Source organism: Urocitellus parryii, chromosome 2 (genome assembly GCF_045843805.1).
Source record: "Urocitellus parryii isolate mUroPar1 chromosome 2, mUroPar1.hap1, whole genome shotgun sequence".
Lineage (NCBI taxonomy): Eukaryota > Metazoa > Chordata > Mammalia > Rodentia > Sciuridae > Urocitellus > Urocitellus parryii.
The window spans coordinates 214,838,610-214,982,788 of record NC_135532.1 but is presented as its reverse complement, the minus strand read 5'-3'; the positions used below and the strand labels follow the sequence as shown (position 1 = coordinate 214,982,788).

The 144,179-nt window shown below is 46.6% G+C and overlaps 1 protein-coding gene across 1 annotated transcript; it reads right to left on the bottom strand.

Moving 5' to 3' along the window:
- Window positions 1-28,633: 28,633 nt before the first annotated feature.
- On the bottom strand, window positions 28,634-124,024 carry Hunk (hormonally up-regulated Neu-associated kinase). Its single transcript, XM_026393590.2, has 11 exons — window positions 123,764-124,024; window positions 85,999-86,291; window positions 74,172-74,227; window positions 68,324-68,459; window positions 58,654-58,781; window positions 50,487-50,622; window positions 45,499-45,661; window positions 41,570-41,653; window positions 36,864-36,911; window positions 31,699-31,879; window positions 28,634-29,292 (listed from the first exon to the last, which is right to left on the bottom strand). The coding sequence occupies exons 1-11, from the start codon at window positions 124,022-124,024 to the stop codon at window positions 28,634-28,636; spliced, it is 2,145 nt and encodes a 714-aa protein (XP_026249375.1).
- Between the last annotated feature and the right edge of the window lie 20,155 nt (window positions 124,025-144,179).

Here is a 144,179-nt window from a genome sequence, read left to right as displayed (position 1 = left end):
CCTGAATGATTCTCTCTTAATAGGGACAATCTTTTTCCATTAGTCTACGGTTTCCATTAGCCAAGGTGACCCTTCAAAAAGCAGGTCAACGTGGCTCCTGTACCTTACCCCACAGGGCAGGTTCTGTAGCATGAAGGTACACCAGTCATGGCAGCCACACTTGGGTCATTGTGAGGGATTTCCATCTGCATAGATGGTGGTAGCCAAAATCCTTTCCTTCCGTCACTCAGGTGAAGAGCCTCTGTCAAAGCGCAGTCTCTGAGGCCCAGTCCTCACATGGCCTTGGCAGCAAGGAGAGCCCAGAAGAACACAGTGGCTTGAGGGATGGTCAAAGCAGACTAGAGGGCTCGGACTTGGTGGTTCCTGCTGAACAGGTCTAAGGCCCAGCCCCAGCCAGGGGACAAAGTCCTCTCTGGGGCCTGAGGAAGGTGGATCTGGTCGTCATCCCAGTCTCTCACCCCAGCCACCTCCCAGGGGGGTTTGTTTTATTTTCACTTCCAAAAAAGCTGCTCCTGCTATTTATTCTCCCCTGATTTCACAGTCTGGGGTGATTGGCGGGCCCCTAGATCGGCTCCTCCAGAAACAGCCCTGGCCTGAGCCAGACAAGCAGGATTTGTTCCGCCTCCCTCCTCTCCACCAGCCAGCCAGCACAGGCTTGGTTTATGGGCCCTGAGTATTGGTGGGAGAGGGGTTCCAGGACCCCCACAGATACCCAAATCCAAGATGCTCCAGTCCTTTATATACAAGGGTGCAGTATTTGCATATGACTTCCAGATACCCACACACTTTAAACCGTCTCTAGATGACTTAAACACCTAATCAAAGTCAGTGCTGTGTGAAGTGTCGATGTTTTGTGTGGTTTAGGGAACAGGAGAAGAAGTCTGCCCATGTACTGTGCTGAAGCAACTTTTCTCAATTGTTTTCTACGGGAGGTTGGTGGAGCCGCCAGTCACGCAGACACGGAGTGTGGATTGTATTTCCACGTCACCAACACAGTGGGGTGCACTTCCCGTGCACCCCTGCCTTTAGCTCCAGGAGCACTTTGGCCCGCCAGGTGCTTTCCCAGACGGCTGTTGGTCTAGTCCTCAGACGCCCCAGATGAAGACAAGAAATAGGAGGGAGCATGTAGGGGTTCTCACCCCACCCTGAGCGCAGGAGGTGAGGAGGATAAACAGAGAAACACTCACTCTGTCTGGGGGCCCCTGGTTTTAATTTAGGATTTGGGGAACTGCTGGTGGGATTGGGTGAAGTCCAGGATGGAGGAGGGCCCCGAACAGCCTTGGCCTCTCTCGCCTCCTCCCAGGCCTGGAGCTCATGCTGTGGGCCCTGCCCCCCATCTGGAGACAAGCAACCTAATAAACGCATTCAAACTGGGGCGTCAATGACATCATGCTTCTTCTCAGGGGGTTGAAAAGCGGCAAGGGGCCTCTAAAAGGGAAATTCTAGACTCTGCTGTCAGAGCACAGACCTGTCTGCTTTAGGTCCTGGGAAACGTTTCCTTCACTCTTCCATTTGCTGAGTTCTCTATAGACCAGTCCTGCAGGTTACCCCTCCACACACCCTCACCTTCCCACATCCCCCAATGGGAACCCAACCACTGCTGTGTCAGATGGGCAGGTCTTTCTTCTACGTCTTATGGGGAGAAGAGAAGACAAGGTCTGGCTGCACATGGCCCCAAACAGTGCTCAAGCTGGATGCTTTCCATCTGTCCTGAGAAGAAGGAAGAGGGAATGAAGAAAGGAGGGGAGGGAGGAAGGAGGGAAAGAAGGAGGGAGGGAGAGAAGGATGGGGTGGGGGCAAAAAGGATGAATGGATGGATGGGTGGATAGATAGGTGGGTGGATGGGTGGATGGATAGGTGGGTGGATGGGTGGATGGGTGGGAGGATAGATGGATGGATGGGTGGGTGGATATGTGGGTGGATGGGTGGATGGATAGGTGGGTGGATAGGTGTGTGGATGGATGGATGGGTGGAAGGATAGGTGGGTGGATGGGTGGGTGGATATGTGGGTGGATGGATAGGTGGGTGGATGGGTGGATGGATAGGTGGGTGGATGGGTGGATGGATAGGTGGGTGGATGGGTGGATGGATAGGTGGGTGGATGGATAGGTGGGTGGATGGGTAGATGGGTGGGAGGATAGATGGATGGATGGGTGGGTGGATATGTGGGTGGATGGGTGGATGGATAGATGGGTGGATGGGTGGATGGATGGGTGTGTGGATGGGTGGATGGGTGGGAGGATAGATGGATGGATGGGTGGATGGATAGGTGGGTGGATGGGTGGATGGATAGGTGGGTGGATGGGTGTGTGGATGGGTGGATGGGTGGGAGGATAGATGGATGGATGGGTGGGTGGATATGTGGGTGGATGGGTGGATTGATAGGTGGGTGGATGGGTGGGTGGATATGTGGGTGGATGGGTGGATGGATAGGTGTGTGGATGGGTGGATGGGTGGGAGGATAGATGGATGGATGGGTGGGTGGATATGTGGGTGGATGAGTGGATGGATAGGTGGGTGGATGGGTGGGTGGATAGGTGGGTGGATGGGTGGATGGGTGGGAGGATAGATGGATGGATGGGTGGGTGGATAGATGAACAGTCAGATAACATACCAGTCCCCTCTTATCCACAGTTTCCACTTTCTGAGGTGTTACTCACAGTCTGAAAATATTAATATGTATCTTGCTTTTTTTAAGAAAGAGTGACCACATTCACATAACTTTTATTATAGTATATGATTATAATTGTTCTACCTTGTTATTGCTTATTTTTAAAGTCTTACTATACCTAATTTAAGAATTAAACTTCATCATAGAAAAAATAATAATCTCTGCAGGATTTGGTACTGTCTGAGGCTTCAGGTCTCCTCTTGAGGTCTTGGGATGCATCCTCTGTGGATAAATGGGGACCACTGTACATGGAAACATATCCCTCCCTTCACGTGAGGGGAGATTTGAGGCATTTGGGGCTTCAAAGATGTGAACTGATCAGCCAGAGAGATGGGCTGCCATTGCTGCCTGGGGACCCAGTGTCCTCCATGTGCCCCAGAGTAGTCAGGGTGGCCGGAGATCCAGGGAGAAGTGGGAGCAGAGTGGTCCCTGACCCTGTGGCCAAGGTTGAGTCTCAGCGGGTTCCCACACTTTTGGGAAATTGCAGTCACCTTGGTTGGGGAGGGGGTCTTGTCTAAAGTTGCAGCTCACGGGATATACCTGTAGAGCCTGAATTGGTCTAGGGTGGGCCCAGGACCCACATTAAGAAACATCACCATGTGGCTCAAAGACAGGTGGTTCCCTGCAGGTTTCCATGTGGCCCTGAAAACCAGGTTCCTAGAGAGCAGAGTAGTCTATGCTTCCATGTGGGGGCCACAGAAAACATGTAGTCTTCTAAGAAGTTGCAAAGAACTAAGAGGAGCTAAGAGCCTACAGGTGGGCTCACCTGAGAATATAACCCAGTCCAGAGAACTCTTGCAAAAGGCAGTCACAGGGACCCCAGCTCATCCAGTGGCATAGACCTGGCACAGGTGTGCAGAGCTATGGGCGGGAAGTGGAGCTACCAGCAGTTAACACAAGGGTCTCTTGCGTTCTCAAGGTCTAATCAATCTCTCACTCACAGTAAACCCCCTGTAAGCATCTGCTAAGTGACAGTCACCCACAAGGAGGGACTATGATGAGTTAGTAAAAACCACATACTTTAATTTATTTTAGAAATTCTCAGCCTTGACAGTCTATGGAAATCTCTTGGGAAGTTTTTTTTTTTAAAAAAAAATTTTTGTTGTTTGGGTTCCAACCCTGGAGATTCCAATTTAATTGGTCTGGAATATGACCTGGGTTTTGTTTTCATTCTGTTTTGTTTTTAAAGCTCCCCAGTGAATCTCACATGCAGTCAAACTGAGAACCACTGCGTTAGCTGTGAGCAGACTTGTATGGATTCAGCTGAACCATATAAAACAGGCCTACAAAAGTGGCAGCTCCATATGGCTAAACTCAATATTTCTCTTGAAGCTTTGCTTCTCTTTAATTCGTTTTCTGTGTTTGGTTTTTGAAATAAAAACACCTGAACACAAATAAAGCCCAGGCAGTCCTGATTTAAGATGCTGGATGAGACGTATCTAAAGAAGAGCTGGTCCCAGCTGAGGAGAAACTGCCTTCGAAGATGGCGATGGCCCTCACGGAGGTCTCGAGAGGCTTGCGCCCCAGTTTGGGCCAAATCGCAAAACTATTCCATGTCTGAGAGCAAATAAGAGATGCTGATATGAAGGCTTCTCAATTCAACTTCTATTGGAGGAAAGGCTTGACTGGATTCATGTGTGAAATTCTCTGCTTACATGAAAATGAGTGCTCTACAAATCATCCGCACTTCCTCATGTTAACTGGAACTCAGCTCCAGCAGGGCCCGTGAAGAACCACTGAAGAGGAAGGAGAAAGGATGACGAAGGAGGGCCGAGACCCAAAATAAGCCACAACGGAGAAATCAAGCTTCATGCTTTGCCTTCTCTCTATGGTTCAGGTCTTGCTTGGGAGGATGCAAAGTGCGAGAACCATCCAGGAGAACAACCTCACTTTTAACACCAACTCCAAGTTCAGGAGGCAAAGTCCTACCCACCCTGAAGCTCAAAAACTAATTATGCACACTCACAGGATTCACTGGAAGCTGTTATACGCAGGTTTATTGGCTATTACAGAGAAAGGATCCACATTAGATTAAACCTAGGGAAGAGGTCAGAATCCAGGAGTGTTCCAAATGTGGGACATCTACTGTCCCTATTCTTGGGAGCCAAGGCAGCATTACTCTCCCAGCCCTGATGTGGGACAGTATTCAAGGAGTATTGCCAATGAGGACTCTTCCCTGAACATCAGCATCCAGAGTTGATTTGGGGACTCCATCACTTAAACATGCTGGGCCACCCTGTATGGCTAACCTCAGACTCCAGTCCTTCCACAGGTTATCTAATATGGGATGAACCCCAAAACCCAAATCTCCACCCTAAACCATATTTTTGGTAAAGCTCAAAACTCTAGGCAAACAAAGATATTCCATAAAATGAAATCCCCAGGACTTGGAGATCACTTCCCCAGAAGCCAATGGCAAAAGTCAGATCTCTCTTTAGGCAAGGTTGAAATTTCACCACACTGTAGATGAGATCTCCTTCTCCCGTCACAGAAACCCCATCTACTTCTCTTCACTTGGCCTTGTCAGTGCAGGCTAAATCAATCCCTCAACCCATGTGTCTTTTTTAGATCAGATGCTGCTATAGTTGGAATCTGGAATATTCCCCAAAGACCATGTGTTAAAGTCTTGGTCCTCAGCTTGGTTCTGTTGGAGGGTGATAGAAATTTTAAAAGGTGGGGGCTGCAGGGAGATCTTTGGATTATTGGGGCTGTGCCTTGAAGGGGATAGTGAGGCCCCGCCCCTTCCTCTTTCTTTTTTGCATCCTGGTCATGAGGTCAATGGCTTTGCTCCACCCCATCCTCCCTGTTATGATATGCCGCCCGACCACAGGCCCCAAAACACTGGGGATCAATTGACCATGGGCTGAACCCTCCAAAACCCTGAGCCAAAATAAACCTGTTCTCTTTATGAGTTGATTGTCTCACGTATTTGTTACTAACAAAGATGCCACCTCCAAATTCTAATCTTAGTAAGTCCTGAATCTATGGGCCCGTGGATGTGAGCAGAGTCTGGAAAGAACTGAAATTTTTGCACCTTGCAAAACCTCCCATGTAGGTGATGCCTTGATGCCTTAAGTATAAGCCTAGTCTGATTCCTTTTATTTTTTGATCTTAGGAATTTGTCACCTAAAGTGAAGGTCACCATCAGGTCTAACATGAATTTGTCCAATGCTTGAAGGATATTCGTTTCTGCAATAGAAGACAAGGAAGAAAATGAGTTGTGTGAAATTGATAAAAGGGAAGTACAGAGAATAAGTTAGCAAGCAGCTTTTGAGAGATGAGCAGAAGTCATAAGAAATGTTAAGCACAGACAAGAGGCTGGCAGCTGTCTTAGTCTGTTTTCTGATGCTATTAACGCAATACCGCAAAACAGGAAAGTTATAAAGAGAAGAGGTTGGTCTACAATCAAGGAGCCACATCTGGGGACGGCCTTCTTGGTGGCAGAGTCCCAAGGTGGTGCTGGGCATCACAGCAAGAGTCAGGGAGCAGAGAGAGAGAGAATCTGGCCACACTGACTTTTATAGCAGGCTCATTCTCAAGATAACCATTAATCCATGGAACGAGTTAATTGCATAATGGATCATTGTATTCATGAGGGAGAGTACTAATCATGGCTCAAAAGTCCCACCTGGATCTACTTCTTAATAGCTCATAATGGGGATTAAATTTCAACATGATGGGGTCGGAGGTAGAGCTCCATGGTAAAGCACATGCTTAGCAAGTGTAAAGTCATGGGTTCAATCCCCAGCACCAAAGGAATAATAAATTCAATGTGACGGTGGGAGGGTCTAACCATAGTGGCAACCTGTATGAGATGCATATGGTTAAATAAAATGAACTAGCAAGAAAAAATGGACTAGCTACTTCTATATTGAAAGGAACAGAAAGACCAAGTTACAGGGCATGTATCATGCCACCTCCCAGCTGATGGTTTGCCATCCTTGTGTTGGGCACCCATTGGTGGAGCTCAGTATGGTGCATTTTGGATCCCATGTGCTTTGCTCAAGAAATGCAGATAAAATCTTCAGTTGTTCAGTCAGCTAGTTGGCAGATTACTACTTTTCCCTTAATAATTCCCCATCATTTTGTTTGTTTATTTGTTCTAGGGATCAAATCCAGGGATGGTCTACCACTTGCTGAACCACATTTAAACATTTTTAAAGTTAAAAAAATTATTATAAAAGTTTATTTTGTTTTTGAGACAGGGTTTCACTAAATTGCCCAGGCTGTTCTCAAAATTGCAATCCTCCTGCCTCAGCCTCCTGAACCCCTGGGTTTACAGGCCTGTGCCACCATGTTCCTCTAGTCCCCATAATACTAAAATGATCCTAGGAGAGAGTGAAGGAAATAGATGTGGAATGAAGGTCCTTGGAGCATTGTAAATGACCTCACTAAGTCATTCCAGGAACGGGGATCAAAACCAATAGCGCAAGACCTTGGGAGGGTTTTGCTGAGAGCCATTGCTAAGAAGGAATGACGCATGGCATGACCCAGGTCATTTGCAGTGACATTGCATGTAAGGTGACCTTGCTCAAGGATCAGGGCGGATCCGGGTTTAGGGCGGATCAGGGTTTGGGGCGCTCCTTGGGTTTAGGGCGGTTCCAGGTTTGAGGTGTATCCTGCTGGGAATAGGGCGTATCCTGCTGCCTCCAGGCACCTGCTCCTTGAGTTCCCGTTGAGTTCTCATGGGATTGAGAGAGTATTTGGGATGCAGAGCCCAGTGGAAGCGTGGATTTTGCCCAGAACGTGTGTGTAAAGTGCCCGTGACAGTTTGAGAATAAAGAGTTGCTGCTTGAATCTACAAGGTATGTGGTGGCTCGCGATTTTGTGCCCAGCCAGACTGCGGCATTTAGTGGCCTGTAAGCAGAACATCTGAAACTCGGAGGTAAGTGAAATTGCTCGCCCCTGAGGGAAGGCGAGAGAATGGGTGACCATTTCAAAAAACAATGTGTTCTTGTTTTGATTTATTTTGTTTTTGTTTCAAGCTGCCTATCCCTAGAAATTTCTCAGGCAAACTGGGAAAAATGGTTGGCTGAAGGTTTGAAGTTTGTCGGCCCCGAGGAAGAGAAAATTGATACAACGATTTTTTATTCCGTTTTTGTTTCATTCAGATTCTGTTTTGTTTTGTGTTATCTTATTGGGTTGCATTATCTTTATAGTAGATTAGAAATTAGTAAAAAACAAACCAAAAAAGTGTTAAGTAAATTGTTAGAGGTTCAGACCATGGAGAAAGACATTTTAGATCAAGCAAAAGAGAAGGTCTCTCGAGCTAGTCAGACAGAGGAAGAAAATTTAAAGGAAAAGGGGCTATTAGGAAAAAGGCTACAACAGGAGGCTGTTACTAACTATGTTTTATCACCAGAGGGCGTAATTCAACCAACAGCCCCACCTATGGAGACAGCTGAGTGGCCCTCAAACCCCGTAGTTGATAAATGGGATCCTGAGACAGGACCTCAAAGATTAGCATGCCCTGTACTTGAACAGGTAGGAGGGCAGCGAATTCACCGTGCTTTGGATTTTAAAACAGTGAAGCAGTTAAAGGAGGCTGTAACAACCTATGGTCCCCAAGCACCCTTCACAGTAAGCATGGTCGAGTCCATTACTAACTTGGACATGACGCCAGCAGATTGGGCTAGCATGTGTAAATCTGTGCTAAATGGAGGACAATATTTGTTATGGAAGGTTGCCAATGAGGAATTTTGCACGGAGACAGCTAGGCGAAATGCAACAGCCGGTTACCCTCAAAGAAATCTAGATATGTTGTTAGGAAAAGGACCTTATGAGGGTCAATGGCAACAAATTGAATATGATCCTGCTATATATGCACAAATTGCTGCAGACACAATTAGGGCATGGAGGACTTTACAAGGACATGGAGATTTACAAGGTCAGCTATCTAAGGTAATACAGAGAACTAATGAACCTTACGCTGAATTTGTAGATAGGCTTATTCAAACAGCTTCCAGAATATTTGGGGATACAGAACAGGCAATGCCATTAATAAAACAACTGGCTTATGACCAAGCAAATTGTTGCTGCAGAGAAGTCATTAGACCATGGAGACATGAAGATTTAAACACATATATTAAATTATGTAGAGACATTAATGAACAAGGGCAAGTCTTGGCAGCTGCAGTACAACAGGCTTTAGATGCCAGGCCAAAAACATGCTATAATTGTGAACAAACAGGACATTTTAAAAGGAGTTGCCCCATAGGAGGAGGGTTTAACAAAACTAAGTATCAAAGGAATAGAATACCAGGTATTTGCCCATGATGCCATAGAGGGAGACATTGGGCTAAAGAATGCCGTTCTCAAACCACCATAGAGGGTACTCCCTTATCAAAAAACAGACAAGAACCAGGTATTTACCCACGATATCATGGAGAAAGGCATCAGGCTCCATTGCCAAAAAACGGACTGGGGGGCCCAATGCTCCGGGGCCCACAACCACAAATACACGGGGCAGTGGAGGAACCCAGCAACCCCATCAGGGTGGTGCCCAGGACACATTGTCCATTAAATCCCTCATCAGACAAACCTGAGGGAGCTCAGGGTTGGACATCTGCGCCTCTGCCAGAGCAGTACTAACTCCAGAGATGGAAGTTCAAATCATTCCCACAGGAGTAAAAGGACCTCTTCCCCAAGGAACAGTAGGCTTATTATTGGGATGTAGTTCATCTACACTAAAAGGACTTATGATAAGTCCTGGGGTAATTGATCCCGATTATGTAGGTGAAATAAAAATTATAGCTAGTTCTCCAAGAGGTACATCAGTAATTTCACCAGGAGATAGAATAGCACAGTTATTAATAATACCCAGCCTACATGATAAATTCTCCAGTTGTAGTGTAGAAAAAGGTTCCAGGGGATTAGGCTCCACAGGTGTAGATTGGGCTATGCTGTCTTTAAATTTAGATTCTCGCCCAATGCTAAAACTAAATATTCAAGGACATGAGTTTAATGGGCTACTGGACACAGGTGCTGACCTTAGCATCATATCTCGTCAAGAATGGCCAAAACATTGGCCATTACAACAAGCCACTCAAACGCTTCGAGGCCTAGGAGTGGCAACTAATCCCCATAGAAGTGCAATGATATTAGATTGGAAGGATCCTGAAGGATGTGAAGGAACTATACAGCCATATGTATTGGATCATCTTCCTATAAATTTATGGGGATGAGATGTCCTAGATCAATTAGGTTTGACATTAACAAATAACATCAATCCTAATGCACCCACTACTAGGGCTAGACAAGGTTTTAGGAAATAAAAAAGATTAGGAGAACAAGAACAAGGTATACAGCACCAATTCAAATAGATCAAGGAATAAACAGACATGGGTTGGATTTTCAGAAAGGGCCACTGAGACAATCAAAATTACTTGGAAATCAGAAAGACCAGTGTGGGTTCCTCAGTGGCCCCTGACTAAAGAAAAGATACAAGTAGCCCATGATCTGGTCAAACAACAGTTAGCGGAGGGACATATACAACCTTCCGTATCTCCCCGTACGGGCCACCAAATGCCGCAGTCTGGCTGGGCACAAAATTGCGAGCCACCACACACCTTGTAGATTCAAGCAGCAACTCTTTATTCTCGAACTGTCACCGGCACTTTACACACACGTTCTGGGCAAAATCCACGCTTCCACTGGGCTCTGCATCCCAAATACTCTCTCAATCCCATGAGAACTCAACGGGAACTCAAGAAGCAGGTGCCTGGAGGCAGCAGGATATGCCCTATTCCCAGCAGGATACACCTCAAACCTGGAACCGCCCTAAACCCAAGGAGCGCCCCAAACCCTGATCCGCCCTAAACCCGGATCCGCCCTGGTCCTTGAGCAAGGTCACCTTACATGCAATGTCACTGCAAATGACCTGGGTCATGCCATGCGTCATTCCTACTTGGCAATGGCTCTCAGCAGGGTTTTAAACAACTGGGGAAGTTATCTCTGCTTGAGCCAATAAGACACTCATAACTCGCCAGGTGGACCTGAAGATGTAAAGGATTCTGATTTCAGGTTTGTTTTCTTATGGTTGTGAAATAACACTGTTATACCAACAAAAGTAGCAGGCATTTGTAAAATTAATAAAAGCACAATAGTTAGGATTTGTCAAAATCATGACCCAACGCAGTCTTGTGAGATGACAGCCTCTTGCTTTGCCTTCCATCATTTGGAGGTTTCCTTTGGAGAAACCAGAGTTGACAACTAGCATTGTTTTGCCTAAGGAAATTAATTATCCAGTCCCTGGACTCTCTCTGCCTGGCTTGGACTCCACCAACCCCACACCCCAACCCTGACCTGCTGTCAGCGTGTCCTCCACATTCTGAACAATAGGACCAATAAGCTCTCGAAACCCAGGTCCCTTTCTTGCTAGCACCTCTTCTTCTCTTCCCAACAGACAAAATTGGGATTTGGAGGTACAGCTAAGAGTCTGGTTCCCCGTGAAATGAAGCTGAAATGGCATCATTAAGAAATATCCAGACGGGAATGTTCATATGACCTCATTACCCGACTCTTGTTGAAGGACAGATTTTATTCTGTGTGCTGGAAGGAATTTCCTATTCCCTCTCTTCCTCAGGCTCCTATGACTCCACTAGGAAAGACATGTCAGTCAATGCTTGAAGCTTCTGTGTGGCAGAACACCATAAGGCATTTCCTTGTGCTTTGGACTGTCTGTATTCTACCTCCAGAAGAGATAGCTCTGTAAGATGTCAGGGGTACAGGAGGGGTGAGGGCCACCCTTCCATAGATCTCATAGAAATGGAGCAAGAGTTCTGAACACGAAGAGAGGAAAATTTCTGCATTGTCATCATTTGGGTTTTCCCAACCATTTTCTGGGCAGAATTAGTGCAGGATGGTTCCTAGAATTTCACTGGTCATCAGTATCATGACAGGCAGTGAAGTTTACCCAAACTTGCAAACCACAGAGCAGGACCATGTGAAACAGAAACACTGGCCAAACCTCTCAGCTTGGGCTTCTTTTATAAACTGTAGTGGTATATTTTGCCTCAAGCCTTTGAAACTTACAAGCTGGGGGTTGTGGCCAGCACGGTGGTCCAAAAACACTGTCCTGCCTTGAAATTCCCAACTGTGTCCGCCCAGGAGCTGTTCCGGCACCACATAGATGGGGACAGACTGGGCACCAGAGCTTCCTGCCTGCAGGTGATGGTGTCTGGCACCTGCCTCTCATTCATAGTCCCTGAGCTTTGCCAACATGGTTCCTCCAGGAATGTCCCCACCAGGGACCCTGAAAGAGCAATACCCAGGACACCCCACCCTCACACTTCTGTGAACCCACTGCGGTCAGCAGCCCAAGAGAGGTCCAACTGGTGGAAAATCCCTGGGAGCCTGGAGACTCCTGAGCCCCTCCAAGGTGAGGGTACCTCATCATCCATGTCAGTAGTGACAGTAACCCCCTTCTACAGTGCTACCCAGGAGGGATGACTTCTAGGATCCTGCATCTGGCTAATGTGACTGTGGCCACAGGCACTGGTCACAGGCACTTTCAGTGCTAAAAGAGAGACCACCTGGGACAAGGTGGTCATCCTACCGAGGTGTCCCTTAGCCCTCCGTCATTCTTCCTATAAAGCCTCAGGTGTCAATACTTTGAGCCCTCCTTCGACCAGGGGAGGGCCAGTGCTCTTGCATCATCTCCAAAGAACACCCATCAGCCCTGGGCTGCAGGCTGCCCCAGCAGATGTGAACTCCCAGGACTATTAGTTCCAGGCTCTTGAAGGTGAGCCAGGTCCAGAAGCAGGCTTCAGAAGAGGGTCACAGGTACAGGCAGGTGGAGGGAAAGCACACAGGAGCTGGGCAAGCACATACCCATCAGGAAAGGGAACTCGGGGACCTGGGCAGAGCACCAGGGTGTCCCCTGGGGCTATTATCCTCTCATTTTGCAGACAGTGAGGTGCAGAGAGAGTAACTTGCCAAAGGGTAAAGAGTTTTCATTTTGCACACCCTGACTTCAAACATCTGGCCTCAGAACTGTGAAAGAAGAAACCCCTGCTGCTCCGGACCCCCCAGCGTGTGGTGCTGGGTTACAGCCACAGGGACCTGACAGAAGGGATCTGGGACTGTGGGTTGGAGGGTGTGGCTATGAGGTCCCCAGGCAGCTGGGGTGTCCTGAGGTCCAACCGTGCTGGTGTCCTGATGTCAAGGTCAAACCCAGTCCCTCCTAGAACAACTCTCCCATCATCCATGGTTAGCTTGAGCCTCATTCCCTAAGCAAACCCCAAATTGCTATCTTCCTTTTTGAGCCTCAAGAACACATAATGGAAACCAGGGCTCCCTCTCATCTCCTTTCCTGGCACTGCCAAGTCTGGCAGCTTATTGTGTCAACAAGCTAAAGGAGACTTGTATTTCCAGCACTCCAGGAAGTCTCTGTACCATCCCAGGTCAGGCTTGCGAGTTGCCCAGGGCACAGTAAACCCCGTGGCATGCTGGGCTCCCAACCCGGGACAGTGAATGCCACTAGGCCATTTTAGGGACTCCTCTCTGCTCCCCCATGACATCATTGTTAGGAGGGAAGCCATGGTCCCTCGTGGGAATATGAGGCTACCAGATAAATAGTACTCATGGAGAGGTTTTAGAGTCAGGGCCAAATGCTTTTGTTATGTATAAATGTCTTGTTTAGCAAGTAAAGATGGGGGCAACAAAGATCGCATGTGCAAATAAGGCTTTTTAAAAGTCTTGAAATACGGATATTCTTGATGTTCGTTATACAATAGTTGCATATGATGTTACCCCTGGGCACACCTATTATGATGGTTGTTATTTTAAAAAATTAAAAGTAACAAGTGTTGGTGAGGATATGAATGAATTTGAAATTCTTGTACATTGCTAGTGGAGATAAAAAATGGTGCAACTGTTGTGGAAAATGCTAGGATCATGTCTGTAGTTCCTGCCAAGGTTGAGGCAGGAGGATTACAAGTTCAAGACCAAATCTGGGCAACTTAGCAATACTGTGTGTCAAAATAAAATGAAGGGGGGAAAAATGGCCCAGGATGTAGCTCAGCAGCAGAGTGCTTGGCCACCAAGGGCAAGGCCCTGGGTTCAATCCCAGTACTCTAATAAATAAATAAACAAATAAATAAATAAATAGATGTGGGGTGGAGCTGGGATGTAGCTCAAAGGTACAGCAACCCTTGTTCAAGCCCCAGTAGAGTGGATTAAAAACCAACCAACCAACCAACCAAACCCAAGCAAACAAACAAACCCCTAACAATTACCAGATGATCCCGCATTTCTGCTTCTAGGTACATAATGAAGAGAAATAAAAGAAAGGATGCGGACATGTATTTGCACATCAAAATTCATAACAGTGTTATTCACAATACCCAAAAGATGGAAGCAGCCCAAGAGTCCATCAACAGATGAATGGGTAAACAACTGCAGTATATCTATACGATGGGCTATTTTTCTGCTATAAAAAGGCAGGCTGGCGTGTGTGAGGCCCTGGATTCAATCCACAGCACTAAAGGAGGAAAGAAAAATGAATGAAATGTTGATGCAGGCCACAACATGGGTGGATCTTGAAGACATTCCTGATATTATGCTAAGTATAATAAACCAGTCACAAGAGGACAAACCCCACATGGTTCCACTGACACAAGATGTCTTGGGTGGCCAGTTCACAGAGACAGAAGGTAGAATGGTGGTTGCCAGGGCCTGGTGGGAGGGAGCTTGGCCAGTTGTTTGAGTTTTGCAAGATGAAGAGTTCTGCACCTGCATAGAGGTGACGGTTGTACAACAAAAGGGAATGTCATAACCTAAAAATGGTTGAAATGGCACATTTTATGTATTATACAAATACAATTTTAAAACAAAAAACTCAAAACCATCACTGGGGAATCTGGGGAATGGTACATGGGAATTTGCTGTACTCATTTTGCAATTGGAATTTGAGTCTAAAATTATTCCAAGATAAAATTTAAAAAACAAATAGAGAAACTATACAAAGGGGTAACAAATGTATTTATAAACACACAAGAAAAAATTAGGAGAATACTCTAAATGTTTTAGATCATGGGGTTTGGGGTAGCTTTTTTTTCTTCTTCTACTTTTCTGAGGATTTGCAGAATAAGCTCTATTATCACAGTGGGGTGGGGGTGGGGGCTTACTTTCCTAAAGTTCCCTCTACTTTTCTTGTAACATATAGACAGTGATTCTGACAGTGATCATAAGCCTGACTCCCTAGCAACATGGAGGAAGAGTCTTCAGCCTTCCTTATCTGGATTCTGCAGGACAGTCCTACTTGTGCATGTCAAGAGGTGAATGTTGATTCTCTGGCCTTCCCGGGAGGCAGGACATGAGACTGGCAAACAATTAGTTGTGCCCTTTCCTCTCAGAACGAGCAAATTCTTAGCAATGTTGGCACATATCTAGCCCAGCCATAGGACAGAGCTTAAAACCAAAAAGAGGTGTCTAGCTATGCTCCAACAAATATTTGCAAAGCACCTAATATGCTCCAGGCACAGCTAGACACTGGGAATGCAAAATGAAAAAGATATTCCTAAACTTGCAAAGCACATAACTGGGGGTGAGGCTGCTCTCCTTAAAAAGAACACCAATGCTATTGGATTAGGGCCCCACCCTCATGAACTCATTAAGCCTTGATTGCCTCCTCAAAGAACCCATTTCTGAATATAGTCACATGGGAGATTAGGACTTCTACAGAGGAAGGGAATTCTGTGTCTTCTACATAGAAGTCAGGCCATAACAGATGGGTGTCCAGTGAAAGAAATGAAAAAAAAAATGTCCATTACATTTGGCAATGAGGAAGTTTCTAGTGATGCTCGAGAATAATTTCAATGAAGTGATGGAAGAAGAATCCAGAATGCAACACTTCAAGATGAAGCGGACAACATTAAGAAATGGAGGTAGCGATTTTGATTTCAATAAGCTTCAATTCAACATTTCCAATAAGTCTGGGTAGGTAAAGATGACAAGGGAAGAATAAAGTAGATTCTAGCCAACCGTGTTGGGTCAGGCTAGGGTAGTACTGGATTAGCTTATATCCTTTATTAAGGCTCATGAAATACAACTTGGTGGAGGTTTCTGGGGTGTCTCCTTGCTGGATCACAGGCAGTCCATCTAAGGACAGAATAAATATTTCTAACTCTTTGTGCCACGACTGTTTGTCCATCCACTGCAGTGGCTTTCTGTGCCCCCAAAGGGGTATCCTATGCGGCTTGTGGAAATCAAAGACTGATCTGAAGAGGAATTGTGCAGAGGCTAGACAGGGGGCATGTGGCTTCACACCTCTGTAAAAATGAGAGCCGTTTCAAGAGCAAAGGCTCTCCAATACTATACAAACTAAAACATGGGGCACACAAGATATGTGACACGTTAAAATGGAATATTTGGAGAAAATGCCAAGAACAGACGGCCAAGAAAAGCGTGATTGTGGTTGTCACAGAAAGTTTTAGGAAGGAAGGATAGGGCTATCAGTGAAGCACAAAGGACCTTCCCTGTCACTCACAAGAGCAGGGGAGATGTTGAAAAGTTCAGCCTGTGGGAGGGTGAGTTCCACACATGGAGGCTGACATGTTACATTTAGATGGAAGAAAACTTGAACACCAGAGAAATTTCTGTGAACATTTGCCAAAGATTTGGAATGATGAACCTTCAACTAAGAAGCCTTGGCATTTGTTCTGGTTCTTTGAGGGATATTTAAATATAAAAATAAATAAATAAAAAGCACACACATTTTTGAGAAAAAAAATAGTCGCTGATCATGGAACATGGTGTTTCTATTATAACCCAGAAAAAAAGCTTCATGATTTGTAGCAGAAAACTTCCACATTGAGACTTAGGAAAAAAAAATACCCATTTCAAAACTGAAAGTGCAGAGAATGCTAATTTGTTTTCTTAACATCAGTGACATTGTTCATGCTCAGTTCATTTCACAAAAGCAGAGAGCTGATCAGATTATTTTATGCATAAATACTAAAGTGATTAGTAAATGTTAAATACGTTTTAAAGAACTCCTGCTGTGATTCATTTCTCAGGAATGAGAATACTTTGGCCTGCCACTAACTTTCTGTCACACGATTTTTGGTGAAATAAATGATTTAATGCACTCAATCACCAGTCGATTTTGCCAGATACAATTCCAAATGGATCTGCAGTCATTACTAGGCTTTTAAAATGCACCCACAAAGGAATGGGATTTGCCACTACTGGTAAATGTCAAAAGAACACGATGGACTAGAATTCTTTGGAGAAATGGTTGGTTCCAGGGCCAGGGCAAGGAAAATATTAGATGAGCCTGGAGCATCTGGTAGTTTTAGGAGTTAAGGAAGTGCTCAAAAAGCAAAGGGTTTGAGGAAAGCGTGTCACAGGGACCCTTAGACAGCTGGAAAGAGCGGCTCACATGCTGAGTGATATCATGCACCTGCCACATACTCCCCGGTGTGATGTGGTGAGAAGGTACTTCCCCTCTGTGACATTCCTTACAAACGTGCACAGCTCCAGTCCACTCACGATGACAATAACAGACAACCCCAGGCAGAGGACATCCAATAAACAGAACACAAGCCAGTTCTTCTCAAGACTCTCAGGAAAAACTGTACAAGACCAACCGACTGTCGCAGACCACAAAACATAGGAAGAAGACATGACAATCCAGGGTGTCCTGGATTAGATCCCGGGGCAGGAAAATCTCATGACATTCAAATAAAGTCTAGAGTTATGTGCACACTAATGCCCAATGTCATTTTTTTGTTTGTTTGTTTGTTTTTGACAAATGTTACCATGGTTGGGTGAGATGTCAACAATGGAAGAAACTGGGGGAGGTGTATTTAAAAACTCTTTGAACTTTCTGCAACTTTTCTATAAAACTAAAATTATTCCAAAATAAAAAGTTAATTTAAAAAAAGGTAAATTCTGTGTCAGCTTTCCACTAGTATAATACCTGAGAGCATCAACTTATAAAGAGAAAAGGTTATTTGTGGCTCACAGTTTTAGGGGTTTCAGTCCGTGATTGATTGACCTTGTTGCTTTGGGCCTGTGGAAGCAGATCATGATGGGATTGTGAGCTGAGTTGTTAGAGTCTGTAAACAAGTCAGGATGGCGCCTGGCATTTTGCCAGGGGAATATTAGAGTCTGTAAACAAATCTGGATGGCGCCTGGCAAAATGCCAGAGGGAGTGGTTTGTGAAGTAACGCCAGCGAGCCATTAAGTGTGGAGATTTCTTATTGGATGACTGCTGTATCTAGTTTATGTTAATTAGATAAGCTGTGTGGAATGTATAAATACCTCTGTTGTCCTACAATAAACGGCTTCCACTCTTGCTGTATCAATCTACACAAGTTGTTCGTCACCCCCCGGTTATTTTGCTGCAGCCGGACTGCGGCACTGAGTAAACCTTTCTCCTTGTGGCTGGGAAGCTAAAGAGGAAGAGGAAGGGACCAGGACATCCCACAGACCCTCTTTAGGTCAAGGGATACCCCCAATGATTTTCCACTAGGCCCCACCTGCTAAAACTTTCATGACCTCCCAGCGGTGCCAAGGCTGGGGACCAAGTCTTTACCTAGAGGCCTTTGGGGCCAGTCAAGATCCAAATCATAGCAAACTCCAAGGGCAAAACAGAATCCCACAAAAGCATTTTGAAAGATGGTGGTAGCAGGAAAACAGGTGTTCAGTCTCAAGGGGATGAACTCAACTCTAATTTCTGTTCTTGTGCTGTTGTTGTGGGATTGGTCCTTCAAGAAAAAGGTGACTTTGTAACTCCTTAATACTAATCAAGGCTGAGAACTCAGATTTCTGACTCTACACAACAGCATAATGCAGCTACACAGTGCAATAAGTAGTATTTCTATAGACTCTCCTGTACTAGAAAGTTGAGCCTGGTATAAACTATTTAATTCTCACTTATACTCTTTCTCCAATCCCTATGTGGCAGAGGGTTCCTGATTTGATGTCTTCCACTGCACGATGCTAAATGGCAATGGTGGAAAGAGAGTGGGTGTCAGGCCTTCCATCTGGAGGTTAGAGGAAGACCTTTGCTAGCCTTTCATCTTTGGAAAGATGGTGGTGGAAGAACTGAGGGGAAATATGAATGGGCTAGATGTGGGGGTGATTTGGGAAATATGAATGGGCTAGATTCGGGCCAGTTGGAATCTGTGATGCCCTTCACCATAAGAAGGAGCTCAGAAGAGAGTCTCTGGGGAGATGAGATCACTGGTCTTAGACATACTGCCTTGAATGTGGACTTTCTCTGGAATTTTAAAAAAATGCCTAATGCCGCAGGGTCCATTCTGGTTTGGAGAGACAGTTTTGGGGTCAGCAACATGTTGATAATCTGGGCTTTGCAAAGGAATCACAAATAACCTTAAGATTTTATAAACCCTCGGTATGGCACTTCCACAGTTAAGTGACCCTCAGTTGTTTCTCTGTTCATGTCTAAAAGTCTGTCAGGAGAGTATCAGACCCTGAACTCCAGCATTCGCCTTCCCTGGCCTGCCAGACCCTCTGCGTGGTCAGATGTGGATTCTTCTCCCATTTCAAAAGACCCTAAAGTTTCCACCCAAAAGGCCATTCCTAAAATCTACTCCCCTGGACATCTCAAGACTTCACTGAGTTAAATCCCCCACCATGCCCAAGGTGCCATGCCAGGTCCAAACCTGGGTAAACTTTCAGACATGGTGACAGCAGAAGGGTCCTTTAACACTGGGAGTGGGTTGAATAGTGTCTCCCCCAAAATTCATGTCCATCAGAAAGTGGCCTTATTTGGACACAGTGTCACCGCAGATGCAATTAGTAAAGATGAGGTCATACTGGAGGAGGGTGGCCCATGTCCATCCATGAGTGTCATTAGACACACACCGGGGAAAAGCCGCGTGAAGATGGGAGGCAGAGAACGCCAAGCACCGCTGGGAACCACAGAAGCAGGAAGTGGTGAGGAAGGAGGCTCCCCCAGGAACCCCAGAGACAGGGTGGCCCTGCTGGCATTTTGCTTTCAGACTTCTGGTCCCTAGAACGTAGGGGAATAAATTTCTGTGTTAAGCCACCAAGTTTCTGGTGATTTGTTAGGGCAGACCTAGGACACAAATACAATGGAGACATCCAGGGCCGCTAGAGTTAAACACTACAGATGAGGTGGCTTAAATGACAAATTTATTTTCTCACTGTTCTGAGGATGAGAAGTCCAAGATCCAGAAGTTTCTGGTTGGGTTCCTTCTGAGGTCTCTCTCCTTGGCGCGCAGATGGCCGCCTTCTCACTGGGTCTTCACATGGGCCCTATTCTCCATCCTTGAATCCCTCGTGTGGATCTCTGTCCATCCAAATTTCCTGTTATAGGGATGCCAGTTGGGCTACTTTAGGACCTACCCTAAGGGCCTCATTTTAATTTAGTCACTTCTTTAAAGGACCTACCTCTAAATAAAGTCTGCAGCAGGAGGGGATAGGGTTTCAATATGAAATTGGGGAGACAAACTTCAGGCTATAAACAGTGGGGAAGTGACTAGGTAAGAGGGCGTTGTGTGGATGCCGTCTGGATTGGTTCCATGCCTCCTTGTGAAAACTCGTGGTCCAGCTGATTGTGGACCTGGGTGGTCCGTGCACAGCACAGCTGGGAGCTTGGGCTGACAAGACTGAAATTGAGGATGACACACTCTTTCAAAGTCAGTTTCCTTTTGCTTTACTGTGGAGCTTGGGTCTCCAGACACCAGCCTGATGAACAACTTGGTGTGTGGAGGGAGTGGCAAGGTGACTGTTCCGGCTTATCTGATGGTCATCCTCATCAAAGGAAAACAATCAAATGGATGTACATGCACTTAATAGAGGTTTTACCATACAACTGAGGCCCCTGACTCCTTAATTCTAGGGCAGTGAAGGGACCTATGTTAGAAGGATCTGTAAAGGATCTTAGTACCCAAAGTCAAGCCTTCCTTCTTTAAAAGAAATCACATATTTGAAAACTTATGCTCTGGATTAGGAGAGTATATTCTTTTCCCTTAACTGCCCCTCCAGAAATCCACAAATGTAAGCCATATAATTCCTTTTAACATTTACTCTCAGTCCATTCATGTATCCACCTATCAGTCCATTCATCTACCCAACTATCTATCCATCCACCCACCCAACCATCCCTCCAGCTATACACCCACTCAACCATCCCTCCATCCATAACCCACCCAACCATCCCTCTATCCATCCACCCACTCACCCAACCATTCCTCCAGCTAGCCACCCACCCAACCATTCACCCATCCATCCACCCACAGATACATCCATCCATTACCCACCCAACCATCCTGCCATCCATTCACCCACCCAACCCTCCATCCACCCATCATCCACCCAACCATTCATCCACTCACCCATTTGTTCATCTATCCACCCACAGATACATCCATTCACTCACTTACCCATCCATCTACCCACCTATCCATCCATCCATCCATCCATCCATCCATCCATCCAACCATCCATCTACCCTCCCACCCACCCACCCCTCCATCCATCCATCCAACCATCCACCTACTCATATATCCATCTGACAATCCACCAGGGACTCCTTTAATTCTAGGTTCTCCTGGGTTACTAAGAGGAAAACTGAGCTTGCAGACAGATGCTACCACCAACAAACTATGAATTTTTCAGTGTAACATTTCTCCATTCAAGGCCTCCAATGCAGCCTCAGTAAATGAGGGCAGTTGCACCTGGCCCCTGCTTCTTCAAATTATTCCCCCAAATTCCCAAAGCAGATAGGATGATGAGGGTTGTACTCACAAAACTCACACTGATTTTACACCAGTGTGTGTGACCCATTCGTTTTAAGGAAAATGATTTTGTTGTTAAATTAGCAGAGTCACAAAAACCATGCTCAAGGAGCTGCACTGGGCTTCTCCAAACTCCTGGGGAGGCGAGTAAATTCCAAAGTCCCTGTGATTCTCTGACATGGGCCTGACGTTGTGAGAGGGCATGGCTCATGTAATTGAAGTGGCCGTGGGTGGGAGGGACACTGGATGGGCTATTTGGAAGGCTCTGACTCAGATGACACAATTCATCTTTCAGCAGAGGGGGCGACTGTCCAGCCCGCAGCCCCACGTCAGTCACACAGTTGAGAGTAAGTCACACAGTTGTGAGTAATGGTCATGATAAGTCTGGGAGCATCACTGGGCTCCACATCCACTCTAGGTTTCCCCTGGTTCCCCAGGACTCTCCCTTCTCATATGCAAATGAGCCATTTTGTTGTTGTTGTTGTTTTCTTTTCTTTTTTTTTTTTTTTAAGAACCCATTCTCAAAAGAGGAAATAGGCTTGAGATGGAAAAGAACTAAAAAACTAAAAAAACGGAACTGTACACGGCAGGAATGAATCTGAGAGTGTGAACTCAGTGGCAAAGGCGGACTCCTGAAGCCTCGCCATGCCGTGGAGGGCAGAGAGCCTGAAAATCCACCTCTGTGGTCTGAGTGTGTTCCCCAGTGTGCATGATGAAGTTCAGCTTCACTGTGAGGCATTAGGAGTGGGGGAAGCTTGATCCAACTATGGTATTTAGAGGTGGGGCCCTTGGGAGGTGACCTAAACTAGATAAGGCCATTGGGGTGCAGTCCCATGGGTGACGACTATTGGTTTTGTAGAAAGAGAGGCCAAGGATGTAGGAACACATGCACACTCCCTGTCTCTCACCATGTGATGCCTTGTGCCACCTTGACACTCTGCCAACAAGAAGCTTGTTTTGGCCTTGGGCCAGAATCCTGAGCTAAATAAATTTCTTTTCTTTATAAAGTTAACCCACCTGAGGTATTTCATTATAGTAATGAAAAACAGACTAATCCATCTACCCAAAGCAACACAAGAAGGAGTGTTAAAGAGATAAGCCAGGCTTTCTGCCCACCTCCACATTCACTTAAGTCAAATCATTTGGCCAAACTCCTGACCTGTTCATTACTATTATTAACAGACCCTTCTGAGAGTCCAGAGAGCCAGCCCGAGGTCCCAGACACAACAAAAAGAGTTTTATCTCTCTCTGTCTCCAAGTGGTGAATTCCTAAAGTGATCATTTGTTCTGTGTGTTGATTGTGAGTCCCAGACAGAATTTGCTAAGTGGAGAAAATATGACACTATACAGAGTTCTTGTGAAGATTAAATCAGGGTTAGCAAATCATAGCCTGGGAGCTGTAGAAGTCTGCTGTGGTCTGTTTTAATATGTCTACCAAAGATAAGAATGGATTTCACATTTTTAAGTGGCTATAGTACAAAAACTAAACTGAAAAAAAAAAAAAAAGGATACGCAACAGTCTGCTTGGTGATCCTCTAGTCACTATCTGGTTCTCTGCAGAAAAAGTTTGCAGATCTCAGGGTCAAAGGAGGAAATATATTCTTGAAAATAACTGGCACACTAAGCTTAGCACTCAGGGAACACAAATAAAAGGTCACTCCCCAAATAGGAAACTTTCTAAGAATAATTTAATTGTCAGAAAAGGGTAAATGTATTCAGCAGATCAAACTTCTAAGGTATGAGGACTGTGTAAATATTACTATGTGGCCTCCCCCCAGGACAGCCTGCTAGGGCTGCCATGACAAAATACCAGAGTCTGGGCGGGCTTAGACAACAGAAATGTACTTTCTCACGGTTCTGGAGGCTGCCAATCACATCGGGTGCTGGCAGAGATTCTCCTCTCTCCTCAGTTGGCTGAGGGCTGGCTGCCTTCTCCCTCTGCCACCACTGGTCTCTCCAGAGCCCTCTTATCTCCTCTTACATGCACACTGCTCAGATCAGATGAGGTTCCACCCAAACAGCCTCAATTTCACGTGGCTCTTTAAACGCCCCATCTCCAAATGCAGTGACGTTCTGAGGTACTGGGAGATGGGGCTTCAATGTATAAACTTGGGGAGGACACAACTCAGCCCTAAATGAGACATTACAATTTCCCAATGCTGATCCCCTAATTTAAGAAAATCGGCACCCACCAAGAGATGCTATAAATGGTGTCACGATGGGGCAAGGCCAGTCTGGTTGTAGGGTACCTTTAAATGTCAGGTATTTGTGACAGAAACATTATCTGTATCCCAAATCGCCATTTGCTTTCCTCATTTCCTAGCCCCTTGCTCACCGAGAAGCCCTGCAGACTAGTTGAAGCCAATGAGCTGTGAGGGGAGGTGACACGCCCCTCACAGAGCACTGGTGGGAAACACCCCAGCTCTCCCTTTCTTGCTACAGCAGCCAGAGGAACTTCATTTTAAGTGGCTGGAGCCACAAACTGGAAGCAGCCTGGATCCCTGAGTAACCACATGGAAGAGGGCTGCTTTGGAGTCAGCGAGCCTCATGAAAACTTCAGTAGGAAATAAATCTTCCTGGGGAAGGTCACAGAGATTCGGGGTTAAATATGTCACCCAAGTAAAGCCTGGTTGCCAGAGGGGAGAACAGAAATGAAGGGGTCACGGTCATGGCAAGGAGAGCTGCCATGAATCCATCACCTGTTTTAGGCAAGAAGCCTGGTTCTGGTGATAGGATGGCAGTCTATCCTTCTCCACCTGACTGTGGCCACAGGTCTAGGAAAAAATGAATTTTTGTCACCCTATAGAGTTTAAATATAAGTTAAAGCCTTCGCTTTCAAAATAGCTCTCAGGTCATTTTCTGAGTAGGGAATGCAAGCAGCTGAGGCCCTTGAATCAGAGCTATTAATTTTTCCTCCAATAGTTTCCTGGCATCGTCCTTTCTACAATGTGGCCATCTTGTCAACGTAAACCACTCTACTCCAGCTGATCCCCAAGGCTGCTCCACATCAAGCTATTCTATGCCCCCAGATGTGGGTCCCCAAATGCCTTATCATCTGAACACCAGCTCAGATGTGGATACTTGGTGGGGGGTGCAAAGCCTGAGATGCTCCTCATCTTCCCTCAAAGACCTCTGCTCAACCTCCCCAACTCCCCCTTCCTGGATGCCCACAGGCGGCCAATCCCAGGCATCACCGTGTGTTGTGGGAACACATCCGCAGCAAAGAAGAACAAATATGTGCCCCATTTGTCTTTGGAACCAGATGTCTGAAAAGCTCCCTTGACAAAAAAAGCTGCCACAAATAATACACTCGTTGACTACTCAGGAAACACGCTCCTTTCATTGAAAAGTGATGACATTAAATTGAACCAGCTCCCAGGACTGCTCTGAATTATTCTGACTGTGCCTATGGCACACGGAGGATCCTACAAAGAAAACAAACAAAATAACAGACTTCCAGTCCCACTCACCCCCCCCCCCGCTAAAAAATACATCAGTCTTGCATCCTTTATGAATTTGTCTAACTTTGTGATATGGCTGTAATGCAAGATGTTTTATCGATTTCACCCAGTTAAACCCAATAGACTTAGAATGGCTAAAGTAGTAACACGCTATCAAGAGGCTGCTGCTTACCTGGGAGCTCTATCAAGGAAGACAGAGTCCAGTAAGAAAGCTATTTCCAGCTTCGATAACCTGGTGATGGAGGGTGGAAAGAGTGGGATGTTCAAGAATCTGCACCATTAGGACAGTTATTCTCAAATGGTGCAGAATCACAAGAAGCTGCACAATTTTGCACATAACTTAAAAATGAAGACTGGATCCTTGTAGGAACCTCAGAAATTCTGTTGGAATGACAGCTTCATTTGCTGTCAACTTCACCCTCTAAACATAGTGGCCACGTATAAATTTCTCTTTGAGAGAGGAATGTATGTTCCAGACCAGCTCTGATGCTAGCTCACTTGGGGACTCTGGTGTCTTGAAACTACTGGGGCCCCCCACTTTCTCTTCATTAAAAGAAAAAAAAGGCTGTGATTGAACCAGAGATTGTCAGATTTTCTTTCTGCTCTAAAATGTTGTGATTCTTACAAGAAAATATCAAAATTAGATACTGTTCCTTTATCTCGGCGTCAATTCCATAGTGAGCTTTGTGTGGTAGAAATGGGGGGCTCTCCACTTTCTAAACATGCTATCCACTAAGCCTCATTTCATCACTGTAAAAGGGGTACGAGGCTTAAGCAAGCTGCTACGTATGAAAAACGTCTTGTGCACAGTTAGGAATGAAGCAACGACTGGGACAATCCACCCAGCTAACCTAGAACCCCCTCAATCCCCTCCCATCATTCCCCACCCCATCCTTGAGCCAGGCCTGAAGGAAGGACAATATCCAGAAGCAATGTTCACAGACATCATTCTGCAAGTGCTGTTTTCTGAGTCTCCATGGGAAATCTTGACCCCTCAACACTGTAAAATGCTGATTCATCCCGAGCTGCCATTTGCAGTGTGGCAGTGACAGAGGCTTTTGTAGACATACCTGGTGCAGGTGAAATGTGGCTGGAGCACTGGAGTAGAAGATGCCCAGGATGATTCTGTTCTTTACAATCTCCTTATGTTAAGATGTATGAGCAAATCAAGAAGCCGTCATAGTGAGGAAAAAGTGTATTTCACAGTCATTATAAAAGTACATATATTTAACAATGGTGACATAAACTTACTTATGACCAAATCATACAATTACAATGGACTTTTCCTGCAAGACTTTGTGACCAGTTGACAGTTCAGTCATTCCCATCAGTAGCTACTGAAATCACAGGCACAGACTGAGGGGGGACAGTCATGGGTCAAACAGACAACACACTTTGTACTTACCAAAGGGATAGTCAAGTTTTCCATATAAATATAATAAAATAATAAAGAATTTAACATTTCTTCTTTCACTTGGTTTCATAGATTTGCCGGGTGCTCACACACACACACACCAAAAAATACAGCTATTCCCTTTCCTCTCACTGGGTTCAGAGTAAACCTGAGTTCAGAGTCCAAGTTACCAGCGGCAACGTGATTCAGCTAGCGGTAGACATCTGCGGCCTTTCTTGAAGTGTGAGAAGAATGGGGAACATGTTTCTCACACACTAACGACGACACAAAAGCACACACACGTGCGAGGAAAGCAGAATGCAAGAAAGAGACAGAGGGGCTACAACAAGTTCACAACACACAGGTCGGGGTCCCGCCATCTTGCGGAGCAAAGCGGTTGCAGCTGGAAGCCATCTTTAAAAAAGGATCCTTCACCATCAGAAAGTCCACTTTTCATGTCAGATGGCTGGAGGTTCTGCCAGATGATTCTTTTCTTCTCTCCACTTATAAGTTCTATTTTCAATGTGAAGTTTGGAACCCAGTCTGAAGCACATAAAGGGATAACACCAGCAGCCAGGATCCTGACCTCTTCCTAACATGTCCTAGAACTGGAGAGGGATTAGGCAGCCCTGGGTCTTGCCTAGGACTGCCCAGACTGGGGCATCTCAGTGGCTTCCAGCAACAGCCAATGTCTGTTCTCTCCTTGCTCAGTAAGAGTCATGAGGGGCCAGAGGAAGTCTCCACCAGGAAACGAGAAAACGGTAAAGGTCAATCTCACCACTCTCTGGCTCAGGGTTAGCTGCAGGAAAATGAAGGCTGGCTTTGTGACTCTCAAGGGACTGGCCTATTTTGGAATCACTGGAACAATGGACTGAGATGACTACCAGGAGGTGGCCAAGCAGTGGTTGATGGTCACTTTTCGCACTAGTCGAAAGTCAGAGTGACTCCAGGCTGTTCTGTAAGCCTGTCTCCTAAACTAACTGCTACTCAGCCAGGGCTGACTTTCCCTTGCAATTCTGCCCATGGCTGAGTCCCCTGCCAAGTGCCAGGACCCAGTTCCCACGTGGAGACAGCCTCCGTCAGGCTCCAGCTGGATATGGTCAGACAACACTGGGGGCCACAAAATGCACACACACAGGGACGGCACAGTCACGAGACGGGAAACGCGTCTTTGGTTTGATCCTTGGCAAAAGGTGTGAAAACACAACACGAACTGAAACCCTGTTGGAGGGATGCTGCTTCCCTCAAGGAAGAAGCTGTCCTGTGTCTGAGCGGGCTCCTGAAAGCCTCTTCAGGGCTCACAGCAAACCAGCTCAACTCTAACCCGCACAAGTTTTCTTGGCAACCTAAAAACTGGTACCTCCTTGTTGAATTCTGCCACCACATCCTTTCTCTGTCTCTAAAGAACCAACTGTCACCGTGTTCTACGCCTTCGGGAAGGATCAAGGTTCTGTGGATGCAATGGGATGAAGACGGGCTGGCTGGGTCCTGCCCCCTCTTGCAGGCCATCGCGGTCCCACACCACAGAAGACACCACCCCAGCCAGCCCTCCACGCTGAATCCTCTCATGAAGACATTAATTTGGTGGAACTGCTTTTCATCTCTCCATCTGGGCTTTTAAAAATTATGCAATATTGATTTATCAACATGATATAAAGAAAAATCTCTTTGGACAAGATCATTCAACCATCAGAAAGTTTTGACCAAATAAAATTAAAACCTGCTTAAAAACTCTGCCTGGGAATGAGTGTTTCTGTCAGTCTTTTCCTTCTAGAGTTCATACTGTTGGGTTCCAACCTTTTCTGAGGCTCAGCCCCGTCTTCCTCTGGGGTTCCTAGGGCCCGGTGCTCCTGGTCACAGCTTCTGCTAGGTTATAGGGATTGGATGCTCAGAACAGATTCTGGATGAATGACCTTGTGACACTACTGGTCCCCGTGAGACCGTGACCCACAGCTGAACAGAGAGCAATCCACTGGGAGGCATGCACGTAGCACAGAGTGAAGAAAGATCTGGTAACAGTCTATAGATCTGAGTGGCCCAGAAGGTCAGAGTGTGGTTTTCAGCCCCGAGTCCAGCAGGGGTTCACGGAGGAGGCTTGGTGAGTGGGCGGGAGGAAGGAGGGTCTGAGACTGGAATTGGAACGGGCTGCCTCTGTAGCTGACCCTCCTAGTGATTTCTCGCACCTCGGGGGTCCCTAAGCAAGGCTGGGTGGTGCGGGCTTTGGGTCTGTGGATTTCGGCTGATCCACAGGTGAGATACTGCAGGGCAGAGCGGATGAGGCCGTGGAGGACGCTTCTGCGAGGCCTTGGTTCAGACGTGTGGAGCCCTGTTCCATTGCTTTCCTTACAGAGGCTCAGAATCTCACGGACCCAGGTTAACACTGGCCCTTGACCCCGTCAGCCATGTCAAAAGAAAGACTTGTGGGGGCTGAGGGCTGCAGCGGGGGCATGCTGGCCTCCAGGGGTCTCTCCGCACAAGGCTGCAGGCTCTGGTGCCGCTTCCTCAGCATCTGTCCAATGCCCATCATGGGGAACCTGCCCCGGCTCTTCACACAGTTGGGGCTCCCCAGAGGCTGAGTGTGACCGGCGCTGGGAACTGGAGGTGGGGAATACACGCCCTCCTCCTTGGGTGGGCTGTTCTTATCTTCATGAGCAAAGGAGACCAGAGTGTGATGCAAAGGAGTCTGCAGAGGTGACGTGCTTGCAGACAGCAGCCCTGGGGACAGAGTCCTCTCACTGGAATTCCTGCGAGCCAGGCTCACAGGTGAGTTCAGAATCCTATAGTGATGGGAAGGGGACAGCAGTTCTATGTGGTCGTCACGGTCCACAGACTCGAAGGAGCGCACCATGTCCAGCATCAGGGGATCTTCCTTTGGCGGGATGCTGGCGCTCCCAGGCCCTTGCTGATGGGGCTCCGGCTTCTTTAAAATCCTGGGGGTTCTGGGGGGTGGGACGGGGATGAACTCCATGGAGGAAGAAGCCACACAATTGGAATCAGTGGTTTTGCGGAAAATGTTTCGACAGCCGAAGGAATCTGCACACCCAGAAAACAAAACCATTAAGACAGCCACAGAGACGGGGACGCGGCCCCTCTTCCGCCTGCACTGTCCCCCAGTCTGGCTGAGACGCTGAGCACATGGAGGGCAGGAGGAAGAGGAAGCAAAGGACTCAGCCACGGCATCTGATGGTCCCACAGAGGCCGTGACAGTCCTTCTAGATGCAGGAAGCAGAAGGCTGGTGACGGAGGCCCCAGCTTAACATCTTATTCCCCTTTTGGTGGCTTAAAATTCTAGACCCCGTCAAAGGACCTCTGAATAAAAAAGATGCACCAGCCTGACGGGACAAGCCTGGAACTTGTGGAAACGCAGGAAGCGTGGCTCACTGAGCACCACAAACCTGTCCTCTGACACTGACACCGGAAAGACTATTTCCCCGTGTATATTTTTAGAAAATTTATCATGTAAAAAATATACAGCAGAAAATGTATCATCTCAATCACCTTTTAGATACAGTTCAGTAACGTTAAGGACACTCGCCTTGTTGGGCCACCAGTCCCCATGCACCATTTTCACCTTGCAGATCTAATCCTCTGTGCCCAGGATAAACGGGGACTCCCATTCTCTCCTCCACCCCTGGTAACCATTCTACCATCTGCCTCTGCACACCTGACCACTCGAGGAATCTCCTGTGTGGAGCATCTGTTCTTCTGTGACTGGCTCACTCCACTTGGCCTCATGTCCTCAGGGGCCACCCACGCTGCAGCATGTGTCAGGACTTCCCTCCTTCATGGCTCCCTCATGACTCTGATCCCCACGAAGCCTCAGCCCATTCTGAACCGGGGTAGTTCAACCACCAGCCAGTCCCCGCATTTTCCATCTCAAGTTGGCACAGACTACGCCAGAGAAGAGAGGGAACCCTCCCCACCAGAGTTGGAGCCGAGGGAGATAAAGCCAAGTTCCTGCTCCGTGGTAGCGTCTGTCTTGTACGTAACCGTCTGCAGGCTCTGTGGAGGCCTAGCTGCAGGTGCCAGCTGCTGCCCATGGGGAGAGATGTGGGGAGCAGCGGAGGGCACTGTATTCCTCCTTGCCTCCCATAAATAAATCCACAGCCACCAAAATAAATCTCCTCTGAGGCCCATCAGCAGGAAGGAGTCAGGTTTTGTTCATCACGGAGGCCTCCAGTGCTACCAGCTGGCCGGAGAACACGGCCTCCCTGCAAGGAGGGCTGCCGCTCTGCACCAAGAAGGCAGGCGGCTTTGGGTGGAGCCAGGACAGTGGCTGCCGTTACCCATGAGTCCACTACTGCCCAGCAAGCCTCAGTTGACCTCAACTGGCTATGGCCCTCGCTGAATTTTGGTTTCTTCACATTTGAAATGAAAGGATTAGACAGTGGGACCTCTATATCCCCTTGGTAACAAAAATCTCTCCTTTCCCTCATGGCTGTGAGTCAGGAGGCCCCTGGCTCCTGTGTCACTGCTCTTAGCATCTCCAGTGTGTTAAGCCCGCACCTGGTGAGCTCTCCTACTTCCTCCCACGCCCATCCTAAAGGTTGCAGACCCACACTTATTATTTATCTGCAATGGGCTGGATTCCAAATCAAGCAGAGGCCTACATGCGTATCTCACTTTATCTACTGGTAGCTCTAACAGGTGGGAGCTGTTAGAGGGAAGGGCACCAGTGAGGACCCAGGGTCTGTGAGCAGCAGAGCTGGGCTTTGAACTCAGGTCCGAGCATCCTACCTCTACCAGTAGCTCAGACTCAGTCACACTGCCATGCCTCCCTGGGGCCACTGTTCTAATAAAGGTTCCAACAAAACCATGTCCCAGTCTAGGCTTCCGCCCACCACTCTCTGCTCCATCTCTGTTCTTGCACCCTGATCTCTGCTCCTGCAGCCCAGTCTCTTCTGCAATACCATGCACCATCCCTGGCTCCAGAACACCATGTGTTCTCCACAGCCCCACTTCTGACCACGCATACCTATTCCTACACCCCATTCTCTACTCCTTAATACCTTATAGCCTCACCTCTCATCCCACAGAACCATACATCCCAATCTCCACTCCTAGAATACCTTGACCCTAATCTCTGCTCCTTGACCCTAATCTAGCCCCATGTGCCCCACTCTCTGTGCCCATGGTACCACCCCCTCCAACATCTGCTCCCACAATACCATACCCCAGCCTCTGCTCCTGCAATACCATTTGCCCCAATCTCTGTTTCTATATTGGCCCGAACCCTGTTTTCCCAACCCTTCCTGTACGGGTGGCTAATCCCCCACGGCTTGGCCCTCGACAGTTCTCCCGTTGCCTCAAACATGGGACAGCTGCTTTCCCAAGGGCACATTAATCATTTCTGTCCTGGGCCTGCACTGCCACCCCGTGAGGGGAGCACAGGGGACCACAGCTCCACATGAGTGCCGAGAGGGGCCCCAGCTGAGCTACCTTTGTCGGGGAAGCCAGACTTGGAAGCCTTGCGGTCCTTGAGCAGCGCCTTGGTGTTCTGGATCTGCGTGATGAGCGAGGCCGAAGGCTGTCTGTACGAGGGCGGGTTCTTGTCCATCTTCTTGGCAAAAGGCCGATGAAGAAAATCCCCTCGTTTTTCTTGTTCTTTGGGCTTTTTGTCCTTCAAATCAGAAGCAAACGTACATGCTCAGACACACAATGGGATTCCTCTTTGGAAAACCAACCAAGGAGACTGGAGAATCTCCAGCTCTTCCCACTGTGTGCTCTCAAGTGCATGTTGAATGAGGGAAGGACTGAGGCCCAGGACCAGCTGATACCGGGGCCTGCGTCCCTCCGCCTGGGCAACAAGGGCCCTCGTCTGTCTCCAGCTCCCTGGCACTGTGACGTTTCGAGGTGTCCCAGCAAGGGTGAGGCCTCACTTAGGAGGCCTGTTATCCTGGCACAAGCTGAAGGAGCCAGAGCGAAGCAGGTCAGGACTTATGGGAACCTCCCATCTGCATTTAAAGTGGCGCCCTGGGATTCTGCACACAGGAGCAGCTTTGCAGGTTGAGGTACGCTGCTTCCATCTTAATACCAGGTCCTGTTTATTCAGTTAAGCCAGGGAGGCCCTCAGGACAACGAGGCAACTATGCAGCCCCATGGGGTCCTGGGGCGGGGGGCTCTGGCCCTTTGCGCCCTCAAGCCTATGAGCACTTACTTGAGAATCTAAAACTTGCATGTGCATCACCAGTTTTTGCTCTACATTTTACCCATATGCAACTAGATTATCATCCTTCCGATGGGAGAGAATTTGACTATTTGATGTATCTTTAGCTCCACAGCCGCGGCCATAAAACTAGGCACTTAGAGAAAGCATAATAAATAGTTATTGAAATTTTTTTGAAAAAGGTCAGCAGAGGCTGAGCTGATTAAAATTAATCAAGTTCAAGTTTCTGGGAAGGATGAGGCCACTAAGAAGAAGCTTGATGTTTACTGTTAAACACACAGTGGCATCCCTGACCTCGCCCCGGGTGAGGGAAAAAGACATATTGCCATGTTTTTGCCTCCAACTTCAAGAGCATTTGCAAATTCAAGAGAGCTCATCTATTTTTCATTTCTGTTACTGAAAAGCTTCTCAAGGAAACTTCTACACTTTTATAAAAGTGCCTTTCCAATAAGGACTTTTAGTGCCTTTGCAGAGCAGGCGAGTTTTTCGTGGGAAAGAACAACAGGGGGCAAAGGGAAGTGGGGACGTGGAACCTTCAGAGCCCCTTGGAGGGACAGGAGCTCCCTAAGGATCTAACCTTTAGCCAAAGTGGCTTGTCCCCAATGGAAGGGCAAGGTGGGACCAAAGGAGAGGTGAAACTTCCTCAGCACCCTAACTGTCACCACCAGCTTTGGACGGGGACACACGCTGCCGTGTGCTGCACCACGCGTGACCTGCAATGAGCAGACCGTTAGTCCCTTTAGAAACAAGGAAATGGCCTGGGTGGCTGAATAATTCACCAAGAGCAGGCTGAACGCGGAGACTGCCCAACCCTGAGGTGGGCGCGGTGATGGCCTCACTCCACACAGCCTGCAAGTCCTGGGGTGGGTCGGGCGATGCCAGGGGTGCAGAGAAAGCCGCCTGCAGCGGTGCCAGGAGGCAGGCAGCCGGCTCCCGAGAGCCACACACTTGCCGGGAGAGGCATGCGCTCTGGGTCTCCATCTGGTGCTATGGTTTGAATGCCCCTCCATACCCATGCTCAGATTTAATTGCCACTGTCTCAGTATTAAGAGGTGGGACCTTTAAAAGGTGACCCGGTCAGAGGCACTATCCTCCTGCCTGGATTACGATCGTGACTGCAGGAGTGGGTTAATTATGGCTGCAGCAGGTCAGTTAACCTGCAAGTGGGTTAGTTATCACAGGGTGGTGTAGTTGTCTGTCGCAGGAGTGGGCTCCTAATGAAGAATGAGTGCATTCAGCTGTTTTCCTCTTGTCTCTTGGAAACACTTCCTAACCACGTGACACCCTCCTCGAGGCACAGTGTGGCGCAGAGGCCCTCACCAGATGCTGGACCAAGCTCTGAGACGTCCCAACCTCCAGAAATGTAAGGGATACACTTCTGTTCTTTAACGACGACCAAGTCTCTGGTATTCTGTCATAGCAGCAGAAAATGGATTAAGATACGGGGGAAGCTACCAAGGGGACCATGTGCTCCAGGTCACCCTGGTCAAGGCCAGCAGAGGACAATCGCAATTTTTAATTGTTTTCTGCTCCTTTGTTTCCGTGAAACAAGGGCAGGCCTCCTCTAAGGCAGAGGAGAACATCCTTTCACACACACATTCCTACCCAGGATCCAAGGGGGCACGACTGGTCCGACCTGAAAAGTCGGGCAGAACTTCCTCCTTTTGCTCTGCTCTCTCTGTTTTTATATGAAACTCGCCATTTCTACTTTAAGAAGGAAAAACCCCCAAATGTACTTTTGTGATATGTTTTTGAAACAATACTTGATAGAAAAGATCAAACGACATTCACCCTTTTGGGGATTGTTTTTTAAAATGATCAGCAAAGCCTCCCTCAAGCTGTTCTGTGTCCCCGTGTCTAGAGAGCTGCTGGCGGTGACAGGGGTCCACTTCAGCTCCTTTCCGACCCTCCTGGGGTCTCAAAATCTTAAAGCTCAATCACAACATTTCTGGGGTCAGCATCGCCACCCGGATCGAGTTCCGTAGCACCGAGAGGCATCCAAGGCCTGAGAGTTTGCTGTGGAAGGAGACCAAGGTTGGCCTGAGAGACCAAAGTTCTCCTGTAACCAAGGGATGTGTGACCACAAGCAGAAAGACCTCTACAGAGGCAGAAGGAAGGGCAACTTCACTGCTGGACAGAAAAAGGCTAAGGCCGCTCTTGCTGCACTTGACCCCAGGATCCTGCACCCTGGCATGTCGTCTCCAACCCCCCAGAACATCCTTCCCCAGGCGAAACAAAATCAGTGATTTCATAGTAACTGGTTTCTAGGAAACGTGAAGAAGAATTCACTGCTGACCACTCCCCGAGGGGGACAAACCCTGCATCGGCCCATGCAAAAGGGTCACTGCCCAGAGTCAACGTGTTTGTTTATAACCAGCTGCGCCCACTGCCCTCCGAGCAGGTCACCAACTGCAACGAGCGCCCAATTTTACCTTTGCATCTGCATGGCCTACTTTCTCCAGAAGAAACTTCCTGGGGAGCAGGATGCTAAACTGCCTTATGTAACAGGAAAAGATCTTCAGAGGGACTAATTACACTCCCCCTTTCACATGCATGCTCCCTACCCAGCAGTGCTGCAGCCTGTGGTGACCTGGCTTCCCTCCATTCTCCCTGGCCTTGCTCCCCAGCACCCATGGGGGCCTGGGAGCCGGCAAAGGGCTTCAAGCTCTTGGCTCTGAGAACATCTCCTTTGCACCCCCATGGCAGATCAGAGAAGCCCCAGATGCAAGCCACACACAATACAGCTTCTCGCTTTCTAGAAACTGTTTGCACCCTCTAGAAATGTGCATGGACATCAACGAAACCGAACGATGGGGAAATATGGGCCCATAAGGATTATCTGTCCCTCACTCTTAGTGTCTTGTATTATTTCATGGGGGAAAGGAAATGGGGGTGATGGTCCCCTGGGCTTCTAGAGGAAGACCTGTGTAGGCTCATGCAGCCAGTGAGAGGAGGAGGCCCAGTCCTCCTCCTCTGAGGTCTGAGCTCCAGAGAGGTGGCCCCCTTGGACTCTTCCCCTACAGCAGTACCACTGGGGGCGTGACAGCCATTTTTTAATGACTCCAGGCTCCTGGAGCTCTCAGGATCCCAGCCATGGCGACAGCCGGGCGGTCTGGAAATCTAGAACCTATCCCTGGTCCTCTCTATAACTTGCTGGGTGACCCTGCGGCAAGTCACTTCACCTTGAGAGAAGTGTTTCCCAGTCTGCAACAGAAAGTGTGGTCCCGCCCCACTACACCTGCTTCACTGTCTGAACAGCAAAGGCACCGATTTAAGACCGATGGATGCTCAAGACGGATGGATGGATGCTCGGAGCCTCCCGTCACCCCAGGCTGGGGAGGAGCTGCTGCCTGGGAAACTGAAAACAGGCTACGACAGCGCTTCTGGCAGCAGCGCCCTGTGGGCTGAAGCCGGCCAAAGCTGCCTTCCTGAGTGACTACGAGGTCCAGCTCACCAGGGGCTTTTCTGGAGCTTTCTGACGGGCAGCCTCAACCAGCTGTTGGGAGCAACAGAACCAGGTGTGACCACTACCACCTGGGATGGCCCAGGGCCCACGTGGCATTGGCTGGTTGGTTTGGGTTCCTTGCTGCTCATCACATAATGGAAAGCATGGCTTTGCCACAGGGGGAAAAAAAAAAAAAAAAAGCAAGAGTGAATTCATAAAAGGGACTTGGGGCATAAATTAGGCCACCAAGCCAGGAAACGCTAGACTGTTGCAAACCCCGCTCCATATACAGTAAACAGGCATGAACAGCTGGGTGTGGTCATGCAAGACAATGAAACTATCTCAGCTCAGCATAGAAAGCACCGATCTGAGGGGACTCAGATAAACCCACCCACAACAGGTCAATCCAGGATAAGGACAGGCATGCAGAGTGTCTGCTGTCCTGGGCAGAGACTGAGGAATCTGTAGGGACCCTTATGTGATGGTTCATTTCACGTGCTAACTTGGCTAAGTCAAGTTTGGTACCCAGCTATTCCGTCAAACACCAGACTAGATGTTCCTGCAAAGGCAGTTTTAAGATGTGTTAACATTTAAATCAGCAGATATTAAGCAAAGAGATCATCTTCCATAGTGTGGGTGGGTCTCATCCAATCAGTTAAAGGTCTTAAGAAAAAAAGAAAGAGGTCTTCTGGAAAATGTAATTCTGTTTCTAGATGCCCTTAGACTTGAAACTCAGCACCCACTCTCCTAGGTCTCAGGCCTGTTGACCTGCTCTGCAGATATCAAACTGGCCAGGCCAGAATCACATGAGTCAACTCCTTAAAATACATCTCAATTTCCCCTCCCCCCCATATATATCCCCAAATGTGTGTGTGTGTGTGTGTGGGTGTGTGTGTCGGGGGGAGAGAGAGAGAGAGAGAGAGAGAGAGAGAGAAGATATGTCTGCCTCTCAGGGGACCTTGACTAATTACTCAGAATCCACCATGCTCTTACCTGCACAGTATGGAATTCAAGGTCTCTGGTCCAGGTGTCCAGGGAGGCCTGTAAAAAGCAGCATTTTTCAGGAATTGAAGCAGCTGTATCTGCTATTTATTCCCTAAACCCTCCTCCCTACAACTTCCCCTATAGCTCTGATTGAATATTATTCATTTCAACGTTTATAGAAAAAAAATTTCAATCTCTAAGTCATAGTGGCAGTAGGCAGCAGATGTCCTAATTCAAGCGCTGGAAAAATTGTTTAGGTAAACTTTTTATTAAAAGCTGAGACAAAGAACAAAAGAGGGCTCCGAAAAGAGGTAAGCAGCTCGTTTCTTAAACAGCAGAAACACCCCCAGGGATGGTGGCCAGGTCGAGAACCACAACCCAGCCAGCAGCGGGGAGGGTCTCCCCCTGTCTTCTCCCAGCCTCTCTGTCCCCAGAAGGAATCACCAACCTGAGCGCCCACAGCGCAGCTTGTTTGACCTGGTTCCAAACTTTACTTTAAGAAGTTACATAGACTTGAGGTGAACACGAAGTGAACGTTTAATCATTCACCTTCAAACTTCGAGTGCGTGTTGGGAGTTCAGTTACACCCTCTCAAAATCTACATGTTCAAGTTCTCACCCCCAGGATCCCAGAATCTGGTCTTATTTGGACATAGGACTTTTACAGAGATGATCAAGTTAAAATGGGGTTATTAGGGTGGACCCTGCTGCCATCTGAGTGGGGTCCTCATGAGAAGAGGAGGACCCCATGGGAGAGACCACGGTGGCCATGTGCGATCCAAGGAATGCCCAAGACGGCCAGCAGGTCTTGGAGCTTGACCGAGGGAGAGAGGCCCAGAGCAGATCCCCCTTGTCGCCCTCAGGAGGAACCAACCCGACCGACGCCTTGACCTTGGCCTCCCAGCCTCTGGAACCAGAGGCAATGCATTTCCGCCCAGGGGAGGGATCTGTCACAGCAGCTGGATCACCATAAGCCCTTCCCCTCCCTCCTGCACAGTTTTTCTTCCAAAACCCCAATGCCGCATGGTAGAGAAGACCTCCTACTTCCGTTTCACGTTTTCTATGAAGCAACACTACTTTTTTTTTTTTTTTAACAAGACTGACTTTGGGCTCCACACAGCTTTAACAACCAGTTAAAATTAAAAATGTTGCCCGCAGCCCCACCTCAACCTAAGCTCTGTCCTCTACAGTCCCCTTTTGAGGAAGAGGGTTCTGCTCAGGGCTGCTCAGGCAAACACACACACACACACACACACACACACACACACACACAGGTGTTTTCAGGTGAAATACACGTCCCACTTTTACAAATACAATCTCTGCCTTCCACAAGAAGAAGAAATGGAAGGGTAAGTCTTCACATCACAGCACTGGAATCCCCAGGGGGAAGTTTTTTTTAAAATTCAATTCAGCTCATTTGTCTCCTAGGAGAAAAAGAACTGGAATGAATAGGAAAGAAGAGGCCATTCTTGTACTCAGGGACAGAGCCTGATGACATCCTTGGGGGACAGGGACCCTGAGTCACACCCCAGTCACCTGCACACGACCTGCAACTTCTGTCCACCACGCTCCCTGTCCCCATGCCCTGCCCCACCCATGCAGGGTGACCTCTCCTCCTGGGCCAGCCAATGACAACTAACTGGTGGGAGCCCGCGGCTGTGAGTGGCTTCACCGGGAAGGCTGGATCCTCTCAGACCTTCTGAAGGCTTTTTCTAACAAGCCCCATTCCACTTTCTAGGCTCCAACCGAGACAAGTTGTGCCATCTAGTAATAGCCTGTAATCTAATTAGCAGAAGTATCGCTGCCGTTTGGAGAAAACAAATGGATCATAGAAAATTGAAATGCTGTTTGCCCATTAGTGTTCCTATTTAAATCCTAACCGTTCAATATTTCAACAAATGTTTAAAACGTTCAGCATGTGTCTCTGGGCCAAGTGAAGTAATCACCAGAGAAAAAGGCTCTGAATGAAAGAAGAGGCCATTTCGCATCAGGATTCTGGCACTTTCAGACAAACACTGGGGCTGAGGATCGCGCCAAGGGCATCAGCAAGGAGACCCGGGGCTGCTCAGGACACGTAGATTGGGCACTTGCTGCAGCTAAGTTTGCAGTGTTATTTGAATTAAACACAAACCAACAGGCAGGGAAGCTTACCAGTTAATTCTGCATCCCCCGGACTCCAGCTTGAGGGCCATACATAGGGCGGGTGACCAGGAGAGGCCCCACTCTGCCTCTAGACAAGGCCATCGGGTGGTGATAATGCCTCATGGGCCACACCTTGCCCCTCACTTTAATCCGCGGGGTGTCCCACCCGAAACCTTCCACCTTCTCCAGCTGCTTTCCCCAGTCCTACCCATTTCCCAAGACTTGGGACAAGGCTCCCTGGATTCTCTGATCTATTCATTTATCAAGTATTTATTGAGCACCTACTAGATGCCAGGCATCATGTAGATGCCAGAGATACTGACCTGATCCTTGTTTTATGGAACTCAGTCCAGAGTGGGACAGAGACATTGACCAAATAATCCCCAAACAAATGAAAAACTGCTCATGTGAACAGCTGAATGCAGAATGTGGAGTGACAGCTGCCGAGGAGGGTGGACAGAGATCAGGGGACGGCAGGGGTCTGTGGGGGGCTGAACTCATGTTGGGGTCTGAGGATACATGGACGCTGGCTGGGAAAGAGGGGTGGGGAGAAACTTCTAGAAGAGGAAACAGTGTGTGCACAGCCCTGGCAGGCAGAGGAGGCACAGCGAGCCTGAAGGGCCAGGGTGGCAGGCACAGAGCAAGCAGCAGGGGAGGGGGCTGGGACATCAGGCAGAAGCTGACCCACACAGAGGGCCCCGCCAAGGGTCCACCTTCCAGGAGAAGGACCCCCCTCGGGCTTCAAGCAGGGGGTGACATGATTGACAAGATGCCAGCAGAGGGTGAAAGCTCCCTCTGGCTGCTGTGTGGGTAAGAGGGTGGGGGGCAGCCATCGGGGAACCCAGGGAACAAGGGAGGAGACTGCAGAGGGGCAGGGCAGAGGCTGGGACCAGGCGGGGGACAGGGACAAGAAAGCAGAGGAGAGACTTAGGAGCCCAATCAGCCGAGGGGCTGGCTCTGGGGATAAGGAAAAGAAGAGAAAGCTTGAAGAAGGTCTTTCAGGCTTCTGCCCCGTGTCCCTGGGGAGGACAGGCTGCCGTGAGGATGCGTGGGAGGACAGCTTGCTTCTGGGCACACTAGATTTGAATCATCTTCACCCAGGCAAGAGAGGTCACAGGTGGTAGGAACTGGCCAGGGGGCTGGGGCTCCAGTCCCCACACATCCCTGATCGTCCGCTTTCCGCCCGACGGCCACGTGGGAGCTGGTGGCTCAGCCCCTGCCAGGCAGGACCCACCCTCCAAAAGCTCCTTCCACCCCGTCGTCCTGTGCCCCACAGCTGGTCTCAGATGAAGGAGGCATCAGCCCAGGGACAAGGCTTGCCCCGGCTCCGCCTCCGGCCCTGCATCTCCTTCCACCAAGCCACCTCGCTCTCCTCTACCCCAGCAGCCTGACCCAGAGCCCGAGGCGCACCGTCTAGCCACCCCTAACCCACGCCATCACTCTCCTCCTCCTCCACTTCCACAGGGCTGGCCCTCCCCACACCCTCTGGACGTTAACTGCCCAGCCAGCTCTGCTCAGGTCTGCATGCCACCCTCTCCATGCCACAGTCTCCCTGACATGGGTCCCCCCTGCCTCTCCTCCCTGGCCATTCCTCGTCACCGTCTTTGCCCCTTCCCTCTGCCCCTCGCTCTCTATAGGAAGGGCAGCCATGCCATCGCCCCTGGCCCGGCGCTTGGGGATGAGCCCTGTCCCAAGCTCCCACCAATTCACACAGGATCATCTCGTCCTGGGCACAGCTAGACCCAGTGAGCCCCAGAGAGAATCCTTCGCAGGCAGTGTGCGTGCGGGACTCGGGGGACCAGGAAAACTTAACCAGGGAAAGGAACGGGAAGTGGCCGGGCAAGGACGATCCCATGAGGGAATTCCTGAGTGTCCCAGGACAGGTTCCTGTGACAGGGACACAGGGGACATGGCAGAGGTTTTCAGAGAGAGAGAGTGGGAGTGGGTTCCCTGGGAAAAAAACTGAGAAAGAAGAGCCCACTTGACGGAGAAAAGAGGGCAGTCCTGTGCTCCTGGCCTTGGGGGTGTGGGGTTGGAGGCTGTAACCTTTTGCCGTGGGACACTAATTTTTACTCTGAAATTAACCGTTGGTGTTTCCCCTCAGGAATGTTCTCCACGGCATCAAGTCACCACAGAGCTGACTAGACAAGCTTGCTGTCCTCCGGAACATTCCCTGCTCCTCGTCTTGCTCTCTCCTGGCATCCGGCTGTATTCTGGGCACCTGTCTTTTTGTTTGTTTGTTTGTTCCTTTTGGAGCGAGGACAAGGGTTTCCAACCTTGACTGCTCATTGGAATCATTCAGGGAGCTTTAAAATACATTGACCCAAGATTAGATATAATTTTCTGCAGCGGAGCCTGGGCACCCGGATGTTTAAATGCTCCCTGTGACTCTGATATGTGGCCACAGGGAGGACTGCAGCATGGGGACTGGGCCGTGGTGCTCCAGCAAACGAATTCCCAAGGGCTCAGTGACAAGGTGTCCGTCTCTTGGTACCTCTTGTCCCACAGTAACCAGCTTCCTGTCCACCCTCCCCTCTTCCTCAGGGCGTCTGGACTTGTTTCTGGGCCACTCACCTCATACGGCTCCTTGGGGCCCCTGCACTTCTCGATCTGGTAGAGCTGGGTCTTGTAGCACACACTGTCCTGGACGTCGGACTTCTACCAGCAGAGGGAAGAAAAGCAGAGCTTAAGTCTGAGAAATGGAAACATTCATTAAGCAGTCATTCATTTTTAAACCAGAGCTTGTCTGGGACAGTGCCAAGAATGGTTGGTAAGCCTTGGCAAGGTGAAGTCTCATCCGAGGACGCAGCATGGAGGGGACTGGACCCAGGGTCTGGCGGCTGCTTTTATTATGGGCTCTGAAGCAAAGGGCCGGTGACCCTCCAGTCACTACCCACTGCTGGGCTTGGGTTCTTTCATCTGAGTAACAGCGATTGCTCCAGGCTGGAAAGCAGAAGCCAAACGGGTGAGCAGGCAAAACAACTTATCTTTTGGAAAGCACTGAATGGGGTCTAAATCTCACTTGTCTGCTTACTTTAGCACAGCATAACCCTCCAAAGGGAAGCCACTGCAATTCATCCTGTGCCTTAAAGAAGAAGATGGATAACTGCACCTAAGATGATAAAGGTGGAATTTTGACTGGAGACAGAGAAAATTAAGTGACTAATTAGCTAATCAATCAATCAATATGAAAGTGGAGAAGGCAGAAGAATGATGGCATGGATTAGGAGTGGAAGACAAATCAAGAGTGCCCTTACAGACTCTCTAGCTTCCTCGTTTTAAAAAGAAGAAGCCAAGAGAAAATAAAGAAAAGGGGAAATAATTAAGGTATCATATACTACTTTTTAGTTCAGTGGATTAGATTTTAAAAATTATATGTGGATGGTTAGTAATTGGCTGATAAGGTTAGTAACCGGGATGGTGCAATTAAATTAGCCACCTCTGGAAATCCCTGAGCAGGCCAGCCGTAGTTGTCTGTAGAGATTGATTCACTTTGGATTAAAAACAGCCACTTGCCTACAGTTTGGATTATCAGACCAGGCATGCCCTACAACTGAAGGGTTAAATGTGAAACCAACACAAAAAAATGAAAACCTTCTCCTGTTTGAACTGTCAGCTGAGTTTCCAGGGAATGTTCTCAGCAGACAAAACCATGCCCAGCAACACTTGACACTCCAAGTCTAGACAAAGCAGAGGGACAGACGCGTAGCAAAAAGCTAAACACCCAAACGAATCAAGAGCTTTCAGCAAAACAGCTTTCTTGATTCAGATGAACCATGTAATTGTTTCACAAGTGCACAAATGACCAATTTTTTTTTTAATCTGAAAATGTGAAAGTAGCCACAGGAAACTATTTTAAAAATGAACACCTCTCCCATCTTACTTGGTAAAGCACTCAAAAACCAGAATGTTTGGATCTGTTAACTTAGGGAAGCGGCAGTCATCCCATAAAACATGAAATCATGAACTTTATTATATGGCTAGTTTCATGAAAATCCTTCTTGATTTTCGAATAACACTTGTCTCTTTAAAAAAGAAAATCAGTGTGTTAACTCTTCTCTTACTTGGGAACCATCTGAAAACTTTTGCCCTCTCTAGCATGGTGGTCTCCAAAGGGTATCACTGTGAGCCCTTAGGAGTGGAAAAAGTATACAGAGGGACGTAGATAATATGCACATTCAGCCATCAATCATAAGCAAGAACCACTGTACTAATATATCAGCTGCATTATAAAATATGCAATAGGAATTTAAAAGGATAAGATAAAAGAAATTTGGAGCATATGATTCAGCTTCAGGTCCCGTGTCTTTTAAATTGCTCATGATGAGAATAGAGGAACACTGTGTGGTACAGAGATCTTTTTAATCTCTCCGTATCACCTAGTAAAATCCTAAATATAAAATCATAAACTATGGTATGACCTGTGAAAAATTCATGTGCTAAAAGTTTGTTTCTCCACGTGGTCAAGTTAAGAGGTGGTGGAACCTTAAAGAGGCAGAGCCTAGTGCAAGATAATTAGGTCATTGGAGACTTTATCTTATGGAGTGAGGCAGTACTCTAGGAGCAGGCAGTTACAAAGCGAGGCCATCCAACATACTTGGCCTTTATCCATGTGGTCACTTTTCTTTCCTATTCTCTGCCATATTGTGATACAGCCAGGGAGTCCTTCCCAGAGGCCAAGCAGACGGAGCTTCCTGATCTTGAACATTGAGCTTCCAAAACCATGAACAAACTACCTCAGGTAGTTTGTCACAGCAACAGAAAATGGACTGATACGTGCACTAAGTGTCAAAAGTCCTATTTTTCTGGGTTTGACACCTTTCCTACAGTAGATTCCTATGAGTGATGCAACAACACTGAAATGCAACCTCAAAGCTACAAATCTATTCCCAGTGGAATAGATTCTCTGCTTACACAGAGCATATTTTACACCCATAAAACATCGTTCTCATTTTGAAATGCCTTTCACTGTAGAGAATGTTTCTTCTCTTGGTGGTTCATCAAAAAAAAAAAAAAAATCTGTGGATAATTCCCTACGGAAGCAAAATCTAGCAACTATCTGAAGCTGAATCAGCTTGGAAACATCTGTACTTTCATCCAACTGTTCAACAAACCTTCTGTAGAGCTCCTTCATATATCAAGCCATGTTTTCTAGCCATCTCCCAAATCTATCCGCTAATGAGACAAACTGACCCTCTTGCCTTATGGATAGTATTTTGGTCATTTCTGCCATGGCAGGGAGAATATGGATTCCCCAGCTGCAGATGGATTTTCATCTTTTGCTCTAATATTCAAAAAAGTTTCTAAACCTTGGAAGAATTTTGTGACATTATTGGGCTATCATGTGACTTTCAATAGCACTGAGAAAGCTCTAAAAGTTTATTCTTACCATCTAGATTCTAAATGGTGTCCCAACAGAGACAACTGCACTCTATCAGATCGCCAGGTGCCACATACACAGCATCAAGGTAATCCTTCATGAAAGCAAATATTCCATCAAATCTTAGATGGGCTTCCTACCAATGCTGAATTTCTTTACTGACCTCCTGTTAGATCTGGTCTGCACTAACCCAGCTGAATAGAAGCAGGGGTAGTCTGGTACAGGATCTTTATTGTCTTAGATCCATTTTAGGTGTAGAAATAGTTTAAGTCATTGTCAACTTGGAAAGAGATGATTTAGTCAAAACTAGATGCCGAAGCACATCAGCTCTCCTTCCCAGGCACAATATGAACTGCTTGTGGCCAGAATGGTACAGGACACCAAACGCACTTGACACATGACACCAGGCATGAACTTCCTGACACCCAGACTGCACGAAGATACAGGGTCAAGCTAGTGAAGCTCAATTTCATTCTTATTTTCTGGAGAAGTGAGTGTCACTACAGGCATCCCTCAGTGTCCTCGGGCAATAGGTTCCAGGACTCCCACCCCTACCCCCAGTGGATACAAAAGCTGCCAATGCTTATGGAAAACAATGTAGAATTTGCATATAACCTATGCACACCCTCTTATTTACTTTGAATCTCTAGATTACTTGGGCTACCTACAAGATAAATGCTATGTAACTAGTTGTCATACTGTATTGTTTAGGGGAATAATGACAAGGAGAAAAATTTGTATGTGTTCAGTAGAACATACATGACAGAGGGCTGTCATGGCTTTCTCAAATACCATGCTGTATGGATGAATGCCCAAGAGGGTCCTCTCCCCAACTTTAATGACCAGAGAAGCCCTCAACAGCTCTAACCCGGGGAACCTTATTGGGGCAGAAGAAAAACAGGCAACTGAGAAGCTGAAGGAAAACAGGCTGGAACCCCTCTCCATTCTGCCCAGGCAGAATCTCAGGTTAAAAGCGCTACCTGAGAAGCAGGGTTTGCTACCCCTTTGTCCCTCCAACTAGAAACTCAGCTTTGCATCAGGTGAAGTTAGTAGCTGGGATCAAGTGTCAGCAACTGGGCGACGACGCTGGACAGAAACAAACCTCCCGCAGGGTCCCACTTACCCCTGACAAATAGCGCTCGAGTTTCTTGTTTAAGAGGAAGTAGATGGCGAGGATGTGGCAGGCACGGTTGGACAGCACCGTGTTGATCACGTCACTGTTCTTGTAGCCCAGCTTCTCTGTCATGTGCAGCACCACGCTGGGGCTCAGGTCCTCCAGAGAAATCCTGCGAGGCACAGAGACAAGCGGTCACCTCTCCACAGAGTGGCTCACAAACAAGGCGGCACAGCTGGCCCCAAAGGCCCCCTGTGGACAATCAGGTCTAATGGTTCATTCATCCACCTGACTGTGAGAAATTTCATGCATCCAGGAAAGTGAAGGGAACGGTATACAGTCAGCCCTTCAGATCCAGGGCTTCCCCACCCGTGAGGTTCAACCAATACAGATGGAAAATATGTTTTAAATTTCTCTGTACTGAACGTGAACCGACATTTTTCTTGTGACAATCCCCTAAACAAAGGCAATATTGTAACTATTCACATAGCGTGTATGTTGTATTTGGTATTATAAGTAATCTACAGGTGTTTCAAATATATAAGAGGATGTGCATAGGTTATAAACAAAAACTATAGGATTTTACTGTGCGTAGGAATTTGAGCATCTGTTGATTTTTGGTGTCCTGAGGCAGGATCCTAGAACCAGTCCCCCCAGATACAGAGGGATGACCATAATTGCCTCATGTCATACCATCACCTGGATGTAACAATTACCATTTCACTACACTTGCTTCACTCACTTTTTTTTTTTGCCAAGGTATTTTAAATTACGGGCACCATAACATTGTATTTTTAAACCTTTCAGTGTATGTCTTTGAACCTCCCCTAGAATATCCCCTATAGGATCACGCTCCCTTAGTATCGTCTTAATAATTCCTTAGTATCCTCTAATACCCAAATCACATTCAAATTCTCCAACTGCCTCCCAAGTCTCTTTACAAATAGACATTTTCTGTAAAATGTATTTCTTGCCCATGGGTGGAGCCCACACTCAACCTGGTCTTTGGGATGGGAAATAAAGGTATTCAGAAGCTGGTCCACACCAGGATCAGGAGCCAGTGAACACTCACAAGTTCACAGCAGGGAACCAGGGGTTCAGCTGGGAAGTGGGGTGCTCTCAGAGGAAGACAAGCCAAAGCTTCATCACAGGCGTATTGTGAAAAACTCACTAAGTCAGAAGGCTTAAGACATCCTGGGCATTTACTTATTCACTCATTCACTCACCCACCCACCAAATCCCTGCCTCTTGGAGCTGACATTCCAGTGGGAGAGAGAGAATGTAACTTGATTTAGTCCTCCTGACGGTCCTGTGAGTGGATTCCATCATCATGCCCATTTTACAGAGAAGAAAACCAAAGCCCAGAGCAGTGAAGTAATTTTCCCAGAGTCACACAGGCAGAAAGAACAGCCCCAGAGTTATGACCTGGACAGCCTGGCTGGGTCTGGAGGCTAAACCTCTACACTCACACCCTCTCAATGACACACAGAATGGCTACAGAGCACAAGAAATCAGGCGGAGGGTCCTAAGGCACTGTGTGCAGGTAGTGCGGGGTGCATCATCCTAAATCTCTCAAGAGACACAAATAGGGCCCTCGGTGAGCAGAAGGCTAAAGCAAATGGCCGGAGAGCCCCATAACTGCCACCAGAGGGTCTGAAGACATTTCTGATGGAACCTCAGAGGAACCCCACAGTGCAACCTATAATTGTAAAAAGCAGGGGCCCCACTTGCCCAGCCCACGTGGCCAGCTGGCACGGTGAGGAGGGTAAAACTGCCTCCTGACCATCATTTACCATCCGTAGGTGTGACCTACCTCAGCTCTCCTCTCACTAGACGGGAGTAGGTACTGCCTCATCCCAGACAAAAACAAAAAAAACAAAACAAAACAGGCCCAAAGAACAAGGAAACCCTTCTCCTCACTCCTGTGTGCTATAAAATTACAAATTCTAGGTAATGGCCAGGAGGGAAGTTGAAACGACTAGTTGTAAAAAAAAAGATATTAATAACGTTAGTTCAAATATATAAAACTACTTGTGGTTGGCTAAACCACTCAACACGCAGGGTGACACTGTTTGAAATTGCATGGTAGGGGCAGTGGGGGTGTGGTCCTGCTCCTGGCCAATCAGATCACAGCGACACTTGCGTGGCTCTGCTCCTGGCCAATCCGATTGCATGCACACTCACAGGGTCCCACCCTCTAGTCCAGAGCAGGTTCCTGGGAGGTGGTGAGGCGCCACTGCCCAGGGAATGGGGGATAGTGTGGAGAGGGATGTTCTTGGGGCAGATACTCCATGGCTCCCTTTATATCAATTGTCTTCAAAAACAGGAGAGGCCTGCTAAAACAGGCTGTCAACAGTTTCTTGACTGCAAGTAATACATATTTAAAACATTTTCCAATAAATAATGTATATATTTGGCATTCTCCAATATCTGTTATTGAATTTGTATCATCTCTGAATGTTTGGATGACACAGAGAATAGCAAACCGTTCCAGAATGTGAGGTATAATTTAAACCAAGTACATCTCATTAAATCTGGTTTTATACCAGATTTAATCGCCCATCACCTCCTTTCCTCCCACCCATCTCCAGAGCCAAAGGAGAGGTGGGGAGCTGTCCAGGACCCTGTGGGGAGGCAGCAAGAGGCAGCAAGGGTGGCTTAAAAAATGTCTGTGCTAGACCTAAGGGGCAGCCAGGCTCCCCACAAACATGTATGGACTGATTGGCATGAACATTTATTATAAAAAATTCACTTCCAGAGTTATTTTCCTCTTTCCTTTTAGAGACCAATTCAGAAGTCCAAATAACTTTATAGGAGAAGGTTTCACAGAAGAGTGATACAAAACCTGGGACCTTCCTTTCCTAAAGGAAAACACTGACAGTGTCTAAAATAATCAAATCTGGGGCTAGGAATGTTGGGAAACTATAAACCATACTTTATAAATAGTCCTTTCTTTAATTGTATGTTCTTTCTCCTTTTATCTATGTGTTAGTAAAACAAGAAAAGTAAGTATCAAAAATATATTTTCATCTTAAAGATAAACATTTTTCAAAATAAAGACTATAAATAACATGGACCTCCCCCAAACCGTTTGGAATTCTGGCTTCCTGTCTTAAAAATTGAGCACTAATTTGACTCTAGTATAAAATGAGTAATGGGCCTTACATAAACAGAAGACACGGAGCTGTGGGGGGTAGGGGGTGGTTTATATATGAGATCTTAACCATGTTTACAACCTACTTAACCAATTACATGTTCCATCTCTGTGTTTCTGACCAAGTTCAAATGAAAAAAAAAAAAAATTAAAAATATCAATCTGGCAAAACCAGTATAGGAACTTGAACTTAAGTTTTAATCTACCAAATCCTGTTTACAAATGTGAGAAAGCTCCAAAATAAGACACCACATCATGACTCTCTGTCAACAAAGATGTGGCCAACAAGGAGGAGGCTGGCTGGATTTCTAATACCAACCCCACCCCTTCCACAGCTGAGGAGCTGGTGGATGGATTATGCTCATTTAGGTGGTGATTACATTAGCTTAATGGCTCATCTGGCTGCCACCAATGCCCCCTCCTTTAACAGAAAGCACACCTGAGTGCTGCTATCCATTGGTAATGAGGCCCGGCCCCTCAGCTCTGCTTTCTGTCTCACGTTAGGGTAATATTTCTGGTGTGTGTTTCAGATACTGGCCCAAATTGAGCAGGTGTTGGAAAACAGCAATCTATTTTCAGGTTCCCTTGGTAACCTAAGTAATCTAGACTTTGTCTAAATTACCGCGCCATGAGCCAAATGCTAGAATTCTAGATGGCAACTGTGCAAAACCACCTCCTCCCTGACCACAGCAAGTGTAAATTTGGCCAAGTAGTGTGGACAAAGTGGTGTGAAGGGGTCCACCCGCCCCCCTTCAGTTCGTCTAGACCTACTCAGCATTGCAGCTCTGATAAGACCTGAAGTGTGTTTTCAGAATTTTCTAGGCATTTTGGAACTATGACCGCAGAGGACATCTCCTTCCCTGCCCTGTCAGTCCCCCCTCGATCAGCAGTCCTCTGGTCCCCATGCAAGTGTGGTCAAATGTGCAGGCCTCCCTAGGTCTGAAAGAAGAAGAGCGGTTCTCAGACCTGCAAGGTATCGGGCCGGGTGGTCTCCAGGTCTGCTCTAAAGCAGCCGAGGCGAGGGTCCCCTCCCTCCCTTGCTCACATTGGTTAATACTATGTCAGATGAGTAGGAAAAAAAAGTGTCAGGACATGCTTTCTTGTACTTGTTCTCAAAACTGTAGTCAGCACCCCAGCATGGAGAAGCCTGGGCCACACAAAACGCCTCCGAGTGTTCCTGGCTGTGGATCCCTGTCCATAACTCTCCTTAATGGGCCCTCCTCATGGATACTGACAGGTCAAGCCTGACAGGAAGTCCACAGGGAAACCCAGCAGGAAGCGAGTGACCCCTACCCCCTCTTCTTCCTCTCCCCAGTGCATTAAGGTGGAGTCTCAGGTCTGCAAGAAATATCAAGGACCAAGAGGCCTCTGAGGGGTGGTCTGAAGGAAAGTTCCCCAGAAGTCTGCCTCATGTTGGCAGGAGAGCTCGGGGGTGGATCACACAGGCACACAGGCTCACAGACACACAGACATGCACACAAACACACACACACAGACCCAGGCAGACACACACACACACACACACACACACACACACACACACTCTAATATACACACGTCACAGTTTGTCTACATGGTCCCTTCATGGGAACTAAAGAGCAGCACCCCTCAGGAAAGACACAGGCCCTTAAATAAAGGCTAGGAGAAGGGTTCACGGCCTGGATTTCAGCCTCCACTTGCCCCTCTGAACAACCACCCACGCTGGCCCCGTCTTCTTCCTCTTGTGCACCGAAAAGGCGGCTCTGCTTTGAATCCTGTGCGACCTGCTGTCCAGAGGACAACCCAGGGCTTGAAGGACAGACCCTGTCTCTCCAGAGGAGTCCCTCTGTGTGCACTAAATTACCTGTTGGGGTAGGTGACGTTGCAGGGCACTTTGCCTGTGTAATTCTCATTGAGCCAGCGGTTGGCCAGTGCTTGCTGAATATTTGGCCTCTTCACGGGGTCTGGTTCCAGGAGAGAGCGCAGGAAATTGATGGCTCCTGGAAGACATTTGGCAAAGAACATGCTAGTTACAGGCTGAACGCAGATGCAGACACCATGAGCGTCACAGCAGGAGACCCACCAGCTCGCCTGTCCCTCCCAGGCCACTGCTGCTGGGATCTTTGTGTCTCCAGGGAGCGCTTTGACTCAATCATTCACAGAGTACGAGTTCCGCCCCACCTCCCCTCTGACAGATGGGGTTTTATTTCATTATTATTATTATTTTTTGGTACCAAAGATTGAACCTAGGGGTACTTTATCACTAAGCCTCATCCCCAGCCCTTTTTTGTATTTTATTTAGAGACAGGGTCTCAATAAATTGCTGAGGCTGGCTTCAAATTCACGATTTTCCTGCCTCAGCCTCCCGAGCTGCTGGGATTACATGTACACTCCACTGTGCCCGACCCAGATAGGGTTTTAAACCCCATTCCTTCTCTCTCTCTCTCTCTCTCTCTCTCTCTCTCTCAACCCCATTCCTTCTCTCTCTCTCTCTCTCTCTCTCTCTCTCTCTCTCTCTCTCTCTCTCTCTCTCTTGCAACTGGTACGTTGGTATGTGACAGCAAGAACCAGTTTGGTTTCCCTAAGTTGTGTGCTTCCCAGCACAACCAGTGGTCTCTTACTGTTGTTTAGAAAAAACCAAGAAAGTGTGTATTTACACACTTGAAGGGTGAAAGAAAGTAAACAGAAAATGCCTGCTCTCAGGGGAGTTACTCGACCCCAGAGGGAAGCCAGAGCGACAGGAGAGGCCTTCTAATTAGACCCCAGACTTGGCCTTTACCATGGGGCAGGCATCCAGCTCTCAGAAGCCCAAGTTCTTTCTGGTCCTTTTTTTAAATATTTATTTTGTAGTTATAGGTGGGCACAAAATCTTTATTTTTATTTTCATGCGGTGCTGAGGATCGGTGCCTCACGTGTGGTAGGCGAGCGCTCTACCTCTGAGCCCCAGCCCCAGCCCGGGTCCTTTCTTTTAAACAGTTCTCCACGGCTGCCCACTTCTCCCCAGACTCTCTGAACAGATGACGCAGTGCCCAGACTGGACAGAGTCCATGCCCACCAAGTCAAGCTCTTCAGGCTGATGTGACACCAGAGAGCCACATACTCTGGCTAAAGTGCTAAGTAAGCTCTGTAATGGCGACTCGCATCTTCAATTCCAAATTTGTGTACAGAGCTCCAGCAAGCACCACGCTGACCAGGTGGACTCCCTCCTTTTTGTGCATGGGCAGAGTGTATGCCAATAAAGTTTCTCCTTATTTTTTGGCCTCAGGAGTTTGCCGCAGTCACATTAGTCATGCCGAGCATGATGTGTACGGACAGGATATGAAAAACTGTTGACAAAACTATAAAATCCCAACAACCCCCTTTCCTTCTATCGCAGGCAAAAGTCATCTTTTAAAATGCGCTGGGTCTGTCTTTGCTGAACAGTCATAGAACACCTGCTATCTGCTGAGCTCTGGAGATCAGAAGCTAGTTCATCTCCAAGCAGAGCATTTGCATCTTTTAAGATTCTAACAAGGGAGATAACTACATGACATAAATATATGCACATCAAGGTCACGGACTGCAAAACTGTTCAGCTTGAAAACAGGCAGCGTGTCCACCTGTGGTCAGAGAATGCCGGGGATCACTGCAAAATGACGATGCTCTGACTTGCTTGAGTTCTGGGATTACGGCATTTTCTTATTCTATATTTCTTATTTTAGGGAGCATTATTGTAATGTCTTGCAATATAAAAATATTCTTTTATGTAGCCTTGTTCATGATATCCAATTTCCAACATCCCAAATAGTAAGTCCCAGAAAAATAATCTGAATTTACTTGGTCTCCAAATTTTTCTATCTTTTCCTCCAAAGTTATTTTTTCAGTTTTTTACGAGGGCTCCACTTTGCAAGGAAAAGTCATAAAAAATTCTCATTTTCTTACCAGCTTTATGTTTTCATTTTAATGCTATTCTTAAAAACGTATTAAGGAATATTTAATGCCTGTCATCCCAGTGGTTTGGGAGGCTGAGGCAGGAGGATCACAAGTTCAAAGCCAGCCTCAGCAACAGCAAGGCACTAAGCGACTCAGTGAGACCCTGTCTCTAAATACAAAATAGGACTGGGGATGAGGCTCAGCAGTTGAGTGCCCTTGAGTTCAATCCCTGGTATCTCCCCCCAAATAAGATATATTCTGTGATACAAGAATCAATTCAATGGAACTCTCTCTTGCTAGGTCATGCCCCAGGTGACTCCTCCAGGGAGGGTTCCCCAGTAGCTAACAAGGTCACCAGAAGGTCATGTCTCTTTAAGAATGAAGCAGGTAAGAACATATGTTAGACACCAGAATAATCACGAGGAATGTTTAATGTCATAAAGGTGACAGCTGGATCTCCAAATAAAATGTTCCTAAAATGTTCTTCAGTACAAACAGCTCTCTAAAAGAAGAGGTTCCTCTTTTGGGACCTTCCATCTCCCCTCCCTTAGCACCCCTCCATTGCCCAGTCATTTGGATCTTAACCAGGGACACCTACTGGTCAAAGGATCAAGATACGGGCTTGATGAAGGGAACCGGGGAGCTGTTGAGGAGGATGATTTCTGAGACGTCTCTGTTGCTTACCCTCAAAGGACCTGAACATCACTCCCAGACGACGGCCAGGCCTTGGCAGAGTGTGATTAACCAGAAAAGCTAAGGATAAACTGGATGTGCGTTTTTGTTCTATTTTCACAGCCAAGCGCTCTGCATCTTCACAAACTGCTGATGAGCCCAAGTAATTTTAGTTCAAATCTCTGCTGACGAGTTTTATTCCCTTGGACGTCACAGACATTGCACTGCTATCCTAAAAGGACTTTGAGCGCATCCTTCGACCTCTTTGGAGTTTGTGTTAGGTCTTGAATATCTCTAGGTCTCTGGGGCAAAAGGGATTAAAAATATTCCCCACCATCCCAGAAAGCCACAGTGAGCCTGGCCTCACGCCACCTCTCTCCCTTGTACCCTTCGTCTCTCCATTCAGGCTGGGAGAGTTGGGAAGAGCCACAGGGCTCCGTCACCCTCAACACAGCACAAGCCACAACCCTCTTTCCTTCTGGAGCCGTCACTGTGCCTAGGCAAAGGGCTGCGAGAGGGAGGCAGCCGTCAGGCTCAGGAGTGACTCCAGTTGGACACAAGTGGAGTGGAGCCCCATCTCCAGGGCTGCTGTCCCCTCACCTCCCTGGAGAAGGGATTTTTTGAGTCTGACAGTCAAGTCTTCTTAGAAACCTTAACTAGCATGGGCTCACCCTCACCCATGCCAACACTTCTCCAACTTCGCTCCGGTGAATCCGTGGCACAGAACCCTCTAACTCTGAAGTGACTCTTGGGCTGTATTATAAATGCTACAGCTGGGGTGCAACGATCAAAGAGCAAAGAGGCAAAATTTCTGAGCCGTGAAAGGCAGTCACTGCTCTATCATGCACAAGGGCCAATGCGTGGAAAGAGGAAATCATCTAGAAGAGAGAACTGGAAGGGCCCAGAAGCTTGAGTGTCCACTGAGGTGGCAGAAATGAGGGGCAGGTTTCATGGACTTGCAAGGATAACAATGCTGATTCGACTCAGATTTCAAAAATTCTTTCAGCTGATTCTAAAAAGATGACGAGGATAAAATAGATATGATCATTACAACTGGGAGTGACAGAACTGTCAAATTAATAAAAATGTGTGTTACTGAGGCACGATCAAATTGACGTATTTTCAATCTGGATTGACATTACTCAAAGCACAAAGACCTACCCGGCACTAGATACTAGTAAATCTTGGGGAGGGGAGGCATCTTATACTCAATAAAATAAGGAAATGAAAATAGCACAATACAGTGGCAAAATCTAGAAGCCAGGCAGGCAGATGTAATCCCCCTGAGACTCAGCTTCCTCGTTGGTAAATTGGGAATAATGGTACTTACACACAGGTTGAGTGGGGGAAAAAAAATGTGAAAAACACCTACACACAGTTATTCCATAAACAGCAACTACTCTTTTTTAGGGTAAAGTGGTCTTCCTGGAAGTTACAGGTACAGGTGAGCTGGACTGGTTGGAAGGGAGAGGAGATAAACCAGGTGGGGTGCAGTGGGTTGGAAAAATAGGGACGATGAGGACAGCAGCTGATGCCCAAAGCCCCAGTCCTTCAGTCCATAAACAATAGATGATGCCCGGGGCTACCTAGCAGCTGGTGCTGGACCCTTCTGCAAAGGGCCAGTTCCCAGCCCTGAGTAGTCAAATGAATGAGCAGGCTGTCTGCCCAGGCCACACATGCACTTTAACTCCAGAGGCAGCAGCATAGAGTCCCTGAGCATCAACCATGGGCAAACCCTACACCTGACACTTGGCATAGAGGATTAAGCCCTGGTTGAGTTCCTTATGTATACCAATAGTTTTAAAAGCAGAAAAGGGAAACCAGACTCCTTAACTGGAAAACCAGATCTAGAAATGCAATTCATGCTTGACAAGTCAAAAAAATAAAGTCCTGTAGAAACATGAGGCCAGGGTCCAAGTAAAAAGCTCTCTGCTCAAAGCAGGAGCCATGTGAAGTCACAAAGTCAGACACCAATTCCAGTGACCCTGAAAGCACTTGGAAAGGTTTCAATATTTCCTCTCTGCAATTACCTTTAGACTGTTTCTTAACATTTCAAAGTGTGCATCTTTTTACTTTTTTAAAGAAAAATTTAATTTTCCCAATTAAAAAAAAATACTTAGAAACCAGCCTTAGTAGGTGGGCAAGGATATTGGGAGGGAAAACATGGCACATCTCTGAAGTAATGAGACTGATTGTCTTGTGCTCTTAACCCACTTGCCTTTGTGTGGCTGCCCAGCCCAGGCCCATGATGAAAGCAGGCTGAACTGCCAGTCCTCCTGCCACAGCCTGTGTGTGTCTCACACTAAGGCATCTGGCAAATCTCTTTGGCTTCCCACCTTCAATACACACGGTACAGTGGCACTGTTCCACCTCATTTCCTAAATGAAGTTATGTGCCATGCTTTAGAAAGCTAAGAGGTTTAAGTGGAAGGGACACACTGTAGGAGATTTCATTGCTGGTGAAATACCTTTGGTGAAACACCTCTTTCCCTGCTTCCCTCTGCATGGACCAATAATCTTGGAATGGTAGCTGTTCCACTAGCCTGGGGCTATAGGAGGGCAGAGCCCTTCAATCTTTGATCCAACTCTTAACAGATATATAGCATGAGTGGAAATAAACCTTCATGATCTCAAGACTCTTAAGAACGGGAGTGGGAGATAATGGTTACTGAAGCTTAACCTGGCCCATCCTGACTAATACAGTGAGAAGGCAGCAGATCAGCAGTTCTCCAGCTGCTCAGGCTCTCAGTGGGATTCAGAGTGAGCGCCGCCTGCCTTTTCCAGGCATGCAGTGCAAACACATTGTTACTGTACTGTATTATGGTCAAAGCAAGTTCCAAACCATCTGAATCACTTTCGAATCACCCTGAGAGATGGCAACATTCGTTGACTATACAATGCTGCTATAAATGGAGGTTGCAAGAGCGAATACAAAATGGTGCAGCTACTCTGAACATGAGCGTGGCAGTTTTTTACAAAACTAAACATGTGCTTACTATTGACTCAAAAATTTCAGTTTTAGGCATTTGCCCCAGAGAAGTGAAATCATATCCACACAAACATCTGCATGTGAATGTTTACAGCAGCTTCCCTCATAACAGCCCCAAACTGTAAATGACCAATGGTCCTTCAGTGGGTGATTGTTACCAACCTTGATATATCTCTGCCAGGGACACTACTCGGCATCAGAAAGAAACAAGGTCCTGATGCATGCAACAACTTGGATGGACCTCAAAGGAATTATGCTTAGTGAACAAAAAGTCACATATGTGTACACACGTACACACACACATATACACATGCATAAACACACGCACATATATTGCATTTTTGAAATGACAAAGTGACAGATATGGAGAACAGGACAGGGGTTGGCAGGGAGAACGAGAGGGAGGGAGGAGTAGTGACTATACAGGGACCACACAAGGGATTCTTGAGATAGAATTGCGCTATCTCTTCACTGTGGTGGCTATAATATGAACCTACCTCTGTGATGAAATTGCATAGAACTAACTACGCACCAACACGAACATGAAAACCTGTGAAACCTGTGGAATCTGGATAAGGCCAATAGATTTTATCAGTGTTAATTTCCTGGTAGTGATATCATGCTACCACTATCCAAGGTTCTGCCATTGGAGGAAACTGAATGAAGTCTATATGAACCTCTCCGTGTTATTCTTACAATTGTGAATCTGGAATAATGCCACAAAGAAAATTATTTTTTTTTAAATATTCTTATTAGTTGTTGATGGACCTTTACTTTATTTATTTATTTACATGCAGGGCTGAGAATCAAACACAGTGCCTCACACCACACATGCTAGGCAAGCACTCTACCACTAAGCCACAAACTCAGCTCACACAAGGAAAAGTATTTTTTAGACATCTTATTAATAAAAACTATCCCCTTCACTCTCTATCCCCTTATGCTGATTTTAAGTTAAAGCACTTAAGCTACCAAATATCACAATTTAAATGTGTGTGTGTATTTATTGATTGATTGATTGGCCTTACTCATTGAATACAGTGTAAGTTCTATAAGGGCACAGACTTTGTTTCTTGTGTTACTGGCACCTAGAATGTGCCCAGCACACAACTGGTACATAATACATGTTCACCAAAAAAGTGAATCAATGAAATATGCACTGAATGAAGGAATGAGAATTCCCCATGGTGCTTTGCAGCACTTTCCAAATTTCTGAAAGCTGTAAAAGTACACATAATCATTCCTTCACCATTTTGCACATTTTCTACCTCTAAGAGTTAACAGCTCTCAAAGCAGAAATGTTTCTTTTCGAAGACAGAACTGTACCATATCTTCCCAAGGATGGAAGGCCTCCTTTACTAGCTTGCAATCTCCAGGGATTCCACCCTGCCTCACAAAGGTGACAGTGTGGCCTGAGTTCATGATTGCATACAAGAACTCACTTCAGGGCTGGGGTGCCGCTCGGGGCTAGAGCACTCGCCTAGCCCAGACAAGGTCCTGGTTCAAGCCCCTGTATCACAAAAAAAAAAAAAAAAAAAAAATCTTTTTAAAGGACCTTTGAGAACTCATTTCAGCTTTGATTCCACTGGGCAAGCATGAATTCAAGGTCAGCTTCATGGATGCTTTATAAACTCAAGGAAAAAAAAAAAAACAAACACCTAACAGTAGTAAAATAAATGCTATTTTAACCATGGATCGTAACTGAATTTTAAAAATTACTTTGAGGCAGGGTGGGGGTTGGGGGTGTCACAAGCGTCCTCCCAATGAAGCTGTGTTGATTCCAAGGGAACAATTAAAGGATCACCAAAGCCAAGCTTAGGTCAGGAACTTGATACGAACTTTGAACCAAACAAAAGAACAATTTGTCCTAACTCACAGGCTCAGAAACCAAACCTTAATACGAACTGTTTACAGAAATGTGAACCAGCCAAAGTCTGAGAGTACTTTTCTAACACACCTGATGAGTCAGTCTAATGAAGTCACTGAACCCATCCACATACATTAAGAGCTTTTGAACAGGCTCAAAAACTCCCATAACAAAACAACGTGACTGAAACCAAGAACGGACTGTGGAAAACACAATGGAAACGGGACGATGACAGACCCTCTTCTTCAAGCCAACGTGATGACAATGGAGAGTTTTAAAACAACAAAGCCTGCAATTACTTTCCAAGTGGAGAACAGAAGGTTCTCTGGATATGTGTGTCTTGTTTAGAAGGAAGGAGTTAGGGCTTTGGAATTCTAACGGAAATGGAGAGGATACAGGTGAGGTGAGAAGACGGGCTGCTCAGAGAGGGGAACCCCAGCCTCCCCTGGAGACTAAACAGTGGGAAGACACTCACACGCCCCAGACAGCCATGACAGCACCCCTGCAAGACACAATGCCGCTTCACCCATGGACTCAGGCCAGTCAGAACCAAGGTCCTGCCACCCTGAATCCAGAGCCGCAGGTGAGTTACCTGTGGAGAGCTGGGTGGGGAGGGGGTTCATCTCCTTGTCCACCATCTTCTGGTACAAAGCCCTCAGGCTGAACGGCTCCACCGTGAAAGGCAGGGTCCCCGTCAACATGGCGTACATGTTCACACCTCTGAAAAGAGACACCAAAGCGTGAGGCCAGGGCGAGGTCCCAGGTGAGGAGGACAAAGAGGACACAGGCTTAGTCCACGCTTCCATGCTGTTGCTTCCACAGTTCTCCTTCCTGGTCATCTTTCTAGAACCCGCAGCACCACGTCCAAGCACCCACACTGAAGGGCTCGGGGGAGGACAGGACTCCAGAGACGGGCAGGAGCGTGAAGAACTTCCAGACCTGCCTCCTCAGGAGGGGAAACCACATCCCTCTCTGCTCTCTGACATGAATGGGTTGAGCATCCCTAATGGGAACCCCCCCACACACCAAATTCTCCAAACTCAGAAACTTTACCGAGCCTCAATTGGCCACCACAGGTGGAAACCCTACCTCTGATCTCATGTGACAGGTCAATCAGAACACGGGTTCACTACACGTGTGACAGAGTTACCTTCAGTGGACACGAAACATCCATTCAGTGATTCGACTCGGGCCTTGTCCCCCACATATCTCATTATGTACATGCAAAGATTCTAAAATCTGGAAAATATCCCAAATCCCCAAAATTCAGGTCTCAAGCATTTCAGAAGTGGTCCAGCCACGATGCAATGGTTCCAAGTGTGCTTTACAAGGTGGAATCTACAAGTGGCCAGGCAGACCAAAACATCCAGGGCAAGACCTGCCTGTGAGCACCCCGATCCATGAGCTCACCAGGTTACCAACCAGGCCTTTGAAACCAGGTTAACCATCAGCCCTCGGAAAACCAGTGTGTGGCTCTTCTCTTGAGTTTTTCTTTGGTTTCTCACTAGAGGAAACTCCTTTCCACCCCCATTCTTACTTTACTCCTTATTGTGAGACCCTGTCACCCAGCGCTGGCCCCAAACCTCAGCTACAGTCAAAATACCTTCTGAGTAGGCCTAACTGCTGATATCCACAGCCCATCTAGAGAACAGCAACATCTTCTCGGAGGGTTTCTATCTTCCTGATGTGCAAGCCTAATATCATTTTGATGAGATTTCCTGAAGGGGATGAAATGCCTGCCTGCCAAGAGGTCTCCACCGTTCAAAAGCACCCAGGGGAATATGTTTTAAAAACAGGCAGTAGGATTGCCAGTCAAAACAAATCCGATGACACTGATTGAAATTAAGACCCTGGAGGCCTCATTCCACAGAGGCGCCTCTGAATGACGGCATAATGACAGGTACCGGAGCCCACGGGCTCCGATTAGAAATCATTCTCAAATTTCAGACACACAGTAAAAGGCAGTTCCTGCTCTGAACTCACAGCAGAGTGAGGGAGACAGTTACACAAATGTTCATTCCACAAATTCCTGCCGGATGCCTCTCTGCCCACACAGGGTTGTAGGTACCCGAGAAGGACGTCGCCGTCTTGGATTTGGGGTTGGGGAGAAGCAGGCACTTGGATACACAGATAACTAAGCACATCCTTTCAAGTGCACAGGAAGTAAGAAAATGCTGAACTGAGCTGCTTTTGACGGCCACTAGCAGCAGTTCAATGAAGGGAGAGGAAGGGTAGACCCACAGGCACAGGAAGACAGGGAGGCCTCCCGGGTGGTGAGTACCGAGGGTACGAGCTTCTACTTGTAAATATCTCTGGCTGGCTGGAGGTGAAGAGGGGGAGAGGAATGGCATAAATCAAGAAATGGAGATAAGAACAGACAAGGCAGCCATTTACAGCAGCAATTCTCACTGTGGGTTCAACGAATCTCACTGCCCAGGATATGCACAGATGCGAAATGAACACAAATGAGGGCCAAAGTGGGGAGTAGATCTCTCCTGTAAATGGATTAAAGGGGTTCAGAATGGGGAGCAGGAGACTGGCCGCAGAGGCAGTGATCACCATTGATGTCGGAATGAAAGCAATGGCACAGAATAGACAGAGAAAGCAAATCAGCAGCATCTGAAGGGGACACGCAAAACCGCCATCGTGGAACACCAGCTACGGTGGCCTCAGAGGGACAACGGAGGAGGCTGAGAGAGCAATTTTAGGGGTGGAGGGAAGAAGCGTTAGGGTTGGAAACACGTTTGAGAACCTACTACACAATGCTGCATTTAAGATAGGTTTGAGATAAAACCAAACACCTTTACCTTGAAGGATTTTTGGAGATTTTGATAAGAGAAAAAACTTAGCAGAAAAATTCTAAAATTTATAAATATGAAGAGGCTTTAATGGACGTCACTCTCTAGTACATCCCAGAAAGTTGATGGGAAGCACTGAACAGCCTCAAGGGCAAGCACCCACCCTCCCTAAGGCATCCTGATCCACTTAGGACAGCTCTGCAGGAGGAAGGGCTTCCAACCCTAGGCCAAGGTCGACATCCCCCATGCTTCAGTTCTGGAACAAGATCAGCTGCTCTTCCGTGGTCAGCACTTGACACGTTTGGAAGCTGGAAGCAGGACCTCCCCTCCCCAGGCCCTTTGCCTGTGCTTCATGTGCCATGGCTTAGAGTCCCATCCACAACCTGGCTCTCTGCCCTGAAAACACACCAGCTGGTTCATGTACTTAATGAATTTTAAAGTTTTCATGCTATAGAACAAATTCCTAATATGGAAACAGAATCTGATTGAATTGAACTTAAGGGCAAAAAATAAAAATAAAATAGAAATGTTTTTAAAGGGTTCTACCCCTGCTCACTTGCGAGCATCTTGTCTCCAACCTTCACACTAAAGCTAAAGAGGCTGGTGTCTTATAATGTCCCACCCATGCGGTGCTTCTGAAATTGAGGTACACAGGCATGTTCTCTAGGGTTCAACAGTTCTTATTTTGATTTTCTTTTTGATGATGCACACGTGCGCGTACACACACACACACACACACACACACACACAAACATTTTGTAAACCAGAACGAGGGCACCAACAGGACCATCACATAACCAAAACCCTCCCCTGTACACAGAATTTCAGTGCTGCTTTGGCAAGGCTGTTTAAAGAAGCACGATTTTTACCAAGACATATCCCTTTCACGGTCACAGCCTAATGGGAACAGAGCAGAAGTGAAGCTTCTGGGCTTATATCTGTGGAAAAGATATATATATATTCCTGGCAGCTGGAACAGTGCAGTGGTTCCCAAAGGGTGTCTCCCACTTCTGCAACATCAGCAAGAGCTTGTGTTGTAACCTTCCAGGTGCTTCTGTTGCACACTCAGTTTGAAAGCCATCGGAAGATGAAAAGTGGTGGAGAACTGAGGCCCAGCAGGGAGACTGCACTCAACAACTCAGCTCCCCGGACCATCCGCCACTGCGTCTCATTAGTGTTGCTTATTTGGAAAACTTGGGGGTCCTTTTAGTCTGGTCAATTTAACTTGTAAATTTTGGTTTGGGCAGAGGAGTTTGATTTTGGATTCATGAACCTGTAAGTCACATTTAAATAAAAAATAACCTAAGTCGACAGGTGAGATGATCAAGAACGTGATTCCTTTAAAAAGAGTGTGCACTCCTCAAGTTTGAAGACCTTTTATACGCCCTTTGTCTTCCTGTCATGGGTGGAGTGGATCCAACCTGCAGGATGCTGTGGCCAGGGGGCTAGTACCCAGTTGAAGAGGTTTGGGGAGTATATGGGGCCCACTCTAAAGCTCTATGAAAGTTTCTTTAAGGAGACCTGGGGGTGCCAAACTGCTTGCCTCCTTGTCACTGAGTAGCTTCTAAAGATGACTGACTCTCCAGTCATTGCCTACTACAGTTGCCTTTGCCTCTCTGTTGTCTGGCTTGGGCCACAGATAAAGATGACAGATGCTGTCTGAAAAGATGGCTCCAGGGAGCTCCATGGTCCAACCAGGGTCCAGCAAGTGGTTTCTATGGAAACACTTGATTACCAACTGGACACTAGAATTCCACTTCTCTTAGAGGAGTCAATCATCACATATCCTTAAAGAACTTTCTTATCCCAGAGTCTTTCATTTAAAATATGGGAATAACAATGGCACCTACCTCCCAGGTCAAATGGAGGTCAAACAAAGGAAACCATAGAGAGAGAACCAAACGCTGAGCCTGGTAAAAATTAAGTGCTCAGTGCATGTGATCTGTGGCTTCATTTTTAAAAAAAATATTTTAAAAAACAACAGGAAACATTATATTTGTGTCCTGTAGCCAAATAATCATGGAAACCTACATTAGTAGTCAGAAAACTCCAGATGTCAAAAAGGAAACCACCAGACGGGGCATCTGAATTCCTCTCCCCTGGAGTTTCAAACATGTTTCATGTCTGGATAAAGAGAAATGCAGTCCCTTTGACGTTTGACAAGTGTGCAGAAATACCAAGGGGAAACATGGAATGCAGTTGATAAACCTCCGTAATCCCATGGAATTAGGAGGAGTTCCCAAACATGTTCAGAATTTCCTGACGGGTCTTTGAAATACGGCTCAGGGGCTTCCTAGGTTCTCTGTGGCAGACATGGGACTCCTAAGAATTGAAGATAGTTTTGAAGAAAGGAATAATTAGAGATAGGAATGAGGGAGATCAACCAGCTAATGCTGCTAGCATGTTTCCAAGCAGAAGGAAATATCGGTGAGTCATTGTTGGATGGGAAAAAAACCCAAAGGAGACTGGACCGTGGAATCCTCTGATGTTGAAGGAGAAAGAAAGAGTGAGGTTAAGGGACTGAAGGAAGGAAAGAGGCCCATGAGGCACAAAGGTGGAGGATTTGAAGTTACGTCAGAAGCTAAGTGGTGGTCCTAGTGTTTAGTCGAGACACAAAGACATTTCCTGAAGGAAAATCTGGGGTCAAACTGCCATCCCAGAGAGGAAAGACATAGACTCGCTGCTCCCTGGAGAAGTCTCCAGAAACTTTACCAAGATGCAAGGGACACAGCAACTGGCAGCAGTGCACTGGAAGGAACAGATCCTGTGTCCTCACAGGGTACACAGAAGGGGGTCTCAACAACCACCCAGAGAGAGCTGGAGTGCAGCTAGGAGAAGCTCCCAGATACATACACCTTGCTTCTGTGAGTCTTCCAGGAAGGAACCTCCTTGGAAAAATGAGAATACACTCCACCTGAAAGCAATACCCTCCCATTTTTCACTATCAATTTTCAATAATATAACTTTCAACTTAAGGTCTTAGAAGAAGAAGAGGCACAGATCCATCTCTTTAGATAATCTCACTCTTCAATCCTGCTCCATAAATGCTCTATGGATTTTCTTGTGGGTTTCAAGACTTGTGTTTCCATTTCTTTCCCCCTTCACCTCTCCTATTGGAAATGCTCATGTCAGCTGCCAAAAGGGGGGGGGGGCTTGGGTTTTATAACTTTGAAAGCTCAAAAGCTTTCAGACTTTTTATAACTTTTAAAAGTCAAAAGCCCTGAACTTTCCAAAAGCAGCATAAGTCTCTTTCCACCTCCTTTCTCCAGTCATCCTTCATTTTGAGGGAGTGTGAGGGGAGGAAAAAATCCTTCTACACCTGATTCCTGCTAAGAGCCGGTGGTATCTGATGGTACTTTTACCAAGCACTGAGTCTGAGGCCTGAAACAAATTCTCCCACTCTGCATCCTGGGTGTCCAGTTCTCATGGAAATGGGAGACCTGGGAACAAACAAGATGGCGCCTCTCGGTCAATTATCTACTCAAAGATGTGGGAGACTGGCAGAGATTTTTTTCTCACTCAGCGAAAATAAATTCAGTAAGCGAAGGAGGTGACTTGGGTGTGCCATGCGTGACTCTCCATGAGGCACTCTGCCTTCACCCAATGTTCCATCCATTCCAGAAACCCCCCAGGACAGCAAAGAGCAGCTCCGATGTAGGAAAGGTTGCAGTCTCCATTCTTTGGGACAGAACTCTGACAGTCCATTGTCCTTACCCTAAGAGGCTCACAGATGTTCTTAAACAAGCCTTGTCATATTCCTAACACAAAGTTGATTTTGATTCTTTTCAACCAAAAAGTATATCTGCATTAAATTTTTTTTAAAATTAGCATATATACCATTCTAGAAAAGGATCAATTAGCAACAGTAAAGATTTGATGCACCAGTATGAACATCTTGGTTTTGTGGGTAAAGTCTCAAAGTTCAATGGAGATTTTAGACAGTGTATGTGTGTGTGTGTGTGTGTGTGTGTGTGTGTGTGTGTATGTGTGTGTATGTATTTTAGTCATCCAAAGTAAAGGAAAAAAGTGAGTAATTTTAAGGATATTTTTTATGGTCCTGAAAATAATGGAAAATCTCTAAGGAAGAGCACATTTCCATTTCCCCAGTTAACTCCTGTTTCACTAGAAGTGTTCCAGGGACCCTGCGTGTGGGAAAGAGCTTCCCAAGGTTCCCTGGCATAGCAGGCTGGTTTTCCTCCTGAGTCAGTGTTCCACTTAGGTTAAGTCTCTGTCAACCACTAGAATCTAAAACCTCTGTACAGGGGAATTTTGATCTTGGAAGGGAACTCTTCATTCTGTTGTTGTTTCAGAGCAATGAAAAGAGAAGATATTTCATAACCACAGAGTCTAACCCAGGGAGAAAATTGGCTCCATTTTTGCTTTTGTCTTAAACAGGCTTTTAAATTAAATTCTCTTTGGGTTTTCCATTTGCAATTCTGTTGGCAAAGCTGTGGGCACCAAATGGTAAGCCTAACCTGTATCTCAGACACAATACCCTAAGGCAGTGGAAAATCAATCTCTTAAAGAAGCTCTGAAGTCCTGATTCTCACCAAGATGAAGCGCACTGGTAGTCGGATGTCCCGTACCTCCTGGCCTTTGCACATGCTGTACCCTCTACTTGGAAGGCATCCTCTCTCCTTCTCCACCTGGCCAGCTCCACTCATCCCGCAGAGGCAGATGAAGCCTCCCCTGAAGCTTTCTTGACTCACCCCAGCAGTACACCTGTATTTGCTCCTCTGCTCCACCTGACACATTGTATTTGTATACAGTTAAGACTCACAAGCAAGTAGCTACCTCAGATAGCTTGGATGATATTATGGTTTGAATAAATGTCCCCCAAATGTCCATGTGCTAAACATTTGGTCCCCAGGGTAGGATTATTGGGAGGTGACCTTGAGGAGGTACTAATGTCATTGCGGGTACATCCTTGAAAAAGACTGTGAGACTCTATCCCTTCCTCTTTTCTCTTTGCTCCCTGGCTTATGAAGTCAGTAGTCTTGCTCTGCCACATACCCATAGTAATCGGCTGCATTGCTACTGCCCAACAGAGCCCATCAATCATAGCCTGGAGCCTCCAAAAATGTGAGCCAAATTAAACCTTTCCTCTTTATAAGTTAATGATCTCAGATATTTTGTTATAGTATAAAAAGCTGACTAACACAGGCTGCTATAACAAAATGCCACAGGTTGGCTGGCTCAAACAACAGACATCTGTTTTCTCACAATTCTGGAAGCTATCAGCACAAGATCAGGGTACCAGCAAGGTTGGGTTCTGGAAAGAACCCTCTTCCTAGTCTGCTGGATTCTTGTGAGAATGGTCTTCCTAGCTTTCTGTCCCCTGACAAGGCACAGAGAATTGAAGCTCTCTGGTGTCTCTTATAAGGACTAATTCCATCATGGCGCCCCACCTTATGACCTCATCTAAACCCAATTAACTATGTAGGGCCCCATCTCCAATATCACCACATTGAGGGTTATGGGTTCAGTATATAAATTGGGAGTAGAGGGTACAACTCAGTTCATAGAGGTAGGTAAGTGTTTACAGTGCAGACACACACACACACACACACACACACACACACACACACAGCTATAGTTTTTGGCCACACCTCAACAAGGGGTGAGGTCTACCTCTCCTCCTGACTTAAAGCCTACTCATGCAACTGGCTTGGCCAAATGGGACATTAGCAGACATGAGAGATTCACCTGGAAAGGTCTCGTGCCCTTGAGTTTGCCCTCTCACATAAATGCAATTCTACGCATTTTCTGCTTTCGTGTGTGCCTCCACGAACTGGAAAACCACATGGTATTTTGCCACTTGTCTAGGACTTTTGCATCCACGACTGTATTTCACCAGGACTAAGAATGTGACCTCTTAGAGCTTTTCTGGGCACCTGCAGCTGCACGTCACCTTCTTGGAGGAAAAACAATGCAATAAAGCAGGGGTAGTCGGAAAGGTCCAGCTGCCCCAGGAGTGACCCCACCATGCCAGGAGCCAGGGTTGGGGAGGGAAGTGAGCTGCTCCCTGGCTGGAAGCCACAGACCCCAGAGCGTCCAGGCATCCGGGTCTGATATCATCTCTGTCCCTCTCAGCCGATGCCACCATTCCTTCTAGGTAGAGGCACTGTTTCTGCTTAATGGACAGAGAAGGTGGCAAGGGGCCACGAGGGTTGGAAAGAGCCTTCACGGGGGAGCAGGCTGCTTTCTTTTAATCATGGAGCCTGACGCGGAGAAACACAGTGTCTGCGGTTACTAAAAATGAACTCTTTTCCCTGGTCAAGCCACCTGGCAGGAGGAGCAAGAACAAAGCCTGACCTTTCTGCCGCTGGGGCTTTTCATCTCCTGTCGCCTCCCTCCAGACAGATAACTGATGCACTTCCATGTCGCAGAGAGCGGAGGAGACAGAAGTCCCAGGCTGAGCACAAAGCCCGCTGTGCCTCTCGTCGGGAGGCCCAGCCTGGGTGCCTCCTGCGGCCCTTCCTCCTGCTCGCATTCTAGACTTGGGGGAGATGCCTGCTTCGCCTGACACGGTCTAGAGAAGGCCCCCTTCCTCAGGCTGAGCCTCTTCAGTCTGAGGATTAGAGACCACACAGCAGGGACCGTCCCCTTAGGTCCCCTGCTCCCTAACCTACCAACCTCTCTTCCTCTTTGGTCATCAGGTCTCCCTGTCCCCAGTCACAGGACACCCTCGGAGGCTCTGCTGGAATCTCAGGTTCCCAGGGTCCCATCTATGTATTTACTCATTCACAGACTCTCCCCTCCACCGTCTTCTACTGAGCCTAAAGAGTTCCCCAACTATTCCAGAACCATCCCCTCTGACGGGCGGAGACAGACCTTCATGGTCAAACAGGAAATGACAGGCAGGGACAGGTGTCAAAGAGGACATGAACAGGGTGAGGAGAGCCCGGGGTCCTCCAGCAGGGCGCTAGAGAGTGTGGCAGGGGGGCTGCTGGATTATGGCTGGAATGTAGGGACAGGTGGGCCATTTGAAGGGCTAGGAACAGCAGATTAGGCACAGGAAATAGCAGGTGCAAACCCCAGAGGTGGACAAGGTGAAAGGGTGGTGGAATGTCTGAGGAATCCCGGGTGGAGGGCGAGGTAGGGCTCAGAGAGGCCAGAGAAGCAGGCAGAAGTGAGATGAGGCTTTATGCTCGGAAAGTCACAGCTGGATCTTAAGTCGGACCTAAGTGGCTCGTGCAACCAGAGTGTGAGGTCCGTGAGTGCAGGACCTGGTTTTCTTCTCCTCCCCCAGCATCTTAAGGAATTTAGGTCATGGCCATTCTGACAGTTTATACAGAAAAGACTAGAAGGAACAGAGAAGGAAAGCCAGGTTCCAAAGAATCACTGATGACATGTTCCAGAACCTTTCCTAAACACATTCTCTGCAAATACGGAAGAATCATCGGAGAGGAGCAGCAGAGACAGCAGGAGGGAACACTGACTTGTACACGCTCCATCACTCACATGGACCAGACGTCGATTTTGGGGCCGTATTTCTTCCTGGCCAGCAGTTCTGGTGCGGCGTAGGCGGGGCTGCCACACTGTGTGCTGAACGGGTCGGAGTAGCCCAGGATCCCCGCGCAGTTGCTCAAGCCAAAGTCTGCAAAGAGGAGAAGATAGAATCACCTCTGCATTAGCAAAATGTGGGCATGGGGGGGGGGGGGGAATAATTGAATAAATAGCAGGAAAGGAAACAATCTCTGAGGCTAACGTGTCATTTAGCATCCCACAAGGAAAGCCGGCAGCTGCACACCACAACCTCTGGATAAGGAGACTCAGGGCAAAGGAGCGTCAGGTGGCGGTTCCCTTGCTGAGCTGAACATTTTCCACCCTTCCTACCATAAAATCCAGATACAGTTCACAGCGTGTGGAACCAAAACATATTTCCAACAAGACTTGTAAATGAGTCATCGGGGAAAGCAGAGGTGTGCTTTCTAGGACTAAGGCAGGAAGCGAGAACAGGCCGAGAGGCTGCAGTCCACGTTCTGGCTTCCGGGGGGCCAAGCGGGGGAGAAGGCTGGAGGAGGACGGGCTTTCTCTGGCTGGTTGTGGGCGTCACCCTGGGTGACATGCGATCCCGCCATTGACGGCTGACTTCAGCAGAATGTTTCATTTCATAAGTCTTTTTTGCAAATTCCTCCCTCATGTACGTGGCACCTACAGGGATCTGAAGAGGGAAAAAAAATGGAGCCAGCAATTGAGCCAGCGCTCCATGTTGGCTGGGAAAAGGATGCTGTCCAGATGTGATGCAAACTAGACCCAGTGACCTCGAGCGGCATGGCTTTGTTCTTGGATGAGGTGGGGAACTGGGCCGAGCTGAGGCAAGCCCAGGGCATCTGAAGCAACTCTGGGTCTACTACGCCTTCTGAGCCTGGTTGACTTTTGATCTTCAAGATAGACAAGGTAATTAGAGAGCTGTTAGTGTCATGCCCTCGCCTGATCTTTCCTCAATCTTTGTTTTGATCTCAGAATTAAGATCACGGTTCCTCCTTTGAACTTCAGTCTAAATATTTCGGCCCTACCCCCCGAGACACAGGACTGCAGGCTGCAGGGCTCCGCTGGAGACTGGCTCCGGGTCTGGAACAAAACCCTGGTACTTTCTCAACTGGCACCGAGTTTCATGCCTGTGCTCCCCCTACATGCCACAACGTGCCTCCACGGCGATGAAGAAAGCCGTAGGAAGGCTCTGGAAAGGAGACTCAGCACAGGGGAGCCCACCAAGATCCCCCCACACTGTGGATCAAGATGACATGACTAAAAAGTCCCCCAGCTGCCCCTGGATGCCGCTGTGCAATGAAATAGCCTTTGTAGAAAGAACTCCATCCAATCAGGGCTCCAAAACTCTGAAAGGCCCTGGAGACCATCCCCTAGCTCCCACAGAGGAAGAGCGGACAACAGGAATTGGCCAAGCCACCAACCAGGGAGGCTGCGTGTTTGAACACTTAGGTCTTTGGTGTCATCTGGCTCCAGTTGGAGTTTTCTGTCTTCCCCTCCTCCTGCTGCCTTTCTTTGCTCCCTTGGTCTTCCCACCCCCACCCACCTCCTGCCCCACTTCCTTTTCCAGCAGCCCCAACAACACCAGGAGACACCACAGACAGAAAAGCCCCTCAGGAGGCACGGAGGGTCCCTGGGTTCCCATCTTAGGAGGAGCGGTCTATTACAAAGAACCTGATAGACCCTGTTTTCAGACCCTGGGGTCCTAGACTATAATATCTCTGAAACAGTAGAAGCGTGTTTTTTGTTTTGTTTTGTATTTTTGTTCTCTTTTTGTTTTGGTTTGGTTTTTGGTACTGGGGATTGAATCTAGGGGCACTTTATTCCCTTTTTATTTTTTATTTTGGGATGGGATTAGTGCTGAAGCTACTAGCCTCAAACATGCCATCCTCCTGTCTCAGCCTCCAGAGTTGCTGGGATTACAGGCATGCACCACCACGCCAGGCAAGAAGAGTAAGTATTTTTCTAAGAAGAAAAATCATATCGTGTTTAGCACCGGAGGATTCTTTCATTGCCAAAGGGCATCTAGCATAGAAATACCACCACAGAATAAAGACGGTCGTCTTACTGGGGGTGACATTTTAAGGAAAGCTTCATGAACTGTTACATTAAAGGCCCAATCTCATCATAGGTGACTCAGAGAATCTCTCCCTCAACCTCAGAGATTAAAGCAAAAGCCTGGGTTTCTAATCAGCAGGGTTCCCGGAGCAAAAGGCTGCCTCCTTCATTCAGTTCACTTCTTAACACCCCTGATCTGGGGATATAAAAAAGGGTGGGAAAGACCAGATAAGAGACCAGATCACCCTGCATTGTCCAGGCAAGTTAAAAGTCTGGCTTTATCTTAAGCAGTTTCAAGAAGATAAATTAGCAGAGGGTTTGGGGAAGGAACAGAACCTGCCTTTTAAGTGACTTGTGTGGGTCTGGCTAAAAGTTGATTTAACTGAAATGCATGGCAGAGGAACAGCCAGCGTGTTTCACATTTGTAACTGAAATTATTAAAATTTTACACATATGCCTATAATTAGAATCGTGAAGCTAAAGAGAAGTCCGCCTCCCGGTAATGTCACCCAGGTCTGCCTCAATTAGATTTGGTAAATACATAAGCCAATTATCACTCGATTTCCTGAGAACTGCAAAATGAGTCTCAAAAGAGCACCTGAGTGAATGCTGCTTTGAAATATGTACAAAACTGTTCCAAGCCGTGGCTCCCCATTTTGAGATTAAACTAAACTCACAAACATCAGGCTGCTTTTTTTTTTGGAAGGGGGAAAAGTCCTGATTAAATCAAATGCTACTCCTGATAATTCTAGTTAATTTGAAACATGGCTTAACTAGATTTATTTAAACCAAATTCTTTCAAAGAAAGAGAAACTTACCAACTACCAAGAGGAAATGATAATAGCTATAATCACCTTTGAAAAACAAGCAGGTAATTCCTTTGAAGGAAAGAGGTTCAAAGGGCTTTCAGACACAAAAAGGCAGCCGGGGAGACTTTGATCTGCATTGCCCAACCCAGAGGCAAGAAAATCCACAAGACCCTGGGCCTTCTTCCCTCAGGAGGGTGGAAGTGCAGATTGTGCTGAACAGAATGCAATTTCCAGCTGCCCCAACGACGACGTCTCTTTCATTTATAGGTGAACATCAGGGCTCTTTAGCTGATCATGGGAGAACTGGGAGCTAATGGAAGAGTTCTAACAGGGAGACCCAGTTTTCAAAGCCTCCTTTCTAGCCATGCTGGAAACCTGGCTTCTAACATCTGGCCATTCTTCCAAGCACTGGGCCTATTTCCTCCTGTTGAGCTGAATTAAGTTTGGCTTAAAGCTTCCTGGGCGCATATTTTAAGTTTGGCCTAAAGGCTTCGGTAGATAGTGAGGTGTAACCTAAAGACGTGTAAACAAACTACAACCTACTCTTCTACAAAGGATCTGAGTCTTAGCCACTCACAAGTCGCCAACTGTTCAAGCCAGGTTCAGGTAAGACAGTTGCGAGCTCTGCAACCAATCAGGCTCTCACACCTCACTTCCATTTTCTGCATGTCACTTCCTTTTCTCTAGCTGTAAATACAACCATTTTTGGTTGGGACTGCTGCCCAACCAAACAGATTGCAAAAACAGACAGATGAGATCTGGAAAGCCATATTCACTTTATTTTTGTTTATTCCAATGACCTGGAATACATGCTTTGGTTCCCATCCAGTGGTTGCCAGCGGAGAGGTGACACCTCTGAAGGATCCAAGTAAAGTAGTTCCTGGTCTCCAAAAAGCAACCCACTAAAATGGGAACTGCCGGCTCTAATTTAGGTACATAATTGCTTCATATTACTGTACAGGTTTCCTCTAAGAGGTTTTATTATTCAGCCAATCTGCAAGCTACTTGTAAATGCATTTGCAATTTACGCTGATTGGTTCTTCCAGAAACATCAGAGCAACCTTCTAATCAATAAAAAGGTCTGTGCTTTTCAACATTGCTTATCCCACAGGGTGTTTTTTTTTTTTACATGGTCATCTAGGGCTATTACATGAGGAGAAGAAAGAGGGGGCAAAGCGAAGGAAAGACACAGAACAAGCAATGTTCAATTGGGATCTGGAAACTACCCACAGGTAGACTGCTCCTCACTTGGTTCACCAGCCTGGTGTACCTGATGCCCAGCAGTGCCCAGTGGAAGTGACTCAATCTTTTACTGTAATCTAAATCCAGCATTTAACAAGCCTGTTTTCTTCACAATCTCTGCTGTTACAATAACTCTGTACTCTCACCTCCACATTTTCCAAAATACAGGTCAGCCTTCCAGAAAACCTTTTTAAAAATCTTCTTTCCTCCATGGCTTACCTCCCTCCAGGAGGGTCCTTTGTTTAGGGCTGAGGGTCCCCAAGAGCAGGATCAGAACAACATCCTGCAGACATTTGGCCTTGTCTTATTTCACTGTTTCTGTTTGGTTCTCAGGAAAATTAAATGCAATAATAAAACAACTTAACAAAATGAAAATCCTTAGGATGGTTTATGAATCTGCTAAGAATAGATGCTTTCAAATGCTTTGGGGGAAAAAGGATTGGTTTCCTTTTAACTGTTAATCTCCTAATAATGGGTATATCCATCAACCGCTATCAATGGTGCTCAATCACCCAGCCAAGGGGGCTGGAGTCCCTGCAGCCTCTGCCTGCTTCTGTTGGAGCTGGCTGTGATCCCAAGGTATCTAACAAGTCCTTTCAGTGATAGATTTTGGAGAGTCTTGAGATGATTTTCAACATTTGCTAAACAAAAATCTTAGGTACAAAAATACCAAAATTCACAAAGTTCTATCGATCCTTCTCTTTCCTCTTAACATAAAGCTTTTTCAAGTCATTGGGGTGGGCGAAATTACTTGAGGTGGGAAAAGAGAAAACAGAGGAAAAAAGATGGTGCTAACATCTGGGTGCAAAAGTAAACAAGAGCAACCACACTGGCAAACCACCTAAACAAACAAACAAACAAAAGTGCCTTGATTCTTCTAGAGAAGGAGCAACAGAGCAAATTCCCTTGTGGATCCTGAATTATGAACCAGTGCTGACCCACACTGTCCTGGAGTCTCCTTGCAATTGGTACAGATTCTAATCATCCGTCTGCACGGCCACCACTGTTTCATGGGGCTTGGAGGCTTGGATAAAGATTATATCAAAAGAGAAGCAAGTTCCACCTCTGCTTATCTTGGAAATCCCTAGATTCAATGAAAAGTGGAATGAAACATGGCAAAGTCATAGGCTACATTTCTGAGCCAAACTAATTTCAATTTTTTAAAAATATTTTTTTAGTTGTAGATGGGCAGAATATCTTTATTTTATTTATTTATTTTTTATGTGGTACTGAGGATCGAACCTAGTGCCTCACACATGCGAGGCAAGCGCTCTGCCACTGAGCTACAACCCCAGCCCCCTTTCAACTGTTTTCAAGATCCTTGCTTATTAATCTGAATAAAGATAACATTCATAAAAGTTCAGCTCCATCTCAATTTCAGAAGAGGCTGAACTTTGAATAATCCAAAGAAACACATGGCCAACAAATAACTTATTTGGGACGACGACGAAATTCATTTTCACAACACAAATTACAGTATTTTTATCTTACTAATTATGTTTAAACTATTATTTAAATGAATTATTGAATTACTATCAAATTAATTTTCATTTTCAAAACTATTATTAAATATTAAACATAAAAGAAGGTAATCTAGAATTCTTGCCTAGGGATTACACATAGAAGAACATGGATAATTTTCAAAGTTGAGAATTCACAACACAACCCTTAAAAGATAATGTTGCTTAAAAAAAAAAAAAAAGCCATACCAATCAGCTTGATATTATTGTCTTCATCTAGAAGCAAATTTTCTATCTTCAAGTCTCTGAAATAAACAAAACCACACAATATTTCAGATAAGCATTTGAAATAGCGGAAAGACATTTTGCTTCTGAAGGGCAATGAACTGTTTTAGGGTCCCTTCCAACCAACCCATAAAGCTTTCTGCCAAAACTCACTCACTCAGGTAAATATTTATAAGACATGACACAATTCATTGCCACTGACTACAAAAGCTAAAGGATTTCAGAGAGGACAAGAGCATAAAAGAAATCATGAAGTTTCCAGAAGTAGGGCCTCAACTAGAACCTGGAAGCTAAATACAACCAGAATGAGTAGAAACCAGAACGCACCATTCCAGACAGAGGCTCTCTGAGCAGTCGGGAATAAAAACATGCCGTGGGTTTGGGACAGTGAGCAACCTTAGCCAGAGGCAGGAATAAATTTGGAGAAGCAGGTACATCATCATCATCATCATCATCATCATCATCACAATAATAAAAATAATGATAGGAAGCTGACTTATCAGTATGACAACCGCCCTGATTAGAGACGAAGTGTCAGGCAAACTGTCGAGTGAAACTAGATTAATATTAATCTATTTAGCAAGTCGATATGAGCGCGGGCAGAATAATAGAGTCCAGAGAGATCAGCGCTCTAATCCCTGGTGTTCTGCCTGAGGATATGTCAAACCTGACATGGTCAAAGGCAACTGAGTTTGCAGACAGAATAAAGATTGTTCATCAGAGCTGGGGCCCACACCTATAATCCCAGCTATTGGGGAAACTGAGGCAGGAGGATTGCAAGTTCAAGGCCAGCCTCGGCAATTTAGCAAGACCCTGTCTCAAAATTTAAAAATGAAAAGGGCTGGGGTGTGGCTCAGTGGGTAAGAACCTCTGAGTTCAATCCTGGTACCAAAAAATAAAAAATAAAAATCTATGTCAATTATAAACTCTGGCACCAACTCTGGACACACCCTGAATGTTAATGATGTAAGAATATTTTTCTCTTTCATAACACACATACGCACACATTCTCTTTCCCCATTGTTTTGAAACAGTCCACTCTTGGTCCGGCTTTTGTTTTTACATTTGAATAGTGAGACAGGGGTGGTGGGGGGGGACTCCTTTTCTTCTTATCTCTGTTGTATGGAACGGAGTATCATAATCATGATAAAACGAAAATGGCAGCTGATATGTGGCTTCAATGTCTAGAAACCAAAGAGAATAGTAACTAGGGCTGTCTGTGGTAAACAGGACAAACGGTGTCCCATGTAATAGGGACAGGGGCTCAAAGGCTGCTCCCAGTCCTGCCAGCTTATCCCACTTTCAAAGAGAAGCCAGATTTGTGGATTTGGTTTCAATTTTTAAATCTTGGCAACAAACTCACATTTAAAACAATAACAACACTATGTGAGCCAACCTCGCAGGCAAGATACGGCCTGCCCAGTACCAATTTCCAACCTTCGTAGGGGTAGAAACTGAAGTTTTGAAAGGGCTTGTGGTTGCCCAGGAAAAGGAGAAAGAAATGAGAGAAAAAGGACCAAGAAGCACAGGTGACCGGGAGGGCAGGGCCATCCACAGTCAGGGAGGCAGGACAGCAGCTGGCCAGGCTGTTCTGAAAGGAACCATCAAGGGTGGGATTTCAAGACAGGAAGAGGATTTAAGGAGTCAAATGGAGAAAAAAGCTAAGCTCTACAAAGTGTCCAATGGATTTGAAATTGGAAGGCGGCCTTGGGTTGGATACGTGGATGAGAGGAAAGATCTCTGTTAAAAACGCCCGGCTCAGGATTATAATGGATTATTCCCACCTAAATGCACTCACAAGTGGAAAGGACCGTCTACTTCACCAGCTTCAAGGAAAACAGTACACAGTGTACATCAAAACCACGGCTGCCTTTAAAAGGTGTCACAAATGTCCAAATACCATGCGACCCAAATATAAAGTGACCCCTATTCCTTCTTCCAAGAGGAAGACCTTGCCCCCTAGAATGTGGTGGAGGGTGGGTTGGAAAACAGAGATACATAATTTTAGGAATGGAATGAAATCATCAGAGGACTATGGCTATTATTTATGAAGCAACACCATCATATTTAGATTATCTGCTCTCAGCAGAATTTAATTTTCAAAATACTATTTCCACATACCCTCCTGTTTCATGAAATAACGTTATTCAAATTTGTCAAGGCAGAATAAAAGTGGCCCCCTCCGTCACTGGACGATGTTTCTGGTGGAAAGTGATCTTTCTCTTGACGATAAGTTTGCAATAAAGCATTTCTGGAGCCTGAGTCTGATACACTTGCTAGAAATCTGATCCCGGTCCTTCAACGGCCACTTAAATTGGATGTAAATGAACCACTCAGGGAAATGCTGTCATAGCAGGCTCTCAAACTGTCGCCCCCGTGAGGCCATACCTCTAGAAGTTGTGATTAAAGCCACCCAGCGCCTCTCTTCCTACCAGATTTCTCGGGTGACATCTAGAGCATCCAGAGTCATCAAAGAATCCAATCAAGGCCGATGTGTCTTCTCCAACTAGTACTGCATTGTTAAGGAAAAAATAATTTCATAATAAAATAATATGAGAGCTGGACATGGTGGCTCAAGCCTGTAATCCCAGCAGTTCCGGAGGTTGAGGCAGGAGGATGGCCTTAGCAACTTAGTAAGGCCCTAAGCAACTCAGCGAGACCCTGCCTCCAGTAAAATATTTAAAAAGGGTTGGGGATGTGGCTTGGTGGCTAAAAGCCCCAGGGTTCAATCCCTGGTACCAAATAAATGAATGAATTAATTAATTAATTAATAATATGAGAGGTTCATGAGCATGCTTCCTCTTTCCCAAAGATCATTAAGACATGATAGAAGCGTGGCTTCTACTCAAACAGTAACTTTAAAACACACACACACACACACACACACACACAAACACACACACACACAAACACACACACACACACACACACACAAACACACACACACACACACACACACACACACACACACGAGTGTCGGCCCAAACTGTAATTCTGTGAAAACTGATTATATAGCAGCAGCCCTGTTTAAGTCTGAAGAGACACTACAGTGTGTTTTGAGTGAAATTCAACCTCTTTGCCTGGGAAGAACAGAAGGCACACTAAGTCACCAGGAAAAATTTGGTTCAAAACAAACAGGGAGGAGAAAAACATCTTAAAGAGAATAGGTAAACGCAAGTAATTGCCAAGAATAATAAAAGTCAGCTGGGTCATTCTGGGGCGGCAAAAAGTCCAGAGAACCAGAACAATGATCAGAAGAATGGTATGAATGGGAAACTCAAAAGAAGAGATAAGGCAGCAACCACAGGAAAAGCACCCATTTTTAAAATCCAGGAAAGGTCGTAAACCAGGGGAGGATGTATAAAAACATGATTATTAGGCAAAAATGAGAAAAATAAAATCAGTTCAAAGCCACTACCTTCCCACTCAGCTTCCCAAAGTAACCAACCCCAACCCCTAGGAAAAAGTGGCGAGAACAAGCCCAGGTAACCAGGGCACTTACCCAATCACACTGTGTCCAGGAGTCTAAGGTTTCCCATCACCTGTCTGACTGCCTGAGGCTAGTTTATGGGAAAGGGCAATCAGTGGGCGAGACCTGCCCCATGAAAGAAGCACTCAACCTGCCTCCTTTGCTTGCTTTATCTCCACCTCCACGACTACAGATGTTTTTAAAGTAGCTTTTAGAAATTTTTCCCTTTTGTAAGAAATTCAGATGAAGAATGCTGTGGCTACCACCAGCTGCCCCTAGGCTGTCCACCGTGGGGCATCCTTAGTGCCTGAAGTTATTACCTAAGTCTCTTCGGCACAGTGGGCCACCCAGGCCCTCTGCCCAGCTATTCAACAATCATCAAATGATCCCAAGGGATCACGTAATAAGAGACATCTTGAATACAAAAGGAAGTTATTCATCATGTTTCGGTGTGAGTGTATTACAATATACCTTTAGAAAACACTAGCAGGACTCTCTTATCCAGGAAACTGGCTCCATCAGAAAACCTGCTGCGGTCCAAGTGGAAAGTGTGGTATTTCCTCTAGCTCCATCCCAAGGGCAAAATATTTGGCTCTGTTATGTGTCAGATCTGCTCTGTGGGACAGAAGGCAGGGATGGCAGACCAGCGCACGCTTGGTGATAGGGGCTGGGAGGAGCGCCCGTGTCACACCAATCTTCCGATCAACCGATCTGCAGAGGGGAGAGAGAACTCTTCCTTCAGTCTTGCAATCTGAAGAGTTCCTCCGCATGGGAGGTAAACGTGAAGCTCTGGGTTAATTTCTAACTGGAAACCAAGGGAAGGGCCCCAGGATGGATGAAAAATAGCTTTTCCTTGGCCCTACAGGCTTCAAAAGAGGAGCAAGTCTTATTTCACTGAATACAACGTCCTCCGGGTGCATGCCTATTGCCACCAAGGACAGGAGTCCATTCTTCTTATGGTCGAGTCGCGTCCTGATATGTACCTATACCTTTTCCTTACTCATTCATCTGTCGATGGACGCCTCGGTTGGTTCCCCAGTTGTGGCCAGTGCCACAGTAAACACGGGGTGCTGGCATCTGCTCGACATGCTGATTTCCTTTCCTTAAATAAGCTAAATACTGCATGTTCACAAGCACTTGTGGAAGCTCAACAAGCTGACCTCATAGAAATAGAAAGAATAGTAGCTACCAGGGAAGGGGCTGGGAGGGGGAGAGAGAGAGACGAGTGATCAGGAACAAAGTCACAGTGAGATGTGAGGCTGGCGTTGCACGGCAGCGTGGGGCGACGCCAGTTAACAATAATTTGCTGCAGATTTCAAAATACCCAGAAGACAGGATTTTGAAGGTTCTTACCACAGGAAATGAGAAACGTGGAGGTGGTGGATATGGCGGCTACCCTCATCTGGTCCTTTCCACACTGCACACGTGTCCAAACAGCACACTGCACCCCAATAAATAGGTACAATTACGTGCTGATTAAAAATAAATGTAAATAAAGAAAAATGAAGAACTTTTAAAACTTAAAATAAGAGAACCTTGGGAAACAAGAAAGGGGGTGGGCGGGCCACAAGAGAAGGTGGCTTCAGGAGGCGGGTCTGTAGGACAGTACTGGAGGGGACCAGGTGTCATCAGAAAAAGGAAAGTACCAGGGCACACAGAGGGAGAAGCCCCTGGAGCACCCCTCTGGCAAAGCTCGAGGAGGGAGCCCAGCAGGAAGAGGTGGCCAGACAGTGGACACCAGAACAGAAAAGGCTTCTGGCTCCTCTGCTAATTGGCGGGTTCTGGGGAGAGACGCCATGGGAAGATCTAACATTGAGTTGAGGAATGTGGGGGTTCCAGAGATGCAGAGAGGACCCCAGGGCAGGGGGCTCTTCCACACCCACCCAGGCACCACCTGATCTTTGTCCCTTTGTTCTTTTGAAAGAACTAGCACCAACAGGTCACCACTAACCACTGGAAGTCCACCCACAGGCTGTTAGGTGACCTTCCTCTCTCCTCCACCCACCCAGCTCTGCCCACCTTTCTTTAAAGATGGTCATCTCCAAGGTTTGGAGAAAGGCCACCTTGACCTCCAGTGGTGGCCCTCCCAGGCAGACGGAGAGGTATAAGAGGATTCAGGGAAGACTCTAGCTCTAACCAACACTGGATCCTGGTGGATGGTGCAGGGAGGCAGCTGCTCACATCCTGCAGAGCAGAGGCAGCCAGAGCTACTCTGGGGAGGGGAGCAGCTGGGGCAGAGAATGTGCACGTGTCTGCTGGGTACACACCTGAGTGTGTGAGTGCACACAGTACGTGCAAGCCCACATTCATGTGGGTGTGCATGTCTGTGAGTGTGCGTTCAGGGAAGAGCATGAGTGTGCACGTGTGTGTGAGTGCACACATTTTGTAAATACACACGTGTGCTGCATGCCTACACACATGTGGGAATCATTTGTGGCAGTGTGGCAACACAGTGAATATGGTTTTGTGTGTGTGTGCACATGCGTGTGTGTGTGCATGTTCATCACGCACATTTAGGACCGTGAGATGGGAATGAGGGAGATTTCTCCAGGGCCTCCGCATGCTGTGCCCAACCCAGCCATGAGGATCAGGCCAGGCCACCATGACACAGGAGGCCTAGACTCAGGGACAAGAAGAGCCCAGGGAGCCACCAAAGTTGATACCCCAGATGAAAGTAAAGAAGTGAGTGACAGAACACCACGGCAGCAGCCAGGCCTCCAGGACCAGCGAGAAGACCTGGGGAGCAGAAGAACCGGGGAGCAGAGCAGAGATAGGGACCAAGACGCAGCCGCCTGGGAAGTGAACAGGGTGGCTTAGGCCGCCTCCTCCGCCTGGGCAGCGCACCCACCCCGCGAAGGTCATCCAGACTCCTGAGTCCGATTATTCCTTGAAACATGGCATCATACCAGGGACCCCATGCTGGGCCGTGGCGGAGGAAAAGGACGTCTGCCTACGTGTCCTTCCAGGAGGACAGGCGAGAGGCTGGCGGTCAGGGTTCTAGGATGACATGCCCGAGGCCCCGGGCACCATGGGGGGAGGTGGGGAGGGAAGTCTCCAGAACAGAGGTACAGAGGGATTAACTTGGCAATCAGCCAACCGGGCTGGGGGCCCAGCCCTCAAGGGGAAGGTCCGACCCACCCAGGGCTAGACCAAACACACAGATCACGTTTGGGTGGTGAGGGGCGAGTTTTGCCTGTGGGGAGGCTACAAGATGGATTTTGGTTACAAGCTAAGAATAAAGCATTCGAGAAAAGCCTGTAACTCCCCAAAGCAGAAGACATTGAGTAGTGAATGAGAGGGGTTTTTTAGGTCTTATCTTCAAAAGCACTGTATTACAACCAAGTGATTTGTAAATCTTTTATTTGTTTACAATATGGTAAATTCTTGTGTTGGTAAAACACAAGAATAATTTGTTAAGCATGGACCTGGTTTATTTATTCAAAGCAAAACCTCTATTTGGTTCCTAAAGTGTTCTAGAAACAAGTTCTGTTTATAAAATCAAAGTGCAAGTCACTAAAGAGATGCCGCTCTATAGACTGTGACTTGAAAAACAAAAAAAAAAATTGGCACTAAGTCAGTGAAGAAACTCCCTTGAAATTCCAAGGAGAATACGGAATATTCCGGAAAGAACCTGGGTCTGCCTACCAGAAAGCCTCCATCCCTGTACCAACTCCGACACTGGCTGTATTGATTCGATTTTCCTTCCTTCATTTCACAAAGTCTTACCAATGCCCACTGACCTTGGCCCTGGGCTAAACAATGGGCAGGAGACAACAACCAGGTTAGTATCACCAAGGAGAGATATTCAGAAGGCAAGGGGAGGGTGCCCTGGGGGCACACATGGCCAGGGCCCAGCCTGGAGGGCTTCCTGGAGAAGGTGAGCTTGGAGCTGGAACCTGGAAGACAAGCAGAATTCAACCCACAAAGATGACCAGGTGGGCAGAAGCAGAGGACGACTGTGGGTCCTGGGAGCACCCAGGACGCACAGCAGGAGCTGGATCAATAATATTACAGCGAACCCCACCCTTGCAGAGTCTGGGCTCGAGAACCAGCACCTCCAGATACCATACGTGCTTGCTCTTAGCAGAAGGCCTAAGATCCCAAGCAGCTCCTGGGTGTGAACAGAAACTATTCCCCTCTCGTCTGCCTTCCCCAACCCTCCCTTTGTGGGGAGTGGGGGAGGCTCCTAAAAGTTAAAAGAACTTCTTAATCCCCTCCGGGCACAGGTTATGCCCGCTCCTTGTCCTCCCAAGTGTGGGGACCTTTTTCCAACATTGATGAATGAGTGGGGTCACAGCCCTGGGGGACGGTGGCGCTGACACACATCCAAGCAAGTCACCGGCTCCCTTTGATCAGAGGTCCCTTTCTCCTAGTCCGGAGGCGCCCTGGCTTGTCTCTTCCTGCTGAGGGACAAGGATATTGTATTACCCTGCAATGTTTTGTCTGTACAGTTTGATTGGACTTTGTCGTTTGGAATGAACAGATGAATCTCAAATTAGCTCTTAGCAGAATCAGCGGGTCTTATTGATTCATGGTAAGAGTCAACTCTCTGTATACAATGGGCAAATCATCAGATCTGGGCATCCTGCCGGGAGAGCACACTGGATGGGAAGGAAAAAAAAATAAACAAACTCTTTATATTGTAAATCTGTAGTATCTCGGGCAGTCCTGAAACTAGAGTCATGAAGTTAGACCTCTGCTCCTGTGAAAGTTCCTAAGAGCCCCACGGAAGCAAAAGATGCAGGCTCCAGACAAGTCCAGGTTCCTGTAAAGCTGGGAATCTGCTTTACATGGCTTAGTTTCCTTGTTTCCAAGTCTACCTGTAATATTCACGTGACTTTTAAAGATGTGCTTCTTTTAAATGATATTGAGAACTTCTGGGTAGATAATTAAATATTTAGATTTAATGTCAGAAGAAATGAGGGCTCTGCCAGTATTAGGCTGATTAGGACCTAACAGCACACACAGTATCAGCCTCATCAAGAACTGAGTTTTAAAGCATCCTCTAACACTCAGAACCAAAAGCCCTTTACGTGACTGCATGTACGTAGCCAGAAAAAAACTCATTCCAAGGGATTAGGGATGTGGCTTGGTTGGAGAGCATTTGCCTAGCATGCACAAGGCCCTGGGTTCCATCCCTGCTGCTGGAAAAACAAAAAAATAAAACAAAAAAATCATTCTAGCTCCTTTTGAATAATCCAATCTATTTGCTCAGAAATTTTCGCACCAGGGACTCCAGGGTTTCTCTGAAATGCTAGGCTCTCTTATTCATTTGAAAAAAAATCTAACCTCAAAATAATTTATGAAATTCATTCCTCCTCTGCAGCACAAAGAAAATTCCCCCATCACTGGAGAAGGCTACAGTAAAAAAAAAAAAAAAAAAAAAAAAAAAAAAAAAAAAACCAGCAGCCAGCCAAATCACAATCTCCGCTAGTCAAGATCTTCAGATGAAGCTACCCATGAATGTATCCAATGAAAACATTTTAATGCAATGTCTCAGCTACCTGATCACCTATGTCCAGGTGCTAGACACACATTAACATGATTTCTACAGAGAAAAGCAAAGAAATCCTCCTAAATCTATATTTATCTAGATTCTAATCTCTTCTAACTTTGAAAGATCTGAGCCCTCGCCATTATTGGATTATGAATATATTTCCAAGGAGAGAGAGTAAGAAGGAGAAGCTGGAGATGAAAGAAAAAGCGTCCTGTCTTTGCTATCAAAACATTATTAAATTCATTCCTTTGACATTCTGACAGTAATTGCACTGAGAAGGATTGGATTTTGTTAAAATTACTTTAAAAGGGTTGTTGAGAATTTCCTGCGGGAGAAAACCAGAGTGCAATGCCGGCTTTCACCTGGTTTTGCTTTGCTGTCCTCAACATCCTGAGAAACTCCTCTCTCATCTTATTTTTGACAGCACAGAACCCTTGGAAAAACACCCCCCAAGTCCCACCGAAAGCTCTGCCACTTGCCCCCCCCCGGCTCCACCCACTTCTATTTTCTGCTGTGACCCACAGAGTCAATATTCCAGGCTGATTCATTCATGAGGTTTCTGGCTTTGTCATCTTAATAAACAAAGACAGTGCCAGGCACCCTCACGACCATCATTTTCCTGATAATGGCAGAGCCGTGACACCACAGGCCACAAGAGGGTATTGTGGGGAAGAGCCAAAAATAGTGTTCTTCACCTCCAGTTTCTGAGTGTTCCCTGCCTCGCTGATGGAAACACAAAGACTTGTAATAAAGCATGATGATAGCATGACAGCCTGGGAGACTAAGAATATGCCTGTGAAGAGGGTCTCGCACCTCAGTGAGGAGGAAGTGACTAATGGGAACAGTGCCCGGCTAGGGCTGGCTCTGGGAAAGCCCCGAGCAATGGATATCCCACAGCGCCCCTGGGTTTAGACTCCCCAGGGCTCCCAAGGAGGAGACAGCCCTCTCCATCTGCAAAGCTCCTACAGAGCTCCTACAGAGAGCTCTTTTAAATAAAGGCCTCTAGCTGCTTTCCTCACTGATCAGAAAATGAATGACTTTTGGACAGAGAGAAGGTACCATTAGATGTTCAATTTTTTTTTTTGGTACTGGGGATCGAACTCAGGGGCACTCAAACACTGAGCCACATCCCCAGCCCTATTTTGTATTTTATTTAGAGACAAGGTCTCACTGAGTTGCTTAGTGCCTCACCAGTGCGGAGGCTGGCTTTGAATTCGTGATCCTCCTGCCTCAGCCTCCTGAGGCGCTGGGATTATAGGAGTGCGCCACCATGCCCGGCTTAGATGTGCACTTTTTAAAAAATACATGTTTCCTCAAAAGGCAAAACTGAGAGTTGTTGTATGGCCCAGCAATTCCACCCTAAGCATGTAATTCTCCAAAAGAAACAAGAGAAGTGAAAACATGTGTTCACCCAAAAACTTGTCCATAAATAGTCATCTAAGCACGATTCATAACAGCCAAAAACACTGGAATGACCCAAATGTCCATCAGTTGATGAAGAGATTCACAAACTGTGGTATATCCATGCGGTGGAATGTTATTCAGCCATAAAAAGGAAGGAAGTACTGATACTTGATATGACAGAATCTGAAAACCATCATGCTAAGCAAAAGACCTTAATCACAAAAGACCATATGATTCCATTTATATGAAAAATCCAGAATAGGCCGATCCATAGAGACATAAAGTCAACTAATGGTTGCCAAGGAATGGCACAAGGAAGCATGGGGAGTGTCTAATGGGAACAGGGTTTCTTTGTGGGGGTAATAAAATTATTCCCAAATTAGACTGTGGTAATGATTGAATAACTCCGGATACACTAAAAACGTTGGATTAGACACTTTCATAAAGTGGATCTTAGAGGATGTGAGTTGTATCTCCATTTAAAAATATTCAAATATGTGTGTGCATGCATACTTCATGCCATCAGCTGACTTTTTAAATGAGAATTAATTAAACATGATTTTTTATTTTTATCTGTAATTATTGATTTTTTTCTCAATAATTACAATTATCATTGTAATTATTGATTTTAATTCCATGAAGAAAGAACTGTGCATTTATGGGTGGAGCCAACAGTTTCTAAGAAACTTTTTTAACTTTTTAAAATTTATTTTATTGTCGTACTAAACGTAAGCACCCACCACCAGCAGCACAAGATCATTTTCATTTGCTTTCTTGGAAGCCTCCTCCCAGAGGGAACACGGTGGCTGGGCAAGTTCGATTTTCATAATTATTCGCAAGGTTGGTTTGATTTATGGGGAACACCCCTTGATTTTGAGGGCAAGTCCACGATTTGGTGATTCAATTCAGTTGACTAAGACAACTATCGAGCAGCTACATCTGAAAGCAAATAATACCAGGAAAGCCCTTTCCCTAGCTGAAAAATCATCTATCACTGAGTTTTCTTTCAGGCGCCTCTACGGTTGGTCTCATGACTCATAAATGACAAGAACAGCAGCTAACGTTTATACAGTACTAACCGTGCACCGAACACCATTCAAGCTCTTTCTACCTAAGAACTCACTGACCACCACATCAATGGAAAGTGAAGTATTATCATTCTCATTTTACAGATGAAGAGACTGAAGTTCAGAGCCGTTCAGTAATTTGTGCAAGGTCAAACAACCCTTCAAAGGCAGAGCCAGGCTGCAAGAAAAGGTACTCTGACTTTGGACTCTCTTTGAACCCCCACCCGGGCATGAACTCAACTCATAAAACAATCCAATGGAAGAAAAATTGCAAAACAGGATGTGGTCGCTTAGCACTTCTTGGAGCGTCCACTCAGCACAGATTCAGCGATCTCAGCCCCTCAGGGACCTCACCTGTGGACCACCCCAGCCCGGTGCAGGTGTTCCACTGCAGAGATGAGCTGCCGGATGTATCTGCGGGCCTCAGACTCCTCCAGCCGCTTCTTCTCGTAGATCTTGTGCATCAGGTTGCCGCCTGGGCACAGCTCCATGACCAGGTAGTAGCTGTTTTCCGTCTCTAAGATATCAAGGAGCTGCGTGATGTTGGGGTGGCGAATCATCTGCTGGATCTGCCCCTCTCGCCGCAGATTTTTGGTGACATAGGTGTCCTTTTTAGCTCTCTTCTTATCAATGACTTTTATGGCCACCTGAGGACAAACCAAGAGCATGGGTGTTAACAGACGCTGTGGACAAAGGAGACTCCTCGACCACTCTCGGGATCTCTAGGGAAACACAAGCTACTTCTCTGCACCAGGAGAAACACTGGATCCCAAGCCATCAGGACTGGGGTCCCACTCATCGGGGGAACACCTGCCTAGCAAGCGCAGCCCGGTGATCAATCCCTAGCACATGTGAATTGATTAATTAATTAAATGCCATCAAAGGGAAAAAAGAGATCATCAGGGGGGAAAAAGAAGATCCATTTATTGAAGGAGAGAAGGGAATTTATTTAAGCAAACTTGAACAGTAGCCTGGAAGGATCGGGAAAGGGTTGATGTCAAGTTTCGCTGTCTGCAGGGAGGGTATCAGGAGCTAGATACCAACTTCTCCTGGAGCAAAGGTGCCCACTACTTCTCAGGACTCTCCATCATCCCCCTGGGTCTGGTTCCCCCCACTCCATCCCACTTCGGAAACACCTAACTCTGTCCCCGGTTTCCAGTTCCAGGTGCGGTTAGGCAGCAGCAGGAGGTGCTGCCCAAGGATGCAGCTCTGGCCTCCTGGCCCTCTCTGAGCCCTGCACCCCCAGGCTGTCCCTGGCCTCCCACCCTGACCTCTCTCCCTTAGTGAGTCACTAGGGTGAACCCACGCCCAGTCAGGACCAGCCTCACCGCTCAGCCTCCCGTAGGAAGCTGTTCTGGCGCGTTTTCCCTACCAGCAAGTCATCCTAAACGGTGGGAGGCAGGGACACAGGGAAGGAGGAGGACAGGGAGGGAAGACGTCTTTTCTACCCCGACTCTCCTTGCTCCTTTTGGGGTATCACCTCTTCATCCTCCAGGCCCAAGACATCCTGCTATTCCTCTCCCATGTGACCAGCCACTGACACAATGTCAATTCCTCCATACCCACTTCCTTTCTGTCAATTAGGCACCTTGCCTCTCCGTGCTGGGGTCACTGCATCCAAAGGATGCCCAGGGCTACTGCGTCCAAGGGACCCTCAGGGCCACTGCGTCCAAAGAACCCTCAGGGACCCTGCATCCAAGAGACTCCCAGGGCCACTGCATCCAAGGGACGCCCAAGGCCACTGTGTCTAAGGGAATCCTAGGGCCACTGCATCCAAGGGACAGCCAGGGCCCTTGTGTCCAAAGGACGCCCAGGGTCCCTGTGTCCAAGGGACCCCCAGGACCATTGTGTCTAAGGAATGCCCAGGGTCTCTGTTCAAGGGACACCCGGGGCCACTATGTCTAAGAGAACTCTGGAGCCATTGTATCCAGGGATGCCCAGGGTCCCTGTGTCTATTGCATACTTCATACTGCTAAAAGAGTAGGTTTCAAATGTTCTCAACACACACACACACACAAATGATGATGATGATGATGATATGAGGTGAAGGTCATGTTCATAAGTTTGATTGTGGTAACCACTTCACAATGTCTACACATATCAAAGCATCACACGACTCGAGGGAAATATATGCACTTTTACCTGTTAATTAAATCTTGATAAAGCTGTCAAATAGACTTTTTAAAAAGAAAATGGAAAAAAAAATAGAGTACAAATCAGAGGCAAACTTTAAGTCAAATAAGTTAATAAAGTTTGGCCACCACCGTCAGCCTGGACTAGCACATCGATGTCCTTCCTCTTTCCGGTGACCCATCCTGGCCTCCTGAACTCACCCTGCCCTCTGCCTGGAAATCCGTGGGCCTGGAACCTGATTTCAGGCTGAAACACTTGGGGGCTCTCTGCGGCCCCATGAGCACCCCACCTCTCCACAGTCAGCACCACCGTGGACCCACTGGGTCTCCAGGCTGTCTGCAGGGGAGGGTCTCGTGCTCCCCCGGGACACGTCCGTCATCCTCCAGGTCCTCTTGCCACCTGTTTGCCCACTGCCCTGCACACAGGCATTTCAAGATGCACAGCACTAGCCACTTTCACACAGGGCCCAGGAGCCCACTCCCCTTTCGGCACAGTACACAATAGGTGACTAACAGCTTGGATCCAACAGAGCAAAAACAGCTGTCAACAGCTTCGCCTGTTATCTCTTCTAGAGAACAAAGTTTCATCTTAATAGGGAACCCCAGGCCCTTAATCCAAAGACCTAAAAACAGCCAAGGCCAAGGACAATCAGCAGAGGGAAACAAATTAGCTAGGGAGCCCCTCTCTGCATGCACCACTCAGGGGGGCACCTGCAACACCCCAAGTCCCCGAGGCCAACACTTCCAGCCCACAGAAGTTAAAGTGACACTCGAGCCACAGATGGGCCCCAGCTCGCTGCATGAATGCTAGATAAAAGAAGCCTCATAAACTTCACTTCTTCCTGTAGCCCCCCACACACCACACACACACACAAGTATATTTTGCCATCATCTTAGGGGGGTGGAGAGAAAGATGCTGAAGAGTACAATTAAGTTCTGTCTCTGCTTGACTCTGTGTTGCAATGTTTTAAAAATTAGACCCCTTGGCAATGAAATCTTACAAAGTACTACGCCAGGCGGGAATACGATCCACCTTTTTTAACAGAGCACACAATTATTGTCAGGATAATTTATTTAGCTCGTTAATTGCCTGTACTGGGTTGAATAATGGCCATCCAAAGATAGGAAGTGCTAATCCCTGGAACCTATCAGTGGGACTTTATTTGGGAAAAGAGGTCTTGCAGATGCGGGTTTCAGTGAAGGACTTCCAGATAAGATTAAATTGGATTCCCCGGGTGGGTTCTTTCTACATGTCCTCACAAGTGTCCTTACAAAATAGAGGCAGAGGGAGATTTTGTACAAATAGAGGAGAAGGCCATTTGAAGACAGAGACAAAGACTGGTGTGGCCACCAGCCCAGAAATGCCAGTTGCCGCCGGAAGCTGAGAGGGCAAAGTCTACGTCCCCCTGAAGTCTCCGCAGAGCGTGGTCCTGTGCACATCTTGGTTTTGGCCCAATGCGGTGATTTTGGACTTCCCGACTCCAGACCCTGAGAGAGTAATTATGCCACCAAGTTGATGGTAATATGCCACATACCAGGCATGGGCCCCACCATCATTTGATATCCAGGTCCCAAGTTCTACTGGTCGAGAGGCCCAGGAAAAACCCTGAACTGGCAGCCACTCCCCCTGGGAGGAGGTGTCGCCTCAGCTTCCTCTCCTTTGTCAAGAACCAGTTGGGCACCTACTTGTTTCCATCCACCTCTACACTCACCAGCTAGACACCCGGTAAAAACACAAGGCCACTCTGATGACACAGCACTGCAAATTATCAGGTTCATCTACAACAACTGAAAGGGGGGGGGGGATAAGTGGGAAACTAAGGAAAAGGCCATCAATGGCCGGCCAAGGGAGACAGGGAAATCAGGTTTGCAGGCAACACAGGCCCGACACTGATTCTATCAGGGTAAAAGCCGAGTACAACAAGGGGACTAAAATAGGCTATGGTCAGGAGAGTTTTTAAAAGGAAAAATAAATCTGCTCTCAAATGGCAGTAAAATAAGCAAGTTTAGCATGTTTCAGACAACAGGAGAGAGAACACCTGTGGCTGACACCAGCTCTGCCGATTCCCTGACGTGGTGGGGGACTGTCCCGGGCAATGCTGTCCAGGAACTCCAGTCTGGTCTGGTGGGTGTGAGTGTGTGTGTACCAGAGGGAAGGGGCTCAGGGCAATGTCTAAGCCTCCATGCCATCCTGTGCACACCTGGCAGAACAATTTCCTGTGAAATTATGACTCTGGCTCTTCAATGGATCCAAGCTACAAAGCCTCCCCGAATTCTACAGTGGAATCTGTTTTCAAGATGGCCCCCAAACGCCCAACAAACTAAGTAGCAATGTCTTGCATGGTTCTGACATGTGACAGGAGAAAACAACAGATTATTCATCAACTTCGTTCATTAATTAAGGAATAGGATGTCTCATAATATGGCAACTGTCCACCATGGTGCCCCTTTCTCCATCAAAAAAAAAAAAAAAAAAAAAAGCCTTCCAAAGATGAATAAAACCAGCAAAATCAACTTTTAAATAAATTGGCTAAGCTCATAAGAAAGAAATGGAAATCCTCCAAAGCTTAAAAAAAAAAAAAAAAAAAAAAGGAGTAGAACTCCATCACTAGGCAGCAGCCACAGGGTGGAGAAATAAAAGATATGAGAGATGTCACACCCCAGAGGAAGGAGCAGACGGGATGGAATGGGAGCATCGCTCTACCAAGAGAGACGGGGAAGAAAGGATGCACAGGGGCCCCAATCCACGAGGACAGGGGCCAGAGGAAAACAATCGGATTCATGCTCCAAGGCTTTGTCACACACTAGGAGAAAAGAATGAGGAACACACAAAATCCCGGGGAAGCAGTACTGGCACACACTCCCATAAACCAACTGGTCCCCAAGACGATGCACATAAAGCTCTGAGTACAGGGTCTGGCACATGGTAAGTGCGCCTTAAATGGATGCCATTATCGTCATTACTTTTGTACTTGCAATGAATCAACCTGTACAGAGAGTGGAAAGGCATCCAAGCTGGAGTCAGCGGAGGAAAACTGGTACATTTCCTTGACTCACAGTTGTAGCATATGAAACAAGAACCTGAACCACATTCCAGTGGTTTTATTTTTTACTCTGGAGTAAAAGTACATTTAAATCCCACAACAGTGGTCTCCTATCCGTCCAGTCTCCCATCTTCTTTAAATATTGACTTAGGGGAGACTGTCTACACAGGATCCGAGTTAACAGGATTTTAGATTCATCCTTTCGCCCTGGATCACCCTTCCTTGCCTTTAAAATTCATTACTCTGAGCCACACCGAGAATTGTCAATGTGTCCAATCTCCAAAAGGAAAAGTCAGACGTAAAACGAACCTTCCGTATGACGGAGAGGAAGAAAAAAGTACTGATCAAAGAGACTCCTTTTTAATATCTCAAAAATACACATGCATGTTTTACGCATTATACAATGTATGCTGTACTTCAGAAAGCTCATCCTTCATCAAAGCACTTTTATACCATAATGTTTTAAATAATCAAAATGCACAGGGAATGGGAGGTCCTGCTCAACTAAAAATTTTTTTTTCTACATGGAAAGGAGCCAAGAAAAGAGCTTTCTTTCCAGAACACTTTGGTTTCTTAATGACTAGTGTGTGCTAAACTGAAAAGAATCTCCCCCCTTCTTCAACGAACTTTTATTAAGCACTTAAAGTACACCCAATCCTGTTCTAGGTAACAAGTATGTGCTAGGAAAACACATGGCTCTTCAGGACCTTTTGTGGGGGATGATTCTGATTCTTTGTAGTGGTTCAAGATTACTATTTCTTTTCAAATAAATTGTGTCTCCCTTAAAATGCATCTATTGAAGCCCTAACCCCAATGTGACTGTATTGGGAGATAGGGCCTCTAAAGAAGCAATTAATGTACATTATGTGCTAAAGGAGGGTCCTAATCCAGCTAGAAGATGGCCACTTGAAATGCTAAGGAAAGGGGTCTCAGGAAAAACCAGCCCTTCCAGCACCTGGATCTCAGACACCCAGCCTCCAGGACCACAAGAAAACAAATGCCTGCTATTCAAGCTACTCAATATATATGTCTTACCAAGCAGAACTAATGGACCATCCAGGCATCTTATGATTCTACAGGTTTACCTACAGGAACGGGAACAAGGGGCAGGCCATCGCTCACTGAGGGCTGGGGTCAGACGTCACGGTTCCACTCCCGACCTCATCCTGCTGTCCCCATTGCAGCAAGTCCAGGGTGTCCCAGCAAAGCAACATGGCACAACAGCCTGGTAGGTCTGTCCCAGATCTCTTCCCTCCTCCCATCAGGGAGGTGCATGTCCACCTCCGCCACTGCCCTGACTCCCAACACCATCAAACACCTGTCCTGCTCACATCTCTTTCCTGAGCTCCAACATGCCTGTGGCCATGTGCCCCTACGACTCACAAGGGCCGCAGGAAGGGCATGCTCAGGTGGGTCCAACGTGCTGTGCTGCCCTCCTCAGCCCCAACCCCTCCTCTCCTCTACCACCCCATCCCGGGTCGCCCCTGTCCCCTCCACCTCCTAACCACCCCTCTCCGGTTCCTTCCTGACTGCTGCACAGACCTGGGTTATACCCCTCTATTGTCCTCTGACTCCCACCCACCCCTGCTTGGAATTCCCTTCCACAAGGGCTCCCAACTCCCACTCCTTCTCTCTGGCCTCGGGTTACATGTTGCTTCCCCCTGCAACTCCTCCCCCACTGTCACATCCATCACCCACACGTGGCTGTTTGTGACACCCTCCCCTGTACTTTCCAAAAGGCAGGAATTGCATCTGGCCTCCCAGCACCTAGCAGGTCAAGAGCCAAGAGGGAGGGAAGGAATGAGTGACCAAGTAGAAAAAGCTACCAGTCCCCCAGGGGGTCAGTGTAAGTTCCTGGACATCTCTGCCTACTTAAGTCCTCAGCTTCCTGGAACACAAGACAGGTAGATCAAAGATTCCCTTCCACCTCTGAATCGCTCAAATGTCAATGCCACCTTGGCCATGGATTGAGCTAGTGAGTGAGCATGATGCAGAGTTTATGGAGCCCCCTCCGAAATACACCACTTTCTGAGAGAGCTTTACAATCATGTGGCCCACCCAGCATTCACAATCCTCTTACCCTCTTCTGTTTTTCCCCATCCCTCACCAGATTATAATAAGGACTTTTCTTTCACAGCACAGATTTCTCCCCACTCCAGACCCCCACCCCACCCCACCCAGACTCTGGGGTCAGGCCTGAATTCAGTCCTTCTCGCCCTTCAAGGCATTTATTCTTTCCCTAGAACACACTTCCAGACTCCCCTCTGGCACCAGTCCTTGGGATATTCCAAAAGGTGGCTCACCCTCAGATGCCCACCCAGTGCCTGGCCGTGTCAGGACAGAGATGGAGCTCAGTGAAGACGCTCTGGATACCGACAGAGCCAATGCATACAGGGAAGAGGAGAGGAAGGATGGTGCAGGAAGAGAGGAGGGGTGGAGGATGGATATGTGCATGGATGGATGGATGGATGGACAGATGGATGGCTCCACTCCTGCTCTTCCCCAATTATGTGGGTGTCTGGTGGGTTCCACACTGGACTGGACAGCAGCCATTGGCTAAATGCCAACGCTAGAAAGTGGATAAGAGGAGCCTGCATGGCTCTGGGTGAGTCTGAGCCGAGAAAGAAATTCAAGATCGCTGCCAAGTTCAAGGCTTTCAACTGTAGGTAGCAGTTTCTCGCTTCCTAAAGACATGGCTAAGAGCTGGGGGTTAGGGGAGAGCTTACATCGCCCATGTTAAAGCAGGCTGTTGGGGGACTCAGGGTCTCATGGCCAAGGGACCCTCATTCTTCACCCTTAACCCCTCCTGCCCCTCTAAAGTCCCTCCCACTCCAGCGGCTAAATCTGGGTGGAGCTCCTGCCGGATACTCTTTCTCCCTCCCAGACTTGTCTGAGCCATCTGCCACCTTCTCCAGAGCAGCTAATCTAGGAGGGCAGGAAAACTCCCCAGATCCATGAAAACACACCCAAGAGCCAAAGTCCTGAAGATGCTGTCTGATCCCCTCACTGTTTCTGTCCTCCTCCCCTCCAGCTCTCCCTGCTGACCTCCTCACTGGCCCTCAGGTGACACAGGTGCCTTGCCACCTGGAGCCTCAGCCACACACTGTCACTCACCTACAAGACTTCGTGGGAATGTCCCCTCTCAGAGGCTTCCCAGGCCCTACTTCCAACCACACAACCTGCGCTCACAGTCCCCTGGTTCTAGTCTCTTTTCCCAGAGCCACTTAGCACCTCTAAGACCCTTCAGAACTCCATGACTGGATGTGGGGGTCTTTCTGACTCCAGGAAGGAAGGGATGGTCCTGTCCTCTTTACTGATGGTGTGCATGGCGTCCTGAACAGCACCGCACAAAGACAGCACTCAAGTTATATTTCTTGAATAAATGAAAGAATCCGAGTATAGTTGGATAAAAAAAAAAAAAAAGATTCTATTAACTAGAATGTCTGGGCTGAGTTATATCCCCTACCAAATTTATAGGTCAAACTCCTAAACCGCAAAGTGAATGTATTTGAAAAAAGCATCTGAAAAGAACTAAGGTTAAATAAGGTCTTAATTAAGGTCATGTAAGAGTGAGTCCCCCATCCAATAGGACGGGTGACTTTATAAGAAGAGAGTCACCAGTGGTGTGCACGCAGAGATAAGGCCATGCCAGGACACAGCAAGAAGATGAATACATGCAGGACAAAGAGGGGCCTCAGGAGACAGCAAGCCTGCTGGCATCTTGATCTGGGACTTGAGCCTCCAGACTGTGAGAAAATAAATAAACTCCTGTGGTTTACAACGGCAGAGTCCCGGGGATCTTGTTACGGCAGCCTGAGCAGACTAACCAAGTTATTCGTATAGCTTGCTTAGCAAATCTCATTAAAAACAGGAAAATCTGCTTGACGAGGCTGGGTGAAATGGATTGGGCAGGGTGGGCAAAAAGGGAAGCCCCCAAAGCCAAAGGAAGAAAATGCAAGAGACCAAGGGCTCTGCGTTGCAGCCTAAGCCCGAGTTCAGTGTAAAAGGGCTGAAAACTGTGCTAATTAGCGTGACCCGGTGGGACGTTTTGAAAATAAATTGGTTTCACGCCTTCTTCCAAAGAAGATGTGTGCAAAAGCATCGGGGTGGAACGTGCCCCTGTGTGGATGATACTTATTTAACAGGAAGCAGAAAATATCCTTTGCTGGCTTCATAATTAATTTCGGTGTTGCTCCGATTCGCAGAGAAACGATGGTAGACAGCAAACACACAGGGCTGTCTGTTATAGGGACCCATTAATTGCTGCTATTTATATAGTCAAGCTCATCTGTTTCTGACCCCTGGTTCCCCACGGGCCACCTTCCTGCTGAGAGCTCAAATCTCTCCTTCTATAAATGAGGAAGGGAGAAAGTATCCTTTCCCCATTTTTGGAAAATAAGGGAAAAAGGCTTTCTTCCCCAGTTGAAATCACAGAGCTGATTAGGACCCATCTTGTCCACATTGACATAACCTGGTGCTGGGTAAAGCCAGTTCTCGGGGCAGGGCTGGGAGACCCTCCCACGCCCACCCTGTGGAGTTCTGAAACCACTTTCCCAGGGACACTCTGGGCCTGCCCTGCTCCAGCTCCAAGTCACTCAACAAATCACCCTGGAAACACATCCTGCTGGTGGGAAACCAGGATTCCGTTCCTGCAGGAGAGGAGAGAATGTGAAAGGGAGCAGGTAGGAGCCGGGTTGACATCCCAGGGCGGTCTGCCGGTCGCTGGAACTCTTACCAGAAAGCCCGCGATGACCCGGATACAACATGTTTCTTCCTTCGTCGTCGTCAACACGGATTTACGATCCAGAAGGAAAAAGTGAGGCCAAGTAAAACCCAAATTGCTTCCCGGTCAGAGTTCACCAAAACTCAGTAATCTCCATGGAAGATGAGGTACTAATTAAAACAGGCAATGAAAACCTCCTTTTTCTTTGGCTTCTGGAAGAGTGCAAAAGGCGCAGAAGACAATAGATTTCAAGTTTCCAGAGACCCTGTGTACTTCATGTTAGGAAGTCTCCACCACGCTTGGTCTCTGAAGCCAACTGATTCATGTATTAGCTAAAAATCAGAACAAATCTCTCAAATTCCCATTTGCTCCTCCAGCAGCTCTTTCTGCACCACTTTTTCCCAACTGGGCCCCATTTCTAATTCTCCAAAGTCAGTTAGTGACAAGGGACAGGAAGCACCTACTTACATAATCTAAAAGCACACAGGGGCAAGGAATCCAAAAGATAAGGGGTTGGTTTTGCATGACTGCCCCCCACCAGCCACAGTGAACTCAGAGAGGCGGCCCCACTGTGTGGGGGACAGACACCCCAAGCAGGCAGCCCACACCCCAGCCCTCCCTACCCACCTGCAGTTCAGGCCTTGCCATCCCCACCTGGTACCTCGTCCCCTCCCCTCCTCATAGCCTGTCCCCAAGTCTCTCCAGGTAGCCCTCTCCCCTCTCCCTTCCCTCTCAAGTCAAGGCCCCAGGGTTTCTTCCTAAGGATAGTCATAGCACCAAGTGGTGCTGGCAAATCTGAAGGCCAGATTCCTTGATGAGACATAAATGTCCTTCATGATCTGGCTCCAGGCCCTCTCCCCTCCCCCTCCACTTTTCCTGTTCTGGAAACAGATTTTATTCGGATTACCTTATATTCTATCCATTTTTACTTTAGTCCTGTTGCTCTTGGTCAAACCCTTATCATTCTTTAAATGCTTTTATATGACTCCCAGAAGACACTCCTTACATTTCTGTTCATCATGAGTTTTTTTTTTTTTTACTTTTTTACTGCAGTTAAAAAAAAATGCATAACGTAAAAGTTACCATCTTCAGCAATTAACCAGGCTCACCTTGTTATAACCCCACACCAAATTTCAATGTACCCCATTATGGTTTAGATATGAGGTGTCCCCCAAAAGCTAACTGTGGGACACACAGAATGTTCAGAGGTGAAATGATTGGATTACAAGAGTTTTTAATCTGTGGATTAATCCACCTATTTGGATTAACTGGGTGGTAACTGTAGACATATAGGGTGTGATTGGAGGAGGTACATCCTTGGAGGTGTGCCTTTGGGGTATATTTTTTCCTTGTTTAGGGGAGCGCTCTCTGCCTCCTGCCTGCCATGTCCTGGGCTGTTTTCCTCCTTCACACCCTCCGCCATGATGTTCTGCTTCACCTCCGGCCCAGAACTATGGAGTCAATTACTGATCAGGGGGAATCACTATCACCTCTGAGCATCCCAACGTTCCTCCATCAGAATGATACATGAGAAGCTCCTGGAGTTCCAGGTACAACATTTGGATTAAGACTGAAATCATGGGGCTGGGGATATGGCTCAGCGGTAGAGCGCTCGCCTAGCATGTGCGAGACCCTGGGTTCGATCCTCAGCACCACATAAAAATAAATAAAATAAAGGTATTGTGTGCAACTACAACTAAAAAATAAAGTATTAAAAAAAGAGAGAGATTGAAATCATGGCTAGGCACCGTGGTGCAAAGCCTATAATATCAGCAACTCAGGAGACTGAGACAGGAAGATGGCAAGTTGAAAGGCAGCTTCAGCAAAAGCAAGGCACTAAGCAACTCAGTGAGACCCTGTCTCTAAATAAAATATAAAATAGGGCTGGGGATGTGGCTCAGTGGTTGAGTGTTCCTGAGTTCAATCCCCAGTACCAAAATATATATATATATATATATATATATATTAAAATCATAGCTCAGCCACATGTCCAGTGCTGTCTGACCAAAATATGCCTGCCACATATATAATTTTACATTTTCTAGTAGCCACATAAAAAAGGTAAAGAGAAACAGATGAAGTCAATTAACATATTTTCTATAACCTAATTTATCCAAAACATGATCATCTCAGCATGTGATTTTATAAGCTCTATTTCGTACTAGGTCTTTGAAGTTTGATGTGCATTTATATACCTGCAGCAAATTTTTTTCCCCAGTGCTAGGGATCAAACCTGGGACTGTGCACACATTAGGCAAGTGTCCTACAACTGAGCTGCATCCCCAAGCCCACATCTTTTACATATAGGCACACTCCAAGTTTTCAACAGCCACCTGTGGCAAGAAGTGAATGTAAGTAGAGAGCTAAGCTCTAGCCACATGGCTTTATCCAGATCACTTACCCCCTAAGTGCTGGGACCCAGCACACTACCTGCCTAAGACCTCGCACTCAACTAAAAAGTCCAGTAAAGAAATGAAGATGTGCTCCATTTTCTCATCAGGCAAAGCCGTGTGACGTTGCCAATCATACACGTTTGTAGCAAAAATTAAATCATGCCTTTTAGAACCCACCTGCCGTCAGAGTTCCAGTGCTGAGACATCCCTACCAAGAAACTTCACCTCAATCAAACCTCAGTTGTTCATCAGCAACCTGGGGATTAAAAATGGCAGCCAAGGTGAATCACACAAGGCGCTTAGCACACGGGGACCTTCTGACAGCACAGTGGGATCATGATACCGTGGGTATCAGCAGATGGTGCTAAGAGGGAAGGAAGGAAAGAAAGAGAGAGGAGGAGGAAAGGGAAGGAGGAAAGGAAGGGAGGTGGTGCTGCGAGGCTGGACGGACAAACCCCCGAGGAGGGACAGACGTGGTGGCTCCAGAAAAGGAAAGCTGGAATAACAGTTGTGCACTACACTGAGCACAGGAGTCCTTCCCATGGCGCCTGACCCCAGTCCTGAGCCACTGGCTGCCGTTCACAGGCGGTCCTCAGCACACCTCTGCAGGTGCTCCACTATGTCAGAGGAACAGGAGAATTCCCTCCCCTCCGCCCAAATCCCACGCTCAGTGTCAGGGCCAGCCTCCATGCTGTGTTCATCAGAAAGGGAAAACTAGGCCTTTTTTCCACTCAGCTCTGATTTATTCATGTGCCTTTATTGTGTCAGTCTGAATAAAGCAGAATTTGTGTTCCTGCAAGGACTCCATGAATCCTCCTTTCCGCTTGATGGGAATTCAGAAGCTCTGCAGATAATGGCTCTCAGGAAGAGCATGGAATGCACAAGCAGATAACAAAGGCACTCAGTGGGAGGCGGGCATGTGCTTGCACTTGTGTGTGCACAGGGCCAGGGCGGGGGCTGCCGAGGGGGGGGGGGGGATGCCTGAGATCCCGACTCAGGTCCTGATTCCTTTTTCTCCCTTTAACCCAGGTTGCTCTTTCGGTCACTTTCATTAGTATCTCCCATGTGTTCGGTGGCTAGGGCCGCCATGACAAAGGTGCACACACTGGGTGGCTAAACGCACAGAAATCCATGGTTCCACAACTCTGAAGGCAGAGTGTCTGAGAACAAGACGCCAACGGAGTTGCTTTCTTCTGAAGCCTCTCTCCTTGGCTTGTAGCATCTTCTGGCCATGCTGTCACATGGACTTCTGTGTGTGTCTGACCCAGATTTCCTCTTATGAAGATCAGGGCCCAATCTCACAACTTCATTTAAATTTACTTAATTCTTTCAAGAGCCTATCTCCAAACACAGTCACATCTTGTGGTTCTCAGGGTTAGGACTTCAAGGTATGAATTTGTGGGGGGGGGTGGACACAACTCAGCCCACAACCTCCAGTTAAACTTGTCAATGACTTTAGTGATAACAAAGGAAGCAACAGATTCTACAGGACAGAAGCCCAAGAGCCTACAGAAAGTCATGTGACTTGAGCAAACTCAGCTCCAACGAGTTGTCAAGAAATCTCCAAGCAAACACAACACCCGGGGCTTTTCTGTCCCACGTTTTGCCAGCTTGTGAATTTCAACAAACTTACTATTTTAAGTTATTAACTTTTCCACAAATAAATGTATCTTTTGTATCTTAACTCTGCACAAGTATGCTTCCAGCTCATCTTTGAAAAAGGAAGCCACCGACTTTTAATTTGCCTTCATACATGAGTTTTCCTTTAATCAGCTGCTTTTAGTGATGCTCAAAGTTTAGGAAACATCAGATAAATGCCCTTTTTACTCTTTACCATACAAAACTTAGTAAAAACATAAAGACACTGAAAGGGGCCAAAAGAGTAGACTCCAAAAGGAGATTTCCTTAAAACAAATCCATGTCGAAAAGCATCTTGGATTTCACATTTGAACATTAAAAGGCAATTCATTGGTGTATGGCCATGATTTGAATACTGGACAGACACAAGCTGATAAGAGGAAGAAACAATTTTAACCATTAAAGCAGTTAAAAAAAAAAAAAAAACTAGTACCAAATCCCATAAAGAGGCCTTTAAAACCCTTTCAGTAAGTTCAGTAAGGAAACCACTGAATGAGAAATGCATAGTCTCCACCCAAATAAGCAACCAGATAAGCAATTTTTTTTCAACTGACTTTGTTTAGTTTTCTTAAATGGTAGATGACTTAAGAGTAACATCACCTAAATCAGCTAGCAGAAAACAAAAAGAGGGAAACCAACCATGTTAAACCAATATTGTTCATCCTATTAGATACAATCTGAGAATGTTTTAGGAAGATTAACTTGAAACAGTGCACTTACATTCTCCAAACACCTCTGAATCTCATCTCATTGAACATGCAGAATGGAACAATCCCTCTGAAAACGTGACCATTTTAGGAAGGACTAGTGCTTTTAGTGATGCTGTTAGTGTTAGATGCTTTTAGTGTTGTTTGTTTGGTTGGTTGGTTTGGGGGTGTTTTTTTTCCCCAATAATGGGAGGGGCAAGCTTTATCTAATGGAGGTCTAGGGACTCACATAGCGTCACACAAGGCACCACGGCTACTCCGAGACTGAAATACATTGACTTCTATCCAAGATATTAATGTTCAGAACTCTTTTTAAAATGTTAGATTTCTAATTCAACATTTAATCAACCACCTCCCTATAAAGGTAATTTTTTTTTTCAAGAATAAACTAACCTGAGTGGGCAAGAATTAATTTCAACTCAATAGTATTTTCAGTACTTAGAAAACTTTTTAAAACTATTCCGATGGTTTAAAAACTAGTAAAATGATACGAAATAAAAACAGACAACAACATGAATATGTATATAGTCAAGTCCGATGAAAGAATCATTTCAAGAAAGTAGACTATCACAGACTTCAAAGGGATGTTTCCCATTTAAAAGAATGTGATCACCAACTATGAAAACACATTTTAAATTCTGGGATTTTTTAAAAAATTCTTAGTGGAGGAATAGCTGTGATTAGAGTTTTTCTTCTCAGTCTGTGATCTCCTATCCTATTGGGTCCCACTCTGCGAATTTGGGTCAAGCATCAGTTATCCGTTTCTTTCATCACAATTAGTGGAGCTTTGTTATGTCAAAATAAGGTTGGAAAGATTTTAATGTTGCTTTCATGGGAAATAAGATGTACTGGTTACAAATCCAACCTCTCCCTCTCCAACAAAGAAAGAAAGAAAGAAAGAAAAATTAGGTGCTTTGATTTATATGATTTTTTAAAAAATGGATCAGTAGTATGGATCTCATGATACTGAACACATTTTTATTTTCATCATCGCATAAACAATATAATTAAGCACCATCCATGGTACAGATCAATGAACCAATCAAGCAATATAACTTAAACTTTGTGAATAGTCCTTCATATCCCTGGATTCCACCTCCAAATAGTAAAACCAATTTGAGATGGAAAATACTATGTGTGTTGGTGGTGGGGGGGGAGGATTCTAGAAAGTTCCAAAAAGCAAAACTTGAATTCTCTACACAGTGAGCACTACAATAAACCCATGAGAATGACATGCAGCCACTCCCTGCTGTGGTCTCCCACCATTGAGTCCCATCCCGGGCCCAGAGTCTCATTCACATCCTCTGTAGTTAAACTACAGCTGCTCTGCACTGAACATGTGGAAACTTTGTTTTCTTTGTCTTTATCTCCCAATCATACAGTACAACAATTACTTATAGAGCATTGACATTGTATTAGGTATTTTGAGTAATCTAGGGATGATCTAAAGTATAAGGGAGGGTGTGTGTAGATTATATGCAAATCCTATGCCATTTGACATCAAAGACGTGAGCATCCACAGACTTTGGTATCCACTGGGGCTGGGGAGGTCCTAGAACCCATGCTTCATGAGTACCGAGGGATGAATGTATTCAAATTGGTCTAACTTATCTGGTGGAGCTGTCAATGGGCGTAACATTGATTTGGACACTTCTTTGTCAACTACATAGCATGAAAACAAAAAGAAGCACATTGGGGCCACACTCATCATACCCTGTAAAGCTCAAATTGAGACTGGTCCCACTTAGTAAGCATTTGACAAGCAAGACCCATTTTATATGTCTCACGTCAACTCTGTGCCACCTCATGAAGATTCTAGTACTTTCCCCCTTTGGTTTATACAGAACAAGAAACTTGCCCTAGGGTCACCCAGTTGGGACATGACTGGGCCTGAATTTGACTCTCAACACACGGCCAAGCTGATTCTTGACATCTAGCAGTGTGATCTGATCTGATCTGGACATCCCAGGGGCCCTAGGTCATTGTAGGTAGTTACATCAGATAATTCAGTGTTAAGCAGGGAAAAACAGCACTACCTTCAAAAGCATAATTCCCAAACCTATATACACTGCAGCCTACGAGATAACCTCTGCTATCTGTTTTAATCACTCGTTATCAGAACTTGGTTTACAGAGACAGCTTGGGTGGGTCAGGGCCCACAGAAAAGGGCAACTGACAAACTTAGACGTTAGCTAAGACAGATGTGTCTGATGCTCAGTCCTTAAGTCTGAGATCCTGAAGTCTCCTTCCAAGAGAGCCTGCTATTCTCGGCTGCTAGAAGAGCAGGCTGACCACTGCCTACACCCTCTGTCCAGGCCTGTCACTCTTGGTCACCAGCCTGGGGCCTCCACATCCAGAACTCCCGGCTATGTACCAGCAGCCAGATATATAATCCCCAAGTTGTCTTCTCAAGGAGCGGAGGATGGGTGGATGGAGATGGTCACCCCCTTGCCCTCACCTCCGAGGGAGTATCCCTCTGACCTGAGGAATTTCAGTGACCTGCACTGCTGAAAGCCATAGCCAAGTAGGAATGACGCATGGCATTTGGGGTTGAAAGGTGGCCCTGCTCAGGGATTAGGGTGGCTCCGGGTTTAGGGTGGATCCTACTGGGAATAGGGCAGCTCCAGGTTTCTGGCATATCCTGCTGCCTCAGGCGCCCGCTCCTTTGGAGTTCCCGTTGAATTGGCGCGCGCGGAGCCGGGTGGAGGCAGTGTGTTCCGGGGAAGTGTGGGTAGAGTGTCGGTGAGGGTTCAGGAATAAAGAGTTGCTGTTTGAATCTACAAGGTTTTTGTGGTGGCTCGGTTATTTTGTGCCCAGCCAGACTGTGGTACTGCACAAATCACCCAGCAGACACTCCCAGACCCTCAGGAGAGCCCTGGCCAGTACTTGCCATGGGTTCAATAGTGTCTCCTGAAAGAGCTTCTGTTGAAGTACAGCCCCCAGGGCCTCAGAATGTGACTATATCTGCAAACAGGGCTACTACAGACAATTAGTGAAGATGAGGTCATTAGGGTGGAGCCTAATCCAGTGTGACTGGTGTCCTTACAAAAAGAGGAAATTTAGATGCTGATGCACAGGGAGAACTCTGGAAAGCCTGAAGTTCTGCTGCCACGTCCAGGAACCATGGGAAGCTGGGAGAGGGGCCTGGGACGGATGCTTCCCTGCACCTTCAGAGGCACGTGGCCCTGTCACCACCTCCATCTGGGACTTCTAGGCTCCAGAACTGTGTGACTGTACATTTCTGTTGTTCTAAGCCACCCGCATCTTGGTGCATTGTTAATGGCAGTGCCTGGAATCTAATACAGCACTTGAGGATTATGGCAGCTGGTCTGTCCTGAAACCTGTCTGGGAAATTCTTTCCAACCCCGTCTGCATCCAGGCCATCAGGTAGTTAAAAAATAAACCACAATAACCCCTGGACTGACTTTGCCCTGTGCACGCAGGGCTCAGGAGGGCCTTATTATGAGAGGCAAACTCAAAGAGGAAACCTTTGAACCATGATGAAACCTCAAAAGTGCAGCCAGAGCTTCCACATAGATCTTCCTACCCCCAGATTGTCTAAGTAGCCACTGTCAAGTGAGAAATCATGACAGGCACAGCACCGTTGTGTTCTGGATCATTGTGGTTGTTTTGCTTGTTTGTTTTAATCACTGAGACTGGTTCTACCCTAACCAATCCTACAATTTAGTGAGGAAGTCAACAATACTCCTTAATGCCAAGATGCCACGAGGAACTCGAGGGGGGATGCAGGAGGCAGAGCAAGGAGACGGACAAAGTGCTCCAGGCTGGGTGGATGGGGGCAGGCTCTGTGGCACACATGGCATTTCAGCAGACAGGGCTGGAAAGGCACAGCAGAGAGCAGAGGCAGCCACGGGTCCCCACAGAGAATGGAGAACCCACCTCGCCGGCCCCAAGCCAACAGCGCTGGGGGAGAAACTCTCAAGTAGCACAGGCACTGCCTCAGGAGCCCCGGACACAGGACTCCATTCAGACTTTGCTCTGTCGATTATCAGGGAACTGGTCATGGTTTTCTTGGCGGGACTGTGGAATGACAAAGGTTTGTTCTAGACGGGATGGATTCTGCCACGAGGAGCTAGGGGAGAGGGTGAAGGAGGGGAGACCAGACCATGGCAGAGTCACTGAGCAACAGGAGAGAAATCCAAAGAGAGCCAGAGGTGGAACTCCCAGAGGCCTGGGGAGGATGGAGGAAGTAAGATAGTGTGGCCTGGAGAAGCAGAAAATGGCCAAGAGGGAAATGGGGAGATGGAATGCTCAGGGGTAAGGACAACAGACTGGATTTAGAGCATACTGTGGGATGAACTGGGTTCCCCCCAATATAGATGTCCAAGTCCTAACCACAGGACCTCCAAATGTGACCTCACTTGGAAATAGGGTTGCAGATATAATCAGTTAAGAGAGATCATTTAGGTGGACCCCTAGTCTGATGTGGCTGGAGGACACACAGACAGACAGAGGAAAGGCCACGTGCAGATGGAGGCAGAGATAGAGTGGAGAGGGTCTCGATCTGCTTTCTGTTGCTGTAATACACTGCGTAATTTAGAAAGGGAAGAAATTTATTTAGCTCGTGGTTCCTAGAGAAATTCAAGAGCAAGGAGCTGGCTGCTGCCTGGCTTCTGGTGGGGGCCTTGTACTATGTCATAACATGGCAGAAGATCAGAAGGGCCAGCAGATGCGTGCAGAAGACAAACAGAGGGCCTCATCCCGCTGCTAACCACCCGGGTCCCAGGTGAACAGCATCATCCACTCATGGGTCGGAGCCCCATGACTGAACACCTGGAGTCCCACCTCTCAGTACTGTGCACTGGGGACTAATTTTCCAGCACGTGAGTTCCAAGGAACATATGCAAACCACCCCCAGTAGCTAACACCAAAGGCAGCCAAAGGCTACTACATACACAGGCCACCCCTAGAAGCCAGGCAAAAAGCCTTCCTCTAGGTTCAGAGGGAGCGCAGCTTGATTTCCTACTTCTGGCCTTCAGAACGGTGAGCAAACATCTCCACCATCTCCATGGCCTTAAGCCCAGCCATACCCCTCATCTGTTGGACTTTCTCACAGTGGCCCCAGGAAATTAATACAGAATGTAGTGAGGTCAGTCCAGCAGGGAACTGTCGCCAGCCTGGACTTTTAAAATCCTTTCCTCCATGGAGCCAAGGACAGAATGAGCTTTTTTCCTCTTATACTTAAATACTTGTTGGGAACCATGCAAGGGGGTGATAACAGGAGCCACTTGGAATCATTAAAACTGATTCCACAATAACACACATGAGAAATGCTCATAACACTCAACCACAAAAGACAAGAGGCTCACCAATGGCGTTCTTTTTATTTTTAAAATTTTTTAGCTGTAAATGGACACAGATATTTATTTGTTTGTTTTTATGTGGTGCTGAGGATTGAACCTAGTGCCTCACGCGTGCAAGGCAGGTGCTCTACCACTGAGCCCCAGCCCCAGCCCATAAACGGTCTTCTTTATGAGGCTCCTCACAAACTATTTAGGCAGGTCAATGGGAAGCTTCATGGGTGGTGAAGGGGCTCCACTTAAATATCAGATCTCTTAGTTTTTACAAGACCTCTCTTTTCTCAAACTTTCCAAATACTTCACTTCAGGCAGAGCCAGTGTGACATTAGTCATCCTCGCCTTACTTCTGGAACACAGGGAACAGAGGGCAACTCAGCCACCTGGGGGTCCAGGCGCAGCTCTTTCCCAAAGTCCAAGGAATACCAATGCCCGGACAGGACAGTCAGGCCGTATCCACAGTTGTACGTCCACAATTCAACCAATCATGGATGGAAAATATCACACCTGTACTGAATATGGACAGACTTTTTCCTTGTTATTATTCCTTAAACAATACAACTATTTACAAAGCATTTAAATTGTATTAAAAGCTATCTAGAGATGATCTGAAGTATGTAAAAGGATGAGCACAGGTTATATACAAATGCAACACTTATTTTGCTGTATTTAAGGGACTTGAACATGTGCAGACTTTGGTATCTAAGGGGATCTTGGAACTAACCCTCTGCAGATACCAAGGAACAACTGTGTATCTCTGGGCCCTAAGACCCCATCCCTTCCACTGCCCCTGGACTTTGCCTGTCTCTTGCTCTTTGATTTGAGGGGCCGACAATCCTTCTTTGAGATAGTAAGAAAAAACACAGCATAATGCTATGGGTTGAATGGTGTCCCTCATCCAAAAACAAACACAGGGGTCCTAATCTCCACTATCTGTGAATCTGCCCTTATTTGGAAATAGGGTCTTTTCAAATGATCTAGTTAAGATGAGGCCATCAGAACAGGCCTTAATCCAATGTAACTGTTATAAAAGGCAGATACACGCAACGTGAAGACTCAGGCAGAATGCCATGCCAAGCCAAGGAACACCTGAGGCCACCAGAAGCTGGGAGAGAGGCCGGGAGAGAGGCCTTGAGAGACCCTTCCTCCCAATCTTCAGGAGGAACCAACCATGCAAACCCCTGATCTTAGACTTCTGGACTCCAAACTGGGAGACAATCAATTTCTGTTGTTTAAGCCACACAGTCAGTGGTTACAGGAACCCCAGAGAATGATCACCCATGACACCATGCTACTGGTAATGACAACTTTATTTAGTGTGAACACTTCGGGAGCCACATAGCATAGCCTTTTAGACTCATGCAAATTCTATGCAAACTAATCACATGCAAATATCCCATAAACAATTAACACCAACACCTTTATGGGCCATTTTAATAATTTTGTATATCTAAAACGTGTCCCTTAAGAAATTCCCATAAACTCAAAACCCTTCTTTTTCCTTTTTCTTTTTCTGATGGTTGTAGAAATATGCCAGGGAAATCAAGAAACTACTTCTGGAACTAAATATTTTCAAGGAGGAATTTTGTGCCCCCCATCCCCCTTCCACCTAATCAGACAGCACAGGGCACCACACCGCACAGCAAACCAGCAGTCTGCCAGCAAGATCCACTCCTGATTCCAAGGAGGTTGCTTCCGGTACAGGTGTCCTGGTCTAGACATAATATGGTTCAGTACAAAGCAGAAATGAACAAGCAAGGGCGTGAGAGGCAGACCCCAGGTTCTTTCCCACAGGAAAAAAAGTCGCTGAAGAAGGAAAAGGATCTCACAAGAGGTCTTAATAATTAACTGCAGTGTCCCAGCCTCATTCTGGAAGCCTTCGCCTGAGCACTCAGTACACCCCGAGAATTTGGATTTATAAACGTGGCATTGGCTTGTTTGGTGCTTGCCATCACAAAGCACCCAAGACAGGGTGGCTTATTCAACAGAAATGTATTTCCTCATCCTTCTGGAGATCAGAAAGCCCACAATCAAGACACGGACAGCATTGGTTTCTCCTGAGGCCTCTCCTGGGCTTGCAGATGGCCACCTTGTCCACGTGTCTTCATAGGAACGCTCCACCCCAGCTGCCCCCATGTGTGGCCAAATTTCCTCTTCTTACAGGAGCAACAATCATATCAGATGAAAGCCCATACCTATGACCTCACTCCACCTTAATTACCTCTTTAAAGACTGTATCTACAAAAAAAAAAAAAAAAAAAATCACATTCCAAGGTCCTGGGAGGTAGGACTTCAACTTTTGCCTTTTAGGGGGACACAATTCAGCAAGGCCAACACCTTGACATATGCAAGACTTGTTAGGTCTAGGGTGACCCTGGCTCCACCTGGGCCTCCATGTGCGTATGCTCAGAATGACAGCGTCTCTGGGGTCACTGCAATACACTAAGTACCAGCCTAGGAGTCTCTCTAGAAGCGGAAGCCATGCTGAGCAGCTATTTTTAAAAGGTTACTTTTGCCTAGGCACCAGTGAGGCATGGCCCACCCAGCTGTGTGTTATAAATCATAAGTTCCTTTCCTAATGCTGAAATTTTTCCTCTGTCACAGAGAGATGGATGTGCCTCTCAGATTACACACAGAGAAACCCCAAACTGCCACATTCCTTTCCCAGAGAGAGGAAAAAAAAAATCCCTGTTCAAAGGCTCTGGCTTTCCATTCTCTCCATTTACATGTAATTGTCACAGGTCCCTTATTAAATTGTCACACTATTTGCTCATCCAAGAAAGAAATAACACAGAGGGGGGCCCACGAGCAATCGTCACTTTGAGATTTTTTCTCCCTGAACTTGTAGCCAGGGGTCTCTCAGGCCAGACTGAACAGCTGCTTCAGCTCTTAACACACAGGAAGTCTGAGCCCTGGGCCCTGCATCAGGTTGAGTGATGGCTCCGGAGACAGAAGGTGATAGGTCTTGAGGGTCCAGTGCGGGGCATTTCCCCAAGACCCTAATTGTTATATATGCCGCAAGATGTCTTGTGTCTCGCTGGTAGCGACTGACACAGACACAGTGAATTTATTTCTCACCCAGATTCTTCGTCTTGCTTTTCTCCTTCTCTTCTAAAGCAAGCAGCAAAGTAGACTGCCAAAGACAGACCAGGACCAGTTTTGCAGATTTTCACTTGAGATATCCGGAAGTCCTGGAGTATTTAATCTGTCACCCTAGTAGGAAACATTTCCTTTTGCACTGTGACAGCATGAGTTCTGTCTGTGATTCATGCCCAGCTCCCATTCTACAAGGCAGGTTCCAATGAGAACACATCTGATTTTTGGACCTATTTATAGAGTCTTTGGTGCTTTAGATGCCAGTACCCATTGGAAAATACTACTGGGCACAGAAACCCAGACCTCTCTGGGCTTGCCAGCTTCTGTGCCTGGAGGAAAGGGCAGATTTTTCTCCTGAAATGGGGCTGCTTGCTAAACCATGCACCATACAACTGGATCCACTCAAAGAGGAAGCATTTCTCCAACTGGTCCATCCAGAAGAGGAGACTTCTAATGGGTCCACTTGAGGATATATCTTCTTTTAACTGGCCTATTCAGAAGGGATGCCTTTTTCTATTCGGTCTTCCCAGGGTGATGCCCTTTCTAATTGGTTTGCCTAGGTATAGCTTTACTGATCTGTACAAAAGTCCCATACAGGTTATCAGCAGCTCCACGAGAAGAAGGCAATCACGTTTGAATGAAAAATAAATTGTCATCTGGATAGTCAGGGAAAGGTAATATGTGTTGGTACTTTTTTGGTTTTTTGTTGTTTCTTTCTGCAGTGCTGGGAACGGAATCCGGGCCCTCACTCATGCAAAGCACGTGCTGGACCACTGAGCTACATCCCCAGTCCTGTTTTAGTTTGTTTTAAAACGAGTTATAACTGGGAAATTTCCCAGTAAGGAGAAGCTTGACCTCACAGTCCATTTAGCAAATGGCTTTAGATTAAGAAATAAACTTTAAGATGACCTTTACAGAAACACAAAGAGTTTCCCAGGAGGGTAGAGGGAATGACACGGAAAAGGATGGAGTCATCAGTGTTTCTCTCTTTTTCCCTTTCCTGTCTTCCTTTCCCTTCCCCTAGGCCTGGGATGCCCTTCCCTCTGCAACAAAGAAGTCTCAGACATGCTTTCTTTCAGTTTGACATTTAATACTTTAAACTCCAGAATTAGTTCTAATCCAAGAAGCATTCCTGTCCCACGGGCAACAGGAGAGACCCTGACTCAAAATAGAAATTAAATAAATAAAGAGTTGGAGGTGCTACAGTGCCTCTGAGTTCAATCCCCAATACAAGAAAAAAAAAAGAGTTTTGAATGCTGTGCCCAAGATTACCCAAATACTAAGGAGCAAAAAGATGGGAACCAAAGCCATCATCCCTAAAGCCTATATTTTAGTGTACATGTCACCATTATGCAACAGATTAGAGAACACAGGCAAAAGTCCCTACTCTACTGGTTTAACAGTAACTTCAAAGAATGGAATGCTATCAAAATCAAATTTTTAAAGACTATAAAGGAACATGGGGAAATGTTCTATTATCAGTGAAATAAAGAATACTTGCAACACAATGTGAACAGTGTATTCCAATTTTGGAGCATATGAATTCAAAGGGGGAAAAAGAAAAATTAAGTGATCTACAACAGAATGTGTGATTACAGATGATTTTTATTTTCTTATTTGTGTTCCTGTTTATTTTCCACAAGGAAGAGGGATTAGGGGAGGGGTCCTGTTTAATTCACCGGAAAGAAAATTAACATTTTTTGTAAGTCATCTAACACAGAGGGGGAGTCAATAGTGAAGCAGGATGGGTAAAGCGCACGGCAAGCCAAGAGTAGGTGTAGGGGGTATTTTTAAAAAGCACATTATAATTACCAAATATTAGGCCTCATGGAACAAATATTAGCCCAGGATTCATTTGAATGTGTTAAAAACCTCAACTATTCCAAAATGCACCTGTGACTGAATTGATTAAAGGAATCTTATATTGCTAAATACTTGGTCAAAAATACTTTTTTAATCATTATTTGAAAACATTTAGGTGGAGGGCACTCAGTGGCAGAACGCAGGTGGGGCATACACAAGGCTTTGGGTTCTACCTGCACCACAGCAAAGGGAAAAAAAAAATCACAGTTGATCATAGGAACCGCACTGATATATTGGACAATTTATCTGTGCTTAAGTACATATGCCGTTGAATAATAAATCCCTTCAAAATCTGGAAGACATTCTTCATCTGATTATTAGAATTAAAAAAAAAAAAATTATTCCAAACACTCTTAGGTACTTTATCAGCTGCTTTAATGGCCCTCTATGATTTAAAAAAAGCGAGAAAGATTAAAAGAAAAAAAAATACTTCAACACTCCATTCCTGATCTAAGAAAAAGCATCTCAGAGTAATGAATTAGATAGGAGCACAATAGTCACATAGCACTTGCCCTCCAGAGGGAAATTCAAGTTTTATTACATCAAATTGGCCTTGAAACTGCAACTACTGCTCACAAATGTTAGTTTTTAATAGAATAAAATGTCATCCTATGGGAATGACACATTACAAACCTGCAGAAGTGTTTTCAAAACAAGCTTTCTTTATTCCTATTATTAAATGTAAATGTTCAACGGAGAACTGAGTCATAGACTAGTTTCTCTAATTAAATTTTTAATCTGGAACAAAGAATGCACTTGGAAAGCTAGACTTCTATATCAGAGCAGCAGGAATTCCAATGAATACCCCGATTACATAAGTGATAACACTTATCTTCATCCATTTGGCTTCACTGAAGCAGGGCTCAGATAAAACACTAAAATATTCAGATCCCAGACTCTACAGCCAACTTTCCTAAAGTTTTACTTTCACCCCAGGCACTTCCTCATTCCATTTGTCTCTGATGTCCCCTCTCAGCTCAAATGAGAACTATGCAAAGGCTTGAAAAAGCTGGTGTAGTTCCAGATGGTCTGTATATTAAACTAGGAGACGCACCAGGTAGTCTATTTTGCTTTTAATGAACATTCTGTGTCCATTCTTGTAGAGGAGGGTTGAACAAACAGACTCCAAGGGCCTGTACATTGTGCTACTTAAGACACACACTTGCACTTAAGACACACACTTACTACTGGATTCAAAAACCTCTCTCCTCCCCTAGGTTTTTCTCCCTCCAATGAAAAAGAGAAACTAAATTTAGACTGAATGCTAACTTGAGAAACTCAGTCTCCCCTGCTTCCTTCATTGGGAAAGTCTCCTGCAACAAATTTATGGCATGATAAACTTTGCATGGTATTCTGTAACTTATATTTAATAGTATACATACAAGTGCATATGCATTTGTGCATACATATGCTACACACAGATACCTTTGTGGGTGTGTACCCAGAGAGAGAAATACATATTGGCTCAAGCTCTTCATCTCATAGTAAACACACAAAAGTAAATAAATAGCAGACCAGAACTGCAGGTGCAGGAAAGTGTCTCTCAGGCCCCAGACCATGTGGAGGTTACTGCCTACAACACCCATCCCAGCAGTTATGTCCAGGGCTTTGAGCTTTCATTCATCACTGATTAGTGACCTAATTAGCTGCTTACTAATTCTTTCATTTGGAAACTCTTTGTTAAGACTCCAAATACTCAATCTGGTTTTGCCATTATCTGTTGGTTTTCCTAAAATGTGGGGCTTTCTGTATTAAACTTGAGATAGTCCTGGGCAAATCAGGACACTGGTCAATCTATTCTGCAAAATAAGGACAACAGGACCTACCACAAAAGGCTGTGTGAGGTATATATTGTCTTTTGCAACCAAACATCGAGGACAAGGCCCAGCAGATGATATGCAACCTATAAAGGTTAATCATTATTCTTGTTATCAGTACTGTTACCACCTCATGGTCAAAGAAAAGAACATGAGCTCATTTCTTCACGGAAGGTTTTCCTTGGTTCAGTGTTTGGAGATCCTGCTCCAGGAAGATGAATCTGGACTTTCTCCTATCATCCCTCACTGAGACAGCAGACTCTGTGGTGGCACTCTGAGCTTGGTGGACACCCATTCTTGCTGCACACAGAGCTCTGGCAAAGAGCAGATGACCAAGAGAAAAGCCTTATGGAACAAAAATGTCCAAACAGGGTCAGGAAGATGGCCTGACAACTTACCCAAAGCCATGAGGTAGGATGTAAGACAATTAGAACTCGGGCAGGGGATTAGAGCAGAGGTACGGCAAGCAGGGGGATCAAAATGAATCCAATGGCTCAGAAAATGGGCAAGAGAAGCAAGCAGGATTATAAAATGTTTTGGCAGGAACTTGGCTTTGGAGACTAATAAACTTATAAAAAAAATATAGTCAAAGAGACAGACGCCAAACCTACATATATCTCCATGGGAAACATCCAAAGAAATGTATGTTTGCAAATAGCAGCTTCTCCCATCTGTTGCAGTGTTGGTACATTTCTCAGGAAAGAGCTGAGGGTCCATTAGCAGTCCTGTGACACTGCAAAATATTTGTCTGCTTCTTGTTGATCACCTGTCACTCAGATCCTCAGGTGCCTACCTTAACAAATCTGTGCAGAAAGCATGGTTATTTCCAGGACAACATTTTCTACAGAGCGCCAGCCAAGCAACCCATTCAACCTCAGGCATTCGTTCCCAGAAGCAGCAAGGAGCAAGAGAAACAGAAAGCGCCTGCAGATCCATAGCCTGCCAATTTGTATATTGCCATCCAGGAGGCTGTACGCATGTCCTGGAAGATGGAAGGTTTTTCTTAGATCCATCCCAAAACTATTTACCCAACGCCTTCTCTGTGCCAGGTACTACTCTAGGTGGCAGGGATAGAGCAGTGGTCCACTTTCACCAGGTTTACAGTCTAGTGGGGGGATGAACGAAAAGCACATCGACACAGAAATACATACTGTGTTAGTCAGCTTTTGTGTCGCTGTGACCAAAAATATCTGACAAGAACAACTTAGAGGAGAAAAAGTTTATTTGGGGCTCACGGTTTCAGGGGTCTCAGTCCACAGGCAGCCAGTCCATGGCTCTGGGCCCAAAGGGAGGTAGCACATCATGGTGGAAAGGACCCAGCAGAGGAAAGCTGCTCCCCTCAAGGCAGCAAGGAAGCACAGAAAAGGAGGGGGAAGGGGCCACAAGGAAGATGCACCCTTCCAGGGCTCACCCCAATGGCCCGACCTCCTCCAGCCACGCCCCACCCCTCCAGCCACGCCCCACCTCCTCCAGCCACGCCCCACCCCTCCAGCCACACCCCACCTCCTCCAGCCACGCCCCATCTCTCCAGCCACGCCCCACTTCCTCCAGCCACGCCCCATCTGCCCTCAATCACCACCCAGTCAGTCCATTCAAACTAGGATGAACTGATTAGGTCACAACTCTCACAATCCAACTATTTCTCCTCTGGATATTCCTGCATTCACACAGGAGTTTTTTGGGGGGGCAACTCATATCCAAACCATAAAATATACACAGGGTCAAATGAAGGTAAGAGTCAAATTGTGCCCCCTCAATTCTTAAATAGGAATCCTAGCCCTCCATACCTCAGAATGACTTTATTTGGAAACAGAGTCTTTACAGAAGTTACCAAGTTGAAGTGAGGTCATTAGGGTGGGCCCTGATGTAGTAGGACTAGTGTCCTCATACAAGGGGACACTTGTTATGACAGAGACAGACAGGCCTCCAGGGAAGAAAATGTGAGAAGACACAGGCAGAAGTCGCCATTGAGAATTGGAAGAGGTTGGAACCATCCTCCTTCAAGGCTTTCAGAGGACCAGCCCTCCCCGCCCACAACCTTGACCTTGGACTTCTAACCCCCAGGGAACCCACAGCCTCTGCTGTTGCAGACACCCTGTCTGAGGCAGTTAGTTACTGCAGCCCAAGCAGCAGTGAGAAACGCTCTGAGGAGAGCAGGGGTGACAGAGGACATGGGCATTTCAGGGACAGCTGTCAGAGTGAGGCCACGCTGATGCTGATTCCGACCAGCAGACCCAGTGATTTCCCCACCACTGCTGCTCCCCGGGGGCCTCTTGGTAGGAAGAACTCAGAGTGCCAAGGCATATTTTAACACGTGTGCACACAGCTGACTTAGTGCATTCAGTGTCCAAGTTCCATGGTGGTTCTTGCTCCTTAAAAAGTCATTTCCCTCTACATTCCCCCTTTTTCTTTGTCTTTGTCCCTTTGGGATGTTATAACAAAATACCATAGAACGAATGGCTTGGCAATAGCAGAAATTTCTCTCTCACGGTTCTGGATGCTGTGAAGTCCAAGATCAAGGCTTTGGAAGATTTGGTGTCTGGTGAGTCTGCTTCCTGGTTCATTTAAATGGTTTCTTGTTTTGTCCACACACCGTGGACAAAATTAATTCCTAATTACAGATAGGAAGCAGATCTAATTACCCGCCAAAGGCCCCATCTCCAAAGACATCACATCTCCAAACAACCAAAGCAACAATCCACCATAAACTGTATTGCCTGTTTTATGAAGAGGTCATGAGACATAGATGCCTCTTTGGCTTATCCCAGCTAGGGTCAAATATGCCAATGTCCACTCTTGATCATGCCTCTCCCCTGAAAGCCAATCATGGCAGGGCTGGGGCAATAATCAGGCATGCTTAGTTTAGGGTCCTGCTTGTGCCATCAACCCACCTAACCTGAGTATGATCTGCAACTTTAGCCCAATGACACTGATGCTAACAAATCAAGGAGACTCAGACCATTGTCCCAGTAACCCAGAAACCTCTCTGCAGTCAGTACAGCTGACAATGAAGCAGTAGCTCTTAACATTTTGGAAGCAAGTAACTCCTCATAAACCCTCTCCCCAGAAATATGATTACATATACAATCTTTAGAGGTTCATGGACACCCAACCCATCAGTGGTCCTCTAGTTAGTATAATCCAAGGAAGTAACCTCTGCAGATACCAAGAACCACCAAGACACAAAGGCAAAGAATAAATGAGGAACAGGGAAAGATGAAGCAGCCTGCAAACCATATCACTCAAAGAGAACTAATTTCCTTAATATACAAAGAGGCCTGATAAATCACTAAGAAAAAGACCAAACACCCAAGAGAAAAAATGAGGACTAAACATGAAAAGTGAACAGAAATGAAATGTAGATTGCCAAGGACATGTGGGAAATATACTCGATTCCCTTGTAAATAAGAGAAACTATAAACAAGATACCATGTTCAATCTACCACATTGGAAAAGATCAAAAAGTATAAAAATATCCTTTTTGCTTGCAAAAATGCACAAAAAAGCAGACACCCTAAAACAAGTTGTTGTGAGTATAAATTGGGACATCCTCTATGGGAGACAATTTGGCACTATTTATCAACAGTTAAAACAGACATATGAATTGGCCTAATACTAAGATATACAGAAAACACCCCTCAGATATACTAAAAACATTTACAAAATAACAAATGGATATATATATATATATATATATATATATAGATATATATATATATATATCTCACAGCATAATATGGAAATAACAATTCCCAAAATGGTTAAAATCTAAATATCCACTAACATGGAATGGTTAAGTCTGTATATTATCTCCATATACTGAATATTATGTAGCGTTTAAAAAGAATGAGGCAATTCTGTAGTAGTTCTAGAGAAGACGTATTGCTAAGTTTAAAAAAAAAATGTGGTACTGAAGAGCATGTACAGTGTAAAGACACATCTGTCCACACCCACACGTTTACAGATATGCACATGGGCATGTGTGTATATGGGGCACCTCCAGAAGGATGCATGAGAAACTAGAACCTGGGGTCACCTCTGGGGACACAAGGACCTGGGAACAGAGGCGCATATATAAGAGGCAGCTATTTCTCACGGTGAGCTCCCGCAAAGACTTTGAATTCCAGACCATGAATCTGTATGACCTATCCCAAAACGTCACCAAACGCATCATAAAAACACACACAAAAAAAATGATCGCAAAACAAAAAGAACCCAGGAATTAGAACTGCGTGCTAGGGCAGAGTGGGCACAGTAAGGCGATAAGAGGACATCAAAGGTGGTTCTGCCCTGAGCCGTCTCTCGGTGTGCATCAGAAGGTCTGAACTGGTACTCTAGTTGTCAAAACCCATTTCCCACCACCCCCTCAATGACTCTGATGGCCCAACTCATGATGAGGGGAGAAGGGTCTCTCCCACGGAAGGCGATACCATCTCTGAATCAGGCACACAGGTGACAAGTCAGCCAGGCTCTGTTGCCACCAAGTTCTTCCGAGAAAATACCCAGAGCAAAGGGAGACTTCAACCTACAAGGACCAAAGAACACGAGTCTCAAACACTGAAACTGAAGAGAAAGGAAAGGCCAAGTTTAGATCCGAGTGGTGGGAACGCGGAGCCTGCCCATCAGCCACCTTACTGGAGCAGGAAGTGAGGAAACTGCCCCGCTGTGCTGGAGATGAAGAGCCTGGCTCCAGCCCAGTCCCTCTCAGCAGGCGGTGGATGACTCCCCCAGCTTCCTACTCTCAGCTGTGAGACCTTCCCAGGAACTGCCCTTAACATCTATCCTGTCCAGGGTTATGCTGCCTTCTCAGGGCCTGATCCCTGAATGTAATAAAGGTCCAACGTGGACCAGGGCCAGCTGGGCTCTAGGGCTCACCCCGGCTTAGGCAGAGCTTTGCTCCAGACTGCATGAGAGTCTGGCTTCTCCTTCTGCACACTGCTGCTCTGTCCCTTCCACCCCCTCCCCCACACCCTCTCCCTCACAGGTATTGGCCCTGCTGTGTACTCCCTGAAAGCACATTCAATTCCTTCCCAAGGTCAGTTTGCCAGGAAGTCACCTGCAACACTATACTAATGATCTAAGGGGTCCTGGGTTGAACTGTGCTCCCCTTAGCCCCAAGAGATATCTTCACGTGTCTGTGAATGCTATCTTATATGCAAATAGGATCTTTGTACATTTAATCAAGTTAAGATGAGATGATACTAGATGAGGGTAGACCCTAAATCCTATGGCTGGTGTCCTTATAAGGAGATGGATAAGGAAATTTGGAAACAGAAGAGATACCCAGAGGGAAAACCATAGGAGATAACACAGATTGGAGCATTGAAGCTACTAACTAGGGTTTCCAAGGACTGCTAGCAAACACCAGAAAAGCCAGAAGAGGCAAGGAAGGATTGTCCCCTAGAGCAGTTTCAAGGCATGCATTGTGGACTTCTGGCCTCCAGAACTGTGAGTATAAATTTCTGCTGTTTAAACCACACTGTTGGTGATCATTTGTTATAGTCATCCTGGCAAACTAACAAAGAAAGTCAGAGAGTAAATCTACTCAGAGCATCTGTTACGGTTTAGATATGAGGTGTCCCCCAAAAGCCCAGGTATGCGATAATGTAAGAAAGTTTAGAGGTGAAATGATTGGGTTATGAGAATTTTAACCTACCCGGTGCATTAAGTTAGCTAGGTGGTTACTGTAGACAGGTAAGATGTGGCTGGAGGAGGTAGGTCACTAGGGGCATGCCTTTGGGGGTATATATTATGACCCTGGTGAGCAAAGCTCTTGCTGCTTCTTGATTGCCATGTCCTGAGCTGCTTTCCTCCTCTACACCCATCCACCATGATGTTCTGCCTCACCTCGAGCCCAGAGCAACAGTCGGCCATCTTTGGACTGAGATCTCTGAAACCATGAGCCAAACAAACTTTTCCTCTTCTAATTGTTCTTGTCAAGTCTTTTGGTCACAGTGACACAAGGCTAACCAAAATAGCATCCCTCTCCTTAGGCAATGCAAGTTAAAACACCAGCAAATTGGTTCTCACCTGCCCAAGGTTGCTGCCAGCATCTAATGAGAAACTGCAAGGCACATTCTCAATAAGCCATAAAACTCAATACCACTGGATGATAAAGGAGAGGTGAAAGCTCTCTAGAGCAGGTTTGCCAAGGCATCAAACTGCACAGGTAGCATTCAGGCCATGAGTTACTCCCTCCTTCCTGCTAGAACCTTACTAGTCAGTAGCACCCCCATCAGAGAGCACGAAATTCAGTGCAGGTCAGCTCTTGAGAGTGGCCAGCGCGCCCTCGCTGAGCAAATGAAGTGTCTGCAGCACTTAGCCAAAATAAGTCTTGTCTACTGGGTTGCAATTAGCCGAGAGAGCAAGTCTCTAGGTTTCCATGAATAACCGAGACAGGGTGTATATTCCCAGGGAAAGGATACTTCCAAGTCCAAACTGCCTTCCTACAGAAAACACTCAGCCTGCCCATCTCTTTGGGTGGGCATGTCTGGCCACTCCCAACCCCTCCTGGGAAGGTAAGCTCTGGGATGGATGATTGCCATGCTGCTCAGGGACAATGGGCAGCATGCACAACTCTCTATTCTTGCAGACCCGAGTCTGATTGTTATGTACAGGAACCAACTCCTGCAGAGAAAATGTAGGGTTGTACTCCTCTTTGTGGGCACCGTTCTGCACTGTTACGCTGACTCGAAGCCACCCTTTGAAGTCCCTGGGACCTGTATCAATGAACACTAGGAACCCAGCTCTATGTGCCAATTTCCACCATTCCCAAGTACTTCAAAAAGATGAGGCAGGCAGAAAGTTCAAAAGAATGTGCCCGCAACTGCAGCATGCAATCTGGGAAATTATAGGCACTGCCTTGTCACCCAGGACACACTGAGCAGGTGCTTTTGCAAACGCCTCCTTCTTGCCAAGAAGTCCCTGCTGGGGATTAATAGGAATTTCCAGTTCTCTAAGCATTTCTTGTTCCCAGAGCTATTACCCCTTAAATTTCTAGCACTTAAAAAGAAATACAGGATTTAACACCTGTTTGTTTCAGAAATACTTGCTAAAAACAGATCTGCCAAAAGGCCAACTCTAAAATTAGTCATATTTCCTGCTCTGCAAAACATAGTAAATTGTATTTTTAGTAACTCCTTCACTCCAGGTATCTGTCACTGTCATGCTCTATGCGTGATTATTGACAACTTACTAAGTGCGCAATCCTTATTTTTAGCCCCAAATAGATAATGAAGTGATAAACAGGCTTTTTTTCTTTCTTTAACCAAAGGTTAGAACAAGATATTTAAACATCCTAACTAGTAATTATGTACCCAATTTTGCCTCTTAATCTCAAAAGAAGGTAATGGGTGACTCTGGTTGCCCTTATAATGAGTTTTGCCTGCCTTTCAAATCAGCTCTACTCTCAATACACATTTACACTTTGCTCAATAATGCTTGTCTAACTATATTTTATCAATTTTATCAAATGTGATAATAATCTATTATGGGCCAGAGACTGTGCATTAGGTGTCAGTTACCAATACCAGGGGCAGGAAGCACACGTGCTCCAGGTTTTCCCAAGTCCTTACTCCATGCTCCTGCTCTGCAACTTGGTTCTCTGTCTCAAAGTCATTGAGATACTTTTCAGAATCTAATTCTATGATCATTTTCCTGGTCTAAACATCAACTCAGTTCAGCCCTGAATGAGAATGTACCAATTAACAATTTCATAGGCTCAAGCGAATATTCATTTTTAAAGCCAGATTTACAGAGGTTACATTAACTCAAAACCAGAGGGGGCAAAATCAGGTCTCAGCCTAAAGCCATCCTTTCTTTTCAAGCAGTAAAAGGGCCATCTAGATTCAAATTACTTCCAAACAAATGACTTCAGAGGACAGAGCAGGTAAAGGACTGTCCTGCAAGCACCAGTAGCAACAGAGGCCTCTGCATAAGATAGGATCAAAGCCTGAAAGAAAGTCAGGAAAAAGTGGTTCCTTTGTCATGGAGACTCACAGTAATTCCAGGCAAAAAACAGAGAATTTCACTCACAGCGTTTTGGAAATGTGCTTCACACTGAAAACGCACACAAACATCACCACCATCACCACCTCCCCAGATGCCTTCGACCACCAGTACTCCAGATTTTGGCAGAAATCACCCAACACAAAGTACACAGTTTGAGATCATAGCTATGAAACAGGAGAAACCCAGGGCACCCCTCATCTTCTCTTTCCCTATCCTGTTGCATGAACTGATTTTCCAAGATAACCTGCCCTGAATCCTTCCATTCCGGGTGGGTGAGCAGGATACATCTATTTCTAAATCATGTTCATGATTTCATTTCCCTTTCCATATAGCCTGTTTCCTTTAAAAAGGAAGTAGAAGCCAGGCACCATGGCACATGCCTGTAATCCCAGCGGCTCAGAGGCTGAGGCAGGAGGATCGCAAGTTCAAAGCCAGCCTCAGCAAAAGCGAGGCGCCAAGCAACTCAGTGAGACCCTGTCTCTAAATAAAATACAAAATAGGGCTGGGGATGTGCCTCAATGGTTGAGTGCCCCTGAGTTCAATCCCTGGTACCCCTCCCCCCCAGAAAATGAGAAAAGTACTTTATCTAAAAAGTATGCACCCCAAGAAAGGAGGAAAAATAGGGGAAGGGGGTTGCCTTCCAGGTTCCCTTCATATCAAGGTCTGCCACTGATTGATCTGCTCACTTCAGTACAGCTGAAGCCTGTTCCTTCTAAAAAGGACTTGTGGTTGCAAACAGCCTGAGGTTGCTTTCACCTATGTTTTGGTCCAAACTTATTAAGGCAATACCCAAAACAAGAGTGGGAATGGAGACTCATTAACTCTGTGATCTTTCCCAAGCAGAGTCATGCATGCAAGAGCTCCATGCCCATACACACACATACACACACAAAACCACCACACATTTTAATCTCTACAATCTGCTAAACTCCACATCTATTAGTTAAGCATTAAAGGTGCTGAATTTGGGAGATAAATGCTATGAATGACACCATTGTTTCTTTAAAGCCAGCAACAGAGTGTACTAAAATCCAGATTTCTCCTAATGCTTACTTACAGCCATGGAAGCACTGGTTCTCACGCTGGAGAGAAACAGAGCTGGAAAACCAAGTTTTTCAACATAAACATCCCTCCCTGGCCTCTGCCTCCCCACTAGGAACCACTGTCCTTAACTAGATCACATCAATTGGTCCAGGGAAATAATTTCACATCCAATTAATACCTCCTCTCATTGCAAAGATGAAGTAAGAATCATCAATTAAGAAAGATAAAATGGGAGGGGGAGGAGCGGAACACTGGGGGTGTCACCCAGCTCCTCATTTGTAACTCATTTGGGCCACAATTCCCTGCATTCCAAGGGGGCCCAGTAAAGGGCTCCAGAACCCAATCACTCCGAGTAGCAGAGTATCGAGTAGCGGCTGAGCTCTGAATACATCCCCAGGCAGTTCAGCAAGGCCAAGAGCTTTATGTTATGAAGCAAAAATGTACCGGTGAGGAGCAGAAGCACAGCCCAACAAGGGAAAGTGGAGAGTAGCCAGAGAAGCTGTGGGCAGGGCAGGGAGATGAGTGTACTCCCAAAGTGAACTCATAATGTTTGCCACTACCCGGTTTGCATGGGACTCACCTCTTTTTTTTTTGCTACGTTTAGAGAGGAAACATGCAGGACCAGACAGAATCCTATACATTCCAAATGAGATAAAATGCTACCACCCATTTACACAGGGACAGAAGTGAGCTCGCCAATTAGCGCGACACCCATGTGCCCTGAACAGACCCACCACAGGTAAGGAGGACAGCCCACTCTAACCAAGAAGTAAGGTGTTCCTTGCTCCCTTTGGAGTAGAAATTCGGAGGGCTTTGATTTTTTTTGTTTTTGCTTTTTTTAAAATTTTTTTCTTTGAAGATTACTGTAGTGAGTTCATACTGGACCCTCACATTTCATAAGAAGTCCAGAGCACCTTTAAAACTCCTCATTCTTACCCCACTCACCCAAAATAAAGGAGTCCCCCCATCGAAATGGCTACAGAAATAAACGACAATTTACAAGGATGATGGGGGTGTGCACTCAAATGCAAGGGGCTCCAGAACAAGGTGGGGAGTAGGGAGGGAAACTAAAGGTGAGGAGCAGCTGGGGCAGGAAGGCAGGCAGGGCAGGAAGGGCACAGGTTCACAGCAGTCTGGATGGAGGATCCACTTCTGAGGCCAGAAGGGTTTGGCTCTCTAGCTACTTGCCCAGTTAGGAAGCCCTGAGCTTCCCTCCTCCCTCCAAGAGGGGCTGCTCCCCTTTAGTGTGAGCAAGTCCCAGCCTGGGGGGAATCTTGAGTCTTAGATGACATAAGCCGGGCAGCCTGGAATAGCTCCAAGTCTGGGACAACTCCCTGCCTGGGACGCCTCACAGCCGGGGTTGACCCAGCCTCAAAACTAAGTGGTCTCTAGGGTTTCTCCTCAAGTTACACCTGGCCTGGAAAGGGATCACCTCATCCCACTCTGACTTGGCTAGAGAGGTGTCCCTCCGTGTCTTGAGGAGGGCCTCTTTTACTTGCCCCTTTTCTAGAAAGATAAGAACACAACTCCCAACCTCTAAAGTCTGTGTGGATCTATACCTGCAAGAAGCAGGGTCTGCACTAAAGCTGCCACCCAGGGATGGGGAATCCAGGGGTGGGGGGGGGAGGGGAGAAAGGGGTAGGGGTGAGCATTGGCTGGTGCTCATGGGATGCAGATGTGGGAGGGGCAAATGGAGAGAAGTGCAGGTTGAGGAACAGACTGGTGGAGTGTAGGGAGGGTATCTGAAATCTTCTGTGCACAAAAATCCCCTAGCTGCCCCAGCCCAGAGGTGAAGAGGAATATCTGTAGGGTTTCAGCCTTTCCCCAGCTCCTCCCCAGAGCCTAGAAAGGGATCAAACCCTAAGCCACCCCTAAGGCCGGCTAATCGGCCCTTCCGCCTCGCCCGGGAGAGTCAGGTCCTCTATCTCTTATTCTTGCCTCTCCAAGGATCTGTCTCCCCTACCCACAGAAAGCACAGAGTCCCCGAACTCCTGCGCCCTGACCCCCCTGCTCTGGTGTCCGCCAGGTGGCGCCTTTCGAAAAGCAAAAAGGATACGTGGGACCACTTCGGTCGCCACCCCCCACCCCGCCCCAGGAAAATGACCCCAGATCACCCATCAGTAGGTGCCAGATGACCCCCTACGGAGAGGGTTGAGTGCGCGTTTAGCTCGACCCCTCTTTTGGCCAGAGAGAAAAGCCAGGTGGAGTGGGGGGCGCCTGGCCCGGGACGATGCTTTGGTACTCCCGGTGCCATGCTCTCTGCAGGGTCCGGCCGTCCGCTCCCTCCCGGAGCCCGTAACCCGCGGGCCAGAGGCCGGCGCCCAGGAAGCTCACCTTCTCTCCGGTCAGCACGTGCAGCCCCTCGCGCACCTTGGCGAAGGAGCCCTCGCCCAGCTTCCTGCTGCCGATGAGGTAGTTGCCCACGCGCTTGTGGTGCTGGAAGTCGCGGAGCCGCTCGCGGGGCACGCCGCTCACCCAGGCCGGCAGGAAACTTCCCTCACAGGCCGCCGCCGGCCTGGCCGCCTCCTCCGCGCCGCCGCCACTACCCGGCGCCGCCGGCTCGCCCAGGAGCCCATCTCCTGCCGCCGCCGGCATCCCGCCTGCCCGCAGCCCGCGCCGCTCGGACTAGGCTCCCGCGCGTGCAGCTCCTCCTTCTCCGGCTCCCAAGCTGCCCAGCTCCTCCCGCCGCCACCCCAACCACGGCCCCGCCCGGCCCGGGTCTCGGTGCCCAGCTCCTGGGGCCGCCGCGCTCACGCCCCCCGCGCCACCGAGAGCAGCGCGCAGACAATAGCGGCCGCCCAGGCGACGGGGCGTTCCTGGACCCGCCCCCAAGAAGTTCTTCCTCCGAGGGTCGCCCGGGCTCCTTTCAGGACCCGCGATGCCGCCCCCGATACCGTCCAGGGGGTTGATGACAGTCCCCCTTCTCGGGCTCTCAGGGATCTGCACGCCAGGGAAGAGGTGCGGTCGGTGGCTGGGTCCCGGAGTCAGGGCGCCGCCTCCGCCTCCGCCCTCGCAGCAGCCGTCTGGCCCTCACAGGCTCGGGTCCGGCTGGTTTGCTCCTAGCCGTGCGCTGGGCAGAGGCTCCCGCCCGAGAGGAACTCGCGGCGGGCTGCAAGCGCCCTCTGGAAGGCAGTAGAAGAAAGCCCCATTCAGTTTGAATTTGCAGAAATTTAATCCGGTCGCGGGCGGCGGGAACAGATGCGAGCTCCACTCCGCAGCCTGTGCACTTTCAAATCCCTCGTAGCCCCTCCTTCCCCGCGCGCAACAGCCAAACTCGCCCCTAGCTGGAAAGGGGAGGGGAGCGCCGAAGTGGGCGGCGGAGCCACCTGAGCGCCAGACTGGGGGACCCTGCGCGGCCTCGGAGACGCGCGCTCCCGGACCGCCCAAGTCGGGCAGTCTTCGTCTCTGCGGCTTACCCAGATTCTGGGTTTGGGTTTTCTGGACCTTTGGGCAGTGAAATACCCCCCACCAGCTGCACCCACCCGGGGCGTGGGGAAGGGAGGGAGGGAGAAGCTCCCGAACCCTGTGAACTGTGGATTGGGTTGAGTGCTCAGCCCAGAGCCTGGCGTACTGTAGGACCCGCTGGACCCTGGATGGATGGCTAGATGGATGGGTCCAAGAAAGGATGGGGGAGGTGGCAGGACGAGTGCCCCGGTTCACACGCAGACCCGATTGCTGTATTGGAGGAGGAGCAGCCGCCAGCGTAATAGTAGCGGCTGCAACGTAGGAATCAGGGCGTCTGCTGCCTCTGCGAGTACATTTACACCTTCTTTGCCTCGGGTTGAAATGCTGCCTTTGAGTGCAAGGTTGAGCTGGACGTGCGCACGCCGCACCTCGGAGCTTTTGTTCTATGAGCGCTGGGGCTATGTTCATCTCGCATAAACAATTGCAGCTGCTCTGACGACACAGACCCTCTTCGGGATCTCCAACATCTTCCTGAACCGAAAAATGAGGAATTCTCTAAGGGAGAAGCTGCAGAGTAGGTAGGAGGGAGGCATTTGTAAAATGCTACCTGTTGAGGTGCCCGCGTTTAATGCAAACTTAACCTCGGATTTGGTCCTAACAAAGTTCCTTTCATTGCTTACTCCTCAGTAAACAAGTATGACATCAACCCACCTCAGTGCTGGGAAACTGGGGGAGGGGCGTACAGCTGTCGTTAATCCAGGCTTGGGGGCTCCCAGACCATCTGAAAAGTAACCCAGAGAAACACCAGTTTTCTATTTTAAATAGATATGATTTCGAATATGGTACTTTGAACCACTCGTGCCACATATCACCAACCTTGTTATTATGATGGAGCATTTTGTGGTTTCTGTTGGTTCGCTCGGTTGTTCCCATTTTCCAATATTAAAGATACACTTTAATTTTTTTCTCTTGCTGTGCTTAAGGGACTTTTTTTTTTAATCCCTGGTCTACATCTACAATTTCTGCAGGCTTTCGCATTTCTAATTTAGTAATCAGATTTTAAGAGGACAAGCAACGTGGGAGAGAGATGGTGACCAGCCAGAGCCCGCAGAGTAGATGTTCAACAAATGTTTAATGAATGAGGAATATGGGGGTTACTTTAGGATCAAAATCATTCTAAATCTTCCATCAGAAAAGGTTTTGGAGTCTCTCCAACGTTGTATTAATTTTGAAAGAATTTAATTTTATGACATAAACTCTTTATGAAAAATTAGAGATTTATTTATTACAGTTTAAAGGCAAATTTCAGAGATTGTTCATCAAAGTGTCTTTATGGCAAAAACAAAACAAAACTCCATGCAAATTGTGGAAGACACAATGAAATAGAGATCTTCTTTCCTAAAATGTTTCAATTATCCTTTCAAGGTGGAGGTCAGGAAAGGGGTGAAAAGGAGAGAAAATCCAGGCCTATTAAATATTTTTCAAGCCTGCTGCTTGGGTTTGATTCAAGTTCACTGCTAATTCCATCAACTGGGATGGATGCCAAAGAGAAGTCCAAATCCTACCCTGCCTAGGCTTAGCAACTGCATTTTGAACTACAGGTCCTGATCTCTGAAATGGGCATGTTTAATAAGGAGTGACTCCGGAATTAGTACACAGAACATGGCATTGCCCTAATATTAGAGATGCAGGAAACATCTGATTGACTAGAACTAGCCCAAACTCAATTCTGGCCTTCTCCACCTTTGGGATCTCTCTGGGCATTACATACCAGCTATCTTCTTGCAGGTTTGGATTTCTCTATTTCCACACCTTTACCCATGCTATACTCACCACCAGTCTGCTGTCTCTGACCCGTTCTCATCTGGCACAGGTATTCCCTGTCCCTCCTCTCTAACCAATGAGCTGCAAGAAACTAATCACCCTTTTCTTACTCCATAGCATGCATTTCACCTATTATGAATGTTTTTCTTCACTTTTAGATTAATGAAGAGCAGGAGGCTGTGTGTGATTTTATTTTTATTTGCCCTACAGTGCCTAAAGCACAGTGCCTGAGACATGGTCATTGTTCAATAACTATTTGTGGAATGAATGAAAATAATCATTCACTAACTCTCAAGGGAAGTTTTCTTGCTCCTGATAGCAAGACCCCATCTATCCTGGGGGAGACATTACTAATAACTCTAAGCGCATCTTTAGTTACGTTGTTGGTTGTCTTTGGGGACCAACAAATATAATCGTTTGTCAAAGAAGGGCCATTCTCCAACTTGGATGAGTTAACCCTTTAAAAAACATGACCAATCAGAGAGGGCCGCAGAGCCTCAAAGAGCTGACTCGGTTGACTTGGACCAGCTGCTTCCGTCTTCCTCTTCTCCTTCCCCATCTCCTTCCATATGGCTGAGGGGCTGTCTGTGTGCTCCCACAGAAGGACAGCTAGAAGACCCAGCTGGAAGCAGTCAGAGACAATTAGAAGTAATCAGGCTGGCACGGCCAGGAAATGAGAGTTGGCTAGAAGGGGTTAGGCTGGCAGAAGCTGCCTGGTAACTGGCTAAGGAACAGACAGAAACCAAAGACAGCAGGCATGAGAAAAAAGCACCCGGATGACATCCTGAGCACTCTGTACGTTCATTGTCCTAAATAAAGCATCCATCTCATAGAACAGACTCTGGACTCGAACCCATGTCCCCAGAACTCATGTCCACCACGATTCCTATCTCGAGACCCAGCAGTGGAATGTGCACAGCGCTGAGGCTGAGGAAGATAGGATTCCTCGTTCATAAAGTATATGTAGGCAGCCTGTCATGTTGGGGAACAGGCTGTCACCAGTACCCTGCAATGAAGCACTTCTCAAAAATGAATCATGACAATGCATCTCTCTGTGCCTCAGTTTCATTAATCTGCTGAAATATCAGGGGATTGTGGGGATTGAGTGAGATCATTCATCTAAAGTGTTTAGTTCACTTCTTCCATCCATATACTCTGTCATCGTCACAACACAGAAGTCACTGAAGAATGTCCGAGAAGTCCCTGTTACTAATAAATTGCAAACATGACCTCCAGGATGGATTTTTTCCCTGAATCCAGAGTCCTGTGGCTAAGCTTCTTCATTATCTGATTTCACCTAGGAACACACACACACACACACACACACACACACACACACACACACACACCTTCCTGCTCCTGTCCTAGGGCTTCACCCAAGTTCACCAAAAATCTAGCAGTCATTCTTTGCTCCCTCATCCATCAGCAAATCCTACGTCTCAGACTCCCACCTGTATCACACTATTCAAGTCACCATCCTCTCAACTCCTAATCAATGTCCCTTGCTTCCTCCACAACAAGCCAAAACCATCCCTTAAAATTGGGAAACAGATCACATTATCTCCCTGCCCCCTTAACTGTTCAGTTGACCCCTGCAGAAAAGATACCCCAATTGCATTATCCTGCTGGGACCCCTGCCTCCCTCCAGTTTTTCCACATCCTGAGAGCAAATCATCCACCCTCCTGCTCCTCCTGAGAGCTACCAGGCGCTTCCCTACTCAGAGCCTTGGGCCTTGCTGTCTGTGTGTTGTTGAGCCTTGGATCTGTGTCTCCATCAGCTCAGGCTTCCATAACAGAATAACTAGACTAGGCAGCCTTAAGATACTGATTCTTATGACCTCAACTAATCCTAGTTACCTCCCAAAAATCTCTCCTACAAAAACCATCACATTGCAGATTAAGGCTTAAACATATGAATTTGGAGTATGGGGATACAAATATTGAGTCCGTATACTCTGCCAGCAACACAGTTCTTGTACACCTTCTAAAGTTCCTCACTTCACGCAGGTCCCTGGTCTCTCCATCAGAAGTTGGGAGACTATCCTGGGTTTCCTGGTCACCACTCTGTGTCCCACACCCTGCTCATTCTGCCATTGCTATTCATCCTTAGGCACTAGAAGAATGCACATCAGCTGTCTATGTATTCACTGTTGCTCCTTCTTGGATTTAAGGTCCAAGAAGGCAGGGACTTATATCCCAGCACCTATGCCTGTGTGGCACATTGTAGATGCTCAGCTCCAGCAAATGTGAAGCAATGCCCATGGCTGCCCCCAAGGAAAGCACCCGCTCACCATGGTTGTACCTCCTTCCGTCCTCCAGAGCTGAATGGAATGGCTATTTCAGGAAGAAGAGTGTACCCCCACATTCCACTGTAGGGCAGCCTAGGGCTTTAGGACTTCACATCTTGGTGTTTGGTCCCTGACTCCAAATCCCTGGTAGAGGCTATTGAGGAAGAATAAAATCTGGAATATTCTATGGGGAAGACACCATCACACAGTCTCCCCTGCACGCATTTCTCCTCTGGAAGCAGTGTGCCATCTTACATCAACTCCAACGTCTTCCCCTGGCTCTACAAGGTCCCAGGATCTGCACCCCACTTGCTTCTCTCCCCCATCATGGTTTTCCCCTCCCCCTCCCCCTCCCCCTCCCACCCACTGTACTCCAGTCACACTGGCTGCTCCCCCAATGGGTGCATTACATAGTCACATCCTTGGAGTATCTTTCCTCCAAATACCTACAGTGCTGTTCTCTCACCAACTTCTAGTCTTTACTCAAATGTCACCTTCTGTGTGTGCCTTTTCTCTGACCTTTGCTCTACAATGCAAATATCCCCAGACTTCTCCCCACCCCCTGCACCCCACCTTCCTCTTCCCTTTGGTTGCTTTGTTTTTCTTCATGGCACTTACAGCCATCTCATAGTTTGTTTATTTTGATTATTTTTTGTCTTCTTTTCTAGAATGTCCATGAGGGCTGGGATTTTGGTTATGCAGGGTGCTGACCCCTGGGAGGAATTCAATACAAAGTTGTGGTGGTTATGAATTTGCAATTCACCACAATGAATGAGAAGGCAAAAGACAGAAACACCACAAAATTGGGTTCTGCCAGAGAAGTATGCAACCTAAGGGCAGACTGGAAAACAGTATTCATGCCATCAAGGTGCGACTCCATCGCAAGATCCATATTTAGAGGAAATTTGTAGGAAAGGAAGGCTTAGTGTTAGCCCTAAGCTTATTGGTGGTGGCTGGCAGGGTGCTGTCCATTTCTTACTGGGGACTGGGCACAGCCTGCAGTAGCTGACCTAGAGAGTCAGCACCCCCACCGGGCAACTCTACCGTGTGACCCGCAGACAGAGACACAGAGGAAGAGCACTCTGGGCCCGAGCCCACTCCTCATTCCCTATTCAGGGAAGGCACCCAGGCTGACCTGATCATAGCAGTCTGCCGAGCACAGATAGACGGATGCGGACAAGAGGCAGGCGCCCCCTGCTGGTCGACTCCTCCACAGCACAGAGAGGCAGCCCCAGGAACCAGGAAGCAGGTCTCAGGCTCAGATCAGAACCTCCCTCACCAGTTGGCCCCACTGCCCTGGGCAAGGTGCTTATCATCTCTGAGCGTCTTCTTTCTTCATCTGGAAAGGGAAGAACTTTCCTGTCATTCTGAAGTCCCAGGATGGTTGCCAGGACAAAATGAGGCAAATCTATGTAAATATACTACAAAAATAGAAGCTATTTTGGTTATTGTTCTTAGCACAACAGTCTTACATCAGAGTGGAAAGCATCTACGACGTAAATCAGAAAATGATACATTTACAATAAAACAGAGGGGCTGGGGTGGTGGCTCAGCGGTAGAGCGCTCGCCTTGCATGTGCCAGCTGGGTTTGAGCCTCAGTACCACATGGAAATAAATAATAAAATAAAGGTATTGTTTTCAACTACAACTAAGAAAAAAATTTTAAAGAATAAAATAAAACCAACATGGCTATTCAGCGCCTATTTGGTGGGGACTTTCTGGTGAGCGTGATGCTTGGTGCCCACAGCCACATGCATGCCTCCACCCCTGATCCCTGACTTTGCAGGTTTTCCCCTTTCGGGCCCATGATCCTCTGGACAAGCCATTTGTTGCTGTTGTTCATTCTGCGTGTGTAGAAAGGTAGAAGGTAGCTCTACCTATGATGGATGATTGACAGATGATAGATAATTGACAAAGAGGTTAATAGATGATTATAGAATCATAGATATAATAGGTGATAGATAAACAATTGGTAGATTAGAGAGAGAGATACATAGACCAATAGATAGATGACAGATGAAAATAGATGGTAAGTATAAAGAAATAGAAAGTTAGATGGTACTTAGTAGCTATATAGATAGATGGGAAAATAGATAAATAGATGGGTGATGATAAACTAGAACAAGAAGGAAGGAAGAGAGAGAGACTGGGAGGGAGGGAGTGGATATTCTGTACCTACACCAGGAAGATGACCCAGTGCACATGAAAGCTCCATCCACAGGGCTGTAGTGCAGGCACTGTGGCTCTTACCCACACACACCATCCGAGATCCAAGCTCGTGCCTCTTCCACCTCATGAGTGGGTCATCGGTGGCTCTTCCTGGATGCAGCCACAAGACTGAGCTGAGGGACAGCCCCTGGGGCACAGTGGCAGGGACTGGGCAGCCTGGGCTGGCTGCCTGGGCATCTGACTTGGCCCTCAGGTCCTGCTCAGGCCTCACCCTGGCTTCTTTCTGTCTTGGCAGTGGATGCTGCTGAGCATTCCCAGCCTCACAACCTGGTGAGTCTGAAGGACCCAGGCCGTGCTGAGCAGGAAGAGTGGCTACTTGGTGTTCATTGCCACATGCTCCCTTTCTACCAGAGGCGGTGGCAGAGCACCAACAGCTCTTCCCTGAAGAGTGAGAGGTTTTCCACTTTAGGTGGCAGGACCTTGCTGCAGAATCTTAGGGATCTGCTCTGATTCTCCCAGTGAGGCTTACAGGAAGCCACACCTGGCAGCTTTTTCATGCCACTGATGTCACTAATAACCCAAGGTCTGCGGAATCGTTTGGCCCAAGCAGCGGGGCTGTTTGCACGATAGCCTGGATCCTCAACAGATCTCTCTCTTCTACACCTTACCACTGGCAGCCTTCTTTGTATCCCAGTCTATAGGTCAAAAGAGTATTCTCAAATATAAAATAGGTGCTCCCAGAAATGAGGAGACCTACCAATGTTGTGCTTTCTTTTTCATTATGGGAACTGCAAGATGCAATCATTTGTGCTTGACCTTGAAGTGAATGCCCAGCTTGCCTTAGAACACTAGACTCATAGGGCTGAAGTGACAGGATTCAGAGCCCATGTGTCTCTCTAAAACCTCCAGTCCACTTGCTGCTCCTTGCTCATCCATCCCATTGACATGAGGCATTGAAACAGGGGACCAGGTGATGTCCTACAGGATGCCCAGTTGGTCTTTGGACTATATATGAGAGAGGGCAGAAATGTTAATAGCCCAAAGAAAGACTGTAAATATATACTATTATCTGATCTGAGTGACGGCAAACTTAATTTTTCTCCTTTCTGATGATACTAGAAAAGGAAGCATTCACCAGATTGATAGTCACATACCACATATTAAAGTCTGAATTCACCTATTTTAGTAACAGTGCTGCTTTGACAGTTGCAATTGTCACTGTCATTGTCCTGGATCCAGTGTTTTTTGCAGAGGCCAGGCTGCTGGAGATATGCTGGGAATAATCACACCTGTATTCTTTAAGTATTTAAGCGTGGTACTAATCTCTGGCATTTCTCATGAGATGTGCAATTGTCTTTCAGTTTTAGGGTCTTCCACTTGGCCTTCCTCCCTATAATATCTTTTACTCCAGATAATCAATGCAGCAATTGTAACAGGTACCAGATATGTGCATTCCATTTGTGTATTAGGGTTCTGTAGAGGAACAAAATCAACAGGAAGCATAATTATAAAAAGGGGATTTATTAGGTTGGCTTATGTAACCAGAAGCTGGATAGTCCACAATGGCTATCTGCAGGCTGGAGAGCTGGAGGAACTAGTAGCTGCACAGTACAGGAGGCTGAACCCCCAGAACAAGAGGGATCAGTGGTGCCACCCTAGTCTGACACAGAAGGCTTCTGGAGAATCACGGGCAGAGTCCGCCTTGGAAGAGTGAAGAGTCCAATATCCTCAGATGATCACAGCAGCAATCAAGAACCTGAGAAGAATCAAGCTTGCATCTGCTGCTACTTCCTTGTTATTCCAACTTTTATTCCATCCAAGCCATCGTCCTATTGGACGGTGCTGCTCATGCTTAGGGAGGGTCTCCATCTCAGTTGGCTATCCCACATGCCAATCACTCCTAGACACACCCTCATTGACACACCCATAAACCTCTTGATCGTGCGCATCTCTTAATGCAATCAAGTTGACATTCAAATTGACCATTACAAATTGTATATTTGGAAACTGTGGGGAAAACCATCCCATGGATCCATAGATTCAGTGGCTTTGACCTGAGGGGAAACTCCACTGATATTCTCACCCCCATCCACCCCCACTTCATCAGGGGATTCACGATGAGGTTTCAGGTCTTTGGGTGTCAATTCAGGCCTAATAGTCATTGAAGTGTTTGGGTATTTCCCTACATTAATTATTTATCAATGTATAACACATTATCTCCAAATATAGGAGCTTCAAATAGCGATAAACATTTATCATCTTCACAGAGTTTCTATGGGTCAGGAATTTGGGAATGACTTTCCTGGGTTGTTCTGCTCCGGGATCTCTCATGAGATTGCTGCCAGTTGAAGGTTTTACTGAGGTCCAATGATCCCACTCCAAGGGTGGTCACTGGGAACTCCACGCTGGCTGCTGCCAGGAGACCAGAACACTTGAACCGTTGGAAAGGCTGATGTGAGTGTCCTTATGAGATGTCCATTGGCCTTTCCCAGATGCATTGATCTTTAAGAAAGAGCAAGGGAGAAGCCATCATGTATTTATGGCTTAGTATTAGAAGGCACACTCCCTTGCTTCCACATTGTCTGTTGGTGACACAGCTCAGCCTTGTTAGCATGGACAAGGACCACACAGAGGTGTGCCGTCTAGGAGGTTAGAACCACAGATTCCATCTTGAAGGTCAGCTGTCACACACCTTTCTCTTTTGTATTCTCCAAGTGAGTGGCCTCAGGTCCCTCTGGGGACAGATAGGCTGGATCGTCACTGTACATGCTAGCTGTAATATAGTAAAGTCCTGCTTCCTAAAGACCTGGCCTTTCCTTCAGTCATCAGTTGACAGGCTGAAAAACTAGTGTAAGTCTGGAAATGGAGCAAAGGATCATGGTTTGGTGATTGGCCAGCTGCCCTCAGCCTCCTGATCATTCATCCTTGACTTCTTCTATTTGCATAAATGAAATAATGTCCTCGTTTGCTTGCCATCTGTCTTGCCCCTCACATCACATTCCACAGGGCTCTGTGGGGAGCCCTCCCTGGCTGCCTCTCCACTTTGGTTTTCCTCACAATAACTGACCCTCTTGGCTTCTGGTAGTCAAGGACTGCCACCTGGTCTCTGTTAGTTCACAATCCCATGAAACTTATTGATGCCTAATCCCATAAGCCAATTCTGCAATGGCATGTCCTCCTGCAGCCCTGGAACTGCCACCACAGAGCTTCTCATTGCAGTAGTGTCCTCTCACCAGCACACTCCTTAGTGCTAAGAAAATGGAAGGTCCTCCGCATCTTCATGTGGAATATAACTCATTGCTGCTATAATGTGAATGCTTGCATCCCCTCCAAAATCCATGTTGAAATCCAGTCCCCAATGCAGCAGCAATAAGAGGTGGAGCCTGCAGGAGGTGATGATTCTGTGCCCTTGTGGATGAATAAGATCCTTTTATTCTTCTTAAGTCAATCTCTCAGGGATGAGAGCTTTGAGGAAAGAGTAGGAGGGGCTGCCCTCCCCAGGGAAGATGGAGCTTGTGCAAAGGGTGAGAAATAGTTCTGGGAGGGAAATGAAGCAGGAGTCAAGCCTACACCAGTGAAGATAAGTGAGTGCTCCAAGGAAACTTGGACTTGAAAAGCAAGATAAATGTAGAAACCAAATCCTCTGTTTAGAGCAAAAGCACACTATTCAAAATACAAACCCATCTCAGAATCAGTAAAGGTATCCACATTTAAGGTCCAACCAACAGACATCAGGATGCATTCCAGAAAATTCAGAGTCCAGCCTTGTGTCAAAAATGGAATAAAAGATTTCAATGAGGTCCACCTTAATTAAAATCAAAATTGTAGCTTTTGGTGGTGCAGTGTACAGTACAAAAGAAAACAAGTATAAAAAATGAAGTTTGACACCAACCAATGGTGTGTATTTACCTCCAAGAGAAACTGAAGATGGCCAGGCACCATAGTAAAAGCCACTCGGTGGAAATATGTTCAAAAGAAATAACTTAAAGGCTGGGGCTGGGGCTCAGTGGTAGAGCACTTGCCTAGCATGTGTGAGGCCCTGGGTTCGATTCTCAGCACCACATATAAATTAATGAAATAAAGGTCTATCAACAACTAAAAAAAAATTTTTTAAAAAAGAAATAACTTAATCCTCAGGAAAAAAGAAATATAGGAAAGAGATGCTTTTGTGAATTGAGATAGTGGACTATTTCCATTTTGATTTACTTAAGATATCCACGTTCCTCTGAACTTTCAGAAATTTTAATTAATAATTCAGACATCTAAAGAGCATTTTTTTTACAATTTCTATGGACTCTAAATAGCACCATCGAACACTGACATGAACCTGAGCATGAACACTATGGAATTCTTCAGAGCCGGGGAAGATGCTGAGATGGTGTCTCGTGCCACCATGACTTATGAATTGAGCCTATTAATAGGAGTTGGATTCTTTCCTAAGGGACTCTGGCCCCACAAAAAGAGAGAGAGGAGAGGGAAGAGGGAGAAAGAGAATAAGATAGACACTTCTCAGTTCTCTCTGCTGTCCTTCAAAATCCAGATGTCCTACGCACCCTGCCAGTCAACCTTGACCCATCATGTTCAAAGTGCACAATCCCTGAACAATGGAAGCCCTCAAACTCCTAGTTGAAAATGAAGTATACATACCTTGATATAACAGAAATTTTCTTGCTCTAAGGAAAAAAAAATAAGTATTGCCAAATCTGTTGAGTAAACTTATACATCCTATTGCACATCTGAAAAAAAAAATCGAATTGACTTAAGAAGGATAAAAGGATCTTAAATCACTAGTTATCTCATCTTTTCAAACTTTCAAAGTCTTCATGTGCTAATTTTCATCTTCTTCCAGATCCCAGAGAGAGAGTGCCAATGTTCCCCAGGTGCTAGGGGAGAAAACAAAGAAACCAGGTTTGAGCCCATAGTCACCTACTCAAGTAGACAAAGCTGTGGCTTGAGCAAGATCAAAGCTGTTTCAAAGAATTCCTCACAATGCCAGCTCACTTAACTAATGCAGGAAAGAGACAGGAACAAGTCAAGAACTTGAAAAGTCAAGAGCAAAGATCTAATGAGTGTTCATTTCAGGCTGCCATCAGTAATAGCAACAGTGTCATTAAAGATGAACCCTGCTCCAAGATGCTGCTACAGTACTGCAGAAGAAAATCACTATAAATCACGTTTGTTTCTTATTAAATCACTTGAAGCCTTTGGCATTTTGCTCTACTGATATTGACTCGAAAGAGAATAGAGAGACATATTAAAGACACGTACATACATAGTTGTTATATGGTTATCTTCTTGAAGTAGCCATCACACTGAAAAGACTAAATATTAAATGCCATGAAACCAAACATGGAATATGTACTTTTAAGCATGCAGAATTTAAAACACAAAGTTAGAAATTATACAAAAACCATACATTGTAAATCAGATTTATTATATGTATAATATTATATTGTATTATATCATACCATGCTTCTTTACAACTTTAGTTAGGCTGTAAAAATTAGTTTGTGCATCAGTTCAACACCCATCGTTAATATAACTAAAGTTGTGCAAAAATGCAAAGACAATGAATTAGTCTGCTTTCTGTTGCTATGACAAAATGCCTGAGGCTGAGTTCTGTAACAAAAAGAGGTTTATTTAGCTCACAGTTTGGAGGCTGAACGTTTAAGATCAAGTTACATTAGTTCAATCTCTGGTGAGGGCCTTCTAGCTGTACCACAGAAATGCAGACTACCACACTGGATCCCATGAGAAAGGGAGAAAGTAGTCACATGGTAAGACAGGAAGCAAGACAGATTCAAGGGCTAGGCTCACTTACTATATAACAACTTTCTCTCAGGGTCACTAACCAGGGTTCAGTGTCCCCAGTGACCTGACTCTCCTCCACTAGGGCTCATGCTTAAAGATTCCACCACCTCAACACTGCCACACTGGAGACTGCGCTTCCAGTACATGAACTCCACTATACCCAGGCCATAGCAAATAGGATGCTCCCTAAAAAAACTAAAACCTAAAGGATGCCATTGTATGTAGTATATAGAGATGAAGTATGGCGTTCCCGTATTGCTCTAAAGCTTGAATTTTCTCTTTATGTACCTCTAGCCTCCTGATTTTTGTTCAAGCAAGTTTCCAAGTCACGGGTAATGTGCCACAGTCACGACTCTCACTGTGCAATGTTCTCTGCTCCTTGGAACTGAGATGAATTGGTTTGCAGTTGGGATTCAATTACGATGGACACATTTCATTTTTGAATCTGAACATTTTTGCCATGATGTGATATTTTTAGAAAGCCTCCTGATATTTTTCAGAAGCACTCTGATTTTATTGAAATACCAACTATAACAAAGCAAAATCCATAAAGGTGAATATTTAGAATACATTTATTCTTTATTGTTTTAAGGAAAATAAATATAAGGTATACAAGGAGAATTTTGTTGAATGTTCAACTTTGGTTCCTCAGAAATGAGAAACTCACACTGTTATTAAAAAATATAAAAGATTTTATAAATCTTTCTTAACCCAGCAACCTTATTTCTAGGTATTTATCTCTAAAAGGATTCCTTCAAAAGTGTGCAAAGAGCCAGGAGCAATGGAACACATCTGTAATCCCAGTAGCTCAGGAGGCTGAAACAAGAGGATCACAAGTTCAAAGCCAGCCTCGGCAGCTTAGCAAGACCCTAAGCAACTTAGCAAGCTCTGTTTCCAAATAAAAGATACAAAGGGGCTGGTGATGTGGCTCGGTGGTTCAATGCCCCTTGGATTCACTTCTCGGTACCAAAAAAAAAAAAAAATGTACAAAGACATGCACACAAATACAACAGGCCCCCATGTCAATTTCTGAGATTTCAGGCTCCCACAGTCAATGGCAATCTGAAAATATTAAATGGAAATGATTCAGGATCACCCAAAGAAGTTCATCCTCCTTTTGATGCCTGTTCAGAAAATCCGTCATAGCCTGTCACCAGGCCTATGTCATTGACCTCAATATCACTTATCGTGTTAAGCATTGTATCAGCTCAAATCATTCCAGTACAGTAAGATTTTGAGGGAGGAAGACCACATTCCCATCACTTTTATTATATGGGAGGTGAATCTTAGTCAGTGTCTTTCGAGAGTGTCTTAGTCAGTTTGAGCTGCTGTAACAAAAAAAAAAAATTCCCAGACTGGATGGCTTCAACACTATTCATTTCTCACAGTTCTGGAAGCTAGGATTCCAGGATCAAGCCACTGGCTGATTCAGTGTCTGGTGACGGCCCCCTTCCTATGATGGCACCTTTCTCTGCATGTCTTCAAATGGCCCAAGAGACCTCTCCAAACTCCCTTCTAAGGACACTAATTCCACTCACGAGTGGCCTTCCCTCACAGCCTAATCACCTCCCAAAGCCTTCATCCTACACCATCATGTGGGGTGAGGAGATCAAAATGAGTTTGGGAGGAGACAGTCAGCCTGTTTGGGAGTAATGGGAAAATGGTTACCAGGGGTTCCAAGTCTGGAACTCAGGCAGCCTTATGCACCAGGTGCCCTAAGAGAACAGGGGACATAGAGGTGAAAGGAGACGAGGTAGACACAGCCAAAAGGCTCTGGGGTTGGGGGTGTAGCTCCATGGTAGATCCCTCGCCCAGCATGCACGAGGCTTTGGCCACACAAAACTGGACCTCAGAAGAGTGGCTGAAGGTATCCATGTGGGTGTTCACAGCATACACATGGATGTGAGGCTCGGGACCTCGAGGAGACCACCCAGGGACTGGGCATTTAGCAGCAAAGAGGAACACTCAGAATAATCCCTCCAAATTTCCTGCTGTGTGCCTCTAATTTCCAAGTTTCCTGTGGTCTTCATATATTACAGTTTGAATTAGGGGAGAGGGGGAAAAAAAAAAGAAGCCAAAATGTCATCTTAAAAATGAAAGGGCGTCACATTGAGGTTCCTTCCCATTGCAAACAGATGGCACGCTAGGAAGGGAAATGCATGATGGAGAGGAGCCGAGTAATAAAAGGCGGCAGGGTTGAGGGAGGCAGGGGAGAGGAAGTCCCCCGAGGAGCACCTCACTTCCTGGGCTTGAAGGAGCTGAGGAGGGAGCGGGGTCCAGTACAAGCCGTGGCCCCGGGCAGAGAACGGCAGCTCTTGCACCTACAACCCCTACTGGGGAGGCAGGCAGCAGGGCCACTCTCTTCTGTCCACCTCCGCTCTGGCTGTGGTCTCCCAATGGCCAAGCCCAGGGGGGATCCCCAGGACAGGGAGCCCAGAGCAGATGAGTGATGTTCAGGGCAAACCTGGAGGAGGCATGGGGGAACTGAGGGTCATGGTCACCTGCCCCTGCTATGCGGAGCAGTAAGCCAAGACGACTCTCGCACTGAAGTCTTAGGAGACAGTTTCCCCAGCTGCAGGATCATATGGAAGTTCTCTAAGTGGTTCTAAGGGAGACTCTTTCCCAGACCTGGGAGGAAGAACAAGCGGCCCAACCACCATTTGGGGGGTCAGGACTCACTTCACCAAGAGCTTTCTCTAAGGAAAATCCTCCTCTAACTCCAGTCTTCATTCTTTTATACACCCTGTCTTTTTAAGGGTTCCCACCTTGGGACATCCATTCTCCAACCCTCCCTGGTGCCTCCACACAGAATGGGAGCCACGGCACCTGCTCTTGTGGGGAGTCAACTGAAATAGTGCCCAAACAGCTTCATTCGTCCCTTCCTGCCATGCCTGTGTGTATGGGGATCTGATATTTGACACCATGGGCACTTCAATGAGAAGGGAAGGGGTGGAGGATACAGCTCAGTTGGTAGAGTGCTTGCCTTGCATGCCCAAGGCCCCGAGTTCAATCCCCGGCACCACAAGGAATGATCATAACAATAATAATAAATCAGAAGGGAAAGACCAGCCATTCAGTGAATGATGGTGGGACAGACATATATCAACTGAGGGCTGAGTAACTCCTGATTTCACACCACCAGTACAGATAAGTACTATCTCTGTCTAGTACAGATAAGTCCATGAGGATTCAAATCATCAGTACTAGGGATGAGACCTGGGGGGCCCTGCCACTGAGCCACACTCCTAGAGCTTCTTCTTTAATTATATGTTTATTTTATTTTGAGACAGGGTCTATTTAAGTTGTCAGGGCTGGCCTTGAACTTGTGATCCTCCTGCCTTAGCCTCCAAAGTCCTGGGGATTACAGATGTGTGTCACCACTCCCAGCTATTCCCCCAAACATTTTTAAAAGTATGAACTAGAAATAGAAGGTCATGTGTATATCCTCAGCTTTCTTAGAAGACCAAAAGGACTAGGGAATGTAACTCAGTGGTCTAGTGCTTGCCGAGTATGCTCAAGGCCCTGGGTTCAACCCCAAGAACTGTAGGAAGGGGTGGGGGAGAAAGCAAAAAATCACCCACAAACAAATTGTCCATCTGTGGAGACCTCGAGAATGTGCCTCGTAGACCTCCAAAGACTGGCAAGGAGAGGTCCTGGGGAATGGAACTGATCAAATCAGGCTATGTGCATGAGTGGATGATGTAGCACAGTCTCACTATGATGTGTAATTATCATGCACCAATTAAAAAACTTAAAATCCCTGCATACTTAATCCCATTTCACTGCCTGCTTCCTCCAGGACCCACAGGCTTACACGACCACGAGAGAGGGCAGACGACACAGGCAGCCAACCGGTAATTTAAGACTCCTTTATCTACAGTCGGTTGGGCAAAGAGGATGATGTCTGGGTTGGAAGGCGCAGCAAGTATGACCCCTGTCACAAGTCATGGCTCAATTGCTAAAGATGACCAGTGGTGGCCTGGGAAAATGTCCAGCGGGAGGGGATGAAGTGGCAGGTGTGATGGCGTGGGTGTTTGAAGGAGCAGGGGCAGGAGGAAAACCAGGCCTAGAACGACAGCCAGATTGGCTGAGTAATGCTGTCCCGCTGACACCCTGTGGAAAGATCATGAAAGACTGATGGCTGATCACCAGCAGTAAATGGCTCAGGATGGAAGCCAGGAGATCTGGATAGGAGCTCACAAAGAGACCCTATCAGCGGCAAAGGAAAAACGAACCCAGGCCAGCAGCCAGCGGTAGACTGACTTCTGTTGCAGGTAGCTCCCGAGATGTTTGAAAGTTCAGCCAACACAGGTGGAGAAAATCTGGATGTAGTCAACCCAGCCTGGAGCATAAACTTGAACAGGCAACAAGATGCAGAATGCACATCATATTTCAGGGACTCCTGGATCCAGCCATACCTAAAGCCAAATCCACCTCCAAGTTTTCAGCTCTGAGAACCAGCATCATTCCCTTTTGCTAAGGTTGGCTTGAGTGGAGTTTTCTTGACTCACGCTGCAGAGTCCAACCTCAGCTTTCCCTTCTGTATCTTTTTTTTTTTTTCACAATAAGCATCTTTCCTCTATGCAACTCAGCTACTCCAGAAATTTCACATGCTTTCTTTCATGCTTTTTGCAGCAAAAGGGGAAATGATGGATTCCCAGAAGGAAGGATTCCACAAGCTGGTCTTGTTTCAATCAAGAAAATCCTCGTGGTAGTCTGGAATCCATTTCATTCCTTCATGCTCTGCGCCCCGCTTGGAGGCTTCCCGTTGGCGGGCAATTTGTTTTACATAGGACGGCTCCAGATTACTTTTAAAGCCCCATTTTATACAATCTGGCTCTGGAACTAAGCTCTTCAACTCCTGGGGGGTTTATAGCCTGACTTTCTGCTGATGCGAATTTCTTCTTAATCCTTAGAAGCTCCAGATCTTTTTCCTTCTAACATTTCACAACACATTTCAAACAGGCAGAAGAGATACAAGGTTGGGGAATTGGTGGTTGTGCCCTCCTTACCCAAGGGTGGGGAATGTCCAAGGGTAGTTGTGACTTAGGTGTGGCAGTAAAAATCTTGAGATTATTTTAAGGTCATTTCATTTTTTTCGGTGCCATAAAAAGCACTCAATCACATAGATCTACCCCGAGAGCCTAACTTTATAAAGTTGGACTCAGATAATGCTCTGGGACCTGAGGACTGATTGCTTAGAGATGTTTAATCGACAAATATTTACGAAGTGCTATGGCACTTTGCGTTACTGTTACCAAATATTTGCTGCCCCCTCCCTGTGGAAAGATTATGTATCTCTCTGTGCCAGGGATATCAGGGGAAACCACTCAGCTTATTTATCCAATGAGGAGTCAGTGTGTAACATGTGTAACTCCAAGGCAGAAGTTGTAAACGCCAATGTGAAAGTCCCCATGTCCTTGTGCCAAGGACGAGCACCGTTCCAGGTAAAGGCTGACTCGGGCGTCTTGAGCCCCCAAGTTCCAGAGAACATGACGTGGAGCCAGAGGAAATGCACAATGGATTTAGGAGTGTGTTGTTCTGTGTTCTTTGTTGCTGCAACAGAAACAGAACCAGGGTATTCATAATGATCTGAAGTGTATTTAGCTCATGGTCCGGAGGCTGGGAAGTTCAAGGTCAAGGTGTTCCATCTGGTGAGGGCCTTTCAGCTTGATCGTGCCAGGGTGGAAGAAGAGGTGAGCACGTGCAAAAGAACAAAGTGCAGTGGTCCACATCTGTAATCCCAGCTATTCAGGAGGCTGAGGCAGGAGGATCGCAAGTTGGAGGCAGCCTCTATAACTCAGCAAGACCCTGTCCCAAAATTAAAAAAAAAAAAAAAAATACATGAAAGGACTCAAGATGTAGCTCAGGGGTAGAGTGTCCCTGGGTTCAGTCCCTCGTACCGGGGTAACAGGGGAGGGAGGGGGCCGGCAGAAAAGAAAGTAGAGCATAAGGGATCAATCTTACTTTATAAAAACCCACTCTCATGATAACTGGCCCACTCTCCCAACGACGCCATGATTCCATTCATGAGGGTGGAATCCCCGTGACCTAATCACTTCCTAAAAGTCACCTCATCACTCTTAGGGTGGCAATTAGATTTCAAAAGAGTTGAAACATTTAAACATTTAGATCACAGCAATGAGCATGCGATGGTCATAAGTCTCTGAGGTTTGGAGGTATTTGTTACAGCAGCTAAAGTCAGCCCGCCCTGAATAACACCCATGACCAGTATGTGCTATCGGCATGCTGGCCTGTAATTCATTTACCATTGCACCTATTCCATCATGGCCCCCAAAGAGCTTTGCTTAATATCAACTCCTTTTTAAATTCAGGCTTCACGTATGCCACAAAAGCTTTCAGACTTTCCTTCAGCATCAGAATCCTCCTTACGCCGGACTCAACTATAATGCAGACACCAGCAGATCTTATGAAAGGATTGAGGACAAGAAACTTGGCAGATCCGTCTCCCCAAGGAGCATACACAGCCCAGTGCCAGACATCTGGCCAGCCCTCAGTGAATATTTGTTGAATAAATAAACAGATATGTTGCTTCTTGCCGAATTCTTTGAGGACCCTCTGAACAAAAACCTGGAGTTCCACAGAAGAGAATTTAAAATTTCCTTTCGTGACAGGAAGGTCCCTGTAGGTTACAGATGTGGCTGTCATATTCATAGGTAGAGAGCAAGAGGACAAGTGCAGAGACTGTAAAGATTCAGGTCTTTCTCCAACCAATTGTTCCTACATCTCTGCACCCACTGGTCTACCGGAGATGTGAATGGTTATTGCTAAAATGGTTTGATTCAGTGTTTCCTTAGACATCTCTTCCCAAGGCCCAGCCAACTGTGGAGGCGCTGATGAATACAGAAGAGGGAAAGGGCAAGATATCTAATAATTGACACATTGGATAATTAGTCCTAAAGCAACCATTCAACCCTCTGTGTCTAGATTGTAAGGGAAGATGCTGAAACACTGGTAAGAACTGGCAGAAAATTTCACTTTCCATGGGAAAAGAATTTCTGTCCTTCCCGTCTCCCCTTAACTGTGACCTGCTAAATATAAGCCCAAGACTCCTGTTGTTTGTTTACTTATTCTTGGGGGTGCTGGGGCAGGGCCTCGTGCATGCAAGGTGAGCACTCTACCAACTGAGCTCTATCCCCAACCCTCAAGATTCCCATTATTCTTACTTTTAAAATAATAACAAGGGTGGGGGATTCTGCCCGCGAGATGGCAGACTAAGGTAAGAGATGACC

Excerpts from the sequence above, each read along its gene's own strand:
- Hunk (XM_026393590.2), bottom strand. The coding sequence starts at position 124,024 with ATGCCGGCGGCGGCAGGAGATGGGCTCCTGGGCGAGCCGGCGGCGCCG. Across the intron at positions 86,292-123,763 it reads ACGTGCTGACCGGAGAGAAG|GTGGCCATAAAAGTCATTGA; the intron begins GTGAGCTTCCTG and ends GTTTGTCCTCAG. Across the intron at positions 29,293-31,698 it reads GTCTGGCTTCCCCGACAAAG|ATTCCTTCGGCTGTCGAAAC; the intron begins GTAGCTCAGCTG and ends CTGGGTGTGCAG.